Here is a 127,929-nt window from a genome sequence, read left to right as displayed (position 1 = left end):
CAGGAACGGAGCAGTTACTTTTACCCCATCTTTCACCCCACGAGCTCTCTGTGCGTCATGACGTCTGCTCTCTGCTACCACCACGTGGCTGTTACTGAAATAACTCCTCAATAATAAAAATAGATACATATTAAAATAACTACAAGTGCAAACCTTCTCTACTATGATAATAATGTGAGAAGTCATGATTTGGATACAACTCTATTCATTCCCGTGTTTCAGTTAAATAAATCTGACTAAACCAACACATTAAAAATGCATTGGTGGTCTAATATGAGCTCATTTGAAGTCATTCATTTATTGTCCCTCTGTTTGAAGTTGTAAGCATGCATTATTCATAAATTGATTTAACAAGATTTAATAAAATATTAAAGGGGCACCTGACATTTAGAGAATAACTTCTCAAGTTTCATTTTAACAGTGGCTTTCCCAAAGTTGAAATACTGAGTTAAATTGTGAAAAGTTAAGGATACTATATATAACTTTGGAGCTTAATCCATAATAAACGATATCAGGTTAGCTTTGGTTTCAAGTATGAATGTTTTTTTACTCCAAGTGGTTATATTCCATCCAGTGCTGGCCCCTGGCCAAATTGGGCCCCTATGGGAAATGTTGTCATTCATTTAAAAAGCAAATTTGACATTTTAAACAAGCTAAAATAGTCAGACACAACGCAAGAGCATCAGCAGGAACTAAGTACTAAGCATTAACTGACATGCTCTGTAAACCCAAACTTACCATACTAACTTGCTCATTTAAATCAAGCTTTTTGAAAGGTATACTGTAAGAAAGATTTTCCCCCAATATGTTGTTGACTATCATTTTTGAATTGCCCATGACCTTTGTGTGACCTCTAACAGTAAGCCTGATCTGCAGTGAAAAACTGTTTACTGAATGAAAGGAACAAAATCAAATAATGAATGACTGAATGAATGAAGGAAAACTGTATTGACCTTAAATACATTTGCTTTACAACATTAGCATGAAAGATGATCAAAAGAACATCAACAAACATACAGGAAACCATATACTATAAAATAAAAACAATCATAAACACATCATAACAAGCATATATTAGTATATTGATAAAGGCTAATCAGGTGTGTGTTGAAGAAGGTGCCACATGCAGACTCTCTGATCAGAGCTTGTTAGGCAGTTGAATGCTGTGACGGATACATTATGTAAAGCCTTTTAACGTCCACATCCTGGGCATGCAATGTATACCTTCCTCCTGAAGATAAAACTTGCAGAATCCAAAAGTTCTTCAGTTTCTCAGGAATGCAGTATGACATTACAGGGAGTTGGAAAGCAGATAACTGGAGAGCCTGTAAAGGATATCCCAGTGAAACAGGAGGACTGCGGTGTCACTTACAGCCACTATGGTAGCTTTTCAAACTGTGAGGTCATTCAGGTATGATTTCCCTTTATTCAGAATATAACACTGGTCAGAATTGTCTAATCAGGTGAAACGTAATAAAGAATTTCCTCTCACATTAATGGTTTACTTTTCCATTGAAAAGGGAATTGTACCTCTTACAATATCAATTACCAGAAAAATAGCACCTTGAGCTTGCTTCAAAGGGCCTGCTCAAGCATGACCATTTCAGTGGAAGGGAAAGCAGTGTTTCACCGATCCACCTGCTTCATTACATCAGAGCCTCTCAGCCTCAGCCACCGTCTGAGGTTGCAGTTCAGTTCCTGGCCACTTGATGGCTCTTTCAACCAAGAGATAGCACCCCCACCTCTTTCGCCACCACCGTCATCATTGCCCACAAAATGGATGACAGCTTTTAGAAATACCAGGGTGCGTCACGACTCTGAGGTGCACATGCTGTGCCATTTATGTTCCACCTGTTTGATGCCTCAGCAGCCGAGAGGCAGAGAATGTTCATGCCTTCAACAGCACAGTTAATGTCGCAGGCTGATACTGTGTCAAAGCTGCAGGGCTAATAACCTCAAAACAATGTCTGGAAACATCCTCTGCCTTATGGATATGAAATAATGATCATCAATTGCCTGGAAGCAACACAGAACAAAGGAAGCCTTTTTACCCCTTACTGTGTTCATGCACTATATTGTCTGTTTTAGATAAATTCGTTTTATTATGCTGTCCTAGTTTCTGGGTTTAAGTGGTTAAAGATGGTTTGCTAGGACTGGGAGTGTTGGCATATTTGCTTTAATTGGTCCTTTGTTGTTGTGCATCTGGTGTCCGCATAATAAACTTTAAGGACATTTCAATCAAACACCATGATCTCACTACATTCTTTTTCTGTTCTCATTGTTTACCAAACCAGCATTAGTGTTGTTTCCCTGACCTAGAAGCATTCGTTAGAGCACACGTGGACTATTTCTTTCTCACTTAACAAAGTCACATCAAGTAAAACTCTTACCCTATCTACTGCCGTGTTAGGGAAAACAAATGGACCTGAAATGAGATCAGATGGATGAAAAAGTGATCCAGGGAGAATGGACACAGTTGGTAGAGGTTTGTTGGGACGGAAAACAAGCCAATAAAACTGTCTGTGATGGAACTTGGTTGTTTCTTTTGATTAAGGAGCTGTCTTCTGAGATCTCTACAAGAAGTTAAAAAGGTTGAGTAGAACTATTGCTAACATTGGATGTTAGAAAATTAGAGAAAATCTAGAAAGACAAAAGTGATAGTACACTGAAGAGTTGCCCGATGAGAATATGAAATGTGAAATGTGTATGCTTGCTCAATTAAGTGCCTTGTAGGTCGCTGACACTGACATTGTCATTAACCTTTTCATGCTAAATGGATGCTTCATTCTGCAGCAGTGCAATTCACGAATATAGCCCGTGTTATCCTCTTAATGCTCTCTCAACACATGGGGTGACAACGAGAATATTGCAGGACACGAGCACCCTGTCATAACTCCCCTCTCTCCGTCTTTCTCTCTTCTCACAGTGCAGCACTGCAGTGCCTCTCTGCACATGCCCAGACAGACTGAGAGAGAGCCACAGCAAGTTTGAGCTCACTAGAAATATTAACAGGCTGCATCACAGACACATTCATGTACTCTTTCAAGCTGTGCATGCATTATAAGCAAAAGTATTGTTTAATGAACCTGACAATGAATTATTCAATGGTAATTTTGAGATGTCAATATGCATCAAGGGCGACACAGAATCAAACCTGTGACTTTTTATTTGCTGGGCTTTCCTTAGTGTCAAGGTCACTCTGCCTCCCACATGCTTTTTACAAAAACTGTCGATTGGTGACGCTTTAATAGTCTCAAACTCCCTCTCTAAAGTCAACAGGGGGGGGGGGAGCCTCACTGCGGGGAAACGGTGGACCTCTGTCGTCTGTCAGCGCACAACTTCATGGCCAGTCCGCCCCTGCCGGTACCGAAGTGGTCCGATTCGTCCTGAACGTCCGGATGGCCAGTCCGCCACTGATTACATTGTTCACTCTATTTAACTATCTTTATAATGTATACAATAATGCAATACCAAGTTACATGAAACTATTACTAATACAAAATGAGAATAAATGTAATTTTAAAACAGTTTTTTGTTATTTTTCATTGAGAGTAATCCTGGTGGATTAATACTCTCTTTTGCTTGTTTGCCATGGCAAAAGAATATGATTCATTTTGCTTGTTGAAACAGATATGACAAACCATGCAATCAAGGAGGATACAACATTGTGATTCAAAATCACTACTCACCAAATGACAAAATCGAAAAGAGAATAGGAGACATTTCATCTTAAAAGCGACAAATGGGTGTGTTGGTAGGTTTGACAAGTAGGGAGATCTCTCATGCTTGCATTGTTCTTGGTTATTTTGTTGCATCCAACATATGAGAGTGGAGTTTATGGGAAAGATAAAGCATCTGTAAATTATATTTAATATCGGATGAACAATAAATAAGACCGCCGTTACATTTATTTGTTTGTATATTTTGTTATTGCCTTAACTTCAATACTACCTGCTTTATACACACCTATCTCTATTACCCACACCCTTCTTAAGGCTAGATATAACTCACTGATTTCTTTTGCACCTCCATCTGTTTATGTATGGACTCAGAACTGCTTGATATATGCGCCCTCATGTTCCGACATGTTGTGTTTTTCTTCACACAGGTTTTCTGCTGTTGTATTTATTCTGTACATCTTTTACCTTTAAAGCATGTTGAGCTTAAGCTTGAAAAAGTAATAAGTAAAGAAAATGATAATTATTACTGTTCATATTGTTATAATTCAAAGAAAGGTTGACATTTAAAAGAAAACATTCACACATTCTTAAGGGCAATGCAACTGTGATTGTGTTTTGGCTGCTGATCCTCCCTCCATAATGACCATGGAGAGATCCCTTCCCAGTGCAATTTCAAAATAAGATGGGTTATACTTGAAACAACCAAACCCATAGACAATGATGTATAACCCAGCTTATAATACAAGGAAAACCTATTATAATACATAATGTAGCTGTTCACATCTTATATTTGTTTTCTTTTTGGGGTTTTACAAAAGTATCATGGGTAGATGTTCTACAGCAAGCCAATCAGGAAAGCAAAGCAGAGCAAATGGAGCACAGCCATCATCACTTTGGCTCTCACTCCTCCACTGTTGTGGCAGCAGGTTAATAGAGATTTATTCCTGTCATCTCAGTGAGAACGATTTTCCCCAACCACATTTCACTGTGACTCTCCCTCTCTCTCTCTCCTCTCTTTCTTCACATGCGCCAGCTGCTCAAAAGTTCACTGGTGAGTCACATAAGGTGTAATGTGATGTATGAGGAAGTCTTGCTCTTCAGCGGCTGTAAACATGCCCATCTACTCACAGCAGTGATCCCGGGTGCTCTACTTAATCATACGAGGTTGGTTTGTCCGCAGCCAAAAGAACATCTTCAATAACAGGTCCCAAAATACATATTAAAAATATTATTTATATTTAGTTATATCTATTATATCTTCAAGTTCAATCCTGCAGATTTACTGTGGAAATAAAATCTGTACTAAGCCGACAGAAAGCACCCCAGCGTAGATTACTATACAGAACAACTAATAGTTATGGTGAATGATACAGTACGTGTCACGTGCCTCCTTGGCAGTGCTGCGATCAATACATCTGACCTCAGTGCAGTGTCCTTGGGACGGCCACATTTCACTGCCCCTCCCGCCATTATGTCTCTCCGTCTCCTCTCCGTCTCCAGGCTCTTTTTTACTGCCGGGTCCTGAAACACACACACATGCAAACACACACATACATGTACAGACCACTGCCTCAGAATGTGTCTTTCCTCTCCATCCTCCTAACCGATTCAGATAATCACAGACCATGTTAACATGCAGACTAATATTCCACTGTTTTTCTGAATATCATAATATTCTGATTTACATGAACAATATAAAAAAATCTGAACTGATATTCTGAATAAGGCCTTGTAGACTGTGGAATTTTCAGACACATACTTGTGGGATATGCCAGTATTATTCAGGTTTCAGAAGCATACTTTTCGCACATTAGGAATATATGTCTCAATGAGGGTTTCTACCGCTGTGTAGAGCCTTTTGTTCTGTGTGTTGTACACAAACCAACAAGTTATCTTTGATTGTATGTTGGCATGATGCCGTGATTGCAACATGTTTTTAAACGTGTAATATTTAATGTGTGATAAGGTGTTAAAGTGTATTATACTGGGAAATCAAGTCTGTAGTGGACTGGTGAGATGTAATTTGGATGGAAAGCACGTCGTAATTCATTCTTTAATAAACCCTCGCTCAAGTGTCTCTGCCTCCAGCGAGAACATTGGGTCTTCTTCAAATGGTTGAAATTAATTAGAGTGGGAGTCAGAACTACATTGTATAACTAGCTACAGCTACATGATAACAGGAATATTAGTGGAATAAGGCGACTGCCCTCTGTGATAAAGTGTTTGTTGGTAGCAAAAACATTGTTATTAAACTCGATGGCAACGCAGAGAACGAAGGCATGGCCGTTTCCATATGAGGATAATATTGCATGTTTAAGCCCTGTGATTGAAATCTGCTCTCAAATCTGATTCGTTCCTGACCATACATCCTTCAACCAAATCTTATGTCAATCAGGCCTGTAGTTTTTCCATAATCCTGCTGAAAAACATAAAAAGCAAACAAACCAAACCAAAGCATAACCTCTATGTCAAAGCAGGAGTTAAGTGGACATGGCTGATTAGATAACCTTCAGTATAATGCATGACAGGACAGTTGGCTTAATGTTCTTTCACATTGGGAATTTGCAGAATATTTCTTGATCTGGATGCACTGAAACATACAGCCTTGGAACAGATGGTTAGTCCGTAGGCAACGCGTCCAGGAAAACCCTAATAGAAATGGGATTATTTCTCTTCAGACGGCCATTTGCAGTCCGAAAATTAAGGATTTCACACAAAATATAGTTACACTTGTTTCAAACAGATCCTTTCTTTTTTACCAATGACGATGACAAATATGATATCTTCCTCATATCCTCTTCAAATGTTTTTCCACCATTTTCCATCTCCAGATAATAGCTTCCCTGGGCTGAGGTAATCAGGACTAGCGCAGGATGAGCCTGGTAATATGGCTCATCATCATTTACATTAGGTTTGAAGCATTAGGCAGAATTGGCCCTGGGTATCAGTGAATTTATAGGCCGGTCGGGGGAACATGCCCCAGTAAACCGAGTCACATTGTGTATAGCGCTTGGAGGCTATTTTCATACCTATTAGTTTCCTTTCACTGTCACAGGAAAGTAGAATGTTCAGCGGTGACAGTCATCATTGATTTCCCACTGAGCAGCCTTTAACTGAAGATATCCATTCAGGACGTTTTGTGTGAACCGAGCTAACACACCTGATATTTTAGATTTGTTCACACGGGTGTCAGGTGAGTCCAGGTTGACATGTAAGTACAGTTGAGTGTAGACTCAATGCAGAGGTGCACCTTTCACTGTAACACTGATCACTCCTGGCAACCTGTAAACAAAAGGGTGAGGATATCACCTCGGGATAGATTACTTCCCTGTCTGCCTTTTTCTCTTATACTGCGTTTTACTCCTACATTGTATATTTTACAAATCATATTCTGCCGGAGGGGCTGATCGTATCTTTATATTTCTTTGTACATGTGCATCTCCTGATGTTCACTGTGTGTTGTTAAGATACATTTGGTACCAAGGAGTGTAATGAGAGTCTGTGTGTTTAAGTATGCCCTCAATTTGACCTTTCTTTGACCTTTCTTTGAACTTCTTACTTGTTTGAGGTGCCATAGCCCCATTTCTGTATGTGTCATAATGATTAAAGCAACTTAAAAAGAAAATGGGCTCCTCTGAATAGGAATACATTTCTCCCATCATATATATTTACATTTATATATGTAAATTCGTAATAAGTTATTCACAACTAAATAACTAGCATGTTATTAGACGGTGATGTTACTTATTTGGGGCAAATACAATTCTCTGGCCTACTTATAACGGGTCAAACTCCATACTTACTGGGTAGGTTTGGTGCTGGATGACATGTTCTGAAAACCAATTAAACATGTAGTGCATAAGGGAATCCATTGTATACGTTTAAGTTTTACAGCCGGGGTCACTGACACCCCACACAGAGGTGTTTTCATAATCTATAAGCAATCCTCAAAAAATTATAAAAAGTCATGAACTATAAAGCCAATTAAACAATCTTAGGTTCTGTATGTTTATACGTTTTAAGCTGTTTGAAGAGCACGGGGTCTACGAGACATCCAACATTAGAGTTATTCATATCTCACACTGCACTGTCACTTTTATTCATGTGCTTGTGTTATTCATGTTTTATTATCTTGCTTTTAAATGAGTGTTTTAAAATGCCATTTTACAATATGTTTCTGCTGCACTATTGCTCTTAATGTCTTTCATTTGTGTAAAGCACTTTGAATTGCCTTGTGTTGAAAGGTACTATATAAATAAACTTGCTTTGCCTTGCCTAAGGAAATTAGTCAGGGTCCATCAACATATTATATGGTCTGTAATTTAGGTTTGGCTTACTGTACCTGCATATGACTGCAGGCAATTCTACATTACTCTTAATTTCCTGTTTATTTCAATCTGTTTTTAAAATGATAAACCACCTTATTTTAAATCTAGATTTCATTTTAGGTTTTAATATTGAGGTTCTTTGAGTTTACCCTTGTGCCCATGACATGTTTGTGGGAGAGATGTGTCTAAATCCATCTCCGCACTTCTTTTATAGCACGCTTGAAATCCCAGCAGTAACTGGCAGCTTTCATCAATAACACTTCCAAACACCCGATAATATAATTACTTCCAAAACCAAGACAGGTTGCACTTAACAACATCTACTGAATCAGATCTTTCCTCATCAGATATTCGTCTACTTGATCAACATTATTCACTCTTCTCATTTGGCGTAATGGAACACTCTTCAGATGCAGACTGCTGTTCGACTGACCAGTCCGAGAGCTCATTAGATTGTATTTTATGTTTGCTGGCCAAGGTGTCAATCATAGACCACAGCCAGCAAGCTTATTTCATTGATTTACCCTTCAGAAATGTCACTTATTGGTTAGTCATACATTTTAAATGTCAGAATGGTGGCAACAGTTGGGAGAGAAGGAATTAGAAAGTCAATCTGACGGCGTAGGTGTTGGCTACAGCTCTAAATTATGATTGGTCTCACACTGTGTGTTTATGTCCAGCTGTGCCAGTCTTTGGGATCTGTACACAATCTGCTCACTTTGAGTATGAGCATCCCACCCTTTTACCATCACATACAAGTGTAGGCCATGTTTTGTATGCTGCAACAAATAGCTTAATTCAGTTGTGATGAAGATGATCTACCTGCTTTCCTGTACACACACACACACACACACACACACACACACACACACACACACACACACACACACACACACACACACACACACACACACACACACACACACACACACACACACACACACACACACACACACACACACACACACACACACACACACACACACACACACACACACACACACCTGTGGCATACTGATAAGGTTTTCCCATCAGCAGCTGTAGCCAAAGCACTCTCACTCACTCCTTTGGGATGCACATATCTGCACATATCTGCACATATCTGGCGGTTTTGGCGCAGTGGTTAGAGCGTTGATCATCAGATCAAGGGGCGTTGGTGAACTCCAGTTTGAAACCCGCCTCGGCCGCCACTGCGTCAGGCCGTTGTGTCCTTGGGCAAGACACTTTACCCGCATTTGCTCCTGTGGGTAATGTCCACAGTAATGACTCTTACATGTCTAATATGTGTAATATGTAATCGTAAAGCGCTTTGAGCACCTGTAAAAGTGCTCTAAATAAAAAATGGAATGCATGATTATATCCATCCTTGAGGATATCTTAACTGTACATAATCTCTGGAATCTACTCGAATTTTAGTCAATTCACAGCAAACTGGCCTTCATCAGTGATTATATGTGGCCCGAGTGCCGCTTTACAATCTCTGTCACACAAAGAGGAGAAACAGAATGAAAACAGGAACACTTGCTTCAACTCACACAAAATGTATTTTGTTGAAATCCCTTCCCTCCCTATATTGTGTTTATTCATTATTTGCTAACACTTTTTGTTATGTGAATGCATCAAATGATTCCCTTCGATTTAAACCCTGATAACAAGCTTTCTGTTTTACCATGTTGTTGATTCCTAATCAAGACAGCCAGGAAACAGGCAAGAATACCTCAAGGAATAAAGCTTTGAATCTGAACAACAACGCCCATTATAAAATAATAACAAGCGAGTGCCAGAACATCAAAGTTGACTCGCTGCATTAGGAGCGTATAGTCTACTGCATTTACAAGTTTGAATCAATTTGTGAAAAAGTGTTGTGTCGTTTATGGAAAACCCTGGAATCAGCTTTTCTCTGCTTTTGGGCACAAGTTTACTTGCAGTTACTGCAGATCCCTATGATGGGAAAGAGTTATATGGGGACAAATGCCTCCGTCAGCTGGTTGGGGTCCTGACCCAAGGTAGGGGCCTTTTACATATATATGTTAAACTGTAGTATAACCTCATATGGGGCTAATCTGCACAATGCACATTTTAATGTAATTTAAAGTTCTTAATCTAATTTCAATTATTTTATTCATTTAAATATTGCATTTCTTTCCCGGAAACCAATAGTCCACTTTCTGTGTTGAGATCGAACTGTATATCGCAACCATAAAATACCATAACTGAAAAATCACAATGGATTATTCCACAAAGATGCGTGATAAAATGATTTGGCTAAAATAACAACTACTTTCAAATGAATTAGTTGCATTAGAGTTAGGGCCCACCTCTCATCAACTAATACTTTGTGACAACAACTTGAGCATAATGATAAAGAGCAAAGTTCTTACTCTCAGAGCAGGACGAGTGCAAAGTGACCTGGATCTACTGCACAGTGTCAGAATTTCACCCCACGGCATTGTATACAATTACTGTCAATAGTTCTTCCTCCGCTCATGCGTTGCTTTACACTCCAACTGCTCTTGTACAAATGACTGGCCACAAAAGTAATAATTGCCTTCTAACTCGGATGTGTAGTGATGCATTGTGGTCCTGAGGAGACGTGAGCGACACCATTAAGAACAGAGGGGCCCCACAGCGTGACGCATGGGTAACTAACTGGCTGCTTACTTGATGAGCATTTTCACACACACACGTGGCTCTCCATGGATACTTGTTGAGTGCAACACATGCTGTTTCTGCCTCTCTACGGCATGAGCGCCTTTAAAAAGTGCCAGTGTTAACTAGGCAGGAATTATATATGCATTGGCTGTATGCATCACATATCAGACTCATACCGTATATATTGTTCAGACCACTTGAAGCCCTGAAGCATTTTAATGATGCATCAAACAGTAACTTTCAGGTCAATGCGGAGAGACGGTGGCGGTAAATTCACCATCAATATGGATAAGTCTCATCATTGGAGTCTCTGCCTCTTCGCTCCCTCGCTCTCACCTCAGCCACGTGGTCATCTCGCTCACTGTACACACACTCACACACACACACATTACTGGTAGGGCGAGATTGCATAACACTGACGCTCACATCTGCTGCTTTATCATTTATTAATGCATCTTTCAGTGTGCTCTGTGGACAGTAATAATTCAGGCGATATGCTGAGATGGACCAGGAAATGGACCTAACTGAATTTCTGAGCTAGTTAAGTACAGGGTTTTCTTTCCTTCACTGTATATGCATCAAACGAGGTTTAACAACCCAAAGGCAAGATGAATGAGCATTTGAAAACAAATGAGAGGTCACACAAAAACAAAGACAAAGAATACAAGTTTTGACTTATCTCATTTTGTACAGATTTTATTGCAGTCTGTTGTTCGTTCAGTCATGTTTAACTTTTATTTTTGGCTTTGTAAGCTGTAGGTAAAATTAGATTCTTAATTATATTGGGAATAATCCTGGTCAAATAAAGTGTAAATAAAATAAAATCAATCTATAATGTTCATCTCTTTACCTCACAGACAGGAAACAGGACATCGCCACAGAGACATGACAGTCTGTCGGTCAACCTGAGGACCATTATCTCAGGAAATATATGAATTGGTTTTTAGTACCTGCACCTTTCCTTAAGCTAATTCAATTACAGGTGAGCTAGGCTCAAGGACACAGGATGGTGCTGAAATGCATTACATGATAGAGAGGAGAGGAGGGGGGGAGAAATCAAAAGAAGGAGCACGTTCCAAGGAATGCCTGAACATCCATCATTCTCAGTGTTTCAGGTTATTTGATAAAACAAGATAAGATAAATAAAGTGCAAAAATAAAACTTTGCAAAAGGTTTTCGCACAAACTGTAAAGCTGCAACTTGATTTAGATTGAGGCAATGGTAGAGACTGTTGCACTAAATCAGCCACTAGGAGATAGACGCATGAATGACTTTCACCAGGTCAGCAAAAAGACTCCTTTCATCTGTTCGTCAGAATTTAATTTGGCATCATAAGTTGACTTATGGCGGGGATGGACTGAGGGCACATTCTCTCTTCATGGTACTACGGATGACTGATGTCAGAAGTACGAGAGTTTATGGTCCACAGCATCCAGCCTGAGGGGTTTATCTCAGTACGGATTGTTTCTTAGAATATAGAAACTGTTCTCTTGATTCATTATACATAAAGAGAAAGAAACCATTTTTAAATACAAATTGTATATTTTTTGACATTCTAGTGTATAGTCATGCATGACTTTTTCAACCAAGACCTTCGCCAAATAATAGAAGACAAACAGTTGTCTTTAAGGGAAACTCCACCAATTTCACACATAAGATTAGACTAGACACGTTATGGTCACTTTACTGCTGTGCAAAACAAAATGTGTTTTTATTGCACTTCTGATATTACAAAAAAGGTATTAGCAGACTAGCAGTATTGAAAGTGCTGTTACACATAACAAGAACTAAAACATCTGAAGTGGTGTGACAAAAGCGTGAACAAAAAGAAGCCCTATGAACATATGGAATTTGAGTTTATTTATTGGGGGAAATGGTACATGTGTGCCAAAGTATGTAGTGTATGGATTTGGGGTGGGAGTTCAGGTTATATCCAACAATTGTGTTTTTGTTTTATGTGTGTATGAATTGTCCTTGCTTGAAACGGTGGTGTCTTCACAGGTCTCACTAAAAAATCTATTAGGAAGCTGCAGCTGATTCAGAACGCCGCTGCTCGAGTCCTCACTAACACTAAGAAAGTGGATCACATCACTCCTGTTCTGAAGTCTTTACACTGGCTTCCTGTGTGTCAAAGAATATATTTCAAAATACTGCTGCTGGTTTATAAAGCACTGAATGGTTTAGGCCCAAAATACATTACTGACCTCCTGCTAAACTATGAACCATCCAGATCTCTCAGGTCTTCAGGGACTGGTCATCTTTCTGTCCCCAGAGTCAGAACTAAACATGGAGAAGCAGCGTTCAGTTATTATGCTCCAAATATCTGGAACAAACTCCCAGAAACCTGCAGGTCCGCTGCAAATCTGACTACTTTTAAATCCAGGCTGAAGACTTTTCTTTTTATCGCTGCTTTTAATTGAACTATTCATATCTTAAACTGCACTGTAACTTGTATCCATGTATTTTTTCTTTTAATGTTTATTTTATTAGCTTTTCTTTTTAATGACTGATTTTAAATGCCATTTTCTTAATGTCTTTCATTTTTTGTAAAGCACTTTGAATTGCCTTGTGTTGAAAAGTGCTATATAAATAAACTTGCCTTGCCTTGCCTTGGTGTTCAGGGTGAGTTGGGTCAAGGAAGATGTCGAAGGCTCTGCTCTGATATCAGGCCTGATAGAAAGAGTGTTTCCAGGTCATTTGGGAGAACAAGCCTCCTGTGAGTCCAGAGGAGGAGGCACAAATCTGGTGGACAGCAGAATATTACTATGAATCATAAGAACAAAGTGAACAGTGGAAATTATTTAGTTTTAGTTATACAAGACTGTCGGATTCAGGTTCTGGTTTGCCTCTTTTTTATTGTTGTATCAATGGCCTGGCATGACATCTGTCTGGATTAGATAATATTTTTAATTAAATATCTCCAGCCTGACAACTTAAGTGGAGCTGTGTCCTGACCTGCTCATGTCTCGTCTGAATTTGTGCGGTGCCATTACAAACCGAAAAGTCTATTTAAACTCAATCTCTGCTGCTGTCGCTTCCTGTGCAATCACACGGCAACAGCTTGCTGCCGTCCACCTGTGGATGCATCCCCAGTCACTTACTGCTGATTTCTGCATGCTTTGTTAGCAGAGAGATTGAGCCTGATGCCCAAATTAACTCTGCATTTGCATATGTTCTAATTAAGACACACCAACACAAGGTTTCCAGCTAATACGCAACTCAAAGCAACAGAAGACATGATTAAACGTACTCACAGTATGTCAGGGTTCCTATAGCTAAAGGCGGAATACATGCAAGTCTTTTAAAAAAGCTTATATATTAGGCCTGATTAGATTCAGCCCCTAGTTTTGCTGCTATAGGCTTAGACTGTCGGGGGACAACTTACTTCTTCCTTCTCTCTGTCTGTACCTGGGTACTCTCATGTTCCGAATAACCCAGCTTCCCCCAAATGTATTTTTGGTGTCGGTCTACGCCAGGATCCTGAGTCGTGGCTGATCCTGTCGCTGCGGTCGAGAGACCTGGATCCTGAGTCGACGTGGTGCCTATTGCTGTGGTCCTGAGTCCTGGATCCTGAGTCCTTGATCCTGGATCCTGAGTCCTGCATCCTGAGTCGTGGCTGAACCTGTCTCTGCGGTCCTGCCTGACTCTCACCATACATACTGATGGCTCCCACAGGATTGTTGACATCCTCGTGCATTCATCTTCCTATTATACACACATGCATTGCCAAACATCTATCTATGTTGTAAATGTATTATCTTTTCAATTTACACACGGCATCTATTGCACGTCTGTCCGTCCTGGGAGAGGGATCCCTCCTCTGATGCTCTCCCTGAAGTGTTTCCTTGTACGATGTGAGGGTCTAAGGACAGAGGGTGTCGTATTGTCATACTGATATTCTGTACAAACTGTGAAGTCCACTGAGACAAATGTAACATTTGTGATATTGGGCTATACTGTATAAATAAACATTGATTGATTGAAAGCTCTTTTTATGCCACTTGAAATTAAATTTGGAACCAATTTTAGACACGCATTTTCCGTTGCCCAGATCTGTCAATCAAATGATTTTAGGATTAATACGTTATAGAATTGATGCTGGTGATTGTCTCTATATAAGTGGCTATTATAAGGATGATTATAATAATAATAATAATAATAATAATAATAATAATAAATGATATATGTATAGCGCTTTTCCTAATGCTCAAAGACACTTTGAATACAATTATTTAATTTTTCTATCCATTATGATCAATCGCGAGAGATTTAAAAATAAACTGTGAAAAGTTACTCAAAACGACTTGATCTTAAGTGATTTATTGTTGGAATTACATGGATAAGAGGCATTATAAACACTGAGCGACACTGAGTCACCTGACTGGAACACTGTCAGTTCACTCATGCTCTGTCCGAGATACAACACAAAACTAAACAGGTCCAATTATGCCTTCGTCATAACACTTTCCTGTTCTAAAAGTACTTGCCTATTCTCTCTAATGCCAAGATGACACAAACAAAATGCATGTTTTTCTGTCCCTTGAGATGAGACAATCGTTTGTTGAGCAATGTGCAACGTGTGTCACAACAGAACATGTAACACAGATGCCAGACGAGCCTTACAGGTAATGTCAGTATCATCTGTAGTCCTACATTTCATGATGAAGCAGCATATTTTCGGACAAATCAGAGTTTACTGTCACAAAGAAAATGGGTGGATGACTCAACCACAGCTCGTGTATCTTAAATTATCTCTAAAAGCATCTTAATGGCGCAAAAACAAGTATTTATGTAATGCAACTTTAATCTGTTGCATCATTTCAATTTGTATATAAAGATGTTTGACTCCCTCACTGTAGACCTCAGAGTTTGTTACATTCTCTCCTGCAGCTGCTCCCCACAGCGATGAGTCACTCCTCTCTATTCCGCAGATATTTACAAAATGGCAGGCAATTTCTTACATTCGTAAATGAGTAGGTGTTGGTCTGCGTTCCAAAAAGTGAGTCAATAAAAGGACCTTTGATCAGTGACATTTTAAAGTGAAGTGGTGATCACTGGCCAAGACACGGGTATTGACTGAACACAAGAATCGCTTCCGCCTCCCCGGACTATTGTCACAGTATATATATTGACTATTGATTGAAGTGATCGAGCCTCGTTGTAATCAACGGCAACACACACTGCGTTTTCTGAAAAGCTCAAGTCATTGTTTGTTTATTATTTTTACGGATCCAACATAGATCAATCCGGACCTTATCAGCGATTTGTCGGTATGGAAATTCAGAAGAATCCGTGGTGTTAAGAGATTTTTAGGCGGCTAATAAAACAACAAGCGAAATAGCATCGGAATAGGAATTGAACATCCCTTCCTGTATGGTTAGAGATTACGGTTGCATGACATTAGGTACCGTGTGCAACAAACACTCCACAAGTACCTGCCTCTTTGGTTTTTTCTATTCTCTTAGAGTTGTATTGTGCTTGTGATGTGTTTTAGGCAGCAGCAAGACTTTCCTCTGGTGGAGATGGAAGACCTGAACTCTACACTTGTTATAAGCACCCCTTGCTACGACAGAGAATCAACAAAGAGGCAAAGACAGTGATTGTCATTGATTGAAGTGACGCGGTTTGAAATGTGCACTATCCACACAGAGGTCAGTGCTCTATAAAGTCACCTCAGAGCTTTATCTGGATGTCTTCCTTTCAAAAACAAACAACTAACTGAGCACTATGTAAATGCTGGCTTCAGTTAAAGCAGACAGAGAATGAGAGAAAACAATAGTATACTCTCTGTCTACAACACAAACATAAGAATTAACATCCATGAATGACTCGCTTGTCTAATAATAATCATTGATTTTTCCTATGAGGTCATTTTGTTCACATCATCTGAGGTTTGGCCGGTTCGATATGTCAAAGAACCAAACAATAAAACCTCTGGGAGTCTACATCAGAGTCAGAAGCAAACAACTGATCCAGAAATAGCTTTTCTCCAACGTCAGGATGACAAACAGAAAGTTTCCAGTGAAACATCTGAGCACAGAACACATGCATACACACACTCACAATGAGAGACAGAGAGACAGAGAGCCGGCTCACCTGGCCTCTTTGTTATGCGAATCAATATGACAAATGAACTGTAAAGGGGAAAAAAATCAATGCGTTGTCATCCCCACCAGCATTCACCCTCAACCATCGGTCTTATCGCCACTCCCAGACACGGGCGAGCACCTGATTAATGGCTGCCACGCGTCAGCTACGTAAATCGTCACGGCATGCTCGGTTGCATACGAATGGACAGGGTGTGAGTTAGAGGATGACTACACACGGGAACGAGGGCTCTGGGCTGACACTTCTGAATCTAAAAGGAGCTCTGAAGCACCAACACATCAATAAGTTGCCTTTCTACTTCACAGAATTACTCCTGAAGAATCTTCACATTTAAATGGTTGATTCCTGATACAAAAAAAAAGACTGAATTATGTCAATCTTAAGATGATTTAGAACATGTATGTTCAGTTTGGCTAAAAGGGCTACAGGCATCATAGCAGCTAAGGTACTGCAGTGCTTTGAACTAAATGCTAATTTTAGCTTGCTAACATGCTCACAATGAAAGTGTTAACAAGCTGATGTTAAGCAGATATTTAGTTAATGTTAATTAACATGTGTAAAATTGCTAACTAGCAGTAAAAACCTAAAGTTAGTTTTGCAGGTATTACATCATAAACTTTAACGAAAATTCAAATATGACCTAATGATGGTGTCAGATAGAATTTAAGGGGATGCCTGAAGTCATTACAGGGGGAGAAGGTCTGTAACACCTGGGACACATTTGAAAGATGGTGGCGCTAGAGGAAAAGTCCCAAGGTCACCAAAGTAATTAGGATACAATGTTTGGGGTTCATGAATGTCGGTACAACATGTCAGAGTAATCTAATACGTGTAGAGATATTGCATAGATTGCATGATGCCAACAACCTGCCACAGCCCTCTTGAGATTAGATATATGTCGTATACATTTATGATCATATTATGCTGCAGCTTAATGTATTAGTTAATGCACCTCTGGGGTCATAATTGTTCAACCTTGCTGATGTGGCTTGACTGACTGCGTAACAGCCACATGGTCAGTCAGCACGCCCATTATTACTTCAGGCAGACACGGCATCCATTTGATAACCGCAAAGCTTCTGTCAGAGCAGCGGGGTCAGGTCGTGCGGCACGAGGGCTGTCAGGTCACGCAGATGGCTTTTAGAGATTATTTTTGACATGCGGTTCTTTTTTTTCTCTTGACAGTTCTCTCTAGTTTGGCTGCATTGCTCAAAAATGAAATGATACTCTTAAGAACACAACTTGTTTTATGTTTAGTACTTGCTTGAAAATTGTCTATTTGATTTTGGCTGTCAGACAGCTCATGAATTCATAACATGCTGCTTAGGGATTGGTAAACACGACTTTAGTATCTTCATAGGCTTTCTCAGGAATTGTTGCACAAATCTGCAACAATCTCACAGTATAGGGCTTGCATGCAAAAGAGCCTACAGATACTGTATCTATGACTCATGGCAGAAAGAGAAGGATTCACAACGTCTCTACTGGTCCAACCTTAATGCCAGATTATATAAGGATTGCATAAAACATCCGTCATGTATGGAGCTGAGGAAACGGCACAATATGACTTACGGATGCCACAGATGGAAAAAAGAATCTTTTGACCTTGGAGATGGAGAGAGAGTCCCAGATGTGACGACACACGGCAACAACAATTAAAAAGGAGTTAGTGTATACATTGCAATTAACATTTCTGATTAAAAAAAGAATGCTACAATTAGGGTTTTTAAATGCATTTCGATAACTTTCATACTTTTTAATGCATGTAACATATGTAACATTAAGCTGTCTGTGGCTCTTTTTCTGCAGCAACGACGTACATTTCCCCTCTGTGGGACTAATATTCTGATTCTGATTATAAAACTAGTATTTTGGGAATTTCTAGTTGGAAAAGGAAACTGTCCATCCAATGTGCGACATTATTAAAGACACAGTTTGTGAGGAAATCATGGAGCACCTGCACACCCAGTGAAGTCTTCCTCTCTGCAGCAGTGTTGTTCTGTAGTTCAGCCTGGACAGACCTCCCTGAAGACAGAGGAAACAGAGAGAATTTAGTATACACATATGCCAGAACATCCAAAAGAAACGTGATAAAATTGAACAAGGGGTCGTTTTTTGTCATTAGAAATAGTAATTGTAATAACACTACAGGAGGACCTAGCAGCAGTGCCATAATAGAATTACATCAGATCTCTTTCATTTTATATGGTGGAAAAATAAAAGCTTATGTCGTGTAACAGAAGGTTCAGGATTCCACAGCTTAGCGGGCTGCAGAGGTCACTCACTCCATTAAATTACAATTACATGTTTTCATGCTAGGTTAGTCAGTTCCATACACTGCTGTTTCCCTCACAAGTGTATGCCTGACTCTGCTCTGTATGTACCGACCGCAATCTGCTCACATACTTGACCAAAAGTTACGCAGAAGAGAAAAGCAAAAGCAGAATCATAATATCATCATTAATGTGGTTATACAAATTACAAACAAAAACATCTATTCATAAAGGGATTTGCTTTAATCTGGTTGGGTTTAACGATGGCGGGATTATTGACTGTTACGGAGGAGGCATTAGGTGTCACATGTCCCTGGAGTCTAGGATCGGGCTCTACATCAGAGGGAAACCTCTTACATCCTTTTGCCCTCCAACTGACCAGATTACAGTTTACTCTTGTGATGACTAACTGATACGGAATCAGGATTTTAGTCCGTCCCGGCAGAAACAAAGTGCATAACCACAATGTGTTCTTTAAAACCAACAGCAGCCCTGCCAGAGTATCCATCTATAAGCACAATGCGGACACATTTTTCTAATGGAACATCAATGTGCTGTAATGACACTGCTGTCTGTATGGAAATAAGTCGAGCAGTTCGGCGTACTCCTGTGGAACAAAAGGTCCAAAATAAGGTCCGTAGAGTATTGTGAGCAATTGTGTCATTTTATGGGGAGACTTGCTACAGATTGAGGCTCTAATAAAAAAAAAAATGTTGTGCCACCTCAGGAAAACAAGACTGAAATATTTAACTTTTTGTAAAACAACTGTGACCTTTCATCGGCATATTGTATTAAAATTGGAAGCCCTCCCATGTGGAATTTGTCAGACCGTAATCAGTTCAGTCATGCTCGAAAACAATGCAAAGGTCATTCCCTCAGATCAAACATAATCCGGGGGGTCCGAAAACCAGTCAGAATCTGGTGTGAGGGGTAGGGGTCGGGTAATGTTGTGAATCGAGTGGCCTGTCTTCGTCGTCCATAACATACGTCTGCCCATACCATAACCCCACCACCACCATGGGCCACTCGATTCACAACATTACCCTAACCCTAACCCTACCCCTCACACCAGATACTGACTGGTTTTCGGACCCCCCCAGACCCCCCCCAATAAAGCAAAAATGCACGTTTCAGAGTGGCCTTTTATTGTGGCCAGCCTAAGGCACACCTGTGCAATAATCATGCTGTCTAATCAGCATCTTGCTGCCACACCTGTGAGGTGGGATGGATTATCTCGGCAAAGGAGAAGTGCTCACTATCACAGATTTTTTCAGATTTGTGAACAATATTTGAGAGAAATGGTTATTTTGTGTATATAGAAAATGAGTTCATCTCATGAAAAATGGGAGCAAAAACAAAAGTGTTGCGTTTATATTTTTGTTCAGTGTACATGCAATGTTTAAATGACACTGTCATGTACATAGTTTGTACACCTAGAAAACTAAGTAATGTAATCACAATGCATTTAATTAAAGCATTACGTTAGCTAGCTTACCTGCAAACCATGCTGGGCTCTGGACTCTGCTGTAGCACACATGTTCACTAGCAAGCTCACCTGTCAACAGTTAAATCATGTGACTCCGGGTAGAAGGTAACTGTGTGCTCCACATGCGGACCTCATGTTTGTTTTTGTTTTTTGTTAACGCTAGCTGCATGCATTGTCCTTCCAGCACTTAAAGGTGGGGTAGGTAAGTTTCAGAAACCGGCTCGAGATACACTTTTTGTTATATTCCATGGAATGCTCTTAACATCCCGATAGCAATGAATATCTTAAGTGCTTTGACAAAAAATCCATAAAAAAATGTCATCTGTAGAAACCGTAAATTCCGTAATACTGTAAAAAGTACAAGTACATCCGTTTAGCCGGGCCGGCTAAACGGATTGGATGGCCTACCTGCCTGTCAGCCTTCCATCGGGGCACAAACTTATCTCGTGCCCTCATTGGTCATGTGTGTGTTGGAGGAGGGGCTCTATAAGGAGGTGGAAGATTTTCTCCGCTGGTTTCTCAAATGTACCTACCCCACCTTTAAACTAGTTTACCTTTTTTTTTTTTTAAGTTAGACGAAGTCCTGCTGTTGTCTGTCTTCCGCTCGGACTTCCTTGATCCTTCCAGTTGTTTTCAGAGGTTCATGATCACTGCTTCATGAAGGTAAAGCTTGAAAATCCATTTGGCTGTGTTCAGTCGTGCTTGAAGACCACGAAGCTGCAGACCTCTTGCTGGGTGTTTTCTTGCCATGCTGATGATCTCTAGGCTGCTATTATTTTTTGTAAAAGTCAGTAGATAAAAATGAGGATTCCATGATGCTGGTTTGGATAGTGTTGGTGACATATAACTCCTGCTCATATACTGTAGCTTAATATTGTTTGTGATATGAACGTAATGGGTTTTGTAGCATATTTCCCATGAGATCATGTTGTTCCTGGTGGTTCAAATGCAGACAGTAGAGCAGGGATCACCAACCACATTTGTCCATGGGCCGAAATGTAACCAATAGACACTATCGCGGGCCAGCGATTTTTATATAGCCCAGAATTTTATAAATAGTATTCAGATTACTTTTGGAATACTTTCTTTTTCCATAACAGATGGGTATGTTTTGGTGCACAGCACAGGAGACACGTATTTTACTGTTTTAATGGCTTATCAAGAGCCCAAACACAACATCTTGGTGTCATTCTGGACAGCTCCCTCTCATCTGCACCCCACAGAAAAAACATCACCCGGACTGCATTCTTTGTACTGTCTTAAAACCTTTCCTTGGAATATGTTATGCATTGTAAGGTGTCCTTGGGTGCTTTGAAAGGCGCCACTAAATAGAATGAATTATCATTATTTATTATTATTATTATTATTATTATTATTATCTGAAACGATGTAATAACTTTTGAAACTTTTTCCAGTCACTTGCCCCATGCATTCAGCAGCAGCAGGCCATTCACTTTGATTTCATCCCGTTATGAAATGTCATAATTTCGACAATAAAGAAATGATACATAAACGTTATCTTGCACATTTTATCTAACCATCTCCGTTTCTAACTTTCAATATATTTTAAAAGAGATCTCTCTCTCTCTCTCATCTGTGTGCGGGGGCGGGGCCTCACAGACACGCTGCATCTCTCTCTCGCTCACAGACCTGCTGCAGCGCTGTGCTTGTGCAGTGTGCACACAGTTCTGCCGGTACTACATTTTGTGAGGAAACTTTTCCTCCAATAAGTATTCCAAAATGTATTCACTTCAGGTTTACGAAAGTAACTGTAATCAGATTACTCGTTTTTCAAATGTAACGCCAGCTGAATACAGTTAGCCTACTTGATTTTTGTATTCTGATTACGTAACGCCGTTATGTATTCCGTTACAACCCAACCCTGCTTCTAGGCTACTGTCCCGCAGCTCCAGCCTCTCTGTTGGGCTCTGTCGCAGCGGGGCTACTGCTGTGGTGCAGAGCGCATTAACCAGACTCTTCACAACGAAGGATGATGGATCACTTCTTCTTCTTCAGGGGAAGGAAGATTTCGCAGTACGCAGTCTACTGTCCCGCAGCTGCTGCCTCTCTGTTGGACTCCGGTACTGCACCTTACTCACGAGACGTTGTAAACAAAGAAATGGGTGGGGGGCGAACGCAGTAAGCACTCCGCCAACGCCACAGTCACCCCCGTCGTGCGGGCCGGATGAGAATGTCTGGCGGGCCGGATGTGGCCCGCGGGCCGCCAGTTGGTGGTCACTGCAGTAGAGGTTCATATTGCATTATGGCTTCAGGGAACTGAGGTTTTTCTAGTCCTTCCAAAAATGGTGATTGGTAAACACTGTCACCACATGTTCTCCGTGCATCATCTCTCCAACTGAAGGAAACTGAACAATCTTTAGTTTGATGGGATGGATTCAAGAGTTTATCATGATCATATGTTCAGTGTAGTTTAGAACAAAATTAAGGAGTGCCAATGTCTCCTTGCAAAACCTGTAATATATGATTTTTGTGGCCACTATGGGGCATTGAAAACAAGTCATTATCCCAACTCTAATGCTTAAGAATAATAGCCTATCTTTAATTTATCGATGATCTTTTAGTTTATAAAATATTAGAACTAAAAATAGATCCTTAAAATCCCCTAAAGCCCAGGGTAACGTGTGTTATAACAAACTATATATATATTCAGTGTATTATGATGTTAGTCAGGAAGAAATGGTTCCTATTAAAGGAGCTCGAGCTACAATCGTTTCCCCTTTGTTGCAGGGCAGGGTATTCAGGTTATAACAGCAACACCACTATTTTAAATGCTATCATGTGTAATGTTGTTTTTAACTAAATACAAACATCTCACCATCCTTTAGCTTCAATGAACGTTGCTCTCCTTTCTAAATGTTTTCAGGTCCATTATTTCTATTTGCAATACACCCTTCCAGTGACTTGTAATTTATATTCCATCACCAAATATTACAGAAAAAAAAGGATTACACATATTTATATGATACCAGAAATGCTAGAAAAGATGCTGACTCATGATATTACTTTCACATAAAAACCTGTTGGTTTAGACTAGGCTCTGCTGTATCAGAAAAAAAGAACATTTGTCAACTAAATCTGTTGTGTACAAGGCCTTGACCTTAAGTGGATCAGTCGGCGGATGTCAGGTTACCCTTTGACCCTTCACTTGTTCATATTGTGGGCTGGCATTTCTGGGAAAGTATTAATCCTCACTCGGCCAGGCAGATTAACGCTGGAGAGTGGTAACGGGATATTGTGTGTCGTTCTTATAAAATAATCTGCTGATCGAGACCCCTTAAGAGGACCCCCGCTGCATGTGTGTGTGGGCTCAAAGCCTGAGTCGGTAGAAGAAAGGGCTCCAGATGAGATACTGAAGATATGTGTGTGTCATGTGTTTGATTGAATCTTTTGTCAAAAATCCTGCAGAGGAAGATCACATCTGTGCCTGCAAATGAAGATAAATGATTATTGAGGGCACAAGATGAACTTTTTACAATAAATGTAATAACATCCCCCTTTACTGTATGATCTAATGTCCTTCCCCCTGCAGTAATTCAGCTGCTTCAACAGCTAGTATCTCTAGATTGTGAAGCTCGACTAGGATCGAGGCAAACCTGCATTGCAGTCCCCTAAAGTGTGCGCACTGACTCGTTACATGGGGCAGATGTTGGAGGTATTATTTGTCCATGTGTAGACTAGGAATGCAAAGGACAAGATAAAGGAATCATGGCTGTGAAGTCATTAAAAAAATTATTATTGTCATTCAAATAGTCCCTCTACGGTTTACATACATTTTTCTCTCAAGATTATCAAACAACTATATTGAATTAAACATGATTTGGTCTTTATGAAGGTCATTTCTGAATGTGCAAAGTTGATGTTGTTTGTCGTGGACTGTCATCAATTAACTTAATGCACTTCTGCTCCAACACATGCACCTTAACTGCACATTTTAAATATATGTTCCCCTGTTTCATGGCACATTTTGGGAGGAGATAAGAATACAAATGATGGAAAGGGATTTTTTTCTCAGTGAATCTGAAGGGAAAGAGGTGCTCCATAAAGGAACACCCTCTACTGACAGGTAATCCATACTGTAGGTGTGTGAGTGAGTGATAGACAAAGAGCCACAGTGGCTAATATAGACATTCATTTAATTCTATGTCGCTGCACATACATTCTATCTTTCTCTTTTTGTGTTTCTGTCCCCCTCTTTTTTCTAATCACGCTTGTGTGTGAGAGAGCGTGTGAGTAACAAGATAACAAGAAGCCTCTAACCTCTGCTGGGAGATAATCGGAGAAGTCCAGCAGTCATATCCGAGGTTAAATGCTATGTGATGGCGAGGTGCTCGGTAAAGGTTAAAGTGACTCACAGCGCAGTATCAAAACAGAAAAAATAATACGAAAATAATGTCCTGCTGGATGGAGGAGACGTCACTTGTCTTTAGAGTTACTCCTGTGGGAGCAGAGAGGACTGTGATCTGAACAGCAGAACGTAATTAATACCACCATCAGAATGTACTGCCTAATGATTTATGATTTGGTGATATTACCAGCAGACACTGAAGTTTACTCAAAGTATATCGCACTGTCTGCATCGCATGACCAAGGCTAGTTGTTGAATGAAAACGGTAGGGCAAATGAATAGTATGGAATATGTTAGTGTTAAAGGTCCAGTGTGTAGGATGTCGTGTTAGTATTCGTAACTAACATTGTGTATAATCACCTGAAACAAAGAATTGTTGTGACCTTTATGTCTACATTAAAGTTCTCATTATAACAGACAGTCAACAGACCGTTGTCATGTTTACATTTCTTTTAAGCTTACCCTTTGTTCTTCAACACACGTGTAACATGAGGGTGAGGAGAGGGGCTGCATGCCACTACACCTGTCTACATTATTGCTTTGTTCCCATGTTTGGCCTATAAAGTGTTCCTTTATCTTCATCATGTGTTATTATTTGATCTAAGAGTTATTTTAATTAAGACATTGGGAGCCTGCTAGTCCATGTATGTCCTAAAAGCTCACATCTTGTTCTCAAAGTATTGCTTATCTCTTATACATCCGGACATATATCATGTACAGAAAATGCACATATGCAGTTGGAATGCACTGCTGTAAAATCTAAATTTGACGTCATACTTAGTATGAATACAAGGTTAGTTTGCCATTTTGGACAGAAAGATAGACCTCCCAGAGCTAATCTTGATTGACTTTCCTGTTGCACCACAGTCCAATATTGAGTTCAGATCACACAGGCAGCGCTCCTGCTGTGTTCTTTGAAAAAGATGTGTCATGACTGCAGCCTCTACAGTATATCGAGTCCAGTATGCCTTTAGAGAATATTCTGTTATTCTGCCAGGCGATTCATGTTAAAAAGAAGTATGTTACTAGTACTATCTCATGCATGCAATTTTAGCTAAGTAATGATATGTATACATATATATATATTCTGGTCTATGGACATGTTGCTAAATATAAAGCTATAAAGCATGCTTTTGAGAAGGCATGTTCCCTAAAACAAACTAGAAAATGGTGTGTGTGTGTGTGTGTGTGTGTGTGTGTGTGTGTGTGTGTGTGTGTGTGTGTGTGTGTGTGTGTGTGTGTGTGTGTGTGTGTGTGTGTGTGGATCTAGACAAATAGAGTGGGCAGACGCAGACAGAGCAGTGGAGGAAGGCTGCTCTTGAATTCTAATCAGTCCTCTGTTTTCATTCCCAGGAAGCTTTCGCCCAACAGACCAGGACATGTGCATCTCATCAGTGCTTACACAGAGACCAAGTAAACACACACACACACACACACACACACACACACACACACACACACACACACACACACACACACACACACACACACACACACACACACACACACACACACACACACACACACACACACACACACACACACACACACACACACACACACACACACACACACACACACACACACACACACACACACACACATCGACCAAGTCTGACTATTACTGTGAGGATGCATATCTGATGTGAAAGGAGGCGGGAGACTGGGACAAAATAGAAAATGAGGTGACCCCTCTAAACAGTGACTTCAATCTCTGGACTGCTGTCGGAGTAAAAAGCTGCATAAATATGACTCATTCCAGATCCGTCAGAAATCACCTTGTGGATTACCACGGCTGTCTCTGTGGGTGGGGGTGACCTTACATGAGCACCTGAGGACAGTGGCTCCGGTTTGTTATGCTACAAATGCCTTCAGGTGATTGTTTGAAATGAAATGTATAGTGGGAAGGAAGTACAGCTGACATTGATTCGACTGGCCTGATGAAATTCGATTAAAGGGACAAACAGGACAAAACTGGAAGGGCTGCATTTTAGAACTGACAAATATGGCTTTGAATGCAGTATTTAATTGCATAAACACAGTTTCAGACAAGAATGAAATAAAAGCATGTGTGCAGTTTGTAACGTTAGATTCAGTAAGCCTCTTCTGGAAATACCAGAAATATTCAGCCCACATCCACAGTATTATATAGGTTCATATTTGCATCCTTTAATGTTCAAAAAGCTCTTTATTTTTCTCATACTGCCTGTGCTGCAGCACTTCTTTTCACCCTCTGTCTGAAACCAGAGCCCAGTCTGCTCTGATTGGTTAGCTATCCGGCTCTGCTGTGATTGGTCAACCGCTCAGGGATATACCGCCTATCACATACAATGTGCTGAAGCGCTAGCCAATGGAATGGCGATTGTCATAGTCGCTATGTTCCAGAAGACAACAAAGCGGTCCAAATGAGGCGTCTCAGCATGTTGGGGGTGTGTGGGAGAGAAACTCCCTCTAATCGGAACACCGGGATTTTAGCCTTTGCAGACCATTTACATGCACACACATCTATAGTACACATGCACTACAGGACAGGAACACCCCACAAAAGCATAATAGGGCCCCTTTTCATTTCTAGTGGAGATATAAGTGTTCACAATGTTTATATTATTATTATTAATTTGCCAAGTACATATGTACATATGTTTATATATATTATTTTCATTTCCAAAAAAGATAGTTGAAACTGCTATTGACATGTGCAGAAAATGACCCTGCATCTAGTTTTCTTATATATATGCATTTATTTGTGCCTTGCCCTAACTTTTTTTCCCTCCAGTTTTCTTTATTTCTTTGTACTCCTTAATTTCTATACTTTTTTGACGCAATAATGCCGATGTTGTATTAGCATGATGCACGGAGGGCTACTTCCCAAGCTATGCTTCAGCCCTCCCGTTTCTACACATTGTGTTCATCTTTGTGTGTATGAATTATACTTTCTTTTGTTTTTTGGATGAATTAGTAGGAAAAAAAATGGATCTAAAAGCTTGCATAAACACCAAATAAGAGGCTGAAGTTTGTGGCATAGGACTCAAATTATCATTTGATCAAAATCATCAAGGCATTTAGTTTCTTTCTAGCTGTTAAATAATATGTGTATTTGTGTAAATGTCATGGTTTCAATAAATGCCTTGAAGGAGATGTTGGAGAATATGCTACTGTATCACTTACTGCAACAGCTGTTACTGCTGTATGCGGTAAAACTCTCACTGTATCTTTGATATTTCTAGGATTTTATGATGTCTTTTTTGTAAATATATTTTTGAAAACTATATCCCAGAGCACAGAGATGCCTAGAAACCCATTTGGTGTGGGACAGCGAATTGAGCCCTTGATAAATGTTAAACACATAAATCATGGATTACGACCATTTGTTCTGCAGATTCATTACATTATATCCGAATGGGAAAGTCATTTAGTATCAAATCCATTATTCTTTAGGAGAATCCTCTTTCCATTTGCAATATCCAAAACCGGCTCTATGGCTGTTGGTCCACAATGAAATGCATTAGCACACATATGTGGTCTATATTGTTTCATACTGTCCTTGGTATGATTTCACTTACCTGATTGTTGACCTCAGTGCTGCAGGTTCAATCAAAACGCTTTGATATGCAATCCATAATAATTGAAACCACAGCTTGGGATAACATCTTTCTAAAGGACAAGCTAATGAAGTCGTAGGGCACAAGTCGTTTCATGGTCATGCTAAGGTTAAACCACATGTTCGGTCAGTGTAATGCTAAAATGAAAACACCACATGATTACCTCACAGGTATCATCACGCAGGACCTCAAAGTATACTGACTACATTTCAGCGGTCAATGTACACATCACTGCTCCCTCTATGGCTATTGGAATGACGTAGATAACTGGATACATTACAAACATGTGATGTCAAATTGATGGGTAACTCTCCTTCACATATTCTAGCTAATTATGACAGCATCGACTCCAAATGTAATGCCTTCTCTCACACATGTGTCAACCTTGAGTTCCTACTGGCTCGTTGACGGTCAAGCATACGCCTGCAACCTTATTTGATTCTTTCAACCCACCTAATCCTTATCGTATACATCCAGGCCTGGAAGAGAGGGCACAGTAAGGAGAATTGGATGAGGCTTTTATTTTTAACAATGTTGACAGGTGCACCCTGGGAGTTCCTCCTCCTAATGTCTTCATAACAAGCTGCTTTGACAGTTCCCTGGAAACAACCCAATCAAGCCAGGACCTGCCTGGCACCCTGCGGCAATAAACAACATTATTCCACTGTCGTCAAGTTACTGGTAAACTCACAATTGGCAGCTTGTTTTTCTCTCATTAAGAATAAATATGAAAAGATACTACTACTTGATTTTGGCAGTCTCTGGGGAGAAGAGGTGTTTTCCCGGTCACCTGAGTCCTTCTCCTTTTCCTGCAGCACGGTCTCCATGCCTTCCCTTGTTCCTTCCTTCTCTGCAGCTGGCACGTCAATATGGCCCCTGCCTCGAACAGTGTGCTGATCGTAAGAGCATCTTTTCCTGGAGTTCCTGGTAAATATGTATCTTCTTTTCTTATTTGGCAGGAAATCGGACCCTGATTATAAGCATCAGTACTAAAGAGCATTAGCCACACTTAGCTGATGGTCTTCTTTACTTATACATGTCATATGGAGGCATCAATATTACTTTGAGGCTGTTTTGTAACCAGATAAGTGTTCATTATTTAAAAACTAATTACTGTGAGAGTGTTATGGATGTCACTCACTCTGGTCGGCATGTCCCCCCCCCCCTCAGGGCGACACGGGCAGCTCGCTCTGTTCTGGCAGAGGACATTCTGGATGTTTCCTTCACAGCCCCCTCCTAACCCCTCTGCCCATTTCATTCAGAACAAGATGGTCTGATAGGATGTGGGTGAAAGCTTTAGAAAAAGATGCATCATGATTAATGTCTATTCAACAAAAACACATTCTGACAGTATAAACTATTTTTTGAATTAAGGATTTTAAGTGTGTTTTATGTTGATGTGGTTTCATTACCAGTATTTAAGCATGCCATTCATTCGCCCCATTAGGCCTGCTCTATAATTCACCCGCTGAAGATGAATGGATGTGCTTTGTTGCTTTAGCGCACAGTAACCTTGCATATCGGTAACACTGACTCAGAAAGCTGCAGCACATCTTCATCAACAACATCCCATCAGACCACCTTTCATAAGACCTAGATAATGAGCAATATTCAAGTTTAAGACTTTAGTTCCATGCAGTGATGACTAAGGAACCTCCAATGGCTATAAAAGGTTGAAAGCTAAGTCCACTTAAGATATATAATTGACCTTATCTCAACTATTTATAAAAAACGTAATGGACTACATATCTCATTATTTTAAACGAACAAATAGTACCTTGTGATTATTTATTTTAGTATCTTTTAAGGGACTAGTCATTTAGCATCATCGTGGATGTAATAGCTCTGGGGCTCATGTGGCAGGTAAGTCTGCGCCTGTGATGAAGGCTTTAGGAAACAAACATTCGTTGTCATCTTAAGTCACATCAAACAAACTGAAACATTTATTTCCCCTGAATACAATTACTCACATTTAATGAGGCATGCATGTGTAATAGAGGGCAGTGTGTCTCTGATAACTGGGACTGAAGCATGCGCCACCCTGATGTAACCCTGTGAGAGGCGGCTTTCAAAAGGTAACCGCAAACCACCTGTGCAATATGAGCTGTGCTCACTTTTTAATTGGGGAGGGAGGAAACATCCAACCTCGCAGTGAAAAGGACTCCGCTCATTCAAGAAATGCATTATAAGCTTTAAACTCCCTGAAATAAAAAGTATTAATTCCTTTCATTATACAATTGATTTAAAGATTATTTTCTCAATTAATCAACTAGTCGTTATGTCTATTACATGTTAGAAAATAATAAGGAATGGCTGTTGGTGATGTTGGAAGATGTCTTGTTTTGTCCAAAAAGCTCAAGAAAACATAAAAAATCAGATATTTGAGAAGATGTAAAATCATTGAAATATGATTTCTAATATAGTTGCAGATTCGTTTTCTGTCGCTCCAATAATTGACTCATTGTTGCAGCTGGAAATGCAACTCTAAACCAATGTATCTTTCACAAGAGCTAGTTCTCCTATAAAAGGATCGCATTAGCGATGAGTAACCCGTCCCATCTTTGAGTACATTCATGCAGAGGAATCCGTCTTCGCTGTGACGACGTTGACTGATAACTGGATTTGAAGGTAATGAATGGAAATCCCCGGTGACCACATGGAGCGATTTTTCACCTCGGCTGTATCTGCTGACAGACACTGTTCCTAAATACTCGATGACCCTCTCCATCACGGCTTCATCTCTGAAACCCTTTCTCCATGTTCTCACTCCATTCCATTCTAAAAGAGGTCTCCACGGACCCCCCCACTGCTCCACAATAGAAAGACACATACTCGTTTTTTTTTAAATGACAATATGTCTTTTATTTTCTATATTTTAAAGGTTTATTATTTACAAACAAAATAAACAAAACAAAAAATCAAAAAGATTTTTTGACAAACACTGTTTGTCTGCATATTGTTGTAAGAAAGTTTACATTTATCTTTCTTTCTTCCGTATCAAGTAACCGACTGATAGTTATTTTCCTCTAAGCCTTGGATTACATAAATGAGCTGAACAATGACCATGTGAGTGGGGGTTAAAGAGCTCCGCCCCTCTCTCCACTGCGCACATCATCAGTAAACATATGAAACCTGTGGTCATCAAACCCAAATCAACATTTGGTTCGTCCTCTCTTCTTTTTTTTTTCTCAAACCAACAAAAGAACAAACAAAAAGAAATATACAAATATATGTGCTGGTTTGTTGAGAGTCTCTATACTGCTAATACGTAAGCTCGTTATTTTAGTGTCGCCATTAATGCCCATTCCAGTATGTTAATTGTGATTGATATAGTGAAAAAAGCACATAGTTGGGAAGCTCTCCCTCCAAAGGCAAGTATCAAAAACAGCACAAAGCAACAGTGCTGCTATCCATCTTGACTGAACTACTTCCTATACACTAGGGCATATTCACGATTAAGCGCTCTTCCTTTTATATAGAACATTTCCCCCTTCATTTTGAACCCCATTCAGGATCAGGGCAGCACGAATTCTCTGGGATATTGCTCCCTTACTTACTCATTCAACATCTAACCTAGCCGAAGTAATCTGTACCTTTTTATTTATTACTAGTAAATCAGAAAGTGCAATTTAAAACAATAACAATGAATGTTTCGCTTTGGCCAGTTTCCTTCCACACATCAATATACAACCCAAACATCAGTGGCTAGCTACAAACAAATGTATAAAGGTGCTCCGAATTTGTACAATGTCTCATCGAGCGTGATATTACTGCTAAAGATTGCACTTTTTTTCTTTTTAACTGTACATAACCTCATTAAATATGCTATATAGCTTGACCGAGAATGTAAAACAAAAAAAATCCTGCATCTAGAAGTTCACATTGCAATTAAAGATGCCAATTAGATAAACTGAGACATTTGGCCATCATTGCTTATTCCTCTCCTGTCTAAAAACACTGAGACATAGAACACATTGAGTATAGTAAGAATGAATGCGCAGTTGTGTGCAGAAGTGCCCCCCCCCCTCCCCGTACGCACCAAGCTCACACTCAAAACAAAAGGATGGAACATGGCTATAGTTTAGGCACAAATACTTAAGAATGTCCGTGTGAAAAGTCAATGCTTCTGTTCACACACAGATAGCGTCTAGGCAGACAGACAATGAACAAAACATAATCTAACATTACATTTAACGTCAACATCTTTGAGATAGTATCTTTTTTTTTAAGTATTTGTGACAAGTGCATGCTTTCATGACATTGATGGGTTGACTGTATTGGTACACTATCGACACAATCTGTAGCGAAGACTTGTAATCTTTTAAAAAAACGCTATCTCAGAGGGCTTAGTCACTCTGAACTGATGGGGGCCATGAAAACTGTGACTGGAATAAGAAAATCCACCATGACAGCAGAATACTTCTGTCACTGGCTTTATATGAAGACTGCAGGAAAGGCCTCATGCTCGCGAATCCACTCTATCTGCAGGGAAATGGCCTGTAAGCCGTCGCGGCTGGCTTATTTTAGTTGAATCAACTACTTTTATTATTGTAGGATTAAAATGCTCCAATTTAGCTTTTATCCTTTTTTGATTGAGGCACAATATTCTGGCTTGACCTTGCTTCCCTTTGCCTCGACATCAGTCTAGGTCCGTTTAGAGTGCCTAAGCCCACAAAATGGATTTACACGAGACAGAAACCTTAATGCAAACCAGCATTTCTTTTTCCAACGCAAAAACACCGCTCGTGAAAATGTCCCCTCTTCACACTTGAGCGACTGCATACATGACGCCTTTAACCTCAAACAAATGAGTTGGAAAACGTCGAGGCAGGCTCTTCAACTACAATAATTGTGATGTGACAGCGTACAGTACAGTTATACTCAAGAAGCAGCTTTAAAAAAAAAAAAAAAAAAAAAAATGTGACGAACAGAAAAAGCGTAATTTCCATCTTTGAACAAAAAACGATTCTGGGCAGTTTTTAGGGAATGAGGCGAGTCAAAAAGACACATTTACTTTCAATAGGATGATTTTGAAAACAAGTTGTGCATTATATTGTATATGTTCACCTGATGTGAAATTAAAAACTACACTAGGGATAGTATACATAGAGAGGGATTCTTAAATGTCTTCCAATCAGGCGTTCCTCAGCATCAAGTAGTGCTAGCTATTGCATTAAGGTTCGTTTATCTCTTATGGAACATAATGTATTTTGTCACTAAACCTTTTTCGCGTATAGATGATATCCAGGTTCCTGATAGAAGTAAGACATTGTTATGATAGAGAATGCACCACACAGTATCTGTAAATACTAGATCTACAAAACTATTTACAGCACACATATAGGTAATCTTTATGTCACAGTCTATTGCATAATGGTGATAATCTTTAGTTTATAAATATTATAAATATACACAGAATTTTTAAGCAACATTACGTAACATCTCAGCCATCTGAAATTAGAAATAGAAAAACAATAGCATCCATCCGTCTGTCTCCATTCTCCTTGAAAATAAACAAAGAAAGCAGCATTTCTATTATCTATTCCCTTTGGACCCATAACACTGTCATGGTTTGTATGTGAGCCGCTGTGGGGATATAGTGGCCCAGCATACGGTATTCTGTCGCCGAGAGCAACATAACACTTAGTTTCAGTTTCTGTGTTGGTTTCTGAAATGAGGGTTCAGGAAACTGATACGAGATTCATTTCATGAGTGTGTGCTTTTTGAGATTATTTGTCAGAGTTGCTTGCATGTATTATTCCACAGTGGTGCCTAAAGCTGCTTAATAGGAGAAGATCATTTTTCTCTTCCTCAATGGTAAAAAAAAAAGGAGGAAATATTCATTGTCAGAATCCACAATGCATTCCAGTTAAAAAAAAAAAAAAAAGCAAAAAGAAAGAAATAAACTTCATACATTGTATATAATTCTTTATATTTCTCAGAAAGGAAGACTCATGTTTATACTACAGCTTTTAAATTGCCATTGCCAAATATTCTAGTTGGATTTTACACACGCGGTCACATGCTCGCACACTCTCACACACCCATACATACAGCAGTATATATATACATATGTATATATATATGGCGTCAAAGAAAAGAGATGTATCTGTATAATATACATTCTTAAGTTTAGGGAGACAATGTGTCTAAAATATAATACAAGGGCTTGTATGTACAGGATTTCTATGAGGCTATTTTAGAAGAAAAACTGGAGAGAAACAAAAATGCTGAAGTCCCTCATCTTTATCTCTTTTGTTACATCTCCACTTTAAAAATGAGTTGAAACAAGTTTAAAAAATGAAAAGGGAAAAAAATGGGATCATAAATTTGATGCAAAACGCATCTTGTCTTGCTCAGTCTCCGTACTGCTCAGGACAGAATCTCTCCTAGATCCGGCGGACTCCCTGTGCTGGGTCGAGGATGAAGAAGTTGAAGCTGCCGCGGCCGCAGCTGCTGCCGCCGCGGCCGAGCGCACCGGGGGCAGAGCTCCGGACGACATCTGCCGGAATAGATTGACACGCTGGGGCACTGTGGTGCGGATGCCGCTCTGCAGACTCATTCCCTGGATCGCTGCTGCTGCCGCCGCCGCCGCCGGAGGAGCGATGGAGGCCAGAGAGTCTCCTGGGGCCGGGTGCACTCTGGGGCCGAGAGACGTGTCATGTGGCAGTGATGGTTGGGAGGCCGATAAATGTCTCACATCTCGACTCAAGCTGCCCGACTGCAGAGCCTGTGTGCTCTTGTGGATGTCCACCCGCTGAGGCGAGGGGATCTGCTGCTGCTGCTGCTGCTGAGGCGAGGGCTGCTGGGAGGAGGAGGAGGAGGCTGCAGGAGACCCAGCGGGCTGCTGGGCGAGCTGGGCGAGCTGAGCGGATAGAGCCGCTTGAGCGATGGGCTGCTGGAGGAGCGACAGCTGGGAGCCTGTGCGTGAGCCGTACTGGAAGCTCCGGCCCGCCAGAGGGGTCTGCAAGGAGGGACTGCACATGGCAGCCGTGAAGGAGCAGGGCGACATGATCGCTCCTTGTGGGTTCATGGAGGAGGAATTCAGGCTGCCGTGGGACATGCTGGGGGCCGGATAGACCCCCTGCACCGCAGCAGCGGCGGCGGCTGGCAGCATGCGGGCAGCAGAGGCATTGGCTATAGCTGAAGCACTGAAGGTCATGGGAACAGAGGACTGCTGAAACTGATTGGTGCCGAAGGCAGTGGGGAAGGGAGGCTGAGCCGGTGAGTTAATGATGGAGTTTCCTGACACTGGAGTTAAGTTCATCCCGGTGACTGACTGCTTGCGGTCCACCATCATTACCATCTCCCTGTCCTGACGGATTATCTGCTTCAGTATCTCGTTCTCCTGCGTGTTGAAGACGCCGGCGTTCAGATCCTTCTGGAACTTCTGCAGCAGCAAGGAGTTCTTCTTCCCTGTATGGGTGCAGTCAAGAGAAGTGAGCACAGACAGCAATGGCAAACTTTGGTTGCCCTTAACCACAGGAAAAGGGCAGGATACAGACAATAATAATAAGGATGCAGCTTGTACGTTTTTGTAGGAAGACGTTTTGTCACTGCATCTTCAGTAGATGAACTTCATTCTCTTGATTCAACCATATTTAGTATTTACAAGCTGCATCCTTTCACGTCCACTAATATTTATCATATTGAATATAAATTGTGAAGGTAATGACTATGGGAAATGTACGGTTTGAGACACATAAGGAGACAAAGATGACTAACGTATGACATGGTAGCGTAGACAGTGAAGGTGCTGATGTGGACGATGGAAGACAGAAGAATACTGATGAGTTGAACCCACACGTCACTGGACAGATTTACTTGAAGTTATTAGAACAAGTCTAAACTCTAAGAATATTTAGAGCTACATTTGACTTAAATCACAAACACAAGTCTACTAAAACACATCACAAGGACAATTACAGAACCTTGTCAAAAAGATATGACAATAAAAACAAGCAAACAAAGACACAAAGACTTACTCTAACACACAACTACAGGTTGGTTATAGAATTATACATGTAAAAAAACTAATCTTTACTCCACATAATGCTGTTTTTTCATTGAAATGGAATTGTCTGATGATAAATAAAATGTTCAAAATGCACTGTGTTGTTTTATTTTGGAACTTTTTTCTCTAATACTGTGAAGAAATCGTTTTTTAAGTGGTTTATATCTGACCTATAAAGGGCATTCGGGCCCAGAGACCTGTACATCTTTCCCCGCCTGTCACAGAGCGCGATAATAACAGCTTGACAGATGCTTTCTTCAAACATCGACCACTTCTGCGGTTTTGGGAGTTTGCGAGCATAATTGTGGTAAAATGTTTAGCATGACATATGTCTTAAAATTCCACAATTTACAATAACCATAAAGAATGTTATCTATTTAACATATTTACTTTGACTGACTGTTTAAATATATTTAGGGATGTGTTTCCTGTTATTACTGTTGACCTTGTGTATCGACAGGCTGTGAAGCATTACTCGTCGGTAAAGAAGACAGAGTTGACTTTTAGTGAGCTGAAGGCTTTAGCCTCAGTCAATCATTAAGCCCCGTCCTTGAGGGCAGGAGATTTCTGCGCCGGGTTTACAGTTGAGCTGCATTTTCTGGACGGCTTTCTCCCCTCAAGGCTGCCAACAAGCCGTGCATTCAGCTTTAACACAGGATTGATGTTATGTTTTTCAGATATTTTGTCCAAAACTGACACTACAGCTAAAACAAGCCACAACTAGCACCACATACTCACTATGAGACTATACTGTTGACTTACAATAATGCTCTCACTGCATTTGTAAAGGTGACATGGTTAAACTCTGTAGATTGGAAGGACAACACATTATTTCTCCAAATGAAGCCTGTGAGGATTTGAATGTTTGCTGGTTAGAAACTATATCTTAAGATTGCATCAGAGCTGCCTCTTCTAATTTCTCTCCTAATCTATCTCTGACATTTTATTCTCTTCTTCTTCTTTATCTGTTAAAGTAAAAGATAAATAACAAGATAAAAACACACTTGTAAAAAAACTGACTTTTAAAACTATATATACATACTTACATTTAAGTTATTTTAGGAAGCAAATTGTTTTACTTTACATATTTTTCTTAAAAACCGCTACTTAAAAAATCTCAATTGCTGGCTGATAATCATGAGTATGATGAGTATATGTAGTGTACAAATTCATAGTCACGATAAGCTAAGAAAACTAACCAAGTACCAGGCTGGAAACATGTTAGTGTTACTTAAACTACACAACAGTAACTGTCATACACCCACGCACACACACACACACACACACACACACACACACACACACACACACACACACACACACACACACACACACACACACACACACACACACACACACACACACACACACACACACACACACACCACACACACACACACACACACACACACACACACACACACACACACACACACACACACACACACACACACACACACACACACAGACACACTTACGATAACACGCCCGATTGGGCACCTTGTTCTTATAGAAACACTAGCCTGCTTTAGGCAATCCATTTATATATATATGCAACTCTCTAAATAATAAAGACAGACACTTTAAAATCCTACGTGTATATTATATGTTCCATACATCCTGGACTGTTCCTGATTGATTACCAGCTCTGAACATGTTTGCTGATTAAGCATTCCTGATCCATAAATTGACGTTTTTTTAAACATTATCAAGGGAATAAACTATTATCACCTAAAACAAAATGAAAACAAACAAACAAAAACATTAACAAAATGTAAACACCACTCATGGGTAAATAAATGTTTGATTTGTACATACAAATCGTGTTGAATAGAAATAAAATGTATCAGCTATGGGTCAAATCAGACAACTGCAGGATTGTGTTAGTAATTTGATATCCTGGCACAATAGTAACAGTAATATTAGTTCAATATTAAAATGAATTTGATTTCAAATATGATTACAGTACTGTAGTTAACCCATATCTGACATTTAAAACATAACTTTTGTGAAACTATCTAAAAGCCAGTTAACACACCAAACAAACAAATCAAAATAACATCATAATGTTCACAAACATCATATAACTTATAAAGTATTTGGTAAATAATAAGTAAACACACATTTAGAGATGCATTCAAGGCCTTACAGAGACACATTTTGTATTCTGACTCGCAATGAAATTTGATATATAATTTCACCAAAGATTTGTTATCAATTGTTTTTGTTTTGAGTCCCTGCAGGACACGTTTTTTTTCTTCAGTTTCTTCTTGTTGAAGGTTATCATAAGAACATATATTTAGAGAGGATAACTGGTGAAAATGTGTGTGAGAAAATGATTCCTAATTCATTAAATAAACGTCTGCCCTCCACATGTAATCAACGTGACATTATGTATCTTAAAGCAGTTTAAGACTTTCTTTGATTAATGTCAGAAAATGTTTCTTCCAAATTTTTCACACAACAAAAAAAAATCATATTTCAAGCCAGACAATCAGAAACAAACCTTTTTTTAAATTGGTGAAAACATGAATAAATGATGATATGGGATTCCTGCATGTAAAAAAACGGTGTGTGGCATTGCATTAGTAAAGTGTTTACTAAACTGCAGGCATGATTTAGTTTGTGAATACACTTTGAACAAAGGGTTCAAAGATTAAATAACATGTGTGTTCGAAATCCAGTGAATTATTCTGTAATAGCCTCTTACAAAATCAACATGGCATGTGACACTGAATAACTTTTGTTTCTTTGATTGTCTTTGTCGTTGACATTTTGAGTGTGCCCATCAAAACATCTGCAGGACTTGGTTGTGGGTGGCTTGAGTTATGTGTCACTGATGCAGGAATCAAACAGTTAATGTAAGCTCTAGCAAGAGGTCAAACTCTTGGAGGATGAAATTGAGACCGAATCCATTTAGCAAGCCTCTATAGGTCAATTTGTCCCTGTTCGCATATTGGAATTGGAATAAAGTGTTTACCTGATGCCTACTCGTCGGCCAGGACACTCTTGAAAACGAGATGTGCTCGTCTCAAGACGGACTCCTGGTCAAATAATTTTTAGATAGAAGATAATGTCAAATGTGCAACACGTTATTGGTTTCAAAGCATGGATACTTTTCTTCTTTCCTTTTTTAGAGCAAGACAAGCATGTAACCAAATGCAGTTCATATATAGAAACGATACAACCAGCACGGATCATGACAGAGTATCTTCCCTCGTATGAGACAAAACCCCCTTCATGGTTAGTCTGAGGATGGATCGAATGAATCAGCTGGTAGATCTCATAAAAAGGGCAAATGTAGATTTGGACTGTTGAGGCCAAACGGCAAACATTATGTTAGGGCAAGTGAAGATTTGTATTTGATTTATGCTACTCCAAGAAAATGCAACCTTGTCTCCTGTGAATTATGTTCAATGGCAGATACTTGACAATTAGCGTTCAGTTATAACGCAAAAAGGGGGGGGGGGGGGGGGGGGGGTTCGTATATCACAGGGGAAAGTGAGTGTGTGGACATTTGGCTGGATAAAAGGCGAAAGCTAGAGATGGAGTTGTGCAGGGCTGCCCCACAGATGAAAAGGTCATTAATTTATGGTCTAAGATGAATAATATTTCTTCAGTCAATTAGTGTGTTTACATTTTGTTTGTATACTTAATGATTTAATCAAAAACGTATGATCACATCTCTTGTTCACACAAGATTTAAAGTGTTGCATTTGCAAGACTTTTTTTGGAGAAATTAAAAATACCTATGAACAAAATAAACTCATTGATTATTGGACCAAATAATTATTATTTGTTGACTAATAATTATTTTAGTCAAGGACAGACCTACGGGTTTTTGTTGCGTCTTAAACAACAAAAACAGTATTGTCATTTGTTGAATTTAAACACTGACCACAGTTTTTCCCTAGAGTAGTTGTATTTGCCATAATGACTATTAATTAGTGCATAAGTCATGAGCATATCTCATTGTGTTAATCTGTTTAGTACAAACCAAAATGTATTCAAAGTCTGAAAATGTGGGCCTTCCGTCGTACAACATTTGGAAAAAGCCGTCCTCCCTCACACTCCCGATTAGTTTACCTGCTCAGTTTAACTTATTTCTTGGATGGCTATGGGATCATGATTATATTATTTTATCCCATATACATTTAGCAGACATGGTTTGTATGGATTTTGGTGAAGGACATTTAGCAGATATGTCAGATATTGTGATATAGCCCAGTCATCCAGCCACCATTATGTCCCACCCACAAAAAATAAATATTGAACGTAATTCTGAGGAGAAAAGGTTGCCTCAACATTGACATTGAATTCTGATTGGCTCTGAGCGGTCTTGTTCCAAATCTATTGTTCATTGCTTGTTGCTGACTTGCCTGACACTACAGTATTTCAATGTTGAGTCAACACTTGGGTTGCAAAGCAATTCAATATTGATGTGTCAGGCAAAATAATAACCAAATACAAAGCCATGACAAATAAAAACAACGATAACAGATAGAAAAGTAGACACAGACTGCAAGCTTAACCACTGATATCAGACAACATTTGCACATTGTTATTATGCAAATTTAACTTCAGTTTTGCATTCAAGTGATATTGTTTTTCCCGTTAATAAATAGGGAAACAAATCACCAAACATTATGGCCTCTAGCGTTGTCAACAGGCTTATACGTTTGATGGTTGTTTGATCATTTATGATGAAAGGCTGCTCGATTTCTTCCTGCACAATAAATAATTAATTAGCTGTAAAAGTCACTGTACATTTTTCGTTTTCTGTGTTACAAAGGAGTAAGGAGCCAAAACAAACCAATACAAATGTAATTTTGTAATCACCAGTAACCTGTCGCCTTAATAGCTAATTTAGTTGGTGAGCATCCTTTTGCTAAATTCTGTTTGTGCTTATTCTCTAAGGAGGAAAACACTATTCAAACTTGTATAATGTTGTCAGAATATTACACACCAACATTACGACTGCCACATAAGTTGCAGTGGTAAGGCGTAAGCTTAAGATCCTGCTGTAGTGCCTTACTGACATCGTATAGTAGCTGAGCTACAAAGAAAACAATATTATACTGTAAAAAGTAAACATGTGCTGTTCACACTTGTCCATACATAACTGAGCGCTTTGATCTGTACCTACAAATTGTCATTTTGTTGTCTTATAAAAAGGGATGGGTACCAGATCTTAAGATACATTCAGTAGTATCTAAGATATAAACACATGATGAAAATAATCCTCAATATACACTGAACATATACTAGCTAAATCCTTCTTGTTGCTTGACACTAAAAGGTACTATTACTATCAAGTAATTTATGTATAAAAAGTAAAAAAGGAGAAAATTATCATTACAAAAGAAAACCTATTGTATTTCTAATAAAATAAAAGCAAAACCAAAGACATTATGTTCTCCGTCAGTCAAGAAACTATCCTACTGCACAACACTTTCAAATTATAATTTTTAATATATTAATTAATTTGTTTTATTTCCAATCAAAGTAAGCTATTAGAGCAGACTGAACACATTTGAATGGGTGGGAGAATGTGGAAAACAATTATTGCCCTGTTTGTATTACATACATGTGCCCCTTTTTACCTGTTACAAATATATCTTTCTGAACCATTATATCTTATTGTATTTCAACTACAATCTCACATGGCCAGGGTTCTTCTTTGAATCAGGCGTTAAAATAAGGAAGGTTGTTGAGGAGCTGAATAAAACTAAACAGGGTCCTGCCTTTTGGCTGGACCACAGAGCTATGCTGTTTCTCAATTCGGTATTTCCCTTAGTACACAGCCACGTTGTACACTGTGAACAATTGTTCAGTGTGTGAATTACAACTGAGTAGCTTCTCCCAAATCGCACACAGCTGCTGTGCCCTTCTGCCACTGTTGACTTGCTAGCTAGCTCCACCTCTGTTAGCTAGCTAGCTAGTGCTGCTGCTGCTGTTAGCTAGCTAGCTACTTCCACTGCTCTTAGCCGTTAGCTAGCTAGCTAACAGCAATGTTAGCATATGCGGTACCAAATCATTCAGAACAGAGTAGTTTTATGTTTATGAAAAGACCCCCCAAAACCCCCCAATGTATTACTTTTATTTATACAGTGTTGTGTTCACTGGAGCTTTTTGTTACAGAGCCAAGATGGCAATTGTTGGGGGTGAAAAGTGTTCAGTGTTCGGCTCTTAACTTTTTGACCGTACTTTCAGTGCATTGCATTTTGCCATACTTAACAGTGTGAACGCAGTTACACACTCAAAATAGCAAGTGTAAGTACGTGATGTACTTATGTATGTGAATTGAGACACAGCATTCATGCCTGAAACAGCTTCCTGGTGTCACCTGGCCCTGCTCTTTGTTTCTTTTTTTCTGGTTGATTTTGAGAACTCTGATATTGGGTGGGGTGCTGCTCATACAACACAGTCTCACGGCATTTCGTGTTAAAGTCACGAAATTAATCTATTGATTCGTGTCCATCAACACAATTTCGCAATTTTTTTCGTGTCACATAGAACGATTTTAAAAGCAGTGTAAATAATAACAAATTAGAAGGAAAAACAGATTTAAAAATATACAGATTTCAGTATTCTGACACAGAACGATTTTAGAAGCAATGTATTTCTATTGGTAGTATGTTTCGTGCCTGCACCAAATATTAACAAATTAGAAGGAAAAAGAGATGACAAAAAATACAGATTTCAGTATTCTGAGGCTCTTTGCCCCATTTCTTTTCCTCACAGACGGCAAAAAAACTTCGACATTATACAATTTAAAATAAAAGGAATAGGGTTAGGCTTAGGTAAGATATTGAGTAAGAAAATGTTTTTATGAACCACACAGCTTCCGGTCTTCCAAGACCCGACCGGACAAAAGACGTTGTGCAGGCACAAAACATACTACCAATAAAAATGCATTGCTTTTAAAATCGTTCTGTGTGACACAAAATCAATAGATTAAATTAATTTCGTGACTATAACACGAAATGCGTTGAGACTGGGTTAGCTCATACCCAGGAGTGCAGATGAGTGGAAAGAGGGCCAGACACACATGCATGTGAGGTTAGCTTCCATCCAGTCGCTGACATCCAGTGGGGGGGTCAACACCAAACCAACGAGGGGGCGAACTGACTCCCTCCCGGACAGCGACATGCACTGCCTTCCAGATAATCCAACCACAAAACGCTACTTTGGTTCTTTAGAAGGATTAATGCTGGTTCCAACAATTTTATCTTTAAGGTTATTTAATACAAAGAAAGACGGAAGTAAAAAGAAAATAAACACAAAAAAAAAACAGTGCATACAGGTCATGCAGCACAAGATGGCAGACAATGCTTTTATGAAGAAAGAAGGCAAACAAATACTGATAAAGACAAGACAACAAGGCACGATGACAGGCAGGAGATTCGACCAATCAGACAGGATATAGGTTAGATGTAGGCAGTTCTTACCAATGCGGTCCAAACGGTCAATGGCGACAGTTTCGAAAGCGCGTCGCATCATGGGGTACTCTTCAAGCACCTCATTGAAATGATCAACAGAGAGGGAGAAGAGTCGGCAGTAGGTGTCTGCACGCACACTCGCTGTTCGTCTGCCCTTGGTGAGCAGACAGATCTCTGCAAGGCGGAAATCACAGGGAGACAAAGGAGGACAAAGAGTGAGAGCATAAAACATTTGACACATAAAGAAGCACCAACTGAAGTGGAGAGTGCAGAAGGACATTAAGGAAATCAACCCCGGTAATTGCAATACAGATTACCTTACAGATGAACCTCTACTACAAAAGGTACGGAAGCAGAGGCTAATGCGAATGTAAATAAAACGAGAAGCCCATCAGCGTGGCTGTCACTTGCATTATACTGAGATAATTCATCATCCTGCAGAGAGCTAATGGTCCCATAATGTGATACAGTAGTCAGCTATACAAAAAATAAATGTAATGGGGACATATTTGAACAGACAGACTTGGAGGAACACACAGAGGCTGTCTTATCCTACATCAAGTTCTGCACAGACACTGTAACTGTGGAAAAACGCATTCGGGTCTACCCAAACCAAAAACCATGGATGACAAGAGCGGTGCGGTTTCTCCTGAGTTCCCGTGACACAGCCTTCACGTCGGGGGACGCAGCCCAGTACAGCTTGGCAAGGGCGAATCTGAGGAGAGGCATCAAGGCTGCAAAGGAGGACTACAAGGGACAAGTGGAGGAGAATCTCGCTCATAACAACACACGGTGTGTTTGGCAGGGCCTTCAACAGCTAACCAACTATAAGGGCAAAACATCTGGCACTACTAGAGCTGACGCCCACCTTGCAGAGGAACTAAACCACTTCTTTGCAGACCCCCCCACTTTTCTACTCTGCCCCTGTCCCTGCAAACTACCAGCTCCATACCACCTCTCACTCTCAAAGAACATCAGGTGAAGCAGACGCTGAAGTCTGTGAATCCTGGAAAAGCCGCAGAACCCGATGGAGTACTCGGAAAAGTACTCAAAGCTTGTGCTGACCAGCTTTCAGGGGTCCTGACCAGGATATTCAACCTGTCCCTGTCACAAGCTTGCATTCCATCCTGTCTGAAAACGAATACCATCATTCCTGTCCCCAAAAAGACACCAGTCAGAGAGCTCAACGACTACAGGCCCATAGCCCTAACATCGGCGGTGATGAAATGTTTCGAAAGACTGATAGCCGACTACATCAAAGCCAGCCTCCCACCCTCCCTCGACCCTCATCAGTTCGCCTATAGAGCCAACAGATCCACGGATGATGCCATCGCCACGGTCCTTCACACAGCTGTGAGCCACCTAGAAGGCCCAGGCAACTATATTAGGATGCTGTTTGTCGAATTTAGCTCAGCTTTTAACACCATCATACCTGACATACTAGTGGAAAAACTGTCAAGCCTAGGTTTCCCCTGCCTCTTATGCGCCTGGATTAATAATTTCCTTACAGACCGTCCTCAGACAGTGAAAATAGGCCCTTATTGCTCCTCCACCCGCCCTCAGCACTGGCTCCCCGCAGGGCTGCGTGCTGAGCCCTCTACTCTACACTCTCTACACACACGACTGCTCTCCCATTCACCCCGACCATCGAGAGCGTGCTGTCATACTCCATCTCGGGGTGGTATGCAGGATGCTCAGCTGCGGACAAGAAAGCCCTGCAGAGAGTGATCAGGATGGCAGAGAAAACCATCAGCTGCCCCCTGCCCTCTCTGGAACACATCTCCACCTCCCCCTGCCCTCTCTGGAACACATCTCCACCTCCCCCTGCCCTCTCTGGAACACATCTCCACCTCCCCCTGCCCTCTCTGGAACACATCTCCACCTCCCGCTGCCTCAGCAGAGCTAACACAATGATAAAGGACAGCTCTCACCCGGGTCACAGACTGCCCTCTCTCCTGCCTTCTGGGAGGAGAGACAGGAGCTTCAAGTCACGGACAAACAGACTCAAAAACAGTTTCTACCCCTGGGCCGTCAGGATGCTCAACCACCACACATAATAATAACTGTAACCATTCTCACACATACACACACTTTTAAATGCACTTTATATACTATTTTTTATATCAATATTTTTAACTATTTATTCCCCCGTAAGATTGTATGTTGTCTATCCTATTGCCGTGTTTTTTAGTGTTATGTATTTGTTTGTATTTTTTGCACACCGGGACAGAGTTGCACTCTGAATCTCGTTATACTCTGTGTGTAATGACAGTAAAAGGCTTTAACTTAACTTAATGGATAACTAAGCAGAGGTATGTTTACGCAGCATTCCTGTATGCCTGATCAGCCACTGTGGTTTCTCAAAGAAGTAAAGTCAACACATTCATCAACACACTTGACCCTTGGCATCAGATAATAACGTGGCATTAGTCTTATTTCCTGTCGGTGTTAGCTACATTTCCTCTAAAAGCAAAGATAAACACTTGAGATTACAAATGACGGATAGGAAAATATCAACAGGAAAATGTACTAATTTACTTGAAATGATACTCCTTCTGGGACCTCTATATCAGCATATGTATATGTTTAAAGTTGTTGCTCGTCTAGATGAAGCAAATAGTTAACTAATTACATTGATTAGCCGAGTGCTTCCCCCCTTAGGGTCTGGACCCCTCCAAAGGGTTGTAATGGAATACATTTTAATTTGGCCTTTTAGTGAAACTAAGTGCTAACTAATCTTTACAAGATTAATAGGATGATTAGATGGCTCATGGTGACTTTAAAAGGTTATGCTGTTGATTCAGAAAGTGATTTTGAATGCATTTTAATGACCTAAACTACAGAAAATAGACTAAAATCCAGTTTCTACAATACAATAAGATGATTTCATAAAACATCTGATAATGAAACCTTATCTTAGTATTATCACGACTTTTAGCTGCTTGTATAGACCAATCTGAATATCCTCACTTGAGCATCTAGTTTAGTGCACAGTCAATAATGTGTTGCTGTAGATGATATAAAGTGTTAACACCTGCCATTCACTGCGCCTGATCTCCCCTGTGCTTTCATGAATCAGTGATACGACGCAGAGGGCTAAATATCTTTCTATCCGCCCACCATTCTTTCATCCTACACTTTTTCTTCTCTTTATACGGTGGAAAAACACTACCCTTCTTCTAAATATCATCTTCCTTTGGCTTCTGTTCAACCACCAACACCACTCAACCTCCACCCACATCTGCACTTCTGTTGAACCTAAAGCACAATTTCCATCTTCATTAAATCCTTAAATGTTAACTTGTCGTGATGACTTGGCCACACCATGAGCTGTCATGAAAATAGAGCACAGAGTGTGAGAGCAACAGCCTCAAGCTGTGGGTGTGAATAGGTGTTAGTGCCGTAATGATGAAAAAGCTCCCTTAAGTTGTACCTCTGTTAAAGGAATGGTATGCTCATGACACTCATTTTTTAAAAATTATCATCCGATAAAACAGACCAGTCTCTGCCAGTCTCTCTTTTTTTTTTTTAATCCGATGACATTATCAGTGATTTTAAACTGATTATATACCGAAATAACATCAACACTGTGGGCGCCGCCATTTCCCGGACGTGACGTAATCCATGCGTTTGGTTTTCGAAGACACGTTGATCTCCATGTTATTTACTGTAGTTTCTCTCTTCAAATATGCCTCACTGTATCGCGAAATATTGCCATAATTCGGATAGGAACAATCCACGGAATGCTCGGTTCCATCTGTTGCCAAAAGGTAAGCGTAAGAAGTACATTCGGAGGCAGTGGCTAGCGAAATGTGGCCGGCCCGAACCGAGAGATTTACAGGCTCATGTATGCAGCGAACATTTCACATTTCCGGACGACTACTCTGAGAGTATGATCAAACATAACATGGGATTTAAAGAACAACCATTACTCAATGGAGATGCAGTACCATCGGTCTTTCTGGTGTCATCACCGACCAGGACACCAGTTCGGCCAGTTGAGAAATCGCCCTCTGCAAGTGTGAAGCGACGGAGGAGCGGAAGTAGTGCTCGGAGTAAGAATAAGGTATGTTATAGCGCATTTCCATTGCAGCGGCTAGCCCCGTTTTAACGTCCAGGCCAGGACAGTTTTTGGTGGCCTTTCCATATAGCGTAGTACCGGCTAGTGTGTATTTCCCCCCAGTTTTTCCGGCCCCATAAAATCGTGATTCTATGGCCAGGGACAACGAAGCTGAGTATGCTAAACTAGAGAGGGAATCGCTAGCAAGGGTGATACTACATGCATACATATAGTATCTTATATCATCTTCCCATTATACACACATGCATTTCCAAACATTTGGACTACCTATGTTGCAAATGTATTATCTTTTCAATTTACACACGGCATCTATTGCACGTCTGTCCGTCCTGGGAGAGGGATCCCTCCTCTGTTGCTCTCCCTGAGGTTTCTCCCATGTTCCCTTTAAACTGTGGGTTTTCTTCGGAAGTTTTTCCTTGTACGATGTGAGGGTCTTAGGACAGAGGGTGTCGTATTGTCATACTGATATGTATGGCTGAATTCCCCCATCCAATCTCTTCACATTGGTCAAAACTTGTTCCTCTGCTGACGAGTCCGAACTGAAATACTCCACCATATTTCCGTGTGTTGACAAAGTGAACGCATGGATGACGTCACGACCATCACGTGACTACTGAAAATGGCAAACATGGCGGCGGCCAGACGGAATATACAGGTCTTGATAAAAAAGAGCTATACAATCATTATCTACCGGGGAATATCGCTGATTTCTTCAGGGTATGGTTTAAACATAACGTTTCACTAAATACTGAAGTTTTGATTAATTATCTAATGAGTGGACCATTTCTTTAAAGCAGAGAAAAAAATGACAAACGGAAAGAAAGATGTGTCTTGTTATATGTCGTTTTGCAAAAGAGGCAGACACAAAGACAGATAGTGAAGGGTTGGTCCGAAGCTGTATGGTGCTGTGAGTTACAATCAGAGGTACATGTGTTTTTTCATATACTTAATGAGCTTCACAGGGGCTGTTAGACTGATCATTTAACCCAGGGGTGTCAAACTCAATTTCATCGCGGGCCACATTCGCATAAAGGTTGCACTCAAAGGGCCGGTTGTAACTATATAAATATATAATATATATATAAAATAATGTATTATATATTACATTATTGCCTCTGAATTGGATTATTATCGGATAGGATAATAACTTAGTAATTAACTACGTCTGAAAGCAGAAGTCCAGGGCAAATAATTGCAAGTCTCTTCAGTGTGCATGTCACAAAACGAGATGCATTGTGGGACATGTAGTTTATGGGCAACCTGCTTCTGTAAAGTGGCATGTAACCGTATAATAAACGTATTATATTCTTTGCAAGCTCTTGAGGGGCCACATAGAATGTAGTCACGGGCCGGATTTGGCCCCCGGGCCTTGAGTTTGAGACCCCTGATTTAACCCATGTCCCTTGCTTACAGTCTTAATGCTAAGCTAAGCTGCCTTAAAGCTCTAGCAACAGACACGAGAATCAATCTTTTCATCAGAATCTCATCAAGAAAGGAAATAAGTGTTTCTCCAAATATATCAGTTCTTGGAATATTATATATTGGGAATTTCTAGTAATACATGCATGATGTTTTAGTTTACTACCAGTAGGAGTCACTAATAAAGCCACACAGATGAAAACTGCTGTTAGATTGCCTTGCATGTAGTACACACATTACAAAGCTGTTAAACCCAACACACTTCATCCCCAACCCGAATTGGACCAGCTGTAAAATAATGGAGCAAGCAAAAGAAAACATGATCTCTTTTCTCACTTTCTTCTTTTGGGATAGGCTTTTTTTAAACTGAACTTATTCATTGTGTCCGTCTAGACTGAGCTCCAGTTGTCAATGGTTGTTTGAGAACATGAAGGGAGACATCGAACTGACAGATATTTTTGAAAGCCACTTATGTTCACCATTTTAACATGATACTATTAAGCTGTCTTTGGCTCTTTTTCTGCTGTAACAAAGTACATTTCCGCTCTGTGGGACTAATAAAGGTATTCTGATTCTGATATACACATGTATCACAGCAAAAAGGGCAGCTATACTTCTGCTTTCTCTACAAATGTAAATATCCATATGTGTGGGCTATGTCTATTATTTAGGAATTAGGAGGGACCTAATTCAAGTAGTCAATAACTCAATGTTCCTAAACCATGTTAAATTACTTATTTTATTCAACACTATTCCATATGAAAAAGAGTGGTAGACAGTTACATTATCTCAACTAGTGTTCTCAGGTATAATTTGGAGGGACTTTTACTTCTATTTCCTGCTACTTAATACTTCTACTTTACTGCTACTGATATTCAAATATTGTACTTTTAAATGCCTTTCTGTTATCTGACAGCTTTATTTAATTTGAAGATTAAGATTGAGATAATAATACAATAATAATACAACAATACTTTAAAACATATTATGAAAGGTAGATACACTTTATTGATTTCTTGGTGAAACCAACAAGCTTCCTGGCAGTATATATACTATAACATCTGCAGCATTAAAGTGATGAATACATCAATGCATAAGGTATTACTACTTTTTCAGCCACTGAACATTAGCAATTTCATCTAAAAAGCCTGTGTGTGTGTCCATAAGTGTGCATGTGTTCATTTGTGTGTGTGTGTGTGTGTGTGTGTGTGTGTGTGTGTGTGTGTGTGTGTGTGTGTGTATAAGGCAAGGCCATGTTAACACTTCAAGAGATTCAATTGACACGTGTCTGTTGCCATAGCCACAAAGCATCACACTTGACCCCAGGAGCATTTATGGAAACTTGCTATCACTTCCTGTGTCACATACTCTCATGGCAACGGCTCCCTTACTCCTTACATGGTTGTGACTGAGGAGAGACTCGGAGTCCCGGATGACTGAGGCATTCAAGCCCAGTGGGGATATCCATGCACTGTATGTCATTATCTTAGCATTACACTCGATTAGTCCCTTAGCCTCACAGTGACTTCACTCCAGAGTGATGGCACCAATATGTAATACCAGACTACTATGATACCTTAACAGCATGCAGGCGCGGCATTTACCATTTCTTAAGGCGCCGTGTGACCTACTGTCCTCATAGATGTCCTGCTCATCACTATGCTAATACTTTCATGTGGCTGGGCTCCGTTTTGTTGCTCTGCCTCCCTCTGTGTCTGTCTCCGTCCCCCGCACCGATTTCTCATTCTGGCCACGGTTTGGCCTGGTTGTAAGGGGAGTGTGAATCATCGGGAAAAAGGGGCAAGAGTGAGATGCCTGGTACAGCCAGCTGCTCCCAACTCATCTACAAATGCTGTGCAAACGGGTAAGAAGAGCAGCTGGGCAGAAGGCGACAGCAGGTGGCCCGGCACAGACACAGCGATATGAACAGTGCAACCTTTATTATTTGGGCGGATATAACACACATCCTTTAATTAGAAGATGAAATGAGAACAATTAATATATGTTCACTGTTTTATCTGTGTGTTATTCCCTTGCTATTGAACATATTACAGATACTAATCTTATACTGTGAACTGTCAGGTAGCTTACTGAGCTGGTATATGTACAGAATTAATCAAATACAACAAACTAAACCTAATATTTGTGTGGTACAGAATAACCGTCAAACTGTTTTAGATAAAGCAAACCGTAAAGCTGCCTCAACACGTTTCCTGGATTTATCAATTTGGTCTGAAGAGGTTCATCTTCATTGGAGCAGTTGGTTGGGACTCCAGTTGGTGAACATTCCAGCACACTAAGTCCTATAGGAGGCCAGGTAACTGTTCATTTCCAACTTTACACTGAGGATGAGATCTGAAAGGATTACTCACTGAATCAATCATTTGATTGACAGAAAATCTTTTGACAACTTACATTGTTCTTTGTTTCTAGCGTCAAAAGTGTGAGGATTTGCTGCTTTTTGCTTTATATGGTAAACTCAAATAACTGTGTGGGGGTTTGAGCTTTTTAACAAGGTTTCTCGGTTAACTGAGAAAATAATCAGCGTATTAATGTACCGTAAAAAGAATGTTTGGTTAGAGCTTTATTGTAGTCTTTAAACTGGATTGTGTTTTTCCACGTTGGTGAAGCAGAAGATTGAAATATCATTATTTCTTAAGTTGCTATGGCAAACAGCTGTTGCTCCTTTGAACATTCAGTGCACACGGATGAACATTATCATTATTCTGAAATTGTAAAGGCCACCTAGTTAATGTAAATCCAAACCTTCTCTTTTAGCTGTTTGTGGTCTCCTCCAGCTTCTAAAGGACATATCTGGCTCTCTTGATGGGAAATGCTACACAAGATTCAAAAGCTTTTCATTATAGCTGCTTAAGAGCCACCATTTGATATACAATGTTAAAAGATTTCGCTTCCTAAAACATTTGATCTTTTTTTATGTGCTTGGTCCAAATACGTTTTCGTTGTCACAAACAGTATAGTTGTTATACCATAGATCTTGAACAGTTACAGTTGATTACAAGCATCTAACTATCAACATATAGCTTTGCCTACCACTGTTCTGAATAGGCCATTACACTGCTGTGGTTCAAATTGAACTGTTCATATCTTAGACTGCACTTTAACTTGTATCCATGTATTTTTTCTTTTTATGTTTATTTTATTAGCTTTTCTTTTTAATTTTAAATGCCATTTTCTTAATGTCTTTCGTTTTTTGTAAAGCACCTTGAATTGCCTTGTGTTGAAAAGTGCTATATAAATAAACTTGCCTTGCCTTGGTTTCTTTTCTTTGTGTCTGAACTGTTTGATAAATGCGTTCACACTCACTGCCATTAGGATCTATTTGTCAGAGCCTTTTAGGCCGAAGGTTTTTTCCTGACATCTCAGCTTAGCTTCTTAAACAAGATCTACTTGTTCTGTGCCACCATGATTCTTTAGCAGGATATCTCTTGAGCTGCAGCCTCAGAGGATTAATTGTTTGAACAGCACTGCCACTGCCACATATCTTCCCATATGACATGTCCACTCCATGTAGAATTCAAAAAGCACCCACTCCCCCGGCAACCTCATATTTAAAGCAAGTAGCTTTCGACACTTAGCAGCATGACAGCAATTTGAACAAGCAGAAAAAAGGACAACTGATTTTTTTCTTGACTCACTGCCTTCCTTAGCTCGCCTGTGAGACATGAACTGAATGGAGCAAGACACACCAAAGCGAAGGTATTCTTAGACTCCTCAGCCTCTTTCCATAGTGGGAATGAACCCAAGAGATAAAATATGCAAGAACCTCTAAAATAGGAAACTTTGCTTTGCTTTCACATTGACAAAACCTGCAGTAAACAACGTGCAATGCGATTACATTATTTGAAATAAAACATTTTATGATATCTGTGATGTTTTTGAGAGCAAATGGGTATGCAGCAGGAACCTATGGAGGGGTAGAAGAGTTCATCCATGTGCATGTGTGTGTGTGTGTGTGTAGTGTGTGTGTTTGTGTGTGAGGATGGGGGAGGATCTTCTGTATGTCCTAAAGGGACGCCTGATCCACGCCTTGGCCTATTCCATCGACCAGATGAGTGGTTACGTAACGGCAGAAGCTGAATAACGTCCAACACTGGTTAATGAGAATCTACAGCTACAATAAGTGAACTTCCAACAGCATCAAACGCAAGACCTCAGGCTAGACTCGTGTCTCAATATATAACCGTACACTGTGGGAATGCATGCGTGACTGTATGGCGCTCTTGCATGGCAGGACCCACATATATAATTCATATTTGCATTTTCATGTGGAAATCTGTGAAAAATAAATAATTCAAATTTAATTCCAAATTGTTAAGTTTTTGATCTGACCTCCAAAGTAGGATCCATCCGTCAGCTTCATCTCCTTGCTGAACTTGGTGATGACACTCGCAACACCATGTTGAATGAAGTACATCTTCTTCCCCACCGTGCCTTCCCGGATGATGTAGTCGTTTGGTTGAAAGACTTCGAACTTTAACTTGCTCAGCATCCCCGTCACGAAGTTGGGGTCCGCGTTGGCAAACAAAGGCATGGTGGCCACGAGCTTACGGCAGTTAAAGTTGACAATTTCCTGGAGGAGAAAAAAACAAAGAAATATATTTCAATAGATTCCTCGTACAACTTGTTAGACTTATACAAAAACCCAGCACAAATCCTGCATCTCTGCCGGCATCATTTGGATGCATATTGCTGCTTTATCCCTAATGCTCCTAAAGCACTCCCCATCACTCTTGAGAAGAAACTTTTTGGCACGCGTGTCATATCCTGATGAGTTTGCCCTCTGGTGTCGGCTGCAGGCCATCTCTCCGGTCTCATCCTGTCCCCTCGGACCCAGCAGGAGATTAGGAGCTTGTTGTCTGTTTACCCACACATCTCTGTTGCTGTGCAGATGGAAAGTCGGGGCACTTGGCATATGCGTTGGTGTGTTGGTTGACCCCCCATGAGGGATAACTCTCCTCCAGTGACAACAGGACACTAACAGAGGGATAACCAATCTCTGGGACGCTCGCAAAAGAGATGTTACCTCAGCCTCAGATGCCGGTGTCGGCTAATGCCAGGGGGCTCTGACCTCAATCATGCACTAGAACTAATGAATTAGATTGTAAGCAATTTTCATGCCTAGCCAGGAGTCCTCTTGGGGAAACAATCTTTGGCTATGCCTATTTAAAGATGTGTCATACTGTATGGCAGAGAATAAAAGAAAGTGAGACACTGGAAAAGAAAAGGTGGGGAGAACAGCAAAACAGTTAGCCTGTTATATTATATTACAGTCTTTGATGAAAAACTGCACTTATTTTCAGACGGTTTAACACTACCGTATAAACATGATGTACATTTTTATTGAATTGGTTTTGTTACTCTGATAATGCTCAAGCAGTGGTACAGTTGTGAGCAGGACCTTTTTCCTGCATAAATGGACTTTAATATCTGAGAAATAGCGATTGAATTGCAAACCATTTAATGCAAAGACATCTTTATTTCCTTTTCTTTGAGTCTGCTGGTGCGTCACTGTTGACCACATTGTTCGATACTAGAGCCTATCAATTAAACGCTTTTTGGCAGCAAACAATCACTTATTGGATGCAGGAGCGACCTTGAACGCAACACCAAGGAGACTTTTCTAAGTGGTTTCAGCCCACAGCTGCAGCAAAGCAACCGACTGCTCAATGTGATGGATAACCTGGGGCAAACAAGTGTGAATTGATTTTCATTACCAAACGAATACAACAAGTAAAGTGTTCTTGGAAGGAATGTATAGGTACGGTAATAGACCGAAATATATAATAAAAGAACCCCACTCGTGTTAAGACTCACGTCTCAGCAGACACATTCTAAATGATTCCTACCCTTGTCAGTTGCTTTAGACCAGCATGATTCACTGATGACTCATACCTGTGACCTACACACCAAACCCAGAGCGGTGTTATCCACTGAAGCAGAGTTGTCACAGGAATACCAGGTAGTCATAATTGCTCGAGCAGTCTCAATCCTGCGCACCTGGTTTCCTCGTGCAGGACGTGTGATAAATGACATGCCAGAATCAGTTAAAGTACACTCAGGCTGATTTCATGGGCCCTCCTTTTGGGTCCAAAGCGAGTCTGAGTGCTGGTAAGTGGAGCTGATTCTGATCCCAAATTGACCCATAAGTCAGCTCCGCCAAAATGGTGCAGGCAATCAGCCCGACTCAGCAAGCCCAGCCCCAGTGGGTCTACCTGGCAAGGGCCTGGCACTGAGCTGCATTGATTGATTTCTAGCTGCTAAATGGTCGGGGACTGGGATCCGGAAAAGGGATGCAGAGACTGAAAAACAAACCTAACTGCTGCTTTCCTTGTAGCCACTTTACGACAGAGGCTAAGTGGGTAGAGCCCTGCAACACAGAGAGGTGCAGCACTGACAAATTAAGATGCATCTAATAGAGTAAGCTATCATTTGTTACTGTTTGTAAAGTGTACAACGGCTTTTGGAGTAATATGATTTAAATAGGACTTGGCAAAAACAAGCTCAGTATGAAAGGTGGCATTGGCACTCTCTTGAAGGTTGGCATTACTCAACTTCCTTTCAAAAGGACGAGAAGAGAGCAAGAGGTGAAGGGAGGTGTGTAGGTAGAAAGTGATCAAGGTGAAGCCTGGCTGTAACACAGGGTGTTTGCAACATTAAGTAATTGAGTGTTTTCCTTCCTTTGTTTCACTCACTGTTCTGACATGCTCTAAGCCACACTTGGTGTAAGCCGCTTTTGATTACCTCCGCCAAGGAGTTCGACTGATTGTCAGCAGGATTACAGAAAAACGACTGGTCCAATTTTCACTCAGTGGAACTGTTTTGACTGGGCCAAGAAGAAACCATTTCATTTTAGAGAGGATCCAAAGCATGTCTTTCTGTGCTTATTTTTGCTCACATGTGTTTTATTTTAATGACATCAACCTGCAGATGGAAATTAGCCTCAATGGCTACATCTGGCCTGTTGACATGATGGACTCAAGTGCTCATGTTAATGAATGTGCACAAATCACGTGGTTGATACATACACACGTTATTTTTCATTAGTCCTAACTGCCTTGGTAACTGAGTCCACTCTTCAAGTGCCGCTATCATTTTGTTTTGAATTGGGTTTCTTGAAAAAATATAAAACTTTGGACGATATAAAAAATGCTCACTCTATAAAGTTGTATGTGTATTCTCTGTATCCTTATGTCACCTGCATCATAATGTCCATCCATCCATCCATCCATCCATCCATCCATCCATCCATCCATCCATCCATCTTCTCCCGCTTATCCGCATCATAATGTAAACTAGTTTATTTGCTCTGTTTTTAATCAGTTTGATTTTCCTTGTCTGTGTCATAAGCATAACTTGTAATTGTGTGATACTGTCTCTAGGCAGGTTTGGTCTGCTGTGCACGGTGGACGTTTTGGTCTGGAGAGTCATACCTTTAAATCCCTGCACCTCCCTGTGAGTGTCTGGGGTCGTGCAGCAGCTCCCCACACTACTACGCTCTGACTTAAATGGGGCTACATGAAAGATGGTCACGACTCCTACGCTTGCTTTAGTTTTGAGTCTTCTCCTCTCGCATATGCCTCTGTGTAATTACCCGTGTAATCTGCTGATACGAGGAGGTCAGACAGAAACTTAAAACTTAACACAGACTCTGTAATAAAGAGCACCATTCTTTCTAATTGCTGCTTTTTCTGAGTAATATCCTCAGTTAATTCAAGCTGTGGATCTAGGTAATGTTTCTATGCAGATTATTTTCATCATGTTGACAAATGCTCAGTGTGGGTTCACCCAGGATGCTTAGGAAAATCTGTTTTGCTTCTTTTTGTTCTCCTTTGACCTTGTAAAAGGAGATGACAGGTGCTGGTATTTCAGTTTCATCTCCAAATGAAAATGTACTCTTCATCTTCAGGGAATAAACTCATTCATGTTGCTAAACAGAAACCACTGTGACAGCTCACCTGTCAAGATTGTGTTTTATTATTTGAATTTTAAAGTGTGTGTTCCAAAAATAAAGCCATCAAATGGCCACTCTTAAGAGCATGTTGCTAAGGAAGGAAACTACTGAATCCATTCAGTTTAGGGTCTTAAGAGAGAAGATGTCTCACCTCCTTCAGAGGGTCGTTGAGTTCACTCAGGATGTTGTCCTCATCAAAGATTTTGCCTTGGTAGCGATGCTCATAGTAGTCGTGGATTTTCTGCCGCATGTCTGCTGGAAGCTTGTGGAAGGACATGTATTGCTCCACTTGTTTGTACTGGGGAGACAAAGAAAAGCCGATGGAAATCAGTTGCTGAATAAATATGTACACCAAATATCCTAGTGCTAATAAGCAACACAAACAAGCAGAGAACACCTTGGATAAACAACAAAGTCTACAAGAGTGTTGTTGTCACAGAGTGTGTATTTGTGTCTCGGTATTGAGGACAAGCCGTGCTCACACAGTGCCATGTCCTGGTTCTGTGTGGGGGGAGGCAGAGAGAGAACGAGGGGGGGAGGCAGAGACAGAACGAGGGAGGCAGGTGGTGAATGAAGGTAAGAACAAGTACAGACCCGGGGCTTTGTCAGAGCACTTCCTATTATCTCCCCCATGCAGGAAGCCGGGTCCCGATAGGCAGCCGAGCTATGATCTGATGTGAACTAGCAAGGCATACCTGATATCCTGGAGAGATTTAGAGCTGCATAGACAGCAAACCAGCAGCACAGAATGTAGGACTGATCATTTTTGCATGATTTTTCTTGAATGTTTTTGTTGTAAGATATTTAATTCTGAGCATTTGAGTAGCACAGATTACAGTACTGATGTGCATCTGCCAAGGTGACGCCAAAGAGATTCTCTCTCTTGTCTGTAAATCATTTTTCTTTTTAAGTTAAAATGAATTGAAAGCATCTTTTAACTTGCCTTCCCTACAAGATGTAAATGGCTTTTCATGACAGTTTATTGATTATAAATGTGTTAGCTAACTTCATGTATTCACAATAATTATTTCAAGCAAAAATCAACATCAAAATTACATTTCAAAATGATAATAAAATAATATGAAATAATTGTAGCAATTTCTGGCTTAAAATAATTAATACACCATTTTAGTTATGATTCTTAAATATTCGTATGTTTTTTGTAGTTTCCTGTACTAATTCATACTGCAAGGTAAGATATCAAAATGAATCAAAGCAGTATTTTCTACATTATAACAATGTAACTATTTATGCAAAATTAGCAGTTGTTATGATTTTCCTATTAAAGAGTATTTCATTTAATTTAAATCCCTGGTTAAATAATGTTGTGGTTAGTTAGTTGCTAGTTGTGCTTTAGAAACACATTTCACTGCAATGAGTTTCAGTTCTCCAGATTTAGAGGTTGAATCTCAAAAGATTGGATTCAAATAATAAATAAATAAAAATGTATAATGATATCAAAACCGTGGCTGTTATTGTTGTTACTCACAGTACACTACACAGGCCAGAAGAAGAAAGGCAGAGGGAGGGAGGACACAGATGAAAGAAAGGATGAGATACTTTGTGTCCTCTCTATCAGAGAGCCAGATGGCCTGTGACTCTACTTTTTTTCTTCTTGCTGCACATGCATGGCTGGACGCATGACTTTTCCATTTGTGCAATTCTGCCAGTAACAAAGATGTAAGAACGTCCTGTTCTGGTCATTAGTTTGGGAAATCAAAATCCGTCCACATTAACCTGAAGGTGAGTATTGACCCAAATGAGAGAAAATAAAGATAAAAACTCATACAGCTCATCTATTTTCATCAGTCTCTGTTTTTTTCACACAGGTTTTCCACAGACAGAGCCAGGGCTGTGAAAACAATCCTCCCAGCAGGTCCAAGGCCCTGACACACTGAAAATAAACACCGTCTCTCACACTGCCTCTTGTAATCACAGTGGAGCAGTGGGTGAGAGCCAGCAGTAGCAGAGAGGATGGTAGTCTAGTCCAGTGTCGGGCTCTATGGCCACGGTGGTGCAGAAATGCCGCACAATATATGATTTTTCAGTGATGGAGACGACGCTTCTTATCTCTTTAAAGGGGCCCTATTATGCTTCTTTGGGTTATCTCTTGCTGTAGTGTGTTGTATAGTATTTTGGGCATGTAAATGGTCTGCAAAGGCTTACATCCCAAAGTTCCCTCCAGAGCAGGGGTGTCAAATTCAAGGCCTGCGGGTAAATCCAGCCCACAACCTCATTGTATGTGGCCCGCAAGAGCTCTGAAAGAATATAATGCTTATTATACGGTTACATGCCACTGTACAGAAGCCTGTTGCCCATAAACTACATGTCCCACAATGCATCTCATTTTATGACATGCACACTGAAGAGACTTGTTTGCCCTAGACTTCTGCTTTCAGACGTAGTCAATTATGAAGTTATTACCCTATCCGATAATAATCCAATGCAGAGGAAATACTGTAATATATTACATCATTTTATATATGTATATTTAAATAGTCTTAAAGTTACAACAGGTCCTTTAAGTGCAACCATAATCTTAATGTGGCCCGTGATGAAATTGAGTTTGTCAGCCCTGCTCCAGAGGAACTGGAGAAGCTGGTTTGATATATTCCCAAATTTGTAATTGTATTGGTTAATTATCCAGTCATACGTTTTAATGGAGTAATTTAGATAAATGCTGACTACATTCCTCCTCTCTATGTCTCTCACTGTGCCTCATATCTCTCTCTCTCTACAGATAGTCAGTACTACACTCACAATGGGGTGAACCATTTAGTACCAAATTAACCCACTTCTGTTCTTGCCAGTGGCACTGTCAGCCTTCCTGTTGATATCATACAGTCAGAGGGGCACTTTTTCTATCTGCAAGAAATAATATCCATGGAAATATGAAATATCACTTCTTGTCATCTGTTCTGCAAAGAGTGCATCTTGATACATGTGTTTTTAAATGGACCTAGTGAGAATTTTATTTTAAAACCTATTTATGTCATCTAGGGAACAACCAAATGTGTTTGTATCTCTGGCTTAGAAAATAGCCATTTCCTGTTAAAATAATTAATTAAATGTTTGCAGAAATGTCATGACACTTAATTTAACAGTAGTCCAATTTCAAAAACCATTATTGGAAGAAATAATGATGAAGAAATAAATGGAAATCTTGACGAGCGGTAAAGAGAAATTGATGGTCCTCATGTCTGGGCGGTAAATATGTATCTTTTCATCTAACTGTGGGCAAGACAGTGAACAAGCAAATCCCTCAAAAATGTTGAACTAATCCCAGACAGCATTTTTGCTTCTCTACAATGCAAATGCTTATAGTATACAGTAGTATTTACTGTTTCATACTTAAGTGCCTTTTTGAAATATTAATGACATTAACGGCTGCACATTTAACTTGTTGAATGTCAGGCTATTGTTTTGAAAACCTTAGTGCAGACAGGAAATATAGTTTGTATTACACTCATGGTGAAATAAGGCAGTGATTATATATGTCTTCACACAAAGCCCTACAGCTGATGTCTGCAGGCTTACAGTGACTCAGCTCTGAAGACTCACAGCAGGCATGTCTTGCTTTACATTGCATTTCCTTCCACCCTCCCCACCATTCCTCTGGTCCCCCTGTATCTTTCTCACAGTTTCTCTCATTTTGTTTCCTTACATCGTTTCAATGAAAGCCTTCCTTTCTTTCATCATGAAGTCGTTTTTATTGTAGTTCATCGTGTCGACAATAATCAAGCTTTGTGCAAGTTCAATCAGGAAGACGTTACTCATTCTTTCTCCCAATTCCCCAGCTGCCTCTAATAGGCCTGTATTGGCATTAACCTTTTGCCACGAATAGCCAATCATTGTGCTGCAGTTAAACCTTAAATATGTTCTTCTCTTCCCTGTGATCAGCTGTCATTTCAGGCGACATGGCTGCGACCCTCATCCATCCCCTCCACCTCCAGTGCCCAGGTAAAGCTCATCACAAGTCCACTCCTTACCAAATCTGCATCTATACTCTTTATCCTATCAACATCTGATCACCACCCATGTCTGGACCCCAGGGGGGATATTCTACCTACGGCTGCACCTCCCTGTAAAGATACATCATATTACGATGGGTCTAAATGCCAGACACTTCCTAATTCGATCATCTTGCTCGGGTCAATACATATTCTTAAATTAAAAAAAAGTCTCTCCTGATTGGAATAATAACTTACATGAGTCTTTCCCTTCCCTTCTCATAAACCTCATATGTCCTTAGCTGATGTCTAAACTCACACCAACACCCCTCTCTGCGTGTTACCTCCCCCCCCGGCTGTGGCAGCGATAGATGTAATGTCTACAGGCTGAGTCCCCTGAACCCATCCCTGCTGCTCCTCAGCCTGCTCCACTGATATGCACAGCCATGCAGCAAATCAGCCCGAGCAGACTCTGGCTACACACTGGGGCTCTGATACTGCAAACATGGCACTCGCAGCTTCCATGTTGTCAGTTTGATGCCCTGGGGGAAGTCGAAAGGCCAAAGTGGGATGTAGATTAAGCCGATTTGCTGTGAAGCAGATGTACATCACATACTGAGAAAGACACATGTCACTAACTCAAACAGTGACTTCCGACCGCTGACTTGTTTGCTGCCGGCGACCCTCAGCCATTAATTGTTGTATAAATGTGCTCTGACATCGGCTAATCTTGCAACGATCCAACATATAACCACGTTTTCAACTATGATAAATTCCCGCTTATAAGGAAATTGGCTCCATGCTGGGAATTAGATTTGGTGTTAGATAGTGGTGTTTTACGGAAAAGGGCTTTTTATTTTCTGATCTGATATTAGTTCTGCTGTCAATCCATACCTGAATAAAAAAAGACATGCAGATTATTAGCGTAAGGATGGCCTTTTTCCTTATTGCTATCTTTTAAAGGATAACACTGAATAATTAGGACTCATGATCCCATTTAATTTAACTTCTTTAGCGTGATGTTGACTCTCCTTATGTGGAATTTCCACCTTTTCCTTTCTTTTGTTTTTGGTTGTCTGTGGCTTTGTATTATAATGACACTGCAGCAATTAGTACTGTGTTTTACATAAAGGAATAAAAGCTTGTGCACCTAATGATGAATTTTAAGTGCCATGTATAACAACACTGCAACACTGCACCAAAAACGTCAGAGCAATCACAGAGCCGTTGTTTCTCTGGATTTCCATTGACCATGGAAGCAGATGGCAAGGTCAAGCCATCCTTTTAGAATGAATAGATAACGGCTAAATGCTTTTATGTGCGCGGTAATGAAAAGGTATTTTAGCATGTCCTGTTGTAGTCACAGCCAAGGTGACTCTGCTGATGCACTGATAAGAATCACGGCTACAACATCCTGCAGAATATTTGATGAGTACTTTCCTGCCTTTAGGTGTGTCTGTGAACATACTTTAATAAAAGCAATTGGCCTTCAACTAACAATTATTCTTTACGTATCATTTAAATTGCTTAAAAGCTGAGAAATATGGTTGATTCATCGATAAGGTGGTTAACAGAAACATTTTAAAATCATTTTTCAAGAATGTTTTTAACATTCACTGAAATGCTGCTGCTTTCCTTTGTCATGTCCAGTACAACTCCTAGGAGTAATGATAACCATTTTACAGCCAACACTTTAAACTGAGAAAATAGTCAGCAAATAATTGGATAATGAAAATAATAGTTAGTTCGCACTAATTTGCATTTCCTTGATATGAAATCGGCCTATTAAGTGTCAGACAATTGTTAAAAATCACAAAAAAAAATTCTGTACAAATAGTCCAAAACCACCCAATATTAGCTTTACTTTAACACAACAAAGAAAATATCAGCCAATCTGAAAAATTATGAGTGAGTTTTGTATTGTTGCTTTAAAATACACAGTTAATTTGTTATTAATTGGAAAACAGTAGAAGGTTTTCTTCCGTAAAAATTGAATTGTCCTTTAAGCTCTAATGCACATTGTATACATAATAATTATATGACTCTTTTTGCAACTCCAGAGCATTCCCAATTTCTGTTTATTGCATTTTCACTTACAGTAAATGACATGAAATACTGTTTCTGTTGACCTATTATTCATATGTAATAGAAATATCAGCATACATCGCATATTAATCCGTCCGTCTCTTTACATAATCTAGTTCAACAAAGACCTTCAAGGTCAGATGTGATTGAAATGAAGAGTTATGTCCTTAAGTGGATCAAGAAAATAGAAGACTTTAATCCCCCGAACTACAATGCTGTACGTACATTGAGTTCTGCAGAGTAAGCGAAGGAAAACTTTTGTGAGTTTAAGTGATGTTCTTGCGTGCGAGCGAGCACAGAGCGCATCAGTCATGGCCGTGTGTTCTGGGAATTGCCCAGGCCCCTCAGCGGGATCACAGATGGTGGCTCGGATGAAATGCTGGATAATCACCTTCGTGGTGCTATTTTTTTTTTTGTGTGGAAAAAAAAATAGCAAAAAAAGTTGGGACTGTATGGAAGCCCATTTCCACCACTTAAAAAAATTCAAATCCCAATGAAAAGTCATAATTATGAGATAAAAAGTCATAATAATGAGATAAAAAGTCATAATAATGAGATAAAAAGTCATGACTTTTCATGGGGATTTTATTTTGTCACGGACCTCCTCACCCCATTGGCCTTATGGGATCGGTTTGGGGAAGAAAATCCTTTTTCCTTGTCATGGCCCCGACAATTGTGATCTGTGAGAGCCCATTGGTCCATGAGGGCACTGAGAGAATACCTAATTTAGCTAAATTGAGCTCTAATGAGCAGGAAATTCAGCCCAAAAGATCAAAACTCTCAGATACTTTAAGACCATAACACTTGTTATTAGTGTTGCTTACCTTGAAACAAGAAAACATTAAAGATATGTTCTTCTACATTAGATACACTAGCTCTATCTCCACACCGGCTACTGGGGGCTTGCTAACTGTAGCTAACGATTTACTTTATAAGGCGCGGAGCCACACTTCTATCGCTTCAATTCCTGCCTCCAACCAAGCAACTATACTACATTTAACACATGTACCGAAAAAGACGACAACAACGAACATGAGACAGGTAGAACAAGAGAGAGCACCAGAGGGTGGGAGGAAAACCTTTGCTAGCTATCAAGCTACGTTAGCTACCATTAGCAAAACCAAAAGGAGTGTTAACAACTGTGGATGTATCCAGAGCCGCTAAGAGAAGGAGATTTATGAGTGCTTGAACTTTAGAAATGTGTGATTGGATGTACAAGGTGAAGTTCCTGCCATGACCAAGGGCAAGGTCAACTTTAGTTAGGCTAATATAAGCTATAAACATCACAAACATGCAGCAGCACAGACAAACAGGAGACCTGGAAGTGACACGCTTACCGTACCGCCTCCGAGTACATCCAATATCATATAAACCCAACCTTGTTCACATATCAGGTGTTTCATGGTATAACATGACTGTTTGGTGCTTACCTTCTCCTGGTATTGCCTGCGCGATGAGTCCAGTGATTGAATCAGAGCTGTGGCGTGGCCCACAAACATGGCGTAGCACGTGGCCCCTACGATCATACTCAGCATGGTGATCCACAGGTCGGACATGCTGACCGGGGCCCGGGCGCCATACCCGATGCACAGCATGTGGCTCATGGCTTTGAAGAGGGCATAAGAGTATTGCTTACCCCAGGAAACGTTCTGCAAGGTCGAAGAAAGAGACAGAGGCAAAAAGGGGGGAGAAAGGGAGAGACAGAGAGGGGGGTGGGGGAGTTACTGCAAGGCAAGGCAGGGGAGGAAGGCTCTCCAGCAGGAAGAATGGATAGACTTTCCTCTGATGTATCACTGAATCTCTATCAAACACTGTGCCATACACACTCTTCATGCCTCACAGCTAATGCCCTCGCTGGGTGGCTGAACTTTCGACCTGTCTTTTTTCTTCCTCTCTTCTTTCAATACCCTCTTTGCCTGGACCTGGCTTTATTTATTTCCCATTTGCCAAAGGGAGCGAAACAGCTCATGTTTGCAAGTACTCCAAAATAACTTGTATTATTTACACGTCGGAGAAATTGTTTCCCTTAAAGCTCTGGGCAACCACCACAGTGAGAAAAATATCGTTGTTCCCCCTCTTTCGCTCTCAGGTTTGATATTTATAAGTGTTGTAAGGAGGATTCAGTTCATTGGAGGCAGGGGAACAGAAATAATAAGGTACAGTACCACACACACATGAAGCAGACAGTCATGTAACAACTGTCTTCCTAGAGGAAAATGCATAGTAGTGAGTCACTAATACTCTTTACTACAAACGAAGGGAATTGCTGGGTGAGGGTGATTCCTCTTAACGTTCACCGCATGTGTTCCCCGCTCAAAGTGAGAACGTCGTCTTGTGCGGCTTGGACGAGTAGTCTTCATCTCCAGTCGGTTCATGAGGCCTCTATCCAATAATGTGTCCAGCTGTGTATATCAGAAGCCAATTCTTCGTGGACTTGTCTCATTACTCAGAGTAAGATGTTTGAACAGAACCTGATCGGTCGCTACCGACTGGGAAACACGCCGAGACGCAGCCGGATAAAAGTGCTATTCTGCCGCTCGAGATCAGCTTCTATGACTCCACTTATCGCTCATTAGTTTTTGACGAAATGCTAGACGGAGAGTGAAGTATTTATTATGAGGGATGGACATGTACTAAGTGAGCGTACCTGGTCTTTGTGTAAGTATGTGAGAATTTAAAAGAGGACTTTTTCTTCTTTACTATGCAATGCAAATATAATGAACCCTGATTTCCAACTGAGGTGCTTTGTATGCACTTCGAATCGTACATACAGAATTCATTGCTTTTTGTTTTCCAGACTTTTTCTTAGTCTTAGCCTCAGGAAAAGTATTGTCTCGGAGTCAGAGCAGGATTTAGACTCCTCATTAATACAGTACACGTCAAACGTATGCCTTTTTCTTTTTCCGGAGACATCGTTAGCAACCAAAACAGCCCTATCGAGGTTACATTTGTAATCCCTGTGACTTCCTATCTGGAGACAAATGTGACACCTCTCTCCAGACAAGATGCTGACTCCTCCAATAACCTCACCTCCTGTGAACACAATGATGCTGAGGAGGCGCTCCGTACAGAAGTCATATCTCACCCAAAACAGTGAAAGAAATATGAAACCTCGAGAAAAAACGAACTAATCCCCGTCTTTTTTCGCTGGCTGACATAGTTCCACATGCCACACTGTAATATATCACACGCTGGTGCCTCCTTTTGTCACGGCATTTCTGCTCGACTCCACGCTGTTCATCAACTGGGATGAATGAGAACATTTACAGCTAATCATCTGGCCTGGATGACTCACCAATTCTCATCTCTATGCTGATTAGTTTATTCTTCCAAAGACTGATTACAAAATATGTGATAATTACACTTGCCAGCTTTAATAACAAACAGTCCGGTTGGCAATTTCATTAACACTGTAGGGTTCAAACTACTATCTCTATAAAAATATCCACCGGTTTTTTTTCACAATATAAACCGAAAGGAGGAGTATTGTAGCGAGTGTTGTGTTTTACTGGCACACAACACACTGAACAATCTATTTACCCACAAAGGACAAAGGTCATGAGCCTTAGGTGTCTTTCCTGAGTACATTTAGCATGTGGTTGAGATGGTGGGCAACACGGCAGGATGTCTGTGTTGGCATATGGAAAAGCAGAGAATTGTAGTTTTTCCCAGATGAAAACGGATAAGCCCGGGTGACTCACTTCACGTTTTACCTATATGTCCTTCTATGTGTTGGGTGATTGTCTACCCGGCATGAGCGTGTCATATAATCCAATCGTAGTATAGTGTATATAGGGCTTGGGAATTGAGGTCACATCTTGTTGCTCTGTGTGTCACATGTCTGGTGTTTGCTTATATAGAGCATAAGATGAAGGCGCTATTGTGGGACACATTACAGCACATCTTTTTTTTATGGAAATCTAAAAAGGAACAGGTGAAATCTCCCAGTGAAATGTCAACCATGTTTTCCACCTGCCACAGTTACTTGCCTGCTTGTTTAAAGAATGGATATATATATATGTGAATTGATAAGCAGTCACTACCTAACCCTAACCCTAACCCTAACCCTAACCCTAACCCTAACCTTATGAATTAGTTGTGGGCAATTGATAACAGGGAGGTGTTGGTGTCAGTAGTTCATAGTGCTGTGAAAGATGAAGTGTCTGGATGAAATTTGATTAGACAAGATCTGCTAAGTGATGTCTGAAAATAAACACGTTTTGAAATCTTAACAGACCAAACCGTATGATACTGTCAGCGGTTCTGAAATGAACTGCATGAGGTCAAATGTATCAATACATTTAGTGGTATGATACATTAAAAGCAATTGTAAAAGTTACATCTACAAAGTGTAGCTCTTGCTATTTGAAAATTGCAATATTTTCAAATTCAACACAAAAATAACATTTAATACAACAGGTGAGACATTGATGCCGTGTCAATTTAGAAATAAACGGATACAAATTGTTGGTTGATATTGTAGTTTCCTAAAAAACATGGTTATTAGTTTTACGAGGTTATTGATTCAGAAGGTATTCATTCAAAATGGAGCATGAGGAATATGTTGTCAAAATGATAGTAAGGCAGCATTGTTAAAACAGGAGACATTGTAAAGGGTTTGTATAAGACTAGAAATTGTATGAAATGGTTGCTGAATCAAAGCCAATTGAACTCAAAATAAATCCTGTCTCTGATTCAATATATTGAGGAAGCAGGTGTTACATGTCCTAACATTTCCCAAGCAGGTTTTATATCAGACAGAGAGAGAGAACCAAAGAGACCTTTAGTGACGAAGAATGATGCAGCAAGGACGTCCGCATTATTACTAGTTTGAATCCTTGAGTTTGTATTTTTCCTTCAATTACAGAAAGTGACTAAGAGCAGGTCTGGTGCACTGCATCATGATGTTAGCAGCCGAGTACATGCTGTACAGTACTTTATTTCTTTCATTGGTTTATGGAGTTCTTCAACAGACTGACATACACACGTCATTTCTCACAGTATGTTTAACGTGTGAAGAACTCTCCCAGATACTGTACACACACATTGTCTAACTGATATTTCTTGCTGGCCTCTGTTCTTTGAGAAGAGTGAGTCCTTGCAGTATTAACACCAGCAAATGCAGCTTCTACTTTTTTCCTATTCTCTACAATCCCCAGGAGTTTAATAAATGTGGCTAACACAAGATGTATTCAGTTTCTCAGAGTTTCTAAATATAATTAGACTCTGGACGTAGCAAAACGAGTGACACCAGATACTGCATATTCATCTCATGTTTAGAAGTACACCCTTAGAGTGAGTTCAGACTTTATTATCACATGCATTTAAACTGATCATAAGTATTATAAACATCTCTATAGTTAGACCGTGTTTGACTGTGCTTGTTGGGTTTTACAACTTGGGAGCATTTCGTCACAACATGGTGGCTCCAACAGTCCCGTCAAAAAGGATGTGACCAGTTATGTGACGGGGAAGGCAATCAATGCTTCACCATCGTCCCAGTGTTGCGTCACCCACAGCAGTGATTGTTATTGATACAACGAGTAACTATGAGCCCAACAGGAAGTCAAGCGGCTAAGGACACGATTCGACATCTCATCAGCACCAGTGCTCACAGGGAGAATTACAACGATTAGAGATTAAGGACAGACGCACATTTGTTTATTAGCTGTCCTAGTTCCTCTGCAGCTTAACTTGTCATTAAAAGCTAAATAAATTACATTTCCTTTAATGTGTGCCACTTCTGTTAACTTGTAGAATTTCCTTCTTAAATATGTGTTGGTGTTAAATTGTGTTTTCCTGTGTGACTCCAGGTAAATGCCCCCCTCGCGTGTATTTTTAAATCCTTACTTAGAAACAACAAGAGTGCGCAAACATCCGCATGAACTGGTCCTAATTACTCAATCACATAACTCGGCAAGCTGTCCCGTGTTTTGGAGAAAAACAAAAAAAAAGATGTGACGCACAATATTCATTTTTCAATTACGTAATCGCACTACAAGCTGTTCTCCCTGGGAGGACACATAAGGCGCAACAGTCTTTGAACACATTAGCAGGAAGTGCAGGGGTCTGCTGGCCCGAGCGAGCACCACACTGTACGTTGGCAGGAACACAATCACAGTGGTGCAGCTCAGTGTGAAGGGTGTTCTTCTCTTCGTCTTGTGTTCAAGACCCTCATAGTCCTAATGGTGGAGCCTTCTTGGACCTGGCATGCCAAAGATTTTCCTTTATGTTTGTTTTGTTTATTCAGGGATCTGATACTTTTCTCACGGTTCGGATTGGTTATAGTGTTGCAATGTAGGATTTCTAAAGGATTATGTGGATTCATTTCTGTATATGAATTGTCAGAGCAGAGTGATAAATGACCAAAGCAATAACCTAAGCAAGTTCTTGTTTTGTTCTACCAACATCCCAAACTATCCTGCTAACTTTACCACAAAACAAAAACAACAGCACATCTGGGAGACTTGAACTGATGAACTTGCCTCAAATAGTTCCCATTTAAATGTATGTCGATCGACTAATCTCTTAATCAACTCATTTCGCCTCTATTTGTGGGTTAGGCAGTATTTATTCAGGGCCTCTCCAACATGTTGTTCTGTGCTTCGTAATGTGTTTACAACCCTTTATATTTAATTTATTTCACAATATATAACTTCAAGTTGTCCCCTTGCTCTGAACCCTTTCTTTTTGCTTTCTCTCAAGGGTAATAAATAAATGTCTGCAACAACAACAACAGGGACATTCTAAGGAGTGAGGTGACTTCTCCTTGTTCTGTTGCTGTTCAATCATGTGCAACCAAGTATGCAGCGACCACTTTCTCTGATTAGCACACCCTCCATCACAAAAGCAGCCTGTAATATGTCTGGTATCAAGAAGCTGCCAGATGATAAAAGCCTCCACGTATAACAATAGTGATTTGTCAAATGTGCCTTTTAAACTGTTCTTAGCAGCCATGCTTGACATCTTTACAATGTAGGTGGAAACACTCTCATATTTCTAAATATACAAAACTCACAGTCAAGCAGCGAGAATTACTATAGTCTGAACATTCTCAATTACAAGTAAGAATTCTGAAAATGTGACTTAACAAGAAGTACAGAAGTAATATCAGCTTTAAGTACTTGTCATATAAAAGTGAAAGTACTCGGATTGCAGCATGGCTCTTTTCACAGTATTAGATTATCATTGTACTATCCTGTTTTATCACTAAGAAATACATTTCAATGTTGTAGGTTGTCAATTTGGAGCCAATTGTATATACTTATAAGTATACTGGGTTGTCGTTTTAAATTGGTAGTACAGTGCTTCATATTAACTTATCACGTGTATCATGTTTTTTATATGTCAAAAGTTACTAGTACTACGAGTGTTACATACAGTAAGTGTAGTGAGTAAAAAGTACAATATGTCAGAAATGTATTGGAGCAGAAGTATAAATTAACATAATATACTGTCAGTGAATAATTTGCCCTGCATGTCCTCTGACGCAGATGCCCAGCCTTGAGCAGCCGCTATCTCCCTTAAGGAGGGGCTGCCCTAGCATTGTGTTGTTGTTACCAGTTTATGACCGGGCAACTCTCGGTCAGAGATAGTCATTATTGTGGGACACCTGGAACACATCCTTCTCTGGGAGTAGATGACCCAGAGCCATAACCGACAACTACAAGTAATTCAGTGTCCCCAGCTGTTTAGTCTATCTATGGAAGAATGTTGATTACCTGCAGCAAACTAGTTAAAACCTCCTCCCAGAAGAAGAGTTCGTCAGAATTGATTTGGCATCTCTACCGTGTGGTCAACTCGTGGCCCGTGACATGTCTTGTGAATTCTCCGGCCGAAGCTCCAAATAAACCGTCAGTGTTTGCCATCAAAGCTCCAGCTCTCCAGCTCTCCTCTCTCTGAGTCCTGTTTCCAATTGCTTCAGAAGTTTCCCCCACACAAACTGTAATACTCAAGTTAAAGGTGAGGTAGGTAATTTCGGAGAAACCAGCTCGAGTGCGCTAGAATTTGAAAATACACAACCGGAGAAAATCTGCCACTTCCTAACAGAGCCCCTCCTCCAACACACACAAACGCGCACATGACCAATGAGGGCACGAGATAAGTTTGTGCAGGCTGACAGGCAGGTAGGCCATCCAGTTATTTTAGCCGGGCCGGCTAAAATGATTGGTCGTGCTTTTTACAGCACTACGGCTTCCACAGATGAACATTTTTGTATGGATTTTTTGTCAAAGCACTTATATAATATATAGATATTCATTGCTATCGGGATGTTAAGGGCATTCCATGGAATATAACAAAAAGTGTATCTCGAGCCGGTTTCTCAAACTTACCTACACCACCTTTAAGTACAATAAGGTCAAATAGTACTTAAGTGTGGTACTTGAGTAAACATACATACTGTAGTTACTTTCCACCCTTGCAAGAGGTTAATTTAATCTTCATGGGGGCCAATAACACATTAGACACCGTTAACCAGAGGTTTTCTGCACCAAATGATAAACCAAGGGAGCCATGTTAGGGAAATATATGCTTAGAATTGTAATGCCAATGAAACCCTCATCTTATCGTGTCTAGGGAAGTGTGGGAAGTGAGAGAGGAGAGGTATACAAAAGAAAAAGTTTGATTAATGAATAAACTCTTGACTGAGCCTGACTATTGGAAGTGACACATACAGAGGTCTGGGCAGAAAGAGATGTGAAACCAGTGGGTGGGCAGGGATAGAGGAGAGACTGGAGGGTGGTACGCACGGTGAGGCCAAGACTTTCTGTTTGTCCTTCAACCTACAGTCTGTCTGCCAGGAAATCTCTCTGAGAAATGAATCCTTAGCAGGCTATTTGTTCAGCTCCCTGTCTCTGTAACACAACACCTTGACAACACACATGTGGCCCCATGTTCCTACTCACATATCTTTACACTGTACATGCAGACAAAAGTAACATCCCACCACACGAGCCAACACAGCGACAGCGGCACTATCTTGTCTGGTGTTTGAGAAAATGCAGCCTCCAAAGAGTAAGCAGCTACTCTCAGGCCATTAGTAAAGGGGATAAGAGCCGTACACCCTGTGCCGCACCACTCAGCAGTATCTGCAGTCCTTCTCACAGCTGGAGACAGAAGGTACCAAGCCAACGACAGAAACAAAACATGACGCAATCTGAATTTCAAGCAGGCATTCTTGAGCAGATGAGACACGACCTTTTGAAGTCAACGTTCACCTAAATAATGTCATTGTGTATTCAACCAGAAGGGGAGATATTTCATCAAGATTCCCAGCGTATGAACTCTAATGCATTGTGATGGTGAGGGGAGAGGGGAGAGGGATCCCACATGTGGACAGGGCTTTTCACTTTGGATTTGCCAGACCGCAGTCAGCACAGCGGCCTCTTCTTCTGGGAGGATCCACAGGGAAGAGATTCCACTAATTGCTCATTCTACCAAATCAGAGTCAGTGTTAGCGGCTGGCAATCATATGAAAAGATCTCTCCTCCAATATGCCTCATTAATGCTGCAACAGTCCATTGTTTTCCATCATTCTTTTTTTTTATTAATTTTGTTCTGCACAATTAAGTCCAACATATGAGTACAACAATGTAATTAGTAATTGCCTTCTGTAGGTTTTTATTCAATTTCTGTGTGATTTTTGCGTAAAATTACAATTGTGACCTGTATTTCCCATGAGTATTTAAATTAAAAAGCACCCTTGTGTTAGGTTTAATATTCAGTTTTAGCTTAGTTTACTAATTCAGTCATTTTTTTTATGTATAGTGAAATATTAAAGACGGACAAATATATGTATATATGGAAAACAATAAGAGTTAGGTTATTTGCATAAATGTAAAATAACAAAACCGGCATTTGTCATCGATATTGAGTCCTATTTCTCTCCATATTCTTACGATGTAGCATTTGATTGTGCAGGCAGTAATCCTCTCAAAATGATTTATTCATCATGTTATATTCAGTCTGCATGTGATCACCGTCTGAGGAAGCTATTTAAATGGCTTGTTTGTTTGAGTAACTGACAAAAATATATTGTTCAATGTGAAGAAAAAAACTGAAACTTTTCTTTGTTCGCCTTTAGAAGATTCATGTTCTGTCTATTGACTAATAATTAATCGATTTATCCTTTTGTGTAGTCAATACTGTCACAATCTGTTCACCTGAATATCAAAAGCAGAACATATTCGACTAGATTCATGAAATATATGGTAATCCTAATCCAAAAAGTTGCGAAACTGCTGAGATTTGAAAGCATTATTTCCCCTTCAGACTCCTGAACACAGGGACTGCGTGAGGTGCTATATATACTGTAGGTGTGCTAGTCTGCAGCTGCAGAGAGAAACTGTCACTAGAGACTTTATTTCTGAGGAGCTGGGAGACTTTTCTGTAAAGTAGTCTCGACAGACTTCACGCAAAGTATTCTGGTTTCATTTGACCAGTTACAGCTATTTTAACTCACCTACTGTTGAGCTCTGTGTTTCAGAGGCCATAATCCCCAGCTATGGCTATAGATTTCCACCCAGCGAGTGATGGGTGGGGGGGGGGGGGGGGCAGCAAATAAGCCTTCTTCACAACTCCCATGTTGTATTGATTTGCATACAACAAGGGGAGTTCATACTGAGCAAGAGGATCAGTGTGCAACACAAGTGCGAGGAGTCGTTTCTAATTAAACTCACCGGTTTCAAGTCAAAAAGGAGCAATGTTTATCATGGAAAGGTTTAAAAAGTAGCTGCTTTGTGAAAAAAAACATTCGGCAAGGATGAATAGTGAGAATTTGTATCACGGAGAAGAAGAACACAGAGAAGGCTAGTATCTGTTTCGGATGAGTAACACATGCTAGGTGGTATTGGGCTCACTTGGGCAACTCATTTCCTTGAAGTACAAATATGAGTTGTTTATGGGTTGTGATGTTGAGGACAGCTGACATTTGCACCTCCAGTCAGAAGCTTCGGAGCAGTCCATGTGCATGTGTGTGAGTACAGACATGTTAGTCAGAGAGAGGGACATGAGAGGGGGAACATTTCCTCGGGTGAGCATTCACAATCAGCATATCCCTTGGGGGCCCATACACACACTTCCTCACTATCACATTGCTCTGAGACGACTAGCACGGTCCGATTGACCCCTACTCAGAGAGAGATATGGAGGTGGGAATAACACGTGAAAGAAATGAGGAAATATCGATGAAAGGCGGTCTCCAAATACTTCCAAACAGTATGTTCTGTTTGGATATCCACATAGATTATGAGCCAGTAGTTACTTGAACACATATTGTAGGAAAGGTGGGATAGTTTAAACAAAAAGGCCAATCAAATATACATTAGGAAGTTTCTGCAAATCATGTTTTGAAGCTATGAATAAATATAAAATGCATCACATTACTGTAACAGTGGCACTGGTAGTCATGCACTGAAGATTCCTTTGGTTACATCTGTCTCTTCAGGCTCTGTTTCTTGCCAGTTGGCAGATCAATAATTTACTTTCAACAATGTCCCTAATGTACCTACAAATCCTATTTATAGACTCCAGCTCCGAATGAGTCTGACACTACTGTATATACAAAAACACCAGGAGAGAACAAAGTAAAACAAACCTATACAACTGCAGTATTTGTTTTGATCAGTACTGTCATTATAATAAACTGTATATTTGTATTAGTGTCATATCTGCAAACACATCGGTTAGTCTTCATCCTAAAAACCTTTTCTTTTCATACCCCTCTACTTCCCACATTCCTGTGTGTCTCGACACTAATAAAGGCACTCACACATTTTACTTGTACCATTAAAGTGACAACACACCAATGAATCTCCCAACAGTGTGAGATAAGCAGCCAAATGTGGTTATTTTAGAATACTATACTTGCCTGCTCTTACACTGTACTGCAGCACTACCACTCAATAGCTGTACACTGCATTACAAGAACAATCCTAACTCTTCATTTCCATGTCTTCTACTGTACATGTTTTTCACAATTTCCCGTGAGACCTGCAGCTGTAGCCTCAGTCTTTTCGCACCCTATCAATGTATGTAGCTATGAAATGCACCATGACTCTTTCACTTACATCAAATGCCAAAAATAACAAACAAAATAGAAGAAGTGTGTAATACTTACAACCATGCCGTTTAGGGACACCCAGCAGTCAGGGGGGAAGTCTTGGAGGAGAGGCACCAGATACTGGAGGCAGCCATCCCAGTGACACAGAAGCAGCATCATCCCTATCAAATTAAATATTCTTACCACTGCACTAGCCAGGTCATAGGTCATATGGAAAATCTGCCGGAGAGAAAAGAGAGCTCGGTTAGACCTCTTGAGAATCTTTTGTTTAGTGAAAACGTGCATTGATATTCCGATCATACATCAGGTTAGGCAACACACACACACACACACACACACACACACACACACACACACACACACACACACACACACACACACACACACACACACACACACACACACACACACATTCATTATCCATTGGAAACATGTATTGGTATTTCCGGTATAACATTTTATTAGTCCCTTTAAAAAGATTAAAAAGAGCCCCAAAGTACAAAGTCACCTTTGAAGTGGAGGGCATGGTGTGTGTGTTTGGCCATAAGAGAATGACATAGCTACAAGTGCATGTGTGTGAGATACATAATTCAACATGGCTGCTTTCCATAACAAACTGACCAGTGGAGGACCGACACACGCAGCACAGAGTCGGTAATGCAGAGCGAGTGAGGTGCATAGCACACTGACTGATACAGGGAGTGCACACATCTGGAATAATCAGGTGGTACGTGTGTTTATATTCTGTGAGCCCGTGTGGATCTTCCATCAGAGCAGGACATTTGAGAATAGAAAGTCATCAGCAGGGTGAATAAGCATATGCGCAACGTGAGGCGGTTTCATTCACATCCAATCGGGGCGAGGAGAGTTGACTCACGCCCGGTTGGCTGTGGCACTAATTCTCATTAGCATTAGAAACCCATTACCTCTTTCCAGGTTAGTTATTCCGTAATCACCGCACACTGAATGCTGCTCAATTTATCCTGCTAAAAAACGTTAAATATGGAAAAGAAAAAATTGGTGGGTTTTGCATAATAAACCTGCGCCATTTGCTAATTTGCTGAATGGAAGAGTCCAAATAATTAGTACCTATTTTTAAGTTTATTGCTTTCCATTTTCTTTAATTGGCCCATTCTACTTAATTTAAGTGTAATGACGATTTAATTGGCCTCAGGGTATGGGCCCCACACACAATCATGAGGTTCAAATAAATCACACCCAATGAGAAATAGTAAACTTTTTATTTCAAGTGTGTTTTTCTACACTACTGATAATTGTTTGAACAGAGTATCAAAGTGGTTAATGGAAGACGAATCGATGTCTTGAGGTTATAAATAAACTAAAATGAAAAGACAGGCAAAGAAGGTTGAAGTAACACATTATGTGTATATGTACAGCACATCCAGTATGAAATACTTTACTTGAAATAGGCAGTACTTTCTTGTTTTGAACACAATTTATTCTGTAATATAGCAGGTTTAACTCCAGGTCCATTCCTTGTTTGGTCGTACCTGCCTTTTAAGATAAGATATTAGATAAGATGTACTTTATTGATCCCAATTTGGTACATATTATCTTGTATCTTATCTTAAAAGGCAAAAAACATGATTTGTCTCCCCAGTTACATTTTTACTTTTTTCTGGTTTATATACTTCAGAATTTGGAAAAACACTGACCACTTTTGACCAAATTGCGAGGGCTACTTACTTCCTCCTCTCATCAATTGCAATCACTCCAGCCAGGACATGGACTTCAAATTGCGCTGACATGTATTCTGGCATCATTTTGATCCTATTTTGCCATCTGTATGCAAAAACCACCCTAAACCCCAGGTGCTTTTAAAAGCTCTTTGAATCCACATCTCTCCACCCCGGTCTATTGTGGCTGTCCAGTAACCTTTCTGCACAAAGGACAGTGTCCATACAGAGAACAAGAGGCTGGGCTGATGCTCAGATCCCTCTATGGTGCAACCCGTCCACAGGGAGACAGTGCACTGCCCTCACAGGCTAAAATTAGCTGCTAGCTTACAGGATGGCTGTATCAATGCACTCGGTATCTCCTCTGCTGCCTACATCTTTATTCTTAACCTAGCAGAGCTCTCTGTCCCTCTGTTGGGTGTGTGAGTCTTTACATTCAGTATAATTATGGGACATAAGAGGAGAGTGCAAGAGGCAAAGGGACGACGAAAACAAAGAGCAAGCCGCTAATAAAGGCATACAATCTTGGAGGATTGTAACAAGACCGGAAAACAGGAAGTAGCACTTTGGTCCTTCTTTGAATTGCAAATTATTCACAGCAGGCAGAAATAGAAAAAGTGCCGACTGCATGTCTGCACTTTCCTCTTTCAACTAATGCGTAATCAAAAAAACACAATAGAGAATTTGAAAAAAGTGGGGCGCAGGCTTCAAGGGAAAGTAGGGTGACGTATGTGAGAAGGTTGCAGAAAGGCTTTAACACATTCCCACGGAACATTTGACGTAGACTCTGTGACCTTTGGGTCAAGCTGAGTCACCGAGGGCGGAGAGGAAAGATGTAGAAACTCATTAACGCAATAAAGGATTTATTTTGGATTGTATTTCAGGGGCAGTTTTGAAAAGTCTGCTCGTGGCAGAAGGTTGCCACAAGGTATTACATGTGGTCTATTTATAGAGTTCTTAATAATAGGGCTGCAGGTGAAGAGCAGTGGCGAGGGTCGACGGATTATACACAGGAGAACCTTCACTGTGTTGTTTGAGGATGAATTGTAAATATTTGAAACAGTGAGATGCTTTAGTGGTTACCACTGTTGACATATTAAACGCGTTGTCTCCATATAGCAAAGTATTGGACACATTCAAACATGCACATATGGGATCATCTTCCTGAGCGTTTAAAGGTTGCACTGAAGTCACAGAGAGGCAGTGTGTCTACGCAGCACATCATGTTAATAGAGAATATGAAAATACAGGGCTGCCATTGTTTTGAATAACATTTGAATGTAAGAAGAATAAAACCAAAACATTTCCTTTACTGAAGATGTTTGCGCCAATTTACTAAATCTTTTCAAGTAGAAGAAAAGACATCTTAGCAAGCTGTTAGTGATGTACTTGCTACATACACTAAAGCATATTGTCACTGTGACTTTGAACTGCATATCCTTGTGTTCTGTGCGGTTTTAAAAGTCTAGCCTGGCGTGTATCATTTCATTCGACAACTCTATTGTTCTTGGGGCAGTGTTTTTGAATGTGTACGATTGTGCCAGCGTGTCATGAAGGGGTTCTGTCACCACACACACTGGAGTGGATATATCTCAACAACATCCCTAAAGTTACCAATTGAATAACCAGAACTTTTCTTAGGAAGTGTTTAATTGTGCATGATAACAGGACGTAGGTAGCTTTGACTTGGAGCCAAAAGCACAACCAGTACTCTCTGTTGGCAACGCAAGATATGAGCTTTGATTGAAGTGAATAAAGCTTACATCTGACAGGGGGCACAGGTCAGCATAATCCTCGACAAACAGCCAAGGTTTGATGTGATAGCGGCACAGGGTCACAGGCTGGTCATGTCCCGCCAACACAGGGCTCATTCACAGTTGGCGTGTTCCCATATTCATCAGTCCAGTATCAGTAGATGGGGATTTGGATATCAATCTGGAAAGTATTGTGTGTGTACATGCACTTCAATAAACAGGGTCTATATGACAGTGGACGGCAGAAGTGACCTCACGTGTTCACAGAAGTGTTCAACAAGTGTCACTTCAACTTGTAAAGTGTTCACTCCACTGCTATCTGTCCGGTTCATGGATGTGCAGTAGGCTGTCTGACTTTTTGAATCTGTTGTGAGCATGCAGGAGAATTACTCATCGTCAAGCTGTGGGACACGCAATTACAAAGTGTTCTTTATGCATCTTCAAATTGGACACGAGTGACCTCTGTTTGAGGTTAGCGAGGATTACCGAGGGACTAATTTGAGGGGATTAAAGCCACCACTGGCTATTGCATTGAAGGCTGAAGAAAGAGCTTCCAGGGAAATCTGGTATTCTCCCGCTTAACATCAACTTGTAAATCTCCTTTTTGGATCTCCCTTGGTGTTGCTTAATCACAAAATTAAGGCTGGACTTGGATTTAAAAAAGTCATATTATCATGTTATGCTGGATTTAGCAAGTCTCGTGTTTTCCTCAAGCGACAACAAGAAGACAATGTTTGCCTAAGCAGATCAAACCTGGATATGAATGATTTGATTTACACTGGTAAACAACTTCAGTGCAATTCTGCCCCAAAAGAAAAGCAGTTTGCTGGAAGAAATTACAATTTACGTCTCGGTAATGCACTTTGCGCTATCATGTTGAGATATAATATCAGTAATGAATGAACATAAATAGTGTCGGCATTATTCTAGTGCTTCAGGCAGCAGATGGAGAATAATTTCAGCGGTGTTATAAATGAACTCGGATCTCTCCAAGGCGGGTTATTGTTACTCTAAATAAAAAGCGGTGGATGTGCAGCAGCACATTTAGGTAATGAGGCCCAACAGTAATACATAGCCAGAGACTTAATTAAAAGGCAGGTGGCGATCAATGGGGTCTTTACACAGGCAGCAAACAAGTAGTGATAAATTAATGTTACACAGGGAACCCTGGACAGAACTGGCCATTGTGTGTCCTCCACGATACGCTCAGTAAAGCATGAGTGCTAGTAAGTACTTAATGGAAGAACAACATTTTTACCAGTAAATATATACTCTGGAAGAAAAAGTCGCTGAATGGCCTCTTTCAGAGTCTAATATTATAATACAAACTGTATATTATTAGATTATAAATATAGATGCAATCATGTGTAACCATCGTCTCTAGATGTATTAGCTGGTCAAGCTTGAGCTTATTTTAACTTCTTCATTTACTGCTGGATAGAATATTTTTCATTTCATTTCAAACCTTCATTTAATCAGATTGGTCCCTTGAGATCATTAATATGCAGGGAGACCTGCATATTAAAAAAAAATCCTAGTTCTTTTATAATCTATCATGCTTTGAATGCATCATTTCTATGACGAATCAGAAGGTGTAAAGACACTAACGCTTTCCAATAATTGTGGAGTCAACGTTTTTCGTTTTAGAAGTGAATAGAGCATTGGTGTAAATGCCTCAATGCCTCAATGCTCAGCACTTGAGTCAGTCCTCAGGTACTTTTCCCTATTGCAGATGTGTCCACCGTCAATGAGATATAGATCCTTCCTCATATGGATTTACAACAGTTGTTACGAATACAAAGCATGTATCTATAATCAATATAATACATTTTGTTTATTTGGTTTACCTTTAAAGATTTTAAAACATGCTTGTTCATCCTTTAAGCTGCTGAACAACATTAGTCAAGCACAGCAATGTAGGGTTTGTATTGGAAAGACAATACATGAGCTAACAATGAGCCACTATACAGTAAGTGTAGAACTTCCGTGATATCCTCTCTTAACAGCAAACACTAATTCACACATTCAAGTGTTACCCACATTGGCTTTTATTTTGTATAGACCAGCTCCCCTTATGTTTCAGGTTGCTTATGCTGCACTTGTTTTTTATTCTGCACAATGTCTTTGATTTAACTTAAGGAATACATCTAACCACACAATAACCACCTCAGCGTATCCTTGATCATCAAATACTGCTTACATGGAAGACCTTGTATATGCACTAACTGTACGCTGAACATAGATGGAAGGTGTTGGGTTAAAGAGGATACCCTTCTTTACTGGATTATCCAATTACTAACCCATCAATCAATGCATTCATTTAACAGCTAATCCCTCGGAGATGTGTCAATCACGAGTTAAAAGAAAGGCTCTCTCCCGCGGGAGTTCATCCGCTCTGTTTCGCATCCTTCTGTTCCCGTCAGCACTATTCCCCGTTCTTCCGCTAAGCACATCACACTGTACTGCGAGCGTGGCCGCCTTGCCCGCTGTCTCACCCGCTCTGCGTCTATTTTGGTCGTGTGAGCGTGATAACCTCAACACTACTGTTCTGCCTTAATCTGTGCTCAACCATTCAGAGCGGCACTGGCAGAGGCCGCCTGCTCTGGGGCCGACGCTCACGCAGCCACAGGGGCCACTTTTACGATGCATTATGTTCAAGGCTTGTGTGTTTATGATCAACATTAACCTATACATTTATGGAAGAACCCTATACCTCTTCCATAAGTGTCTATACATCGTGATCTTTGAAGTGTGCTCAGCCTTCCTTTGTCCTAATGTTCCCATGTGGGGATTAATGCATGCAATTAATGTATGCAGTTAATTTATGCATATTCTTTTAGAAATGTCTTTCAAGGATTATAAAGAGTCTGCTCGATGCGAGGAACAGGCTCAGTGCGTCAGGGGAATAAAAATGTATTTATGTTTGAGGCGGAGGTTGATGTTGTATTGATTTGTACCTGTAACCTGAGCGGAGGTTACAAAACAGCTCAGCTCAGCTTTAAGAAAACAGGTACACACGACTGAGCTCTCCAAAGATCTCCTCGGTGATAACTCATCAGTCCGATGAGAACATGTGTGGGACAGCACATGAACGTGTTTGGACATATTGTTCAGAAACTTGCCAGTAGTCTTGAGAACAACCGTTTTGAAAACATGACCGCGATTCTCTGCTTATGCAAGTCTGTTTCAGCAGGACAGTTAGGCTGAGGAGGACACCGACTGAAGTCCTGGAATGGTGCTGTTGGTCAGTCTATGATGGAGGGAAGGAGGAGAGCAGGGCTGAGAGATGACAGGGAGGCGAGGGAGAGGCATGCTACGGCTATCAATGGCTGCCTGCTATAAAAGAAACTATTTAGAAAGACACATCATAAAAAATGATCAATGATTGGTTTCAGTAAGGATGTTTGTCTGCAGATGTTATATAGTTGGATATGATTCTTTTTAATGCTTCTTGCCTGTATGGAACATTCAGTTTAAGTGTCTTATAATACTGTATATATATATTTTGTAAGGGAAGACAATATTTCAGATGACCTCTTAGTTATGTATTCCTGCTAGTTCATTTTGGCCACAACCATGACATGTATCACCTGTTTTTGCTCACAAACAAATCCAGCAGTTACGCCAAACATCATGTTTCTAGTTGAGTTGTGTTTTTAGTTACCCAATGAATGGAAGTCCATTTTTCCTTTTAAGCGCTGTGTTTGGTCTGAACCAAGTCTTAAGGGAAATATCTGTCTCTTAAAGAGCTATATGCTCCACTATGCTCACTAGATGTCTAACTGTGCTGTCTGCCGTTAAGTGCTGAGCAGGTGGTGTACAGTGGGGTAAGTGTTTATAGCTGGACACTGATGCCTGCTTTAGCCCAAAGCCACTCAATGAGAGGGAACCAAAACGAGGGTCAGGCAGTTAAGCACTGATCTGAAAGTCTATCAAGCTCCCTAAAGTCAAGTGGAGCTTCAGCTTGAAATGTAATGTGTGTTATTTTGTTCATGACTACAAGCGACCCCGATCACATTATGCTAAGGGCTCTGGCTTGTAGAGTGGGAGCAATCTTCCAATCGTACTCTTTGCAAAATATCTCTGACATTAAGTGAGTCGTTTGCCATCCTTTGAGGAGATCAAATATAAACATTTTGATTTGTTTGCACTACTTAATATAATTTGATTTCTATCATTTGAAAGCATACAATATACTGCAGAACAGTTCTGTATTTGTTATCATGGCAATACAGAATAGTATAGACCACGACATTTGTTAACTTTTTCTTCCAGATCTTTCTTTCTCTCTTAGAAAGAAAGAAGATACAGTCGTGATGTGAATGTCATGGAGGAGTGGAAGTGTGGTTGTGCTAAGAAGGCAGTCGGGAAGATTAGAGCCCAGGAGGGATTTGACTGGATTGCACCGGATGACCTGCTGTGCTCATGCAAACATCAGCAATATGGACTCTCCCGACCTCTTCCAGGAAAACAACGACGGCCTCTTGTAGGATTTCAGACCTCACTTGTTGTTCTTTTCGTGCTCAGATTGCATGGTCTGACTAAACCCATAGACTGAGCCATTGACATATGACTATCTATGTATAGGGCTAGCCTGTTCTGCTTCTATCTCTTTTACGGATATAAATGCTTCAATAAAAGTGTAATCTCTCCAAAAACGAAGATATCTATTTGTAAATTCAGAAGGGAAAACAATGGTGTTTAAGGATATTGCTCCTTTTGGTTGAAATAAAATGCAAAACTAAAGAAATGTAAATGATTTAGAGACAGGCACATCTGGCTGTGGGTGTTTTTAATTGATTAGTATCTGATTTGAATGACTTTTATTTTTCTGAATTATGATTTTGGATTATTGTATTATTGAATCTGTTATTATTTCTAAAACTGTGTGGTGTTTTGTGTCTGCAACATTGTTATTAAGATGCTGCATTTCTTTGCCGGGAAGCTATTGAAAACAATTTGTAATATCTCCTAATTAAAGGTGGGGTAGGTACGTTTGAGAAACCGGCTCGAGATCGCTAGAATTTGATAATACACAACCGGAGAAAATCTGCCACTTCCTTACAGAGCCCCTCCTCCAACACACACGAACGCGCACATGACCAATGAGGGCACGAGATAAGTTTGTGCCCCGATGGGAGGCTGACAGGCAGGTAGGCCATCCAATCCGTTTAGCGGTTGTACTTTTTACAGTATTACGGCTTCGACAGACTACAGATTTTTTTATGGATTTGTTGTCAAAGCACTTCAGATATTCATTGCTATCGGGATGTTAAGAGCATTCCATGGAATATAACAAAAAGTGTATCTCGAGCCGGTTTCTGAAACTTACCTACCCCACCTTTAAATCAAAGTTAAATACAAATAGTGAGTCATCCATATTGAATTGATACTTTCTGTTTACTGAGGCAAACACAATAATGGCTCAGAGTTAGAACCATTAAGTTCTGTATAACATAACAATAATACAATAAACACACAGCCATACGGGGACGGTATGATATTATAATAACCCGGAGAGAGGCAGCAACACATTATCTAGCCCCGCATACCTCTGACTGTGCTGTAGCATCAGGAGTAACTACACATGATACGCTATCTAATCTGCGCTGCATTCACAAACGGACATCCATAATAACACTTCTCTGTGATGTAATAATAGCGCATTGCTATAGTGATGCTCATATACCAGACCATACACATGGTTGTGTTGGGATACAACAGCTTCAACAGATGATCACAGCAGCCGTTACGACAGATAGATGAAGAGGCGTTAATCCATCCGCTACATACAACATTAACTCCTGGGAAGTGAGGGTAGAAGAAACCGAAATGCTTCATTAGTTACAAATTAATTATTCTGCACAAGACATCATTACAGGATGTCTGCCATGAGTGGTGTTGCTCGACTCTACTCTAAATAACCAAGGGATCATTATAGGCATCATGGAGAATCAGTCAGTCTGTAGGAGTGCGCAGAGCATAAGGGCGTTTCCAGGTGCAAGGCTTTTATTTTGTACATAGCTACAGTGTAGTTATGACGATGAACATTTTAGGTCACAGGCTCCTCCAACAGTGCAACACAATTGAATGTAATAGAAAAAGTGCAGAATACAACTTACAAAATCTCACCTCTTCAAACTGGCTTTTAATGTGTGAGTGTTTTACTATATTTAATTGTTGACCTTTTTTTTTAACTACCTCTGTAAAAATGTATTATTATTATTATTGTTCATAGCCTATATACAAGCAATTGGAATATTGATATATATGATTTGCAAACAGAATTTTTTTGTTTAGATTAGTTTCTCAGCCAGCCAGGGATGACCAATGCTCCCCACACTGAGGGTCTCAACCTATGGTCTCAACACACCTCTTACTACACACACACAGCAACCACTAACAACAGCCCAGCAGACAGAAATAACCCCAGATTAGCCTAATCTCCACACTTATCACTTCACTCCTAAGACTATATCTGTCATCTGTCTGCTTACTGTACTGTGCACACCATGCAGGAGGACGCTTGTGTACGCAGGGGGATATCCCACGGGGACGGACCCGACAGCTTAGCTCCATATGGTCTTCTTATTCAGAACTCTAATATAAATCATGAAAATGATCCTTATTGTCGATAAATGTCAAAAAGTAAAGTTTGAAAACAAAGTAAAGAAACAGCCACAGCTGTTAGAAGACCAAGCAGATGTTGGTTTTGTTTGGCTGCTGTGCGGCTGCTAAAACCCCCAGGCTATGTTACAGAACATTGAGTGTGTGTATTACTTGATTTAGTCATGTGTATAGCAAAACCTGGGTCCCTTGTCTTTTAGAACACTTTTTTTTTTATTACTGCCGATTTTTATTCCATATTTTATTCTTTTTTTTCCATTCCATTGCAATGCAAATACCGTTATATATTTGACTATATTTTGTATTATTTTTAATATTTATTCTAGTTCTCTAGCTGTATTTTTAATTCTTGTTTTCACTTTTATGTATGCACCATGACACCAAGTCAAATTCCACCTACGTGTCAACCTACCTGGTAATAAACCTGTTTCTGATTCTGATTCTGATTTAACACATTTTATTTTGTATTGCATAAGATTTGGCTTGAACAAAGTCTCCCTCTCTCTTTGTCAGTCTGCCTCTCGGTGTCACTGCCTGGCTGTCTCTCCGTCCTTACAGCGCATGCACATCTGTTTATATCTTACATCAAATGACGGGCCGAGCTGAGAGACAGCCTGACAGTGAAAGTAAAAGATGAAAAAACAGAGACAGAGATATCAAGAGGCACTCAGTGGACGAGTATATACCATTTCAGGTTACAGTGACACTGTGACACAAAGTGACCTGTGAAGCCAGCAGTTGCTAATAAAAGCCCGATGAACTCAGATGTTTCTCACTTTTCACAGGCGACAGAATACGAGTTGAGGAGACACAGCACCAGTAGCATGTTTCTTAGATTCATGTGGTTTATTTGAATTGAAGCTACACCAGCACAGAGGTTAGCATGATACAGAACAGCGTCTGCCAACTTCTATTAAGTATAAAGTGTAGTTACGCATGTCTAATTAATGATGTTATTATTTGTTTTAAACTACGTGTGCATTGAGCTGTTGTGCACATGACAAATTCATTCAAATGTAGTTGTAAATGCTTATCTAATCTAGTATATAAAAAGAAAACCAGTGATGTGTAATCCTACAACAAACAAGAAACATCATTAAGAGAGATCTGATACTCGTATCATAATAATGGCCTAACTGAGCAGGGAAGTCTACATATTGGTATTTTACGCTGAGAAGAAAAGGGAGCAGACAATACAGCCTATTTTAAACCTACATTTCCTCTCACTTGAATGCCTCCAGCCTCCCTCTCCGTCTTCCTGTTTGATCTATAAATGAAGAAATCTAGAATACACATATTTGTTGTATGTGTGGTGCAGTCAATATTTGATATACAAGGAGCATCACCTGCACACCAACTCCAATCCACACAATAGCTATTCATGTAACCGCTACATTTGAATTAAGGTGGGTTGCGCAACCATTACTATTGATATAATCAATCATTACCTTATATTTAAATTGTGTCTACAGTACTCCCAGTCTCTAATTCAACAAAACATGAGCAAATCATAGCAGGTGGTGAGGCTTCTAATACTCCCTACTGCAGTTAACCAGAGCAACGAGCAGCAGAAGGAGCACTGAGTGGCTTGGCAGTGGGGAAATGGGTTAAATCTACAGGGGGATGATGAGGAGGGAAACAGTCGCTTTGAGGCGGTGAGGTCGGGCTTTTCCAGCCCGTGGGGCCAAGAGAGAGTTTCCCCTCAGCGAGCTGAGCGAGAACACCATGCGAGGCACATTATGTTCATCGTCAGGGAGCCGTGTCTTAAAACAAAGAGGACAACAACACACACAGCAATAGAGGGAAGGGAAGCAGTGCCCTTCATTTCTTTCTGAGAAACTACATTGGACTGGAGGAGTCCATTAAGCTGTGTGTGTGTGTGTGTGTGTGTGTGTGTGTGTGTGTGTGTGTGTGTGTGTGTGTGTGTGTGTGTGTGTGTGTGTGTGTGTGTGTGTGTGTGTGTGTGTGTGTGTGTGTGTGTGTGTGTGTGTGTGTGTGTGTGTGTGTGTGTGTGTGTGTGTGTGTGTGTGTGTGTGTGTGTGTGTGGTCTAGCATTACTATACTTGTGGGGACCTAAATCTGTTTACATAGTCACGTGTGGGGACTCGCCTCCCTTATGGGGACAAAATGGAGGTCCCCATAAGGGGAATCATTACTTTTAGGGTGAAGACTTGGTTAGGTTTAGGATTAGGGTTAGGGTAAGGTTAAGGGTAAGGGTAAGGTTAAGGATAAGGGTAAGGGTAAGGGTTAGGGTTAGGCATGTGTTGGTTATGGTTAAGGTTAGGATAAGTCTCCAGGAAATGCATGTAAGTCAATGTAATGTCCCCTGAAGTGATGTATACATGGTATGTGTGTGTGTGTGTGTGTGTGTGTGTGTGTGTGTGTGTGTGTGTGTGTGTGTGTGTGTGTGTGTGTGTGGTGTGTGTGTGTGTGTGTGTGTGTGTGTGTGTGTGTGTGTGTGTGTGTGTGTGTGTGTGTGTGTGTGTGTGTGTGTGTGTGTGTGTGTGTGTGTGTGTGTGTGTGTGTGTGTGTGTGTGTGTGTGTGTGTGTGTGTGTGTGTGTGTGTGTGTGTGTGTGTGTGTGTGTGTGTGTGTGTGTCAGGGATAGAGATGGAAAGGGACAGGGATAGAGATGGATGTTTGCTTTGGAGATGATGAATTGTTAAATGCTGCACTAAAAGTAAGAAGTGCAGCCCCAACAATGGTGTGCTGCTAAATATAGTACTACATTAACATCTGTGGGAGAAAGATACTTGTACCTTTGTAAGCCATTAACATATGCAATGCACACTCTGAAGCTCAAATCATTAAGTGACATTTCCTTACATTTTATTATTTATTTTAACACAGACGAAAACAATTGTTCCTCTCCAGTGTAATTTACAATGATACTGTTGCTATGACACTTTACAAGGAAAGGTCCCCCTCCTCACTGACAACTTGTCAAATGTGACAGGCGGATTGTCACACATAGACATGTGACAGGGGTCTTTAACCTGCAGGCTGCAGCTCCAACGCTGGAGACAACAAAGGTCTGCTTCTCCTCCAACAGCCTGCCGCTCATCCTCTGCCACACCATGCACGGGGATCCCAAGTCTGTTTATGAAAGTGACCGACACAAAGCTGCACGACACTTGTGTATCCCCCAACAGCATTACGCATAGTTTGTAAGGTGGAATACAACATGATTTGGAGACAGAACTTAGAGCTTTGACTGAATGTGATTAAGAAAGATGTAAGACATGCTCCTTGTTGACATGAAAATGCTAATATGTTCCCTTTTTCCATAAAAGGGGGGGCAGCTGTTTTTAAGAGTTGCTCAACCAAATGGGGCAAAGCATGAACACACAACGCTATGGAGCTGGAACACTGATGAAAGATGTAAGGGTGAAGAAGAGGGAGCAGGGAGGTCACTGCTCCGTAGCCAACTGCTAAGTAGCACTAGACAGCAAATGTGCTTCTACAGCACTATGTTGTTGTCCAATCAGAGCTATTGGTCGATGGCACCTGGACCACACAGCACGACAACAAGCTGTAGTTTGTTATTCTTCCTTTTTATTTTAGTTACATTTGTAGGTGTTTCTATTCTGGTGAGATTATCGACAGGAAAGCACAGGTTAAACACGCACTGCAGCTTTTATTGAATTAGCATTTAGGCTAGTAAAAGTCAGCAGACCGGATCAGACCGTCAGGATCAGAAAATAACAATCATTTACTCACAAAGTATTGAGCTGAATAAAACACCTGCGACACATATTTTGCATCCATTTTATAAAATGATAATCTATATTAGATTATGAGATTTGTAAAATGGAAACGGATCCGTAAACCTTTAATGGCTTCTGTATCCTGGGACACACATTCCTTTAAAAGGCTTTGTCCGAGTGTACCATGGGTAAGATAGTGTGCAACAGTGGTGGAATATGGATTTTATAATATAGAAAATGTGCATCTCACGAGATACAGTGTGAGTTGGAAAATAGAGGTCATATTTTGAAGTGCCTGTACTGTATATACATTAGACAAACAATGAATATTCCAATATATGTGCTTGCTTACTCATTTAAGGGTTAAAGACATTTGGATCCGATGGAGGGATATTATGTGAAATTGGGAACAAAAGAAAAAAGAAACAAAGTCACTTCAAACGGTGGAGAAGCACCAAAGCCGAGGCAGGTGACCCAGACAGAGCCGCGCTCCGACAGCAGCTCGGCTGGCAGCTGCACGCAGGCTGGAGGTGGCCCTGAAGTGATTGATGTCTCCCCAGACTCGTGCGTAACCAAATCCAAATCACACATTTCTCATCAAAATGTCAGTGAGCATTGGACATCAAGTTGATCCCAGCTGCAACATTTGGACCGTAATAAGAAATCCTACACAAACCGTTGAACTAGTTTGTTTTTGTTCAACTCTAAAGCTGACTTGAATTTGCTTTTCAAATGCGCGTTTGCATAATAAAACTCCACCCATGACGCACTCTCTCCTGCCTCCTTTTGCCCAATGACAAACCAGAGCTCGGTGTGATTTAAAACAATGTCCAAAGTCCCACGTTTATCTTGTTGGGGCACATTAAATATAAACACCCAGCTGTGCCGCCTTGACTACGTGTGCCTCGTGCAACACAGCATCTAGGCTAACTAACACCTGCTCTGAAGCCGAAACACACCCAGGGTTCTACAACCTTTCTAGCAGAGGTATATAAATCTCTTCCAGTGTGTGCGCAGTCCTACATTCTTCAAGGTCACCCATTATGTAAAATGCACTGTCTCTTCTACATCAACATGTAGTAGTACAAGTTTCAGTATTCTGATCCATTTATTTAAAAACCTGTCTGAAAATGAGCTGATCAGATTTTGGCCACTTTATGATGTCATAACAATTTGTTGCCCCCCCCCAGACCTATAATATATTGATGAAAAAGAGTATACTAGGAGACCTTTAAAACGAGGACTATCTGATCATAATTGTGCTCCAGAAACACTACAGTACATGTGTGTCATTATTTCCATTATGTGTCCAGGGTTGGTATTCGCAGTATATTTCAGGAAGGGAAAAGATGGTCTTTGCTAGCATGATGCCGTGTCTACGCTACAGGGTATGAAATATCAGGATGCACACAACACATAGACATGACACAGTCCCACAACAATCCTCAGCCTCGCACATCACATCACAGAACAGAACATCACAGAACAGGACACAGTTGTATACAGGCATCAGCCAGCGGCTCATCCCTGCTCCTAAATACTGTATGTGTCCTACAACTAAATGCCATTTGAGAGAACATGGTAATGAGGTTAGTTTCTCCTCCAATAAATGCCCCGTGTTGTTCTCTGGGATAATGCAGTGTAGACCTAAAGATCCATGGTGTCTTTGCGTAATGTATTGCTGTGGTCACGGTGATAACTCGAGGGTAGGGGCAGCTTAAACAAAGCAGCGGTCGATGGGCAAACCGACAAAAAACACTACCGGGTTATATTTTGAAAACCTTTGTAATTACAGCTTGTAATTGAAGTAAGGACAGAGAGAAAGAGGCTCAACGGGATAGAAAATCAATCAGGGGAACCTAGGACAGGAATCAGTGTTGCTGACACACACACACACACACACACACACACACACACACACACACACTGCCCTCCTCTCTCCGTATGCCCTTTCTACCGACTTCCATCTGTCTTTAGATCTGATGCATGATTCAGCACATATTGTGTGTGTGTGTGTGTGTGTGTGTGTGTGTGTGTGTGTGTGTGTGTGTGTGTGTGTGTGTGTGTGTGTGTGTGTGTGTGTGTGTGTGTGTGTGTGTGTGTGTGTGTGTGTGTGTGTGTGTGTGTGTGTGTGTGTGTGTGTGTGTGTGTGTGTGTGTGTGTGTGTGTGTGTGTGTGTGTGTGTGTGCACCTGTGGCCCTGCATGGGACCAGGGCGTAGGCCTCAGGGCACAAAGGACTTGGCGCGGCCCGCTAAGGGACAGGTGAATCAGGTCCACAGGAGTCTATAAACCAAGATGACTAATCTCCTTTGACACCACACTCTACTGCTGAGGTGCGAGTGTCCTAGCACGCACTGCCCCCTCCGCAGTAATCTCCCTTTTCATCTTACAATGCGTCTGCTTTCTGTCAGTTAATTGTATTTATATATATATATATATAAACCCTTACTCAAAAACATCACATGTGTGTTTGTCAAATACGTAATTTATACACAGAAAATGCAGCTCTTTTTCAAACTATTGCTGCCTTGAGCTTTGATCTGAAATGTCTGTTTGCTTTCATACATGTATCTGATCTGCATTGTAGATTGCAACACGGGCTGTATACATAAGGTAAAGAAAAGCTATTTGTATAACAATGTATTTCAAGAAACACCTTTGTATTTCTGTCCTGGCTTTATTTCAGCCTGCTGTATTAAAGAAGACCATCAGACACGGTGGAGAGGTGCAGACGTTCACACCTCCACTGTCAGCGCGTTGACATGCCGAGTCTAAAGATGGAAGAGTTGACTTTCACACAATAACACGGGTTATTTCAGTGCAGACCTCGTTTATTTAGCGTGATGTATTTAAGGACTCGTGTTCCTCTCCCACGCAGTGAACTAGATACCCAGGTCAGTTCACTCACATCTCCTCCCCTGTTAGATACATGTACCCACTGAGCTGTGAATCAACCGCGCCCCTTTGGACGAAGACTCGCTGCAGACACAATAAAGAAACAGACCTTTGCATCATACTCTTAAGATCGCTCTATTGGAAACTAATGCTCTCTCGGAAATAAAATAAGGCAGCACGAAAATACAAATCATCAACTAGTATATGTTCCAGGCAGGAGTTAATAGAACAATCTGAATTTGAGAAGTGACTCTCACATGATGTCGCCTTTGCACGACAGCTCTCTGATTCTGATAAAGTGCTGCACAGATAGGAGGCTAGCACAGCGGCCTCTTGCTACAGGCAGCCGCAGCGTGCGTCACGCACATCTAACTCGCTTTTCTATCATGAATACTGCTCTTATTGCATGCCTGAGATCAGGACACACATCAACACCAGGGATTCAGGGGAGATTCCACGAGGCTGCATACTGTGCTTATGATTGGCAGACTGTGCTTTAGGGCATGTTTATTCCATGGGGATGACATGATGGCATGAGAGGATGACGCAGACATGCAAAGAAAAGAAGTGCAGCCCTTAGTAATTACAGTATGTTTTATCATAATAATAATAATCCTTATATTTATTATAGCGCTTTACAAATACACATGTAATGGTCATCTACTGTGGAAAATACCCACAGGAGCAAATTCGGGTGAAGTGTCTTGCCCAAGGACACACCGGCCTGACGCAGTGGGGCGGGAGCGGGTTTCGAACTGGAGTTCCCCAACGCCCTGATGATCAAACGCACAGACCACTGCGCCACCCGTCCCACCTCAATGAAGTGGCGTTTGCACGTTGGGTAAGAGTTAGAATAAAGCAGGGTGGAGAGTGAAGCTTGTAACTGTTAGTCCTAGACTCCTAGATATGACGTGCAGGACCAACCCTGACGTCTGTTATCTGGGACACTTCCTTCTCGGTGTTTGTGGACTCCGAGGTGTGAAATCAAGTTTAGGCTAACTGTTTAGGCTATCTTCTCAAATACGTTGATTGCTCTCTGCGAAACCAGTTCAATGGGCTGACGAGAGAGAGGCAACTCTACCGTGCAGTCAGAACCTCTGGCTCGTGGACTTGTGATGTGAATGCTCCGGCCCAAGCTCCAAATAAACCATCAGTGTTCATCAAAGCTCCGGCCCTTCCCGTGTCTCCTTCCTCAGTCGGCGACTCCCACTGCATTGCTGCTGCACAGAAGTTTCCCTTACAGCAACCAAAAGTCCTGCTACTGCCGTTTGTTTACACTAATTGAAGCAGAAGGCAACCATTGTGTAGCTCACCATGTCGGACAGTGTGTTATAACAGTATCAAAATACAGTTGACTCAGCAACATGACCGGTCAACATGTAATGTGATACACGTCCACCTGTTTAACTAAAGGGGAAAACAAGCCCCAAACTGGGGGCAACATATGTCAAAAGCATCTGTCATATGCATGTTCTGTTCACTATTGAGTGAACGAGGACTGCAGTGTGTTATAGAGCAGAGTCTGTGCGATTTTAATAACCCACACAAACAAATAAACACACGTGTGTGCCATCACTCAAGTGTAAGGCATCAGCTGCCACAAAGAACAACACTTTCCTAGTTGAATACGACAGAATCTCCCTCAGAAGGATGAGAGAATATCTCATGACCTTACAGCTAGTGTATGAATAAAGCATGCATTGTTATATTGCTATATATCAGTCATTTGTCACAACAGACATACAGTACAATCCCAGAATGATGTTAGCTCTCTGGTTGTGAAGTTTCAACGAAGCATCACACAGGGAAATATAATTAGGTCCCAGTAGGTGTTATAAAACACATTGATGACTCTTCTTCAGAGAAAAGACTTGATTATACAGAAGAGTGGCACTTTTCTATGTCCGAGATATTTCCACAAAAAACAATGTTCCTTTTTTCAGTACGTACAGGTTTGATGATGAATGAATAGTCCCTACTATCCCTGATCTTCAGTAAGCAAAATGCAGTGTTGTACAGACCAAGACTCCTGATGAGTATACACTATTGTTGAGTAACAGAAAAAGTCTGTGTTGGGCAACAAGCCTCGGGGGGGCTGGTTTGCTGCCACACGTCCAACCTGAGCCCCTGTGCTCGCGCTGGGATCTGGCGGGAGGCCTGGTGGCTGTGATGAGCCAGATGTGGCACTGGGACCTGTGGGGATTCTCCACCGCAGTTTGAAAATGTTACCCCTTTGGTTTGTTTTTGCACGTTTTAATGAAATACAATTACCCAAAATTAGCACTAGACAGACCGGTATCTACATCCTGGAATATGTCCAACGTTAGCTCATGTATATCTAAAGGTAGCAGCAGAAGTGCGGGGAAAGAACTGTGACTTTAAGGTCGTTGGGATAATTAGCTAACACATAAGAAGGGTTGTAAATGAATAGGAGCAGGGGGGAAAAGCGCCCTTGAAACATCTCAACATGCCGGAGAAATTAAAGATGAAAGGGGAAAAAATGACCATTATAAAAACTGCTTCGTTATTTGATTTAATTATTAAATCCCTAGTGATTAAAAATAAGTCTTCTGTGGGCCTCTACGGTGGGAACTTATTAATAAGGGATTTATTTATGTACTGTATGTATGTGAACTCTTTTTATTTGGAGTTTCTGGATACATGATGAATAGAAGTTAAATATATCCTCTCTTGTTTCACTCGGTTTCCCCAGTCTTGAGGCAGATATCTTGAGTTGTAGCTGATACATGCTACATGTTCACCTGCTGCTAACCTCGCCTGTTTGCTGTTCGGTGCTATATAGGGAGTATAAAGACGTTTCATTAGATTATGTTATGCTGTAAAAGAGCCAATGATTGATCATTGATAATAAAAACTGTACATGTGTGGCTTCAAAACCAAAACAAAGAGCTGCAAGATGCTAACGTAGAAGTGAGGGTAACTCCAGAATCAAGTGATATTCCATTCGTACAAGCAACACTTCTCATGTTACATTGAACCATGGTTAAAATGACTTTGTGCAACATATTCTAATATTTACAAAACAATTTTGTAAGGACAAAGTTTAGTTGGTATTGAATTGCTCAATATCATATCTAAAAGGCTAAAGCACATGCTCTCGAAAAAGCATTTCCCTTGGCAGAAGAGTCCTTGTTGCCCTTTCTGGCGTCACTACAAAGTGCCTAAAACACTTTTGCCGGTTGTACATGTCTTTGAGTCAAGCTACACCACAGTGGAAACATGTCGGCACCGCTTAGAAAGACTTCAAATATTTAATTTAGGCACTCGCATGTTCCCAAGAATATAAGCAAAAAGTCACTACGTTTCTTTGTAGATGTAGAAACGTGCTCCAGCCTCCATCTGGTTCAGTGCTGGTTTAAATGGTGGTGTTTGAATACAGAGCGTATATTTACTGCCCTGCGTGACCTTCACACTGTGTGCTGCAATTTCCCTAAGCCCCGTGCATTGCAATAATTATGCGTGAGCAAACAAATGAATAAATGATTGTACAAACAAACAAAGAACCCTGCACACATATAGAAATAGTGGCACACAAAACAGGTCATTTGAAATGAACTGTAGCTGTAAAGGCTGTGATGCATTCCACTGGATAATTGATGACGGATTTTTGTATGTACAGTATATGATAATTACCATCATTTTCCAATTATATGAAAAAAAAAAAGCAGGGGTAAGAGCCTTTATAACAAAAAGTGGTCTTGCTAGTGGCCTTTAAATAAAATAAGAGGTGGTAATAATGCTTATTGAAACTATTCTGTAGGTTACTTTTGGCCATCATTGCTATTGGCACAGCCAGATGGACTAATCTACTTCTACTAATGAGTGACAATGGGAATAAGATGTAAATAAGATGCATCAGTTCCTCTGTGGGCACTAATACCATTCTTTTCAGCTGTTTTTATATAATACCCAGCAGCCACTTCATAGCAGTATGTTCCCAATTAGCACAAGCATGTTGTTACTATCAATCTACCATCATCTTTAAAATCTTTCGAACATGTATAAGTTGGTATCAACCAAGCAGGAAAACGCGGCTCCTGTGAGGTACAAATGAATACGTTGGAGTATAAGGCCTGAGAGTGGAAGAAGATGAAGTCAAAATATGGTGTGTTGGCGAATCAACAAATCTGACTTAGCCTAGTTCTGGGTCCAGCGCGGATGAAACCCTCTTTACTTCGCAGATGGAAGGAAGAGATGGTGACAAAGTGAAAAGAGGGGGGGGGGGGGGGGGGAGGCACACGACAGATGAAGGAATGACGGACGTGCAGGGCTGCAAGATGATCGATGGTTGAGATTCGCTGTCTGAATAACTAATCGAGTCCATCCCGCGGATGTTGTAATGATTGTTTACTGCTTGGAACCCACGATGGCAGCAGGGGGCTGCATGTGCCCCTCCATTACAGCTCCAATCCTGCATCCTACACCTAACATGTTACGACAGCTTGGAATGTTTCCACGAGTGCTTTTCTTTCCCCTCACGCCTCCTTTGGATGTGTCTGATTCGCTGTTGTGTAATTATTCGATGTGTCTGTTATACGCCAAAATAACTATTTTATTGCTATACTGTATTTTCAAAGGTTAAACGGAAGGTATGGTGCTGAGAGACACATGGACACAAAGAGGAATGACTGGGCATTAGTGAGACGAAGTGCAGGGAGTGAGCTCTGCTGTTGTATCAAGCACTATGACACATCTCTATACGGCACTGCCTGCCTCAATGTATGCTCACTGCAGATTTTCATTAACCTTGGGCACCGTCTATTTGTGTTTCTAACCTGGCCCATACCATCTCGTCCTCCCACTGCATACATCTCTGCAAACGGCACGGCGGTATTATATACAGTACCGATCTGAAATGAATAATCAACTTCCCACATTGTGTGCAATAACACCAAGCAACTGAGATCCATACGGTGCTCTCTTTCAGAATATGGTTTGTGTGTCTGTTTCGTTGTGCGCATATGTATATACAGTAAATCCACATTTGGACTGGCGGTTGAATAATGCTCTGCTGAAGCATGCATAATGCTTTTGTTTGTCAAATGCCACACGATGCACTAAGGGTGATAGAAGATAGTTTTAAACTGACAGAGAAATATAAGCGATAAACAGTATAAAAGTGTGCTGCCTCGTTGGTAGTCGAGCACAAAGATGTTCATTGATCCATACTATGGGGGCTGGGAAATGGGAACGCTGCACAATTGGACTATTAACGCCAAACTCGGGCCAGATACTCTTCATGACTAGATAAATGCTTATGGCTTCATCTTCACACAGTAAATAAACCATTGTTGTTACTGATATATCCTTGCACAATACAGTGTGTCCACTCCAATGAAAGCAGCCTCAGGTTGAGCCCTGGCAACGACACCATTTGCTTGTAACAAATAGCATGGATAACAGCAGCTATCACAACAGGGGAGACAGACAGTGAGGGGCGCACAGGGAGCTGCGAGGGCAAGGACGTTGAGGATGAGGTGAGAAAAGAGCAGCCAGCTTATTAAATAGATTTATGGTTACATTTAGTTCAAACTACATTTTAAATCAAACGTGATGCCAGCGCTTTTTTTTTGCCCGTCACGATGTGAAAATGTGGAATGGAGCAGTCAGGATAAGGGGAGGAATCCTTCAGTGTGTAATGAAATCGTTACCGCGGGAAGGCGAGAGCCCGGTTAGCAGTCTGAGTCAGAGAGTGCAATGACCCGATGGAGGGTAATAATGTATCGGTCTCTGTAATGTCCGCTGGGGTTTAACCTTGAGGATGACACACAATCCACCATCTCGTACAGCCACACCAACAAAACATTCACAAGTAGTTCATTTAGCCTTTAATATCTATCTTACCTTTAATAAGTCACGTCGTTATACTCCTGCGTACATTGTGTTATGCCTAAATCCATATAACCCCACAAGAAAAGGAGGCCATTTCGGATTCTGAATGAATTTCACCCATCGATGAGCTGAAACTGACATTATTACTTGTCATCAACAGATAAGCCGTCTGACCAGTGGTGATTGACAGCGCCTAAGCGTTAAACCTGCACCATTATATCCGTAGGTTAATCTTTCAAGGTTGTTGCCGGGGAGAGGAACCCACACGGAGAACCACCATGCCGCAGAGACATCTAAACAACCATAACTCTGCATTGTTGTCGACATGTATTTAAATCTCTACTCTGAGGTGAACACACACACACACAGATACATACCTCCTCCCACTGATGTATGTATCGGATGAGTCGGGACAGTCTCAACAGGCGCAGAAGACTGAGGATCTTGGTGAAGCGGACGATTCGCAGGGCACGGGCCGTTTTATAGACCTCCGAGTCAAAGCCTTTCTCCACTATTAAAAAGATATAATCCACTGGAATGGAGGAGAGGAAGTCCACAACAAACCAGCTTTTCAGGTAATTCATCTTGATGATCTTGGGGTCGAGTATGATCTCGGAGCTCTCCTCGTTGACGATCCCCGTTCTGAAGTTCATGACCAGGTCCACCAGGAAGATGGTGTCCGAGGCCACGTTGAAGACCAGCCAGGTGGTGGTGGTCTGCTCTGAGAAGAAGGTTATTCCCACAGGAATGATGATTAGATTCCCCATCATCATGATGAGCATTATCAAGTCCCAGTAGAACCTGCAAAGAGACAGGCATCCGTTAGCAAAGCACAGATGAACACAGACAGACGGTGTTCACGTGTTCATTTCAATCCACATAATGTGGTTACACGTCTAAGAGTAGAAAGCCGTCCAACTGTTACATATTCCTAGGGTAAGAAATAGAGTCTAGGTAGAACTTAAAGAGAGCAGCGCTTTGAAGTCAATTGCTAACATCAGCATGCTAACTCAACTACGTCTAACAAGCACTAAACATAAAGTACAGTTAAGGATGATGGAAATGTTTGTCGGTGTTTGGTCACAAACCAAAACATTGGACAGATACAACATTTGACCTGATTATAGCAGCATCGCCAACGTCATTACAGTGAATTATAATCCATCTAATAGCTGGCAAGACATCAACAGGTTGTTAGCAGGATTCATCCTCTGGACAATTCATCCGATATATGCTGAGATATTGCAGCTATCGCGGCCTGACATGACGGTGGTTTTATAGTCTGACTTTAGAACTTTTACTATCAGTTTGCCATCTAACATTCAGAGTAGACTATGAGTCTTAACAATCACTGAGGAATTGTTCAACACCATCGTTTGTGGACTTGAAGAGGCTCTAAGGTCTTGCCTAATGCTGTCCTCACAGGAGAATTAGCTAGCATTAGCTCGTGCTTTGAGAGCTCCATATGCTTATATTGTTACCTAAATATCTTTATTATTCATAGTATCAACGTTACTGAAAGTAGTACAACTATTATTCTAGGGCATGACATGTGCTGCTGGCCCTTTCCTTGTATTAAGGACTTGAGTAGGAGACCCTTTGGTCCTCCTCGCTGTGATAATGTCCCTGCCCTCTGTCTTGTGATGAACAGAGAAGTGATTCATCAGCACGCTGCTCTTCTCACAAAGTGTCCTGGGCCTCGATAAAGGCCGAGCAACCGTGAATGAAAATAGATGCTTTCAGGAATCCTATCTCGTGCTAAAAACTCTCCACTGACGCCATCGCTGCCTGCCTCTGCTCTGCCTGCCTGCCTGCCTGCCTGCCTGCCTGCCTGCCTTCCTGCCTGCCTGCCTGCCTGCCTGCCTGCCTGCCTGCCTGCCTGCCTGCCTGCCTGCCTGCCTGCCTGCCTGCCTGCCTGCCTGCCCGTGCGTTGCTGCTGTTGAAGATGGAAATGGACTGGCTGGCTGGCTGGCTGGCTGGCTGGCTGGCTGGCTGGCTGGCTGCCTGGCTGGCCACCCAGTAATGGATCTGTTTGAACGAATTAAGACAGGGCCTTGGCTTTATAAATACCCACAGATCATGTGTCCGATAATTGTCTTCACTCCAACTAAACGGGGGTCATCCAGGTGGTTCTTAATATCCACTATAGGTATTTTTACACCAGCAGGCATTGAACTATAGACGTAGGGATTGGACTCTTCATACGGTGAGCCTTGAATCTATACGTGATACAACTACGCACAATACATGATGCACTTTGGATTATGTTATGCTGTTTATTCCTCAAGTATTGAAGGTAGGTACGTATGAAACAATCTCAATGAGCATAGACTAAGCGAATACAAAAACAAACCCTTTATCATGCCGTGTTGAATACTTAAAGACACTATTGTATAATATTCAGTCTATTGCCTCCATCCAACATGCAAGGACACAGAGCAGTATGTGTCACGGGTTGTTCTTTTTATTAACATGTATATGTTTAAAACGAGGCTTCAGTGATGACATCTGCAAGAGTCATCTTTTAAATTGCTTTAAAACAATTCACAATGAAAACATATTCGTATCGGAGGGGAACAAGAACAACAAATAAAGATGAAACAATTATTTTATTTTAGGAATCTATGGATCTGAGGAAAACTGAAATAGCTTAGGATAGCTTAATTGGTCTACGATTAAAAAAGAGAAATGTTAGAACAGATAGAAAGTTAAAAAGAAACTAAGTTTGAAATACAATAACTCAGAAAAGCAAAGTTCATTAACTAGAATAAAGTCATTGATGTAATTGAGGAAGTGTGGATTTAAAGGGTAAAACCGAAATATACTTATACCACTCAGGAATACACTATGAGCATCTGTTCAACTGTACTATATCAAGTAAACGCATGATGTGTTCCACTCATTAGCATAAACAAAAGCCCACACAGTGCCCACATCTCCAGGATATTTCTGTTCCTCTCATGACTTGTGTAGGTGGCATGTCCACTGTACGTGACCTCTAACACGCCCACTTATCTAATGAATAAAATATTGTGTTTCACTTCTTGAATTTGAAACTATAAAACAGAAGGCAGCCAAACATGTTGCTGAATTAGAGAGCAGCATGTAGCACAGTTCACTCAACCCTTGAACAACAAAGGGTATTTCAGGTATTTGAATGCAAAGTGAGTTGTCCCCTCTCTCTTTAAAGAGCCAGTCACGAAGTGTGCCAATGCAGTCAGCTCCGACGACAGCTCGAAGACTGCGCCCTGCTCTTGCTACATCATCGACTTAAAAGCTTGCTTCATTGCCTCCACTCGGACAAAGCCCCCAGCCCCAGTTCAACCAGTAGCTAAGAGGATGTGCGCCCAGCTGCAGCTCCTACCCCAGTGATGCACTTGGCTATCAGCCACACTCCTGCTTCAGGTTCTGCAGCTCCATTGACGCTTCAACTCCACATGGAGCTCTCCTCAGATACTCGCCTCCAGCTCCAGCCTATATCTTCCCTCAGGTTTTCCCCCATCAATGCATTCACACCAGGAAGCACCCTGCACTACGGCTAGTCGTTTCTTATGCCGAATCCTTCCTCACTTTGTCAACATGCTCCCAAACACACCAACAGGCAGCTGTTCTGATTGATTAAAGTGGGAGCTGCAATCACTGGAGCACTGTTCCAAAACCCATTAGACAGGCTTTGAAGCAACACTGCAGACACAGCATCGGTTCCTCTGCCAGATGTGTGCACCCTGCAAGGACTATTTAAAAACAATGAGTATTTCTTACCCACAAATATATCACAGAAAACCAAAAAGCCAGACATGGTCTTTGCCCACTGTTGACTTGTATAGCCAAGTGGGCTTATCTAATACAGGAGCATGGCGCTGTAGAACCCACACAGACAACCAGCTCAGAACAGAGTAATGTCCCGCCTGTGTTCATCACAGAGCGAACAAATGGTCAGAATCAAGCCAGCTCATGTCTTCTACCCTACAACAAGTGCTCCATCATAATCAATGTCCGACCACTCCTGCCGGGCAACAGAGGGAAGCCCGTAGCATCTTACTCAGCACCGTCTTTCGGCCCCAATCCAATATGCAACGTGACGAGTATAACGTGCTCCAAGAGGGGACACGCCTGTGCAGAGTGATGTGTAGAGTGAGAAACATGGGATGCTGATCAAATACATTCCGGTCAAAGTCATCGGTGAGTGATGATGTTATTAAAAACACAGCATGCGGGTACAGATCTACAACCAATCATTCTCTGTCCTTCCATGTCTGGGAGGGCATTACGTGTAGTATTTGTTTGAATCGACGACAATGTTCGACACTGGATTCTCAAACTGATGAAAAGACTTTGACAGGTTGCCAGGTTTTTTTTCAAACTTTGATAAACTATGACTTAACGTCTAAAACACACACATCTGTCTTGGCCGAACAGACGGCCTCTTTAAAAATGCCTGAAAGAAGACAACACACGACAAAGGCCTCTCCTTAGAATAACCAGAGGTGTATGGTGCCGTGCATGAGCCCTCTCTAAAATCTATGAATAATGAATATTACTAACCTGCCATTAATCTTTAAGCAGCCACTGTGTACAAAGAATATGTTGGATATTGAATTTCAAACACTCCCACAAAGCAATATAAAGCCTGTGTGAACAGTGGTGTCATTCATGGACTGTACTTACGTAAGAGTTTTCATTAAAGAACCTACAGGGTTTTCTCTTTTGGGTCAAACAAATATCTCTCAGTATAGAAAAGAATAAGGTCCAGGAAATGTTTAATATGTACAAACAAAGTCAATTAATTAAGAGGTTAAGCCCTACAGTTTAAAATTAGATTACTTTTAAAGCTACATTACAAGGAGACCTGGCAAACAAAGTGTACCCTTGCACCTCCATCATTTATGCACCAGTATTTGAGCTTCTTGAAGCACTAGGATTGAACCTTAAAAATACAAGCTACGGGGCAATCTGTCTTGCAAAAAGGGGTTGTCTTTAAACTAGCTTGAGGACAAGGACATCCTATAAAACAAAATGCCCTTTGGAAAATGTCATGAGGAAGGAGCCTTAGGGGGGCTTCACAGTCTGAGTTAGTGAAAGAAAATCTCCTTCAGCAGAGATTACATTGCACAAATCGCCATTGATTGCCCAACAAGTCTCGTATTTATAAGACAACGGTTATACATTATATATGTATAACAGTGATATGATCCATAATGGAGCCTTTACCCGGCACTTTTCCCCTCAATTCTTTATCTCTTAAACAAAAAAAGCATTCAGTAGATCAGCCCATACACTTAATACAACTCATTTATAGCCAGCTGTAAAAGGGCCATATGACTGAATTGTAACCTTTTAGCCATCTTGTCGAGAGAGGTCAATGTCCTTACATAATTGTTGTTTCCAGAGACCGCTAAGCTCATTGACTGTTGTGCTACTAATCCTTGCCCACCATCATCTGTGCGAGCACATGGGCATGTGCATATGCCTGTGTCCTTTGTGTGGGCTACAGTGCATCCGACTTAGCATCATGTTGAGTGAAATGGCAGTGAGAGCTATTGTGATGTTGTTGCATTAAGATCAATGTACCAACAAAAGCGAGGCAAAGCTTAGCGCTCATAAAAGTGACGTTTTGCAGAGTTTAGATCTTTACATTAGAACCAGGAGCATGCATTAAAGCTTAGAGAAACATTGTGCTGCATACTCAGGCCTGCTCAGAGTTCAGGACCACGGACAGCTGCATGTTACAGGCAGCGGGATCAACGTGCCCTTGCGTGTCACGAGCTTCAATGGAAAAGGCGGATGATTGTCGCCATCAAGCCGTGCCAGGGGACAGCGGCGCAGATGAGATGCTTAATTGGTTGAGTGGTGAACTGTAAACATGCAGCGTGTGGAGAACCAGTCCTGGCTGTACATGATCTCATGTGTTTACCATTTGACTGTGCTCTGCCAGATATATGTTAAACACATTAGAGCACGCATTACAAGCAGTTGGTCTAAACTCACAATGGCAAGACTCAATTGCAACACTACTCATCATGAATGTGTGATAAGTCAGGCTAAATGTAGTGTCCACTTACAGCATCACTCTTCACAACAATGGGACTATGTGTTGAGAATGACAAGCCATAAAATACCATGTCACTGTGGCATGAATGACAAGGAAGTAAGTGTGCCATGATGAGCAACACATTCCATTACATGTACTCCCCCCTAAAAACAAATCACTCATCCATAAGTGTTATCTAGTGTTAGCCAGATTAATTTTGACTGATTAATTCCAAAAACGGCCATTTTCTCCCTAATCGTTTCCCTGCACGATTTTTACCGCATTCTGTGCATTTTTTTTGCACACAGGCCCGTCGCCTCGTACCTCCGCCTACAATGAAATGTTTACAACCGTGATGGTGCAATGGCACTGTCACATTGTGTCCAGGTACTGTCACCTCTACACGGGAACATATCGCACTGAAGAGCCGACTCTGTGGTGATACGGGGGAACAATCAGGAGAAGGTGCGCCTGTGTGTTGACATTCACCATCCTTTTTCCAAGGACATCTCACTGATACACCTTTGTAGCCTCCGCGCGTCCCTCTCTGTTATAATAAAAATGCCGCAATGAAACACAGACACTCGCTGAGCACATTTTGTCAGTGAAGCCCTGAGCCTGACTGCCTAAATACAGATTAGCGTTTGCGCTTCGGGGCAGGCTTTGCCGATGACAGAACGTCATGTGTGAAAGTGTATAGCTTGCAGACCCCCGGGTGACGGGAGGGGTGGATGAAAAAAAGAGGGAGGGTGAGCAGGTGTTTTTTCCAGCCCTTACCTAAAATCGCTATATGGATGAATGATCCAGTATCCGGCCGTTTGCACCCTCTCTTGCTCCTTCTCCACGGCTTTCTGACTGCCGAACATACGCAAGGAGAACTTATTCACTCCGGGCTGCATCATGGCCCCAAATTGCCTCTGCATAAAACCATGTTGCCTGTCCTCCTCGTCCAGATCGTCAAAACCGGCCATGGCCTCTTCCCGCTCCCCCTTGAAGCCCACTGAGTTGCCGTGGTCCTTCATGTTCTGGCTCCCCGTGTTATTTTTCTGTATCGAGTCTTGCCTCTGAAACACATTATTCCCATCCGCCTTCTCCTCCTTGTTGCTGGAGAACGAATTCGATTTGTCTTCCATGGTGTTTTTAGTTTTCCCGTTGTTCTTTTTGGCAAAGCGTTCCGTCTCCTGCTCGGGAGTGCTGCGCGCAAAGCTCGAGAGGACCCGCCGTGAGCTCTCCTGGGTTTTTGCGTTTTTCTATTATGTCCTTCAAACTGTTCAGCTCCTCTGCCTTCAGAGCGAGTGCTGCAAACTGAGACAGAGTGCCCGAGAACTCTGTGGATCAGGTTTCTTGGGTTACCGCCATCTACCGACGGCCCCGGCTTCTACCGTCCAAAGCTTCTGTCTCACTTCGCACGGCACTGCGGTTTAACTGGCACATGCCCCTGCACCTTATTTACATAATGTGGCTCATGATAGCCCCCCCGGTCACCTTTCCCCTCCTCTGCCACCAGTAGCACACATGGTCAGAGGAAGTGGATATTATAGGAGCAGAACGCGTTATATTAAGTTAATAAAGACGTGTTTTTAAATCAATTGACACACAGCATGCATGCCTCCTGTAGCTCGGCTGGCGGCAGGTTGGCTTACTGAGGAGTGATAATAGAAGACATCACGGTGAAACAGATTGTGGTGCCAGTGTGATCATTCATAGCCCCTGCTCACATGAGGAAACTAGTTGGACATCTTGCGGAAATCACACCTTTTATAGGTGTTGGAGATATGGTCCAACATTTAAAGTGTGGGTGAACTGAATGCATAGCACTGTCTAGTTGAAAGAGAGAGTGACTTGCTTTCATATAGGCAAACTTAGCAGCAGTTTGCATTGCGAGAAGATAATATTCTCCAAATAAAACTGCATGGTGCGGTTTAGTTAATAAAGTAATATTATGAATGCATTATGACATGTACATTTAGGGATTACAAGCTCTGTTAAATCAACAGAACATGATTGAATGATAGGGTTCCTTTTTGCTTGGATAAACCAGCCAAAAGCACATTGGGAACCAGACAGAATACATTAGTAAAAAGCACTAATGCCACATTGTAACATTTACACCCATTAGCCATTACAAGTAAACTGCATGCATTCAAAACGATGTAAGTAAAGTGCAATCTGCACACTGAACACCCACACTGAACACCCACACTGAACACCCACACTTAACACCCACACTGAACACACACTCTTCCATTCACTTGTGTCCATCACCATGAGGGCATTAGATCAGATCATTTGGCTGAGATCATGATGTAATGATACAAATGTAATGTGTAACAGACATCCCGGATGTTTTTGTTGCGTTTTTTCTCTCAGTTTGTGTTAGGTTTAGGATTACTTTGCATGCCAACTGTTTCCATAAGCTTGCATAACTTGAGTTATACAGTTCATGGGACAGGGAACCTATACATACAAAGGAACAAATACATGTTGCATAAGATTTATGGCTTAACACTGAAATCGAACAAAGTGCAAATCCCAGATGGCCCATTTAGATGTCAGGGAATAAGTAACACAACAAGAATACATTTACCGGTAGGGGGATGTGCGTCAGATGTTTTCAAAGTACGAGAAACCTTTCATTTCAGGTTTGGCCACAAATCTTATCCCTGATTCCAAGTGTGGTCATGCATCTGGATCTGCATGATAATGACCTACATAATATGACCTTATGCAGCTTGGAAGTGAAAGCTTAATACACTGAATGCTGTATAACATTCAAGATGATCCCAGCGCGTTTTAATCCTGCCTTATACACAATACCCAGATTTATTTTTTGTCAAATACCCTGCTTCTTGCCTGATAAAATGTGCTCTTGTTTTCCTACGATAGACTCATTGGTCATGCTGAAATTGCAGTGTGTCTCAAAGATTACAGCCAGTCATATCTGCTTACAGTCAATAGCTCATCTGGCCATGAAACATTACATACCCCGCTCTGCCACCCATTGCTTACGCCACAAATAGCAGCCGGCTACAGGATGGCAGCGTTGTGTTACAATGGCCCTTTTTTATTTTCTGCAAGTCATTCTATGTATAGTGACACTATCCTTTAGAGAGGCTGCTTACAATCGTTTGAGCATTTGGAGTGATGCCTTAAAGGTCACCTATTATGCAAAATCCACTTGTTCATGTCTTTTATATATCAACATGTTTCCCCTCTGTGTAAAGAGATTCTGGAAGTTTCAGGAAAAAAGATTTGCTCACTTTTTTTCCTGATCCATTTATATAGAAACCTGTCTGAAAATGAGCTGATCAGATTTTGGCCACTTTATGATGTCATAACGATTTTTTGGCTTGTGTAAGATATAGAAAAGAAAGAATAGATTTCAAAATACTGCTGCTGGTTTATAAAGCACTGAATGGTTTAGGCCCAAAATACATTTCTGACCTCCTGCTAAATTATGAACCATCCAGATCTCTCAGGTCTTCAGGGACTGGTCAGCTTTCTGTCCCCAGAGTCAGAACTAAACATGGTAAAGCAGCATTCAGTTATTATGCTCCAAATATCTGGAACAAACTCCCAGAAACCTGCAGGTCCGCTGCAACTCTTACTACTTTTAAATCCAGGCTGAAGACTTTTCTTTTTGCCGCTGCTTTTAATTGAACTATTCATATCTTAGACTGCACTGTAACTTTTATCCTTGTTCTTTTTCTTTTAATGTTTAATTAAACTATTCATATTTTAGACTGCACTGTAACTTTTATCCTTGTACTTTTTCTTTTAATGTTTAATTTATTAACTTTTCTTTTTAATGACTGATTTTAAATGCCATTTTCTTAATGTCTTTCATTTTTGGTAAAGCACTTTGAATTGCCTTGTGTTGAAAAGTGCGATATAAATAAACTTGCCTTGCCTTGCCTTGTAACCATTAGCCAATAACCAACCAACAGTAAATACAAGAAGAAAAATAGTTTAAAAAAGTGAAATAGTGAAATAGTGCAATAAGAGTCTATATGCAAGTCATTGAAATATGATGTATTAGGTAAATAGATAAATAATTTTTAAGTAGCAGCCAGATGAATGTTATGGATGTTGTTTCAACAGTGCAGGTGTTTAACAGTCTTATTGGGATGAAACTGTCTCTGATACCTCATTCACACCAACGGCAGAGACAGATCAACTCCTGAACAACAACAAAAAGCGGGAGAGAGAAACTTAACAAGAGTTTCAGAGTTTCTGCCATAGACTGTATATATAAAGGTTTCTGCTCATGGTGAAGCAACGTGTCTGCGTGTTAAGGTGGAACCTGAGCATTCACGTTGATCACCTCTCATTATAACTCATTATAAATCTATAAAACTATAAATATTAAACTTTACTTCGCGTATTCATTTGAGAACAGCCGTTACATACCTGGGTGAAGGTTACAGTTCATTTAAATGAAAGATACTACGTTACTCCACACTCATGGTTCAGTCCACCTTAAGAAATAAGACCGACCTCGGAAGCAGTTGTGTTTTAAAAAAACTTTTATTGACACGAGTACACTTTTTTATAAGAATATAACTAAACCACAGAAATGACTCCGGAAAAGCTGCAGATAGAGCCATAAGAAATGAATGCAACTGATTTCATCCGCGCGGTTTGGCTTTATGATGCATGCATGCAAACGGTTACATCATGACGCAAACGATGACACAACGACACATTACCAGTCGGACTCTGGGCGGTGTGAAAAGAGCCAGAGCTAAACCGAAGAACTGGTTCTGAACCTGAAAAGCTCTAGCACGGAGCTTGAACCGGAGTTGCGTTGGTGTGAATGAGGTATGAGTCTGGTGGTTTTAGTCCGGATGCTGCGGTAGCGCCTGCCAGACGGCAGCAGACTGGACAGTTTTTGGCTGGGGTGATGGGGGTCTTTTATAATCCTGAGGGCTTTCTTCCTGAGCCGCTGGGAGTAAAGGTCCTCCATGGATGGCAGCTCCGTCCTGGTGATGTTCTGTGCAGTTTTCACCACCCTCTGTAAAGCCTTACGATTGAGGGCGGTGCAGCTGCCGTACCAGGCCGTGATGCAGCCAGTCAGGATGCTCTCTATGGTGCACCTGTAGAAGGTCAGGATGCTCTCTATGGTGCACCTGTAGAAGGTCAGGATGCTCTCTATGGTGCACCTGTAGAAGGTCAGGATGCTCTCTATGGTGCACCTGTAGAAGGTCAGGATGCTCTCTATGGTGCACCTGTAGAAGGTCAGGATCCTCTCTATGGTGCACCTGTAGAAGTTGCAGAGTATCCTGGAATCCATGTTGAACCTCCTCAGCCTGCGGAGGAAGAAGAGCCGTTGTCGTGCTTTCTTGGTGATGGTGGTGGTGTGAAGAGTCCATGTCAGGTCCTCAGTGATGTGGACCCAGAGGAACCTGAAGCTGCTGACTCTCTCCACCGTAGTCCCATTGATGGCGATGGGGGCGTGTCCCTCTCCCTGCTGCTTCCTGTAATCCACTATCAGCTCCTTTGTTTTGCTGACGTTGAGATGGAGGTTGTTATCCTGGCACCAAGGTATCAGGTTTTCGACCTCCTCTGTGTACGCCGTCTCGTCGCGGTTGGTGATCTGGCCGATGACAGTCGTGTCGTCAGCAAACTTCACGATGATGTTGGAGCTGTGTGTGGCCACACAGTCGTGAGTGAACAGGGAGTATGAGAGGGCTGAGCACGCAGCCTTGAGGGGCTCCGGTGTTGAGGATCAGGGTGGAGGATGTGATGTTTCCCACCCGCACTGCCAGTCACAGAGGGCGCTGTTGAGCCCAAGGTCTCTGAGCTTGATGGCCAGCTTGGAGGGCACAATGGTATTGAATGCTGAACTGTAATCAATGAACAGCATTCTCACTACGTGTTCCTCGGGTCCAGGTGTGAGAGGGCAGTGTGGATGGTGAGGGCTATGGCGTCGTCTGTGAACCAGTTTGCTCTGTAGGCAAACTGCAGAGGGTCCAGAGAGTCAGGGAGGGAGGAGGTGAGGAATTGTTTTGACTAACTGCTCAAAGCACGTCATTATGATGGAGGTGAGTGCTAATGGGCGGTAGTCGTTGAGGCTGGTGATTTTTGTCTTTTTGGGGACAGGAACGATGGTGGAGTGTTTAAAACATGTGGGGACAACAGACTGCAGCAGGGACCTGTTGAAGATGTCTGTGAACACCTCTGCCAGCTGAACTGCACACACCCTGAGAACACGGCCAGGGATGCCATCAGGTCCATGAGCCTTGTGTGGGTTAACCCGTTTAAAGGATTTGGACACATCTGCCCTGTTTAAAACAAAAGGGCGGGGCTCCTGATCCTTCTATGCCTCCACAGCCTGGCTGCTCTCAAATCGTGCAAGAGATGTGCACGCAGACACTCCCGCAGCACCCCCCGCTATTTCTATACCTGAATACATCATGTGTTGTGTAATTGTTGTAAATAGCATATAATGTCACTAAAACATCCAGGAGACCAAGCTCAATAACTGAAACAAATTAAGAAATACAAATCTTCCATCTCCTGGGCCAGACATGACTACTAATTCACTTTTCCTCTCTCTACTCTTGTCCCATGACTGACTGCTTTAATTACACCCTGATTGGAGCTGGGAAGATGGTAGTGTTGTAACAGGATTGCGAGCTTTGGCTCAGAGTATCATGGACCTCTGGGATGACACGGAGGCATTGGACAGGGACCAGCCGAGGCCAAGGGTGGCTTAATCAGCAAACCGACTGGTACAAACAAATCTGAGCATTACGAAACTCACTCAAGAAGATGATAGTGATAAAATGACGGGGTATAGGTATGCAAACATCAAAACGAGCAATCCAATTAACGGAGTGCACAAAAACACACCGTCCCATTGTTGCTCGTCGTACCAGTGAGCCATTTCACCGATCTATGAACTCGGCCAATTATATTAAACTGAGATGGTGATATTTCAACAAAAATCAACGATAGAATACAGCTGGTGTTCGGGAGTCGGGACAGAGAAAATGTCAGGAGTTTGGAAGTATTATAAAATTGAAAGCGAAGGCAGTGTAACAGCCAGATGCAATGTTTGCAAGGCGGAGGTTCCGCGTGGTGGAAAGAACAGAGCTACGTTCAACACGACCAATCTAATACGCCACCTGAGAAACAAACACCAACAACAACACGACGAGTACACAGCGGCCACTCAGGTAACGGCACTGAAACAACCGACACTTTCAGAGACTTTTAAAAGTAAAGAGAAACGGCCCCAGAACAGTGAAAAGGCCAACACAATAACAGCCAAGATAGCTGAATTTATTGCGTTGGATGACCAGCCGTTATCTGTTACCTTTTTTTTCTCTTAATGCATTGCATAAAGATCGGAACGGGAAAAATCGGTATCGGCAGATTGTCAAAATCAAATGATCGCAAAAGAAGGTGATCGGGATATCCCTACTTAACATGATGTGAGTTGCTACATTACTTTACTGATACTGTGCATCAATACAACAAGTTAACCACTAGCAACTCAGGGGGGTTAAAGTGACAGTTGGCATGACACATCATTATTAGATCCACACAGCTGGGCACTTGTTTAACCTCTACAGATTACACAACCACAAGGAAACAGTTGTACTTAACCTTTAAGCTGATTTTTAAGAACTAAGGGTTATCCACTACTTATCGCTGCGAGGGTCAAAACTAATGACTAGTTCTTGTTGTATTGTCTAATGCTTAAGTTGCGCAGTATTAGGGCACTATCTAAATATATATGTGTATGTATAATACAACTTCTCACTTTAAATGAAACACTCTTGTTTGATCGTTAAAAGTGAAGACCACGTTCATGTTATTAGAATCCCCATTGTTAAAACTTGCAACACCTCAGGCATAGACTCAAGATGATTGTAGAGTTGCTCATATAAGGATTAGAAATATAAAATGTATTTACATAGAGCATTATGAACTGTACAATTGTGTTTGATTACTTTGAATGTTTACATACAGTATTATCAAAGTCAGACATCTAAAATCCTTTATAAATGGTTGACCATTCGCATTTTTGATTCTGATACTACATAATTGCAGAATTGGGTAGCTAGAAATTCCAGTGATCCTGATAATACATACTGGTCAATTCTAACTGACGATTTATTTTACCTTAAATGTGTTGGATGTTTAAGAAACCCCTATACTTTCATTCCAAATGGTCACAAGTGAATTGACAGTTGGGGAACGTCTTGTACGGTACTACTTCCTGCTGTCAACATTGATTTCCTTTCCCAATCCAGTATGCTAAAATAAGTAACATACATTACATTTGCTGTAGTACTTAGTTTAGTCACAGCAGAGCTCTGACCCTTAATGTCACATTGGGCAGCCTGCCTGACCTGGATGCACTCTAGCTGCTTCAGACAACAAAGTGGCCCAACAACTGATCCTGATTAGCAGGTAGGACAAATAATTGATGCCTCATTACAAGTTAATCATTTCAGAGCTGACCGTTTGCTCTGATGTCTGGTCCTTCGACATGAAGGAAAGACATGTCGCCCAAAGACAAACTCTGTTGGATGATCAGAAAAACATGGTCATATATATTAATGATACTCCAGCAAGTCTTGCATCTCGTCTGTGCCCTTAAACAGAACTCGAACAGTCTAGTATTACCGTTAAATGTATGCAGCTCTTAATCTTTTAATCCATCCATGATTTTAATCTTAATCCATGTATATTTTGCTCAAATATAACCATGTTTCTAATGTAGTGGCATTGATCACGGAAGGTCTTTTTTGCTTTCCTTTTATACATCAAATTAAAGTTATTGGCTTTATTCGTGATCATGACATTAACAAAGCTCAGTGTAACATATGCTGCATGTTGGTTGAAGTGAAACAGGTGCAGGTACTCTGCCCAGAGGTCACACGAGCCTAGACAGTGGATCAGGTGTTGAACCATTGACCGCTTTTCACTGCCTGAGTCTTGATTTGTTGCATATGCGTAGTAATCCCATAGGATTGGAAAGTATTTTAAGTAATGCTTTACTGGCGTCTGTTGATCCCCTGATGGGTGACGTCTATTAAAATAGTCATGTACCAGCCTTGCTCATGTGGCTTGTGTTACCAGTATGCTTCTTAGCCATCTACAGGTAGGCACACCCACAGTGCTTGAATAATAGGATTAGACCTGATGGAGCAATCCAATCGGGTTTTCTTTCATTGTAACTTTAGTAAGTTGCTCTGTCTGCTGTTTTATCAGAAACTCATGGTAATGAAAACCAAACAAGAGTCTGATGAAGATCTCCTCACACTGATCACACTGATCTTGGTTTGTTGGGCTGTCCTTACGTGCTCTAAGTTTGCTCTTTAGTTTAGTTTCACGTCAGGATTTCTACTCCACCAAATGTTTACAATATCGCACCGGAAATTAACTACATGTCGGATGAAAACAGAACAAGTAGGTTTTGAAAAATAAATTTAAGAAATCACCATTTGAGAAGGGGTGGAAAACATTCATTTGATATTTCACCTTTCAAATATTCCAAATCGTGTTCTTAAAATTGTTGTCCGTGACCTACAAGTACCTTTAAAAGGACAGATCTGTCTCCAACGTGCCTCTGCTAATGCATCAATCATTACGGCTCACTTTTGTGTTTTTGTACCAATAATCAAGATGAAATGTAAGTGTTTTTCACCTCTCTGAATCTTTTCAAGCTATTCTGTTGAGCAATTACAGGAAATAAAAGAAGGTTTTCTGTTCTCACGATTAGTCTTCCACTGAACATTTCAACATGGTAAGAAGCTTCTAGGAACTTTCTGTTCACCTGCATTATTACTTACAATATGTCACCTGTCGCATGCAGTGATTAATCTCACAATGTAGGGGTTGCAGTATCTTTTATGGATGTCAAGCTGGAGAATCTTCAAGTCTCTATCTCATAATATTTCTCGCTTATATCCATTTTTATGTCGATGTCTTTGTCATTAGGAATAATATATTGATGTAGATGTCACTTAAATATGTGAGACATCTCTTATGTCACATCAACATGCGATAAAAACTGGCAGGCTTTATTTCAATAGTGTGATATTGTTGTTTTTAAAATACATAAATACTCTGCGTTTCAGCTTCTAAACCTCATCATGTCTGAAATGTTGTGTATACATGTCTGCCATGCTATGAGCAAATTGAAACCCTGGAGAAATGCGATGGCGACGTCATGTCCGGCTGATTACGAGAGAAATCTAAATGTTAATTATGTTTCCAAATAGTCAAATCCCCTGAATGTTGAAAGCCAGAGATTTTAGAGGCTGCTGGGAAAATCCCGTAGTAATCCATGGTGATCTGAAGTACTCTAGCCCCCAGACGGCGCAGACCACAGCCAGCAGCAAACAGACAAGTGTCCGTCTGTGTGTGTGCACGCTTGCATGTGTGTTTCTGTCTGCATTTAGGGCAGGGAACAAGAGGGAATTACTTTAGATAATTCAGGACATTTTAGGGTAAGAGGATACAATTTGTTCCTGTTCAAAGGTTGGGGAATGAAGTAAAGGATAGTCTATAGACATAAATATGTAATCTGTGACATCCACCTCTCCTCATCTACCCTCTAACTTATCCCACTGATGATATAGCCCTCCCCTGTTTCAGCCTCTTTTATCCTCGCATTACTTTTCATATCTGTCCTCCCTAAACCCTAACCCTTCAATACGTCTCGGCGATAAGGCTTCCTGTTGTTTTAGGCTGCTGCGTCAGCAGAACAGCAAGGTTACAGTTCCCAAAAGAAAGAGGTTTCCTGCAGCTCGATCTATTACCTCACACAGAGCCCTCACCTTGGAAGATTGATAGGTCAGGCTTGATTTGAAAAGGTCACCTATCATGCAAAATGCACTTTTGCATGTATTTTATTCATAAACATGTTTCCCCTCTGTGGAAAGAGATTCTGAAAGTTTCAGGAAAAAAGATTGGCTCACTTTTTTGTCCTGACCCATTTACAGTATATAAAAACCTGTCTGAAAATGAGCTGATCAGATTTTGGCCACTTTATGATGTCATAACGATGTTTTGGCTTGTGTAACCATTAGCCAATCACCAACCAAGGTAACCCCCCCCACACATACACTATATCACCTGAATCTCCTCCTAGAGCACCATTGAGTTCTTTTTAACCAAATATCTCTCAGAGGGGCGTGGGGAGTGGCTCCTTATTTTCATCTAAAGTAACAGGCAGAGAATCAGCACTTTTGGAACAGGGCTGAAACAGAGGGGATTATGGGATGCAACAATGATCTGTTTGGTGTTTGGAGCCAAACACTTCAGAGACATGTTTTGTATGTATCTGAGACCTATAAGATATTGATGAAAAACAGTATAATAGGGTTAGTAGTTAGAAGTACTGAAATATACATTACATTACATTACATTGCATTTAGCTGACGCTTTTATCCAAAGCGACTTACAATAAGTGCGTTCGACCAACAAAAACAAACTTGAAGAAAAACAGAATCATAAGTACATCAGGTTTCATAGAGCTAAAACATTTCAAGTGCTACTCAACTGGCTTTAGATAAGCCAGTCCTTTATTAGTATATAAGTGCTTTGTTAATAGTTCTATCGCTCGAAGTGGAGTCGAGAGAGATGAGTTTTCAGTCTGCGTCGGAAGGTGTGCAAGCTTTCTGCTGTCCTGATGTCAATGGGAGCTCATTCCACCATTTTGGAGCCAGGATAGCAAACCCACGTGTTTTTGCTGATGGGAACTTGGGTCCCCCTCGCAGTGCGGGTGCAGCGAGCTGTTTGGCTGATGCAGAGCGGAGTGCACGTGCTGGGGTGTACGGTTTAACCATGTCCTGGATGTATGAAGGGCCAGGTCCATTCGCAGCATGGTACGCAAGTACCATTGTCTTGAAGTGGATTCTAGCAGTTATCGGAAGCCAGTGAAGGCAGCGGAGGAGCGGCGTGGTGTGGGAGAATTTAGGAAGGTTGAAGACCAGACGAGCCGCTGCATTCTGGATGAGCTGCAGAGGTCGGATGGCACATGCAGGTAGACCAGCCAGGAGGGAGTTGCAGTAGTCTAGGCGTGAGATGACAAGAGTCTGGACCAGAACCTGCGTAGCTTTCTGGGTCAGCTGGGGACGCATCCTCCTGATGTTGTAAAGCGTGTATCTGCAGCAGCGGGTTGTAGCAGCTATGTTTGCAGTGAAGGACAGGTCGTTATCTAGGGTCACACCCAGATTCCTTGCAGTCTGAGTCGGGGAAACAACAGAGGTGCCGATGTTTATTGTTAGGTCAAGAGTGGGACAATCTTTTCCTGGAAGGAAAAGCAGTTCAGTCTTGTCAAGGTTGAGTTTGAGGTGGTGAGCAGACATCCACTGAGAGATGTCAGCTAGACAAGCAGAGATGCGTGCGACGACCTGGGTCTCTGAGCGGGGAAAGGACAGAATTAATTGGGTGTCGTCAGCGTAGCAGTGGTATGAAAAACCATGCGGGCTAATGACTGATCCGAGCGAGTTTGTGTACAAGGAGAAGAGGAGGGGACCAAGAACAGAGCCCTGAGGGACCCCTGTAGTTAATTGACAAGGGTCGGACTCCGACTTATACTTGCACTATGCAAATGTCCTCAACAATGCAGTAGCCCTAGTTCAATGCACTGCCATTGAAGAGCAGATGAAAGTGTTGTGTAAGGTTGAAGGTTTTCAGAGTGGGTCAAGGAGGAGCCAGGGTCATTTCACAGTGATGCAAAGTCTCTTAATCTTGGAATTTTCTTGCCTTGAATTCAGCCCCGCAGCAAGTTTTAATCCCAAGCTGCCCTCACCAAGCTACACCAATCTAATGACTGTGTTTATGGTCTGCAAATCCTCACAAAGAAGCCTGGATTTGCAAGTAGGAAAAGTGTTGTATCAGACACGAAGAACATTTTGAGCTGATATACTGATGTTTTTTTTAAATAGCGATGACAAGATATATAAAATCCACCCTATCCTTAAGCATAATGAATGTTAAAAGTCCCCTATACTGTTTTTCATTACCTCGGTTGGTTATTGGCTAATGGTTACTGTTACAACCCGCCCCCTACTTAGTGATAGTGGCTCGTGGGGAGACCCGCAACATAAAATAAAACACAGCAAACACGCAGCATTAAACGGCGTCTTATTTATTCCAGACACAACCGTACTCACATGGCCAACCGGCAAATGAACAAGGGCTGGAGGACAGGAAAAACAAACAAAATGACGAAGGGGGCCTGGGCCAGCCACACCACGGGCCGTAGGACCCAGAGCTTCCCTCCGCTACCCAGAGATCTAACAAATCCCTGCGGGAGAAAATAAAGCCACCAAAACCTGCACTACCTGGTCCTCCAAAGTACATAAGACACACAAGTAACACAGGGGATCTACAGATCCTAAACAGCAGAGTGAGGTAGTCCACGGACAGAGTCTTCCGGCATCTGGATAGGGAAGAGACCTCTTCTCCTCCAGCTTCCCCAGCTGAATGTCATTAGGACACCTGGGGGAGGCGGAGCCAGGGGCGGACCAGGCGTACCTGCGCAGCAGAGAGACAGAGAAAAGCAACACAAGCACGTAACAGTTACACAAGCCAAAAAATCGTTATGACATCACAAAGTGGCCAAAATCTGAACAGCTCATTTTCAGACAGGTTTTTATATAAATGGATCAGGACAAAAAGTGAGCGAATCTTTTTTTCTGAAACTTTCAGAATCTAGTCTTTACACAGAGTTTATGAATAAAAGACATGAAAAAGTGGATTTTGCATAATAGGTGACCTTTAAAATAACAACTTGTGTCTTACTTCCATTGTTTGGCCTTTGATTTTACCGGTAATAACATTGTACTGACCAAGGGAATTGCTGGTAAATGCAACCCGATAATAACATCAGTTCAATCAATCAATCAATGTTTATTTATATAGCCCAATATCACAAATGTTACATTTGTCTCAGTGGTCTTCACAGTGTGTACAGAATATCAGTATGACAATACGACACCCTCTGTCCTTAGACCCTCACATCGTACAAGGAAAAACTTCCAAAGAAAACCCAGTTTAAAGGGAACATGGGAGAAACCTCAGGGAGAGCAACAGAGGAGGGATCCCTCTCCCAGGACGGACAGACGTGCAATAGATGCCGTGTGTAAATTGAAAAGATAATACATTTGCAACATAGGTAGTCCAAATGTTTGGAAATGCATGTGTGTATAATAGGAAGATGAATCCACGAGGATATCCATCCAGGACCTATGATCCAGGACCACAGCCACGACTCAAGATCCAGCGCTCGCGATCCAGGACACAGGACCGCAGGATCATCCATGACTCCGGATCCCAGCGTATATAGACACCAAAAAGAAAGACATTTTGGGAAGCTGGGTTAATCGGAACATGAGTGTACACGGGTATAGACAGAGAGAAGGAAGAAGTAAGATGTCCCCCGACAAACTAAGCCTATATCAGCAAAACTAGGGGCTGAATCTAATCAGCCCTAACTATAAGCTTTATCAAAAAGGAAGGTCTTAAGCGCACTCTTAAAAACGGATAGGGTGTCTGCCGCCCGAACACAAACTGGAAGCTGATTCCACAAATGTGGAGCTTGATAAGAAAAGGCTCTGGCTCCCATTGTACTTTTAGAGATTCTAGGAACAACCAACAACCCTGCATTCTTGGAACGCAATGCCCTAGTAGGACTGTAGGGTATAATGAGTTCTTTAAGGTAAGATGGCGCCTGCCCATTAAGGGCTTTGTAGGCGAGAAGAAGAATTTTAAATTCTATCCTGTGTTCTATAGGGAGCCAGTGTAAGGCAGCCAGAACAGGAGTAATGTGGTCCCTTTTCCTAACTCTGGTTAGTACACAAGCCGCAGCATTTTGAATCAGCTGAAGCGACTTGATTGACTTCTTAGTACTCCCTGATAATAAAGAGTTACAATAATCCAGTTGCAAATCGCTGAGCTCTGCTGCTGATTGGCAGGGCCCTTCAATTGATAATAAGTGTTATTAGTCACACCTGTGCTTGTCCTGCTATGACATGTCAAAAAGTACACTTTGAAAAGGGTCTAATTAACCATGCGGGAACAGAGTGGTAAAATGCTTGAAGATAATTAAGAATCACTTCAGAATTACGAGGTGGTAGCTTTGAGAAGGAGCTATTGATTAGAGAGTGTCATGTGGGCTATCAGTCTCTTAATTGTCTTCAGTTTAATTGCTTTACTTTGTTGGACCATGCTTAGTTAAATGTTGTATTAACAAGGGATCAATAGACGACAGCTCAGGGTATTTAGATTTGTACAGAAACAGGTGTAATCCTGTCTATCAGAGTTAATACTGTATGTACATGACATGTTCAAAACATCCTTGCTCACATATGGCTTTTGTTGGAAACTGATCCCAGACCTGAATGTGAAATGTGTGCCTGCACTGTATTTATGACAAGCTGCAAATAAGATGTTGGAGCTGGCACACATGCTGCTGGTGTATTAAAATATGACTTAATTTTGGTTCATTACTCTCAAATTCAAGTTTTAATAGAGCAAAACGCTTTCGGCTGATTTTGTAAATAGTATTTTGCAAGCAGAAAAGCATTCATCAGCCTTTAGCACAAGCACTATTCCATTTATTTTGCCTATAATCAATCGTGTTACTGACACACATTGCATTGGTTTGGATTGCCGTAGCAGTCTTATGCAATGCAACATTTATTGTGCCGTCTGTCGGCCAGGATCAGTACGATAAGAATCTTCTAGTCACAGTCACACTGTCAGGATCCCTAAATGTTTAATAGACCATTAGGAATCAAGTTTTCAAAGTGTGTGGTGTCCATTTTAAACAGCTGCTCCTGATTAAACATATCATTCCTTTATAGGTGATTTATCTAAATTGATTAAAAATCGTTTGTGATGATAGGAAGTTTTCTTTAATGTGGCCCAGCAGAGGTTAAATAATGTGTCTACTGGATGTCCAAAACACTAAACTTGTTTTCTTGAATCAAGAGAAAACAACTACTGGTGAGTATATGTAAAACTTTCTTCACTAAAGTGTAATTTACTTCTCTATTTACCTTCAGTACAACCAAATGAGGTTTACGAGAAAGCTTTAAATCCAGGTTTAAGTCCTTTAAGCTCATTCTAATGAATAATTAAGGTGTCCCAGTTCGATCTCAAGCTATTGAATCCATCACTAATGACTAATTTAGCTCAGGAGGCTTGACATCAGTATCCAACATTTACACAACAGCACTTGACTGCATGACTCTGCTAGTTTCAAGTGTTAGTCTGTGTCGAAGCTCCTCTCCAGCAACTCTTATTTCCCCAGGGAAGAAAAGTCATTTGTCTGTTTATATTATAAGTTATGTCTCATTCAAGCTGGAGGTTGGATTGACTGACCTAATCTTGTTTTTATTGCAATTTATTCCCTGTTCTTTTTGGATAGACTTATGTCATCGTTACGTGTCATTGGTCAAGCTTAATTTACCAGTGCCTAATGCTGGCCTTCTTTTAGAAATGAGAGCATATGTCTTTATATTTGGACATTGCCCCATCACCCAAAACATAGGCTGCTGGGACTTTTTCCAAAAAGTGTCAAAAGTGTATGAAATAAAAAATTAACTTGTGGAAGAAAGGAAAGTACCTTTGTCAAATGATTTTCTCAAACGGATCAAATCATTGAAAGTGTCAGAGGAAACTGTCCTAGATGATTGTTACCCTACAGAGCAAATTCAGTTAGAGACTCTAAATCTACTTAAAGACAGAATGTTATTTAATTCCCTTTCGAATATCAAGTGTTTTTTGTACATATTTTTTAAATGTGCAGTTATCCGTTAAATGGTCCCCATGGGTAATTATTATTTTTGCAGATTTTTGACTATGAAACACACAATAAATCACCTGTTTGGAAAATCATTTAAAGGGGACCTATCATGGAAAATGCACTTTGTGATGTCTTTTATACATACATACAGTGGGGCAAAAAAGTATTTAGTCAGCCACCAATTGTGCAAGTTCTCCCACTTAAAAAGATGAGAGAGGCCTGTAATGTTCATCCCAGGTATACCTCAACTATGAGAGACAAAATGAGAAAAAGAAATCCAGAAAATCACATTGTCTGATTTTTAAAGACTTTATTTGCAAATTATGGTGGAAAATAAGTATTTGGTCAATAACAAAAGTTAATCTCAATACTTTGTTATATACCCTTTGTTGGTCAAACGTTTTCTGTAAGTCTTCACAAGGTTTTCACACACTGTTGCTGGTATTTTTGCCCATTCCTCCATGCAGATCTCCTCTAGAGCATTGATGTTTTGGGGCTGTCGCTGGGCAACACAGACTTTCAACTCCCTCCAAAGATTTTCTATGGGGTTGAGATCTGGAGACTGGCTAGGCCACTCCAGGACCTTGAAATGCTTCTTACGAAGCCACTCCTTCGTTGCCCGAGCGGTGTGTTTGGGATCATTGTCATGCTGAAAGACCCAGCCAAGTTTCATCTTCAATGCCTTTGCTGATGGAAGGAGGTTGTCACTCAAAATCTCACGATACATGGCCCCATTCATTCTTTCCTTTACACGGATCAGTCGTCCTGGTCCCTTTGCAGAAAAACAGCCCCAAAGCATGATGTTTCCACCCCCATGTTTCACAGTAGGTATGGTGTTCTTTGGATGCAACTCAGCATTCTTTCTCCTCCAAACACGTCTAGTTGAGTTTTTACCAAAAAGTTATATTTTGGTTTCATCTGACCATATGGCATTCTCCCAATCCTCTTCTGGATCATCTAAATGCTCTCTAGCAAACTTCAGATGGGCCTGGACATGTACTGGCTTAAGCAGGGGGGCACGTCTGGCACTGCAGGATTTGAGTCCCTGGCGGCGTAGTGTGATACTGATGGTAGCCTTTGTTACTTTGGTACCAGCCCTCTGCAGGTCATTGACTAGGTCCCCCCGTGTGGTTCTGGGATTTTTGCTCACCGTTCTTGTGATCATTTTGACCCCACGGGGTGAGATCTTGCGTGGAGCCCCAGATCGAGGGAGATTATCAGTGGTCTTGTATGTCTTCCATTTTCTAATAATTGCTCCCACAGTTGATTTCTTCACACCAAGCTGCTTACCTATTGCAGATTCAGTCTTCCCAGCCTGGTGCAGGTCTACAATTTTGTTTCTGGTGTCCTTTGACAGCTCTTTGGTCTTGGCCATAGTGGAGTTTGGAGTGTGACTGTTTGAGGTTGTGGACAGGTGTCTTTTATACTGATAACAAGTTCAAACAAGTGCCATTAATACAGTTAACAAGTGGAGGACAGAGGAGGCTCTTAAAGAAGAAGTCACAGGTCTGTGAGAGCCAGAAATCTTGTTTGTTTGTAGGTGACCAAATACTTATTTTACCGAGGAATTTACCAATTCATTCATTAAAAATCCTACAATGTGATTTCCTGGATTCTTTCCCCCCATTCTGTCTTTCATAGTTGAAGTGTACCTAGGATGAAAATTACAGGCCTCTCTCATATTTTTAAGTGGGAGAACTTGCACAATTGGTGGCTGACTAAATACTTTTTTGCCCCACTGTATGTGTCCCCGGTGCGTCGGGGAAGTCACGCAGCGTCAGAAAATAAAACCCTCTCCGTACCCAAATCTTTTAAAAACGGGTGTACAATGAACGGATACAGATTCCATCCGAACTGACGTCAAATCGGCAGCGGACCCACAGAAAGTTGCTATCAGAAACAATGCCTGACGTGTTTTGGACGTCTTTGATTACATTATAAGCCTCGCTAACACTCAGAGCTAACCTGTACTGAAGAGCACATGTGTTTGAAAAGCAGGAAATAAAAAAAGAATTCACCTTGTGATAATCCTGCAAGAGAAAAAGCATTTGTGCTCCATACTATTTCAAAAATAATCCTTGACGTGGTTTAAACAGGATGGCGTTTTATCACAACCAAATGTAACTTTATCTCTGGTAGAATTCTGATAAGGCATTAGCTCCACCTCCTTTTCTTTTTTTTTTTCAAGCTAAGGACCCAAGATCCGTGTTTCTCTAACAGGGCTTCAAAAGAGGGGTTTGAGCAGTATGAGGGATGGCTACAATGGGTGACCTGTTTGGTATTTTGAAAAAAAGACTTCACAGACATGTTTTGTATAGGTATGGCCCTACAATATATTTTTCAAATATAGCATGATAGGTCCACTTTAAGGGACCTACATTTATTTGCTATAATGCATCATGAGGGGAACATGAATTTAAATACCAACAAAAACTAAAAAGAGAGGCGATTCATTTAATAATAGATTTTTTAGTCTGGACCAAAGCACTGTCCTGACATAAAATACATGAAAATTCAGAGCCATGCAGCTAGTATGGTGGAAAAAAGCTAAACACCTTGGACAAGACATTCACTCTGATAGCGATGAATATCATTAGCTGGTTATAAGCAGATCAATGAGCCAACAAGGGCAGCTGGAGATATGGATATGAGGTGGCAGATGAGAGAGAAAAGTTCACAGTACAGTATGTTGCCTGTAGCCTAGCTTAGCACAAAAACATGAAGCAGTTGAAATTATAGGTTTGTTCGGCAGAAACATGTGCTGCTAAAAAACATTTTATCCCAGCAAATGAAAATCTTTTGTGTGTTTTAATCAAAACCCATACATTGAGAACTGTTAGAGAATATTTCTTCCTTATTCCTACTGTAAGTGTCAAAGAATAATTCTTCCTTACTCCTACGATATTTAACCTTATTGCCTGTTGACGTTTACGACCAAACCCTGGCTCTGTTATCTCTCTTAAGGAATGGGAGGCTCCAGCTATCTTGATAAACCAGTTCAACTCTCGGTCACAAAATGGTTTACGACTGTGAGAATGCTGGCTTTCTAAGCTCCACAGATGTTTACGCCCATCCCCAAGGCAATATGCTCATTAACTCTCTGTAAACTAGTTAAAAGGTCTATCGAGAGATAGGCTGGGCAGAATTGACATGACAACCCACCCGTGCAGTCAGAACCTTTTGCTGCTGTGACTTGTGATATGAATTCTCCGGCCGCATCCTTGCAATAAACTATCATTGTTTGACATCAAAGCTACAACTCTCATTGTGTCTCTCTGTGTCCTGACTCTCCATTGCTGCAGAAGTTTCCCTTACAAGAACCATGTCAATGAGCCAATTAGGCGCTTTCACACCGGAATACTTTTCCGAGGAATAGTTCCTATAGTTCCTGGGATTTTGCGTTCACACCAAAAAGATCTGGAACTAGAACTTTTTTCGGGAACCTTTTCACCCCTTTTTAGTCCCTGCTAGAGAGCAGGGACTTTCCTGGGGAGAAAAAGGTTCCAATTTCTGATGCAAACCACGCCCCGTAAAACTCGGAAAAATTTTGTGAAGCCGCCATTTTATTTGCTGGCATTAGCTTTATTAGCATTAGCATTAGCACAGCACACCAACGGAGGGAGACTAACTTATGGCAACACAAAAAAAAACATGGGAGCGGTGGAGTGATGAGGAGGTGTCGGTGCTTCTGGCGATTTACTCAGAAGGCTGCTGGGAGTCCCAGCAGCTTCTACTGAAGCCAGTCCCCAACTCCGGGGACTTCCGGCCGGGGACTTATGGTGGCAGTACACGCCGTGAAGTTGTTTGCGGCCTCAGGGACTTATTCCGGTGTGAACGCGATCTACTAGATCGTTCCGGAACTAAAGATTTCCGGGGAACATAGTTCAGGGATCTTTTCCTGGGAAAAGTACTTGGTGTAAAAGTGCCTATTGGTTTGGTGTAGACGTTTCTAATGAACTTTTATTATGTTCCCAACCACATTTAAGTCCAAAACCACAAATCAAAAATATGTCCCATTTCCACAAGATTTATTAGTAGAAGCTTTCACTGCAGTTCCTTAAATCAATAAAGAAATTGTGCAAATGACCTCTGTGCTGATATGAAGCATAGCTTTGTTATATATGGCTTACGTGACCTCCTACAGTCAACTGAGATCTTGAGATGGTGCCAAATAGTGCGATATCAAACATATGTTACTGTTTTGTTGGTAATTATCTCTTCCTGGTTGGCGGATGTAGATTACATCACCCTCGCCTACACATAATGTGAGGGATTCATCACTGCTGCATTAGGCAAAAAAGATCTGCCCGCAAAGAATACAAATTAATTGTATTTGATTTAATCAATGCAGCACTCAGAAAGGATCCAGCTGCTCCTAGAGATGTCGCTGCCAACCTCTAACCGAGAGGTCACTGTATAAATATTGTTTCCTGGCAAAAGCGAAAACATTGTTCATAAAACTGTGGGCAGTAATTCTCAGCCCTCAAGCTCATACAAGCTGAGTATACACTACCTGGACAGCAGAAGATGGCAGAGAGCCAAAACAAACAAGTGGCCGCGGAAGATAGTAGAATATCAAGCCAGGGAAAAGACTCTCAGGAGTTGGCAGAAAAATCCAGAGCTAAATTATGGGTAAATGTTTAGTTTATGCAGCAGATAGCGATAAAGAGGATTCCAATGTAATGCTGATTCTCTGCTGTAGAATATGTGAGGGATTTTATTTTGCCTTGTTTAACATTCATAACCTATCATTCGTTCTGTTATTAATACTTTTACCTCCTCTATACTGGAACTTAGCCACTTTTTTTGTCCAGAAAATACACTGCAGTATAGTGTTCCCAGACGTTTTTAAAACTATTGGCCCCAGTCTTAACATCATAAAACTCTGTATGAGACTTCTTCAATAATAGTATTGACCTGCTTTTAAAAGGAACCCGGCTTCACGTTGCATCTGAACCTTTTAGAGACAGATTTATGAATTTAAGTCACTTTCAAAGGTTATCTTGGCTCCTGGAAGTAATAAAATGGAGAGATTTATTTTAAGAAAGAAATAAGTTATTCCTGCAACTCAGCTGAACTTTGGGGTTTAGCAAGACCAGGTAACTTAGGTTCAAAATAACATTTGACTTATTTGAATGCGTGTTCATGAGTGTTTTTCAGTGTGGGTCTTCCGCCTGCGAAATGTAATCCGGCCTGACAACAGAGCTGTCATTCTGTGTTTACAACGTTTCATGGGCTGCTCTTTTCACTAGTACAAAGTGGCCAAGGAATTGACATTTTGATAATTAATCTGCCATTTTGATTATTTATCCTTTGCTCTCTTTGGGGATGCTCAGAGGCAAGTCTACAGTGTTTGGGCAACAAATGAATATATTATGATTATAATTGCCCTACGATATAAATATGCGTTTAAATAATTTTGTTAAACATAAGCAGACTGAGACCGTTTATTATTTTGTTGGTTTTTTAATTGGGCTAGTAGATTTTATTCTAGCATAAAACTGTGAAATAAATGCGGGAAAGGGAGAGCCAAAAGTTTGAAACGTACAAAGTCCTATTCAAATTGATATAAATACAGTACTACAATCAATATATCAGTTTGTTATGGATAGTGGATCGTATCTAGGATAGTGGACATCCCTTTTTCTTCCTTCAATCTATTGCTTTCTCTTTCAAGCTCGCAATGAATCACCTTTGGCGGGACAGACATTCGATGAGTCAGACGGTCCACCTACTTATATCACACAGCCATGCATCACATGTGTAAAAAAACCTTTGGCTCTGCAGCTGTAACCCCATTGACAGAAAAGCTATCAAGTATAACAGAAAGGCTCCAGCTGAGTGGATACAAACTGTCGCTGTATTTCAGTGTCGGGCGCTTGCGGGAAGCTGGCAGCGTCCCACCGTTTACTAATGTTATAACCATGGAGGCTTTCAAGAAAATGAGCTTTCCGAGTGGGAACATACAGGCGCTGATGGATCGCTGTCAATTTCCCACCTTTATGGACTACAGGTCACGGGGTTCCTTCCTCTTCCTTGTCCTTGCTTCTCGATGCACGAGATGGTTCAATGGAAGGTCGAAGGAAGTCTCACTAATCAAGTGCGGCGGCACGTGTCTCTGGCTGTGTGCGCCTCTGCGATATGATATGTGCGTTTACAGACAAACATTTGGATCCCAAGGCAAAATGCTGTGTTCTAGGGGGGTGATGTAAACTCACAATAAACCCGACATAATGTTCTTTTGAGCAGCAGCAACAAGTAAACAGCTGCTGTCTGGGACATGTGACTGAACGCACGGAACGAAGGGAACGAGCTACATCGTGATTGATAAGCCCGAAGATTGTCTTAATTGAACACAGTGTGGCAGCAAGGCATATCAGCTGGAAACAAACATACACACATTTGTACAAACTGTAAGCATGAATAAACTTCATACACACACTCTTCTCACAAGCACTCCCTTTCATCTGCTGTTGTTCACTTCGTGCTTTCTCTTAACTGTTTTCTTTTGTCTGCCATTTTCTACAGCTTTTCTTCCTTTTGTGGTAAACACAAATCTCTTATGCAACAAAAGCCTGTGTGTGTATAGACTTTATCATCATGCTAATAACGTAGCCAGTGTGACACGTGGAGGACAGCTTGTCCAGCTACCAGTCCAAATCCATCAGATCTAGCTAGTTCTAGCTAATGATATGGCTGCTGCCCCTCCCTACACGCAGATCACGCAGACTCAAACCTCATCTTATGCCCAGCTGAGAGGGTCTTCTCTACAGCTGGCCTGATTGTGAATCGCCTCCGCACCCGCCTCTTCCCTGAGCATTTAGACATGCTCATATTCTTATACAAGAATGAGTATTGAATAGCTGCATTCTGTGCATAGGCCCTGTTAGAGGTTGTTGATCTCTGTTGTAATAGGGTTACGTTACCCTAACCCGTTATGTTGTTCGTGTATGATCCCTCTTTCATTTAAAAACCAAGTTATGTTTTAAGCATGAAAGCTGTAGGCCTAGATGTCAACTGTTCAAACTGTGATCACCAGTTCAATACATTTGACAAATTAGAC

At 41.1% G+C, this 127,929-nt stretch overlaps 1 protein-coding gene across 1 annotated transcript; it reads right to left on the bottom strand.

Annotated features, from left to right (window-relative positions):
- Positions 1 to 31,368: 31,368 nt before the first annotated feature.
- Positions 31,369 to 105,493, bottom strand: LOC117456466 (potassium/sodium hyperpolarization-activated cyclic nucleotide-gated channel 1). Its single transcript, XM_034096367.1, has 8 exons — positions 104,864 to 105,493; positions 98,433 to 98,856; positions 75,580 to 75,741; positions 64,892 to 65,110; positions 57,578 to 57,724; positions 53,805 to 54,045; positions 43,961 to 44,125; positions 31,369 to 35,911 (listed from the first exon to the last, which is right to left on the bottom strand). Exons 1-8 carry the CDS (start codon positions 105,217 to 105,219, stop codon positions 34,818 to 34,820), a joined length of 2,808 nt encoding a protein of 935 aa, XP_033952258.1. The 5' UTR covers positions 105,220 to 105,493; the 3' UTR covers positions 31,369 to 34,817.
- Positions 105,494 to 127,929: the final 22,436 nt, after the last annotated feature.

The sequence above is a fragment of the Pseudochaenichthys georgianus genome, chromosome 12 (assembly GCF_902827115.2).
Source record: "Pseudochaenichthys georgianus chromosome 12, fPseGeo1.2, whole genome shotgun sequence".
Lineage (NCBI taxonomy): Eukaryota > Metazoa > Chordata > Actinopteri > Perciformes > Channichthyidae > Pseudochaenichthys > Pseudochaenichthys georgianus.
The sequence above is the reverse complement of the archived record's forward strand: the minus strand, read 5'-3'. Positions and strand labels throughout refer to the sequence as shown.

Excerpts from the sequence above, each read along its gene's own strand:
- LOC117456466 (XM_034096367.1), bottom strand. The coding sequence starts at position 105,219 with ATGGAAGACAAATCGAATTCGTTCTCCAGCAACAAGGAGGAGAAGGCG. Across the intron at positions 75,742-98,432 it reads ACATACATCAGTGGGAGGAG|ATTTTCCATATGACCTATGA; the intron begins GTATGTATCTGT and ends TCTCTCCGGCAG. Across the intron at positions 54,046-57,577 it reads TCAACGACCCTCTGAAGGAG|GAAATTGTCAACTTTAACTG; the intron begins GTGAGACATCTT and ends TTTCTCCTCCAG.